The sequence below is a fragment of the Coloeus monedula genome (genome assembly GCF_965178545.1).
Source record: "Coloeus monedula genome assembly, chromosome: 5".
Lineage (NCBI taxonomy): Eukaryota > Metazoa > Chordata > Aves > Passeriformes > Corvidae > Coloeus > Coloeus monedula.
In genome coordinates this window covers 38,603,629-38,747,807 of record NC_138785.1, presented here as the reverse complement: position 1 = coordinate 38,747,807, position 144,179 = coordinate 38,603,629, and the positions used below count along the sequence as shown (strand labels likewise).

General features: G+C 36.8%; 3 protein-coding genes across 6 annotated transcripts; 2 read left to right on the top strand and 1 right to left on the bottom strand.

Annotated features, from left to right (window-relative positions):
- Window positions 1-7,759: 7,759 nt before the first annotated feature.
- On the top strand, window positions 7,760-32,818 carry HPGD (15-hydroxyprostaglandin dehydrogenase). The gene is made up of 7 exons (XM_082281641.1): window positions 7,760-7,883; window positions 8,055-8,178; window positions 12,147-12,253; window positions 23,167-23,263; window positions 29,341-29,417; window positions 31,336-31,499; window positions 32,583-32,818. The coding sequence occupies exons 1-7, from the start codon at window positions 7,791-7,793 to the stop codon at window positions 32,719-32,721; spliced, it is 801 nt and encodes a 266-aa protein (XP_082137767.1). The 5' UTR covers window positions 7,760-7,790; the 3' UTR covers window positions 32,722-32,818.
- A 52,244-nt stretch (window positions 32,819-85,062) lies between these two features.
- CEP44 (centrosomal protein 44) lies at window positions 85,063-98,087 on the bottom strand. Of its 3 annotated transcripts, none has more exons than XM_082282490.1 (11): window positions 97,949-98,087; window positions 96,406-96,548; window positions 95,685-95,832; window positions 94,532-94,678; window positions 93,537-93,644; window positions 91,955-92,086; window positions 91,336-91,545; window positions 88,505-88,574; window positions 86,531-86,658; window positions 86,241-86,278; window positions 85,063-85,440 (listed from the first exon to the last, which is right to left on the bottom strand). In XM_082282490.1, exons 2-11 carry the CDS (start codon window positions 96,492-96,494, stop codon window positions 85,332-85,334), a joined length of 1,179 nt encoding a protein of 392 aa, XP_082138616.1. In that variant the 5' UTR covers window positions 96,495-96,548; window positions 97,949-98,087; the 3' UTR covers window positions 85,063-85,331. The 3 variants fall into 3 exon arrangements, with proteins under 3 accessions (XP_082138616.1, XP_082138617.1, XP_082138618.1); XM_082282491.1 differs by having other exon boundaries at window positions 91,955-92,083; XM_082282492.1 differs by lacking the exon at window positions 86,241-86,278 and having other exon boundaries at window positions 85,393-85,440.
- FBXO8 (F-box protein 8) lies at window positions 98,047-118,349 on the top strand. 2 transcript variants are annotated; one of them, XM_082282495.1, is made up of 6 exons: window positions 98,047-98,300; window positions 100,085-100,424; window positions 102,630-102,756; window positions 109,517-109,635; window positions 111,099-111,295; window positions 112,006-118,349. In XM_082282495.1, the coding sequence occupies exons 2-6, from the start codon at window positions 100,096-100,098 to the stop codon at window positions 112,191-112,193; spliced, it is 960 nt and encodes a 319-aa protein (XP_082138621.1). In that variant the 5' UTR covers window positions 98,047-98,300; window positions 100,085-100,095; the 3' UTR covers window positions 112,194-118,349. The 2 variants fall into 2 exon arrangements, with proteins under 2 accessions (XP_082138621.1, XP_082138620.1); XM_082282494.1 differs by having other exon boundaries at window positions 98,174-98,300; window positions 100,088-100,424.
- The last annotated feature ends 25,830 nt before the right edge of the window (window positions 118,350-144,179 follow it).

Sequence of the window (144,179 nt, the reverse complement as noted above, 5' to 3'; positions counted from 1 at the left end):
TATTTAAATTCTATGGACCTGTTAACTCCATCAACAGCAGTGCATTATAAAATTTAGGAGAGAAATTAAGTATTCCAATAAACAGTGGGCCTATCTTTACACAAAATTGTTAATTAATGCATTGTACATATTTCTAAATAATTTCAAAGGCAGTGAGTAGGAAATAACAAGAGGAAGGTATTTGTTATGTCTTTGCCTTTATATTTCACTTTGTACCTAGCCTAATGAAATGTCATCATTATCCTGTATCAAAACAATGCTAGAAGCACTTAAACCCTAAAGCAGCTTTAATTTATGTAGGAAAATGACACCTCTCAAAAGATAGAAATGTGGATTTGAACTTTCCCTTCTCCCTGACTGGAAAAAGAAAAGAGCCGAAGACTAGGCAATTATTTTTCCATGGAATTATTTTGAAAAGTAAGAGTTGCACAACAATGTAATCTAGGGAGAGAGGCCTTGCCATGGTATTAGACAAAACCCAAATCAGTGCCTGTGCTCACTTCTCCCATCACATCATGTGGGACCAGTCACAAGGCTGAAGTTTTGCTAGACAAAGATTAACACAAAGTTTACACTTTACACATCAACAGTCAGTGAGACAGTTTTCCTGTGAAAGCAAAAACGTCCTGCGAGTGCTGTGGCTGAGCACGTGTTTGAAAACTACTTTTGAAAACCTTTTGCAGACGTAGCTCTGCATGACACAGCCCAAGTCCATGAGATGTACATCTGAGGGGGTCTCAAGTCTTGCTTAACTTGTCTTTACCTGTAGTTTTCTAATTTGAAGAAAACATCTGATATGAAAATACATTGATTTTGATGTGGTAGAACTATTAAGAATTTTAAGTAGACAAATTCTAATGAGAAAAGTGACACAGCTTCTTGGGTTGTGCTAGCAACCCTGCTTATAGTTGACCTCATAATTTTTAGGAAAATACTTTATGTTTTCTTTTATGAAGATCTTTAATTGTGAAAATTTAAAATATTTTTTTAAACATGAAATTTTAAGAAAATGGTTTTTACACTGCAGTAAATTCAGTGTGTGAACAAAATGAAATATTTCCTACAAATATTTTTTTATTTTCTCTAATTCAAAGACACATGGGACAATCTTTTCAAACAATTTTTCTATGGATGTGCATATATGAGATGAAATAAGGTTAAACTATCTTTGCTGCCCACTTCTGCCTGATTTACCTCAGGATAGAATTAATCCAATAACTGTTGAGCGTTTTGGGGTTTTTTTAATTCTGTACTGTAACTACTAATAGGAAAATATGAAAACAGTATATCAGTTACTGTTCTGCCAGAAATTGTTTCAACATGATTTCCCTTTGCATATGAAATTCTTTAATTTAAAAGAATGAACTTCCTATAAGAAAAAGTGCCATGGTGTTGACATTTGAGATTCTTGACTCATTTCTTAATTTCATTTAATGTAAGAAGTGTAATTTCACTCATCAATTTTTTGCTTCCCTTTTCATACCTTTTCTTTGAGTTTTGGTTCACTTTTTCTTATTAATTCTGGATGTGACTACATCATTTTTCTGACCAGTTGTTAATCTATAGCATACTACAAGTTTTCTGTAGCACTTCCAAGCTGTTTGCACTTTGTTTTCTTTACTCCAAAACTTTTCTTTCAGTAGTAGTAGATGTTCCCTAAAATATATATATCACAACCACGCTGCAGCACAAAATAATCTGCCCCAGATCAGAAAAAACTCTGTATATGATAGTTTTTTCTTAAAACAGGACATCCAGAAACTGATGCACCTAGACAGTGACTATGTGTATGGAAAAAAAAGGGGGGAGCCAAAACAATACCTTGAAAGACAACTACCACCATCAGACCGTGCATAAAACTAGAGAGCACAGTAAGGAGGATTCATTGGTTTCATGGTTTCCTGCTCACTCATTATTTTTTCAGATTTGAAATGAAGGTTTTCTGGGGTTTCTCTCTTTTTTTCTTTTTTCTTTAGGTTCTTACTTTTAAAGGTTAAAACATAATCAAAACAATTCTTCTCTCCTCAACTGGATATTACTCAAAGAAAGCACATTAGTAGCATGTATCAAATAAGATACTTAATAAGACTCCAGGATTCAACAAATATCAAAATCCATATAACTCTGTGGTTATAATCCTTTAAAGAACTAGACAAGAAGTCACTTGCTCTAGAATTACAGTTCTAAGAAACTCAAGTTACTGTACTGGGTGGCTAGTGTGATTTTGATTGTTCACCCTAGCTATTTAGAAACCCTTTACAATTTGAGTGTAAGCCTACAACATTTTCTTTGCAAACACATATTTGCAGTGCTTGATGGGTTGATAATCAAATTAATAGGGAAGACAGTCAGTCCTGCATAGAGTGTGTTGCCAAACTTGCAAGAGGCATGGGAGGGGTTCACATACTTCTGTTTTGGTTTTGCTGCCAGCTGCCGTACTGCTGTGGTGTTTAAAGACAGTGCCAAATACAGGGTTTTAAAGGTTCTCCTATAATTATATCAGATAGAGAAAGGGCAGGGCATGCTTTAACACTGAATCCTTCCTTATTCATTTAGAGCCTGTCTCGAGCCTTGAGAAGTTTAACACCTTGCAGAACTGCCTTCCTAGCAAGGTCTCATGCTCATGTTCTCATTCTTCCAGCAGACAATATATTTTTTAAATGTATTATTGATTTTCAGGCATGGCATTAACCCCAAATTCCCTTATCTAGTAACTTTTTAAAAGTGATTTTAATAATAATGCTTCTATTCTCATTGAACATTGTGTTACCTTAATTGCCTTAAGCTTTTTTTATTTTCTTTAATATAATTAAGTATCTAAGGGGAAAGATGAGCAGCCAAGTGTTCCCCTGTTATCTGACCTATATGCAGGACAACGGATTGATATATTTACCACTGTGATGCCTGAGATACAGACTGAATTTACGCTGAGCATGGCAGAAGGAATTTGATCAAGAAAAGACATGCTGGAGAGCTAGAAAACCTCTCTGAATAGCTACTCAGGAGAGGATTTCTAAATCTTTTGTTCTTCGCTTCCTAGGAAGCTACTTTCTTCACCTCTTCTCTAGATATTTGTCAGTACATTATTTTCCGCACTTCAAAATTTTCTTTCAGTAGTAGATGCTTCCAAAATGACAGGAAGCTCTCTCTCTCATCGTTCCTTCTCTAATGTCAGTTAAAGGCAATCTAAAAACAGTCATTGTCTCTCTTGAGTCTCATTTACTGTAACATCCTCCCACATGCTCTGACAAATCTTTTCACAAAAATTGTATACTTTTCAGACATTCGTAAGAATCAGGAAATGGCGCTGTACAAGTTTCTCTTTGTAATCATCTCCAGTGATTTCCCTTTTCTATTTTATAAAGCAAAGTGATCTAGTCTTCACTGTATGATCCTCCTTAAGCTAATAAACAAAGACTTTTTATTCTCATAAACTGCCATTTCTATTATGACAATACAACTAACTTCAATTGCTTGTATTTTCAAAAACCCCACATTATGCTCTCCTATCCTGCCAGCTATTTTTGAGAAGACAGATGACGGGACTGTTTGTCTTAGTGTCTTACTCCAAATCTCGTCATGAAAGTCATGACACCCTGAACACATAGCATGATCACTATGAAAACGATGAGCAAAATAATCTAGCCACTCAGCTACCATGAGCTGATATGATGTGCTCTAAAAACGCATTTTGGCAAATCTCTGAGCCTGTTATTCATTCCTTTTCTTGTCCTCTGTGTTAGTTAGTTAGATATTTCTGGCAGCCAGTCTAGGTCTTGAATTCTTTTGTATACACAGATAGTTGTAATATCTGAAATGTATCATAGCTGCATAAGCTCATCTCCTCATGCAGTTGTTGATGCCTTTCAACTTAATACATGCAGAGAGATAATACAGAAACAGCATTATGAATAAGCCTCTTGGACATGGAAAACTCCTTCATACTTGCAGAACACTTAAGTTTCTTGTTAAGGAAAACACACATACCACATTAAGTATGTGGCCTGAAATCTGTCTTTTAATTACCCCATGCAAAGCTGGACATCTGTGGCATTTCTCTAGTTTTGTTTTCCACCCGTTCTTCTTAGTAGAAGTTGGGGAAATGCACTAAACTGCCTACCAGAGCACACAGGCTGCTCAGCTGTGTTTGTATGCCCTGCTACATGCATTGGCTGACACCATTCACAGGTGTGATACCACTTAGTTTTCATAGCAAATTGGGTAACACCTGGCAGAGAATGAAAAGATGGTAACAAAAAATGAATGCATCATATTTCTGAGAGGTCATATTTCTGTCTTCTTTACAAAAACAGATTAAAACTACCTGGAGTTCCTTCACACTTTGATGCCACTGTGGTCTGAGGAACAGTGCAGCATAAGCCACAGACTTAGTAAATGGGGGGAAATGGAAGAGGAACCACAGTCATAAAAGGAAAGCAGAAAAAGACATGTTGCTAGCTAAGAGGTCTACTAGAAAGCAAAAAATGAAATTATATCCTGTACACATATAACTTGCAAGTGTTAATAAGCATTCAACAATGCACCCTTGTGCAGGAGTTTGTGTGGAAGATTTAACCTGAACAGTTTCAGCATCTAAGACATTACTTAGCAGTATTATTATTCCTTAACTTTGAACAGAAAAAGCATGGAATTACTTGTCTCTCAAAGCACCAAAATCAAATATTCATGGATTCATTTAGTATCTTTTCATGCCTGTGATTTCAGATAACAGTTAGTTTTTGGTAATAGTTGATAATAGTGATACTTTTGAGTCTAGCTAATGTATTAGGTAAAAAATCCTTAGGGCAAGGATTAGTGCAAATTTCATTCTGGTGAAAAAAAACCACAAATATGATAAGATTTGGTTTGACTCTTGACCACTGAATAATGCACCCTTATTAACTGTCTCACATTTCCTTAAATCAGCATACCAGCTTAAATCAGCATATCAGTGTACACAGAATAAGGTACCCAAGGCATATACTCAGTCTTCTGTAAACTGGCCACTTAGGAAGACAGATCATTTATGGTATGCTTCTGCCTGTTGTGACAGCTCTTCCAATTTTTTATGTGAAGTTGGGTATTTTTTTTCTTGAGGTTGGGTTATTTGAAAAGGTGGACCATTGAAAAATTGACAATGGAAGGCCTCATGTTTCTATGAAAGTTTTCTTTAAAATTGAAGGAAAGGTTCAAAAACTGTTAATTTATGAATCAGAGAGGAAAAATATTTCATAACTACTCCCTACCCCCCAAGTTTCACGAAGAAGATTGAGATGCTAACTCCGGATTTCTAGCAGGTATCTACAAGGAGCTTCTTCCTATGAGCAATATTTTATCTTTCATGCAGTTGGTCAAATTAAAAACTTGTGGTGGTAAAGGACTATGTGGCAACAAATTTCTTAAGAGTACCTGTAGTGAGTTGGCAACAAATCCATTGTAGTTTGAAAGAGCAAAGCACACATATCCCTTACAGCCAAATGATCTCTGCTGGCTCCATCTTTCTATTACGTCCTCCTGCATTTGGAGGATTGTTACATCCTGTTCTAGTTAGGAACACTGTCTCTTACACCAAATATATTTTTCCAAGGTTATGTGTATCAGTGTGGATCCTTTTTTTGCCATCTTGGAAGATGTGTCATTTAGATTCTTGAACGGAATAATGGCAAGAGTCTGTTCAGCCAACAAAAACAGGTTAGAAACCCTGGGTTAGTTTATCAGAATACTTCTAAATAATTTCAACCTATGATACCCAAGACTGTATTCAACCAAGCTGATCATTGAACACAGACTTATAAGCTTTGTTTTATGGAAACAGTGTGTGCACTCAGATCTGAAAGCATTCCAGCATCTCTGAAGAGTCCAAATTGTTCTTAACATTCATGCCAAATTATCAACAATTTAGAAAACTGTTGCCAAAGGTCATTCCAACTACAGCTGTTTGGAATACAGTGGGGTTTATTGATCTTTTCCTTTGCATAGGTCTTTAAAAAAATATTACACTGTGGAAATAAAGACCCTGAAAAATGCTAATCATTGCCATAGGAGAGGAGAGAGGGGAGGGGCGGTATCAGGGTTAAATTGAGGGTGAAAGACTCCATTGCAGTGCTATTAGGTCCCTATGTGGTAATACTGTTCTCATGATGTGACTTTAACCTAGCACTGTATTTGTGTCCCAACAGATTAGGGAAGCTGGCTCAGCTGGTTGGGACAGAGCTCATTAGGCATGGGACTTTAGGTGGCATAAATTTCACAGCTCCAAAGCAAACTGGAGTCCTCCCAGAAACACAGGTATCATATTCTAACAAATCGCTAATCCCAGAGGCCATCTTTGATTGCTCTTATAAACGGTGAATCATGATCTTTAGGAAAACTTAATGGCTGTGATCCAATTTAGCAGCTGGATTATATTAGTTCACTTTTTTAAGGACAAAGGTTATAATAGCGAGATCTTGTGTTACTCAATTAGGTAACATAGTTACCTTAATGGTTCTGTAACAGTTTTCTGGATGTTAGGAGTGATGTAATTTCTTTCTTCTAGGTAATACAAAAGTAGGGAATTCCATAGATGAAGGCAGACTAGTAGAAAAGAGAAGAGAGAGAGAGCAAAATAGGCACACCATTACTGAGAAACAAGAAGAAATTACAAGACATTAATGATAGAGATGCAGTCGAGTCAGAGTACTTTAGAGCCTTGAAAACACGAGCAAAATGTTTAAACCTGATACACCAGGTAGAAGAAAACAGAGAACATAAAAGACAAGCATGTGTGTTAACACACACACACACTTGTGTGATGCACGTTTAGAGAGCTTAGGACTGAAATGATGGATTTTTCCTGCCTACCCAACGCTCCACAACATTGCATTTTCTATGGGATAACATTCATGAATCTTGTTATAAGCTAATGCACGAGAGCATTTATTTCAGCTTTTAGACCATTAAGGGTGCTCTTATTTCAACTGTATGGTCACATCCATTTGTATTGAGAAATTTTATTTGCATACAGTTCACATTAATGTAGCAGACAGAATTTGGCTTATAAGCTGTAAAAGCAGTTAAACACGTTTTAAGGTATAAGCTACATTAACCACAGACCTGAAAATTTCTCGAAAGCACTTATCTTGACACATCTAACATCTGTAACATTTAATGGTTGCTTTTTTTTTGCAAGTAGATTCTGCTCACACCCAGAAGGGAGAAGGCTGGTGGGTTGTTTTGAAGTGAGAAGTGCCCTATGTTTATTTTTTTCGAGGCTGTCCTCCCCCTGCTCCTCATGCAACTTGGGCCAACCAAAACTCACACAGCCTCAGGAGCTGCCAACAGCCCTTATCAGAGCTTGGAGCAGCTTCTCACGCGATTTACACACACACAAACGTACAAATGCCCCTCTCCACCGAGTGGAGCTGTAGCTGCCCCGGGACCCTTTCTCCGGGGGACGCCACAAGCCTGTCCCCCCCGGAAAACCCGAGGGTGGGAAGAGGGGATGAAGCTAGTCTTCTCTCTGGCTCTTGCTCTCCAGGGTTCATCCAGACACTCGGGAGGACGATTTAATGACCTGCTCCGCCCCTGCTCCCCCCGCCCAGGCAGCTCCGAGAGGCTCTCGGTCACACGAGTGGGGAGTGGGGGGGAATAAGCCGCAGCTGCGGCGGTAGCAGGAGGAAGAGGAGGAGGGAAGGAGGGAGGGCAGGAGGGAGGGTACGAAGGAGGGAGAAAGGAAACCGGGCAGGTGACACGGCGCTGGGTTGCTCTGGCTCGGCGGGCGTGGAGCGGGCGGCAGGAGCGCGGCGGCCATGCACGTCAATGGGAAGGTGGCTCTGGTCACCGGCGGGGCGCAGGGCATCGGCCGCGCTTTCGTCCAGGCGCTGCTGGGCAAGGGTGCCAAGGTAAGCCCCGGGCAGTGCGCCCTCCCTTTCCCTCCCCTCTGCCTCCAGCCGGCATCCGCGGGCGGGGGGGTGGCGGCAGCCCCCGGGGCTCTGCTCGACTCGGCTCGGCGGGGAACCTGTCCGTCTGTCCATCCGCCCGCCCGCCACTCATTTTCCTCCCGCCCCGCTTAGGTAGCCCTGCTGGACTTCAACTCCGAGGCCGGACAGGAGAGCAAGGCGGCCCTGGACGAGCAGTTTGAAGCGCAGAGGACGCTGTTCATCCAGTGCGACGTGACGGATCAGGAGCAGCTGAAAGGTAGGAGGGAGCGCTCGGCGCTGCGCTCCGGCGCTCGGCGCAGCGAGCGGAGCGCGCCCGGCTGCAGCACCGGTAAGCGCTCAGCGCAGCCTTCTGGAGGACAGCCTGCTCCCGATCGCTTCTGGCAGTGACTCAAAAACGATTTGTTCCTGAACCTGCAGATGTGAAATATTACTACTACCACAATTTCCCTTTGTTCCTTGGCACATCGGAAAGAAAAGCCAAAGTCGTTTCCATTGAGTGTCGTGTGTGGTATTTTTGCATGAAAGCCTCTGTAGAAGATAATTGCTATTTTATGAGTAATATATATAAACTTTAAAGCTCAGACTTGCTTTTTATGAGGTTTCAGTGCAGATTCCAAGCTGCATTCCGTCGTCACAGGAGTAATAAATTCTGTACTGGGTTGCAGTGCTCTTTCCATACAGCACACTTAACTTTCGTTGTGTGCTGCCATAGCTGAAAGCAGAACTGGTAAAAAGTGGCATACTACTTTATCACAGGGTTAACTATAGGGTGATAACACTTCACCCACATTTTGCAGACACATGGAATGAAAGCAGCTTCCCTCATGAATGATTTGAGTTTCTGTTTTCACTTAGTGGATAAACGGTGTTCCCTACTGAGTTCTTAGAGTATCATATAACACTGATGTACCTTCACAATATTTCATAACAGGCACATCACTTCATCAAAGTTTCATTATTGAATGATACATTCATAGGTAGTGACTCAGATTCAGATTTTGACATCTCTTTTGTCAGTGCCCTTTCCCCAGAGTAATTTCTGCCAGGCTCAATGTGAACAATTTTGTTCTGTTTTCATTCACTATGCTTCACTTTTCATTTTCTCAGTGATCATTGAGCATATCCATTCCTCTTTTAGAAGACATTGCTGCTATTCCAGAATCCAGCAGTATTGTCCACTGTTCCAAGCTAGCATAATTATTCCTAATTCTATAGCTTTACATTGTCTGTTTGTAAGAGAGATGCTAGACTTTAAATCTGGGATCTGCTCTAATCAGCAAAGTTTTTATCAGCTAGGTTGATTATTGACTTTTTCTCCAAGTGGGAGGAGTAAGGAGCAAGAAAAAGCATCCTAGGGGTAGGAATAACATGTGCTGCTGCATGGGTGTTACCCCTGTGTGCCTTCTCTCCCACAACTCCTCTCTTTAGTGCCAGCAGAGTTCAGAACCAACAGGGTGTGAACCGGGAAGTTGGAGAGAGTAGGACAGGTCAGCAAGGGAGTTTTTGGACCAAGTTACTAGGAAAAGAGCACTCACAGTAGAATTGGAAGTGGTTCTCACAAAGAGAAAGAGCAAGAAGATGCGGCTGCTGCTGTTTATGCCTCTCCAATCATTGCATTAATCCTGCTGCAGGTTTCTTACCATAAATTTGCAATCATTTCTCACAATCCTTTGGGGATTCTGAGCTGGTTTTGGTGTTGTTTGTTTGCTATTATATGCTTTATTTTCATATTTCCCACTTGCAATTGTAAGCTACTACTTAACAAATTTAGATTAATTTCACATTCAGTGTTTAAAGGTCTTATCGGATGAATCAAGTCCCATACTTCGTGTTAAAGGTCATGTGCACAAATGAAGTTCCTATTTTTTTTAATTTTAGCCCTTACAGTAGGAAGCAATTGTTACAGTAGGAAGTACTAGAACTAGTATTTGTAAGTTCATGAGGCTTATAGGCAAGAAATCATCTGTTTAATCTATTTTCAAGTCTTGCCTTTACTTTTTTTCTCTGGTGGTTCTTTCACATAATTCCCCACAAAAATCTCCTATATCACCCCACTTTTGAAAAGTCACCATACATTTACTTTTGTCTTCCAGAAACATTTAGAAAGCTCACATATAACTGATGTTTTTGCTTACTTTGCATTGTTTTTCTTACCATTCCTTTAAAATGGAGCCTCCTCTTAATTTTTCCTTCCCCACTCAATATTTCATACCATCATCTGCTTTTAACTTTTTATGGTTCCATAATCACTAACTAGTGTGCAGTGCAAACACAGAATTATTCTACATTTGAAAAGGGAAGAATAAATCAGCTTATACTGATGTATAGGTGACAACTTCACTAAGAATTTACAATGAGATTCTTTTTGGATAGGTAATAGATGGGATTACTGTAGGCAGATAAACTTTTACCTGAAATATTCCAAACACAGATGTGCAAAAGCATTTGGTCTTTTCTCAATATGTAAAATAGAAAACTACAATTAGACAAGACTGTTAAATTTAATTTAAAAATCATTGGCAAAATTACTATTATCCATAGTAGTTTTTGAAGATTCTATTAAGAATTAGGTTGACAAAAGATATTATTTAGAGAAGTCTTAAAAGGGAATCAGCCAGTTTCCAAAATTTGCAAGCTAAGTGAGGACCCAAACTGTATTTATTTTACTCATTGGAAATAAGTTAAATACTTACTTAATATAATACTTTGGCTCCTAATAAAGCCAAAGGTGTTCATTTGCCCTTGCTGATGCAGAGTTGGAAAGATAAGTGACTGAAGAGTTGAGAAATCAGAGAATGAATTGGCAACAAACATAAGAAAAGCAAAAAAGGTAGACAGACCAAACTAGAGGATTTAGTAATATTACAATATTCTAGTATGGAATATTAGAGAAATCTGTACAATAAAGGGCAGTTGGACAAATAAAACTTGTCCCATCAGCTGCCTAGCTCTTGTTTTGATGACAAGATGATGGCTATGAGGGACCTGAAGCCTTGAGGCAAAGAAAAGGCTGGTGCAAGAAAAGCTTTGTAAACCCCTGCAACTGCTGCAGAAAAAGGTACATGTCTGAAAGCTGATACCATGCACCTGATTGACATGAATAGCCAAGCTCTAAAGGTCAGAGAAGGAATATGCTCCTGGGATCACCTTTCAGTGAAGTGATTCCATTAAGGCCTGTCAAGCATAATTTCAGTATACCTGAAATTCTGTAGATTTTGAATCACACACCAAACAATGTTTTGTACAACAATATTGGGAGGGTGGTGTCTTGGTTCACATAATAGTAAATATTTAGTGACAAGGAACAGTATTTGGAGGGGGAAAAAAGCAAGCTATATATATACATGTCAGATAATGTCCTCAGTCCTGTAATATCTTAGTCTGGAATGAACATCTGGAAGTCATCTCATCCAACTATCTTGTCAAAGCAGAGCCAGGCTTGATGAGTTTGCTCCTCATTATGACATCATCATGTTTTTCCATACCCATCTTTTATCTCAATTCTAACACTGTCACTTGGGAGAACACAATGTCATTGTGGAAGTTTCCCACTTCTTATTTTGAAATTCTTTGGAAGACAGGTCACTATTTTTATCCTCACAAAAAAAAAAAAAGATTTGAATTTGAGAAACACATTATTAAAGTTACCTGACAAGTAGGATAAATAACAACTTATCCATAAATAGATACATCTAAACAAGAGTCATGATTAATTATTTGTCGTTGAAATATTCATATCAGTTATTCATTAAATACAAATTGCATTCTTAGGTTAAATTTGGACTGAATGAAGAAAATTGTTCTGAATACATGAAGCTTTTATTTTTCATTCAAAATAGATGGTGTCAAGTCTTGACTTCACTAGCTATATCAAACTGTAACAAATCAAGATATAAATCTTTAATTTATATAATTGGGGCGCCAAACATCCTATTTAATACAAAATGTATAGGTGCTAAGAACTTTCATTACCTCCTGTTATCAGACATTACAAAACTGAATGAAAAGATAGTCATGGTACCTTAATCCTTACAGTTTCCCCAAATACATGTAATGTTCATGCACATTAGATAAAGAATTTAAATGCATGTTGCTCACTAATGGTTAAGAAAATAATAATGACATTTTGGTAGACTAATAAACCATTCATTTTTATGTATGCATCATATTTTATATCTTACTTCCCAGAGTTCTAAGAAATGTCACTCTTGGATCTTACTATAGGTGCTTTCAAAAAAGTAATTGAACATTTTGGAAGGCTGGATATAGTGGTTAATAATGCTGGAGTGAACAATGAGAAGGACTGGGAAAGCACTATACAAACTAACTTGGTAAGCATTATCTCCTTTCACACATCTATATTTCAGTATTTAATGTTGGAATACAGTTAACAGCCTGTGGCTTATACAGATTGTGCCAGATGACAGAACATTAATTATTGGATTGGTAAGTACAGCTATTGAAACAATCACCACATAACTGAGTGTGTGGTGGCTCCCTAAAGTTGTCTGTCCAAGACATACAGCACTGTGTAGAGCTTAACTCTGGCTGTCAATCACCAGACATTCTCTTTCTATAAAATCCAATGAAATCCCAAATAAGTGTAAGAATTGACTGCCCAGGGCAGTAGAGCTGCATCTACAGCAGGCCAGTCTGTTTATACAAATGTTTTAGAACATTTTAGTTGCTTGTGAAGTTGCTGGTCTGCATTAGAGAATAGGTTGCCATTTGTTGCTACTACAAGAAAAGTCGTTTAACCAAGAGCTCCACATTTTATTTACCAACCATGCCAGCATAAAATGTGAGTTTTTAATACAGGCCACTTCACCATCATCACTGGTAGGAGCACACTACTTAAGGGTACTTACTTGCTAAAATCCTGTACATTCAACAAGCCTAAAATATTATTTTTCAAACTAACTATTAGCACTTTTTTTGATATTATCTGATATCTCATCGTATCAAACAACAATATCTGTTTCTCAGCTGAATTTTTTTTAATTTAGAGTACACCTCTATGACATCTAAGCTACAAGGAATGACCTTTCTAGCATTAATAAAATTTCTAGGTTAATAAAATTCACCTTGTAGTGTACCAGCTGTGAAGTCCTGATTCAATGGTGATTCAACAAGTCACCTCATGACCATACTTACAGCAAAGAAAGTAAAAAAAAATTTTTGAAGAGTAAAATGTGGAGTTTTCTTATTTGAAATTTGTTGTGCAACAAGAAGGCTCAGAATATTAAAATTAGGTATGTTTTTGTCAAAACTTTTAATGACAAAGGTACCCATCCTTGAAAACAAACAAAAAACCAAGCAAACAGAATAACTCCAGGACAATTAACACAAGTAACAAGCTTTATATGAGACAAGTTACAGAAAAATTAATGAGAAAATAGGCATTTGGAAAAAAAAAAGAATTTAAGTTTCGTAATGCCTTTCTCTTGATTTTTTTATATCTATCTGTACTTTACATGTTCTTCAAGATTTAACTACTTATATTTCTTCCTCTTTATTTCATTTCTAAAATGTTCTGAAAAATTAAACATCAGGAAACTTCATATTGTGAAGTAAGAGTAGTTTGTCACCCTCAGTGATATGCAACATCAGTATCTATTAGTACAGCTCCCTTGAATTTGAAAGTAGGCTGCACTCTAGATTACTTATTTCTCTGTACTTTTGTGCCTGGTTTTAACACAGGATATAAGTTACTGTAGGCAGCCATCCACCTGTCAGATTTGCAAACACAGATAAGTAGTCATCACTGGGAAAACTGAAGTCTGTGTGAGAAATATGTTTGATTGTGATATGCACTGTCAAAGTAAATATCCTAACTTAGAGTGATTTCCTAATAATTTTTCAATGCCAAGAGCTTCAAACAGAAGATGTTGAGAATCTCCTTCTATTATATTGCAGATGACACCAAGTTGGGGTGGGGGTTGATCTGCTGAAGGGTCAGAAGGCTCTGTAAAGGCTCTGTAGATCAGAACAGGCCGGATTGATGGGGCCAGGTGAATTGTCTGAGCTGCAATAAGGTGAAGTGCTGAGTCCTGCACTTTTGTCACAATGACTCCATGCAGCACTACAGGCTTAGGGTGGAGTGGCTGGAAAGATGCCCATTAGAAAAGGACCTGGAGGTGCTGGTCGACAGCAGCTGAACAAGAACCAGCTGTGCCCAGGTGGTCAAGAAGGCAATGGGATCCTGTCTTGTATCAGCAATAGTGCAGCCAGTAGGACCAGGGCAATGATTGTCCTCCTGTACTCAGCATTGGTGAGGCTGCACCTCAAAGCCCATGTTCAGTTTGGGCCCCTCGCTACAAGAAAGACATTAAGGTGCTGGACCATGCCTAGAAGAGGGCAACAAAGCCAGTGAAGGGTCTTATGAAGAGCAGCTGAGGGAGCTGGGGGTATTTAGCTTGGAGAAAAAGAGGCTCAGAGGAGTTTTATCAATCTCTACAATCACCTGAAAGGAGGTTGTTATGAGGTGGGGGTCAGTCTCCTCTTCAAGGTAACAAGTGATAGGACAAGAGGAAGTGGTCAGAAATTGTGCTGGGGGAGGTTTAGATTGGATCTTAGAAAATATTTTTTCACCAAAAGGGTTGTCCAGCATTGGAACAGGATGCCTAGGAAAGCGGTGGAGTCACCATCCCTGGAGGTATTTAAAAGGCCTATAGATGTGGTGCTTGGGGTCATGGTTTAGTGGCAGACTTGGCAGTGCTGAGTTAACAGCTGGATTTGATGATTTTAGAGATCTTTTCCAATCAAAACAATTCAATGATTCTATTAATTTATTTTTGTTTTTACAAGTAATTGAGCAGAAGCAGACTGTGAGTGGTCTCAATGAGCAGGAAATCTGAAATCCAAGTCTTAGAAACCTACATGCTTAACTATCAAGCTATTGCCCTATTTTTTTTTTTAGTGGGAATTTTATATAGTTTATATATTATTGTATAAGCTCACCATAAATGTCCTAATGACCTCATATACAGCTGAACATTGAAAAATTTCATAAATACATGGTGGTGACTGGAAGAACATCTAAAATGATGAGAGTAGAAGTACAGTTATGTGGGTTAAATCAGAGCCACTCTAAGATCCAAATAGCTCCACTCACCTATTGCTTTGATTATTCTTTCCCTGTCTAACACGGAGTCACCGAACCAGCTTATTTCCATAAGCATTTCTATCTAGTTACTGTAATTTCTGTAAAACAAGAAATAACACTTTGTACTTTTTGCTTTTTTAATTATAACAATGGAAGAAAAATAGCTGATGCATGTAATAGCTTCTATGAGTTGGTTCTATAATTTTTTTTTCTTGTAGAAAGGAGAAAAATATATGTGAAATACATGGTTTTAAAATGTCTCAATTTCCCTCTGTAGGATAGTTTAAGTATTCTTTGTATTATTGCTAAGAACAGAAATAGTTGCTATAGCCACACAGTGTGATACACATTTTACACATATTTTTTATTTCAAAAGAGGAAAAAACCCTCTACATGCCAGTCGTTGTCTTAGTGATATCATTTATATATTGATACAACAAATATTCCCTGCCCCAGTTTAAAGTACAAAGTACAGAAGTAGAGCAGTACAGAGCAAGATAAATCAGAACAAACACATCTGGGGTGTGTTCTTTATGGCTAAAACAGTTCACAGAACCGGTTGGTCTTCAGGAACATTTTTAAAGGAGTGTAAGGGAGGTCTGTGATTGTACTGCTTGAGAAATCATGAAGAAAAAAGTTCCAAAAGTCGGGCTTAATTTGGAAGGAAAATAGAGGGAGTAAACCACAGTTCTTACTTGTATCCATTACAGTTTCCTGAGAGCAAGAAAAGACAACTTTATACAGCTGGGGAGGGCGTGTAAGAAGGAGTACTGACTGCTAAAATGATATTTCCATTACAGTGCTTTCCACCATTTTTCTACGTTTTGTGCTAGACATCCACCTTTTAATTACTTTGTTAGTATTTCTATTACTCTTTTTAGTTAAGTATTCCAGCAATGCCTGGAATATCTATTCCTCACTTCAAAACTCCAAATGTCGTGGTGTTGACTTGATTGATGTTAGCTTGATCAGCAGCAGCTTCAACTAGTGATACTCATAGAAGGGTATACTGTTGTTATTATGGCACATAAAAAAAATGAACTTGGCAACCATACAAGAATTCCATTTTAAAGAGATATTACCAGTGTAGTTTCAGCAGTCTGTCACACACACATTCATGCACAGAATAGCACAAGGGTATGACACATACATTCTTATGAAGGGTCCTACCTACAGTCCTCCAGCATGACAGTGTTTATTGCATTCATACAAACTTTTGCCTAAGGGATCCCAAAATTTTATAATCTGACTTTTTTTTTTTCATCAAATCCCTAAAGCAAGAAAAGGGCCCACATCTTTATGAGCCTTGAACATGTATGTTATTTAAACACAACTGGGTGTTCTAAGAAGCTTCAATAATTTTATCTTGTGTTGATGAGGCTTTCTGAAACCACTGTAATTAGAGTGGCCATTATAATTACAGTATTTTTTGTCTTTACAAACGCACTTAGCACATTTCATACTAAAGACAATCCTCCAAATTACATGCAGGTTCTGTTTTTATGTTCATGTCAGAGGTTTCTGAAAACTGACATAGGTTTCAGTATACAGTTAAATGTAGCAGTACTGGTATCACCTACGCTTACATTTTAAATATTTCCTGAAACAAAATTTTAGAAGTATTTCATGTGACATTTTGACCACCTTATTATTTTATTATGGCAAAAGTTAACTGTATATATATTTAAACCAATTCCCCAAATGAAATTACGAAAAAATTTGAAAGCAAAATCACAACTATCTCCTGTTTATGTGATGATTTTGCACATTTTAACACATTCTGGCAAAACTTTAAATTGCAGGCCAGAACCTGGGCACATCAAAACACCCCAGTCATATGGGATTCAATTATTTAAACATTGCCCAGAAGTAAGTAGAATTCAAATGTACACATAAATTTGTTCAGGTGCGTGACAGCCTTATTCTTCATTACTAGGCAAAATGTAGAAATATGCAAAAATTCCAAGTTTTTACATTTTTCATGAGTTTGAGCAATTTCTTTTCATAAGTGACAGAAGTAACAGATTCCCATGAATTTAGAAAAGCCCTTTACTAAAATGAGGTCTACCAACATCATGGTTTGTCCCTGCAAAATACTTAGATTGGAAGTACAGAGAAGATAATGCACCACTGTATATTTATGTGTGACTTCTTTCAGTACAGCTCATGTTCCAGCAACTAGCAAACCTTGCAAAATCAATGTTTGCTTATCAGTAAGGACCTATTCCTCAGAAGACCAATTAATATTTCAGCAGAAACCAGAAGGGTAACTCAGGAAAGATCAGAAGTGATTAACTGAATTTCCTTTTGTGATGAAGACTTCATGGTCATCACAAGGCTGTTCCACTGTGCAAGCCATCAAAGAGAGTATGCTGCAACCTTCTTCTGGTCCCTACACCTTGCTGGCCTTTCCTAGTGTACCAGGAGAAATGACAAGGACTGAACTTGCACCCCAAAGTAATGTAACCTGGACCCATAGCTGGATTCAGCAGCTGGAAATACAGACAGAGGCAAGCATCATTTCTCAGTGCCACCAACAGAGAAACAAGCCAAAACAAACAGTACTATCTGTAGTAGATAAAATGGCATAGCCAACTGGTTTACTGACAACCAGCGGCTACCTCAATGGCTTACTTGCCTATTCTTCAGCATAACTTGATGTCAGAGGACCAAGTGTCTAGGGAGAGATGTGGCCAAAAAGTGAGAAGTGACACTTACCTTGAAATTAGTAGCACAAGGATCAAACTGCTAAGTACATAAAGAAGCCTATAGGTATAATTATTTTTGCTATTTATATTGTACTAGGAAGGACACAGTGACTTACTTTAATAGCATAGTAAGTAAATTAATTTTTTAGCTTATGGTTTTAATGTATGTTTACAGTAACCAATGTTGAAGTATAATGAAAAGCAAAGGTTTTGAACTAAGAACGTAAGAGCAGCCATTTAAAATGGAATACCATTCCTGTGTCATTCAGGAATCTGTAGGTGTATGGAAGGGGAGGAGGGAAGTAAAGAAAACTGCACCATAAAAATCTGAAACATAGTGTTTCATTCCCACCTTATAAAAAAGCTACTGACTTGAAGCAAATTATCAAATCCTGCTATATATTCCTTTCTCCTTTCTGCCTCTTCCTCTCTAGACTTCTTTTCCACAGTTTGAGCTGGAAATTCATCCTCAAGAGCCTTCAATTTCATTTCATACAGCAATCAAACTAACCTATACATAGGAATGCCACGGGACTTGCATGCTTGCTCCAACTTGTCTACGTCCTAGAAAATCTACATTAAAAAAAATCAGTCCCACCTTCCTTTCCAACAGCAAAATGCTAAAATTTTCCATGGATAACACAAGCAGCACTTAGTTTCAGACTTTTGAAGTTCATCTTACACAGTTCACAAAGTACTTTTAAATGTTTCCTTATAGATAGCCATCAATTTATAACATCACTGTATGAAAGGCAAATGATCTTGGGTCAAATTCCAGCTCTGTGCTAACCTGCTTTATGAAACCACAAGTCAGTGACTCTTTCATTTTTGTTCAGTATCCCAATCCCTGAACTATAGTAGTTCAGGAACCTACATAAAATATTAGGACTGATTACTATTTTGTTTTCTCAAAGGAATTCATATTACCATGTCACCTTGATAGCAACATAATGCTCGTCTTCAGCACTGAAGATGCTGAGCTGTTTTCTCAGCATGAAGTACCAGATGTATCAGACAAGAGCTGGCAAAGGGAAACCTTTTAAAATAGGTGTGAGAAACTATGTTGGTTGGAACAGCTGCCCTGAAACACTAGAAAAAAAAGCACTGTGTACTAAGTTACTTTCAAAGCAATTCTCACTTAAAAAGGATGATGATTAATTATGTCCTGGGCACCATCACCAAAAAACACTTTTTTTTTTTTTTTCTGATAGATAAATCTAAAATGAAACACAAAGTATGAAAACTGACTTACAGGTATAACGTTGGAATACAAGAACATTATACACATTGGCTGACTTTGGTTCCTAAAGGTGGAAAAATATTAATTAGTGCTCTACTGAAGACTCTGAGTCTAATTAGAAGCAGAGTTTCAAGATATGATTTCTTTTAGAATGATAGAATTAAAGCTATACAGTCAAAGGACACATAGAAATGTGATGAATCAAAAATTTTGTAAGTTATATTTCTGCTTTTGACACTAAGTTGCCTAAGAAGTCATTACATTAGTTACTGATTACTGATATGTTATTCTCAAAAGCAACTGCAAATATTTTGAGTATTTGCACAATTATGTTGCAATGTTTACCATACTGTCAGATACCATTTTGGGTTTATTACTGTATGGTACTTCATTCAGCATGTCTGATCTCCTCTAATTTAAATCTGTAATTTATGTAGACTAATGCTAGGAGATATTCCCACACTCACCACCATAACTTTATTTGCAAGAATCCTAAATTTTCTGCTGGCAGTTGAAGAGTAAAACTGGCTCCCTTGAGAGCACACTCAGGCATCCATTCCACCTTGATGGCCCATCTTCATTATATGCTGTGGTAAAACACTGTATTTTGATAAGAAAATAAACAGCAGTGTTACTGAGATCACATGTTTTTCAACATCTAGAAGGACAGTAATTTAAATTAGTTTCTGACTGATTATACTAGTTTTCTATAGCCAGGATAAAAAAAAAAAAATGTAAGAGTCAGCTGTACCAATTTTTGATTTACCTACATTTAGTTACAAAGCTGACTACTTTGATATTCTTTGTTCTTGACATGTTTATGAACAACATCCCTTCAGCCAAATGCAGTTGTAAACAAAGGAACTGTAAAAAATTCAACTCTAAAATGCTTTCTTGTACAAAGTCTCCCAGCATATTTTTATCTTAACATGAGTCAGACTTTTTTTTTATTAGGTAATTTAAAATTTAACTTTCCCAGAATTTTTATTTAATAGATAATCTATGAATTATTGTTGGTTAAGAACATAGAATTAAATTATTAGTCTTAAAAGTACAATTGGGGAACTGCACAATCTGAAAAGACCTTTAGTTTCTTTCATTTAATTGAAAGGAAATTATAGACATTTTCATCATAAACTCAAACCAAAAAAACTGGGTTCAGAAAACACAAATTTTGAGAGTATTGGAGAGAGGTGGATTCTTGCAAGAGAATGGGAAATCCATCACACAGTACTGTAGATGAAAAGTGTCGTCTGCTAAGTGTGCAGGCAGATAGGTTCTTCTCACCCTGGGTATGTGGTTCAGAGTTATTCTGCAGAATAATTCTTTATTTTATCAGCCCAAACATCATAAATAGCCATTTCTCTCAAGATCAGCCACACTCAGTGAGGTTTTTGCAAGGATCACAGATAAGGATTTCAAGGCTGTAGCAGGTGTAAGGGGCAATATCCAAATGGAAGTCTGCATTTATCTTCAAGACCAGCTCTCACAATACCTTTATGTAAAGGAGAACATGTCTCCAGCCACTTGAAGAAATACTAAGTTAATGGATTCCAGAGAGAGAGAAAGAATAATACAGTAATTTTGATTGGACAGCCAAGCTACCCACTTTTTTTCTTGGTTTATAACTGTGGTTTGGCCAAGGACTCATCTAGCTCTATTATCTCTGAATTAGAAGGAATAGGAAAGCCTTAAAGGAGCCCCAAGCTGTTTCCTTCTTCCTTCCTGATTTATTTTCTCTAATCATCTTAAGTGGAATTCTCTTTTTCTGCTCAGCAGGCTGAGCCACTGCTCCAGGGCATGACAGGACCTGCACCTGCTCTCCAAAGACAGCATTAATCCCTTTCTTCCTAAAATATCTCCTGTACAGCCTATCATACATATATATATATATATATATATTAAAAAACACACCCCACTCTTAAGTCCAAATCTAATTTCAGTTGAGGTGCCAATAAGTTCATGTTCATAATAACCATACCTTATAGCAAAACTCTTGGGAATTAACAACCTTGGTTTTAATAAATCAAACTTACATGTGACAATCAACATTAAAGAGCAATAGATTAACCTTTATAAGGGCTCTGCTACTTTCCAGGACATGCAAGAAAAATCAGATTTAGTTTGGTATGTGTCAAGACACTGAAGACAATTATTTGGAAAGCTTCCGTTAAAGCATTTAATCAACAGTGTCTTTTCTAAATTAATCAAAATATTCTTTTAAAAAAGTCAGCTTAAACAAGACTTTCCAGGAAACAAAAAAAAAATCTATTTGTGGGATTTTTTTCTTTAAGAAAAATTTAAAATATTATTTCAGAATTTTGAAATATTCACTTTTTGTGGGGTTTTACACTATTCCAGGAAATAAGTATTCTGAAAATATATTATCAGTGAAAATAACTCATTAAGTGCTGAAACTATAGAAAATGAGAAAAGCTGATTCATTATCAAGATTCCAAAGCAAACTTGGTAATGAGGTCTCAGGTTGTTTTATCTCCATCAATGGACAGCCTCATTTTACTTGAAAAATGAACAAATGATACTAATAAAGCAGGACATGCACTCTTCCAAATCTGATTCCTATTAAAACCAAAAAGTGTGAAGGATAACTGAAGTTGAATTAAAAGTACTACTTTATATTTTATAACATGCATGTCTAAAAATATCAGCTAATGAAAATTAAATGTAATACCCATCTCAAGATTATTCCAATCTTGCTTTCGGAATTTAGATAGTGGCAGGAAAATAGATAACGTTCTGATTTTAAAAGCTCTTCTTTTTTCCCTCCAGTTTCTTTAGTCACTATCTGTTAGGTTTTAGGCACATACAGACTTTTCATTGTGATTTTTTTATATGGGAAATTTCTGTCTCCATTATTCTGCAGACTGTCTCTGGTCAAAAATAGTGAAATAATCATGCACACTTCATCTTTTGAACATCTTAATTTTTTTGGGTGAATAAATAGCACTAAACAGTCATAAAGTACAAACAAAGTTCTCATGTAAAAGTTGAAGTAATATTTCCGTAAGACTAAAAGTGTGTCTCAATGCATTTGTCCATTTTAAGTAGAATTTGTAAAGCAAATATGAAATTATTACAGAGACATCTAAAACAATTGGTAAATAATTATGAAACTCATCACTAATGCAGTAATACTGGAACATTTCCCTAAAGTTATTATCTTCCACAAGGAGCCTTGTGTGCTGCCTTTTTCTTACTGTTTGTTTTCCTCTCAGATAAAGTGCCTTTCTGGGAGAAACTCTCTCTCATGATTCACCCAGGAGGCTGGTAGCCCCAGGCTAGGCGTGTCTTTGGATATCCCAGTTTAAAAGTCTGAAGTTCAGTGAGAGGAATCTCTGCAGAATTTCTGACTGCGGTAGGGTCCAAAAACAGATTTTAAGGAATCAAGATGATACAGGTCTCAGAAAATTTTTTTCCTTCAATGTTTTTTCTTTAAAAAAAGAAGAAAAATATTTGTAAAAATCACAGCTAATATTATGCTAACAACATCTCACATCTCTTAGAATGCCTTTTTTTTTACCTTCTCTGTATTTGCCTGTGTGGTCTAACTTCATTTAAAAGGAGTGGTAAAACTCCTGTAACTTTAGTCAGAAAATAATACACCAGAACCAGATATATATCATGGTACTTAATCCTAAAAGGTGTGAATTTCTTTTGACTTGAGCCAATGCAGTTTTAAGTGTTAATTTTATCTTCAGATACAGTCAGTATATTTTTTATAATATAGAACAGGGTGGCTCAGTAAAAATGATGGGATTTAGATCAGTTCATCTGCCACTTATATTTTTAGATAAAGTATGTGTTCCATCTATAAATTATTTACTTTTTGTTTCATTTCCTTCACAGCCTTTATTTCGCATTTCAATATTTGTTTGTTTATTTATGCATTTTTAAGAGAAATAAGTAAACTGCTATTATTTCTACCTATTGCAGTTGTGCTTCTGAAGTTATTGAGTTGCAATACTGTGGAGTGTCTCTGTGTTTAAAATCTTCAAAGTGTAAATAAGATCACTGGTAAAGCAATACAGGTTCTAAGCACCACAATAAAAGCAAGTTTCAGTTTTTAGAAGAACAACAGATACTTTGAATACCACCAATTATTCAGTAAAATATTTTTAATAGTTTCAAATAATCTTTGAGTATCTTCAGTAATCTTCTTCTCTATACCAGACATCTGTGATCAGAGGAACTTACCTTGGCCTAGAATACATGAGAAAAGGAAATGGAGGTGATGGAGGAGTAATCATTAATATGTCATCCTTGGCAGGTGAGAAAATTCTCTGCATAAACAATTTCTGGTGGGTTTTCTTCTTAAGTAAATGAATCATACTGATCAGTCTTACTTTTTCTTCTTTTTGCGGCCCTTCCCAGTTTAGAACTATCTTGAACTGGTTTTCATCCTAGCAACAGAAGGAATGTCAAACGAGCACAAATTTCACTTCCTTTTTTAAACAAAATTCAATAGGAAAAAACAGTAATTTTCTTAATGTGTCAGTCTTGTATTTAAAATCTTGAGCCTGACATCAATTCTTCCATTCAACTCCAGAGGAACACAAATGTAGGAATATCTATGACTAGAGTATAACTATTTTATTAACAAAGATTGTCACACACCCACTCTGTGTTCCAAGTCCTTTCAGGTGTGATCCACCTGTACTTGAGAAGTCATAAAATTAACACTCATATTTCACCAAGCTTAAGTGTTTTCTTTGCTCACTACTTATCTGTGCTATAACTGTATTTCAATTTATTGGTATAAAAGTAGAATTCTATGGATTCTAAGTCTGTTGGGGGTAATGCTGCCCAGTCTGAGGCAGAATTCTGCACCATTTCCTGTAGATATACTCAATGTTGCGGTGACTGGGCTCACAGCAAAAAAGCCCAGGTGAAGGGGAAACTGGAGAATGAAGTCACCTGACAACTTTCCTCAAATATTTTGTGGGGAAGTACTCGCATTCTCTATTTTTTTTTGGAGAGGTTGTTCTCTCTACTGTCAGACTATCTGTGAAAAATAATACATATGCTACCTTACACTCAGATTGTCAGAGGGCTTTTTATGTATTTCTGCAGATTACCAAATTATAGTAATTTCATTCCAGGATATTCCTGTGTTTTAACAATGAAAAGCCAGTTAAGACAGCACTGGTTATAGTTAACTGTTTGTGCATAGATGTGGATGTTCTGTGTATTTTTAAGTTCTCATTTAAACCTTAGCTTTTGTGATAAAAAGTCCAGTTCATCCTATTGACATAATGCATATGGATCTTGAGGATGTGACTTAATACCTGCACATCTGTCAAACGAGTGAGGGGTTCTTTATCAAAAGACTCCAAGTACCTTTAAGTCAGAATTTGTCATACTGCCTAACGCATTGCCTACTGACACCAGTAAGTTCATCCCTATAGGCTGAAATGGACATTGTATTGGGTCCAAATTAACTTGAAGGAAACTGCTGTTGCAGTGCAAGGGTTCATCAACATAAGTAAAAGATTAAACATTTTCACAGAAACACTGATGCCCATGCAGTGCTTAGAAAGGGTAGAGGTAGCAAGTAGTTTGATGCCTTTTCTAACTAGTCTCAAACAAACACAAAATGATTTTGTTTTTAAGACCTAACAGCTTGGCTGTTCAGTTTGTTAAAAGCTTGTAAGTGCTGTTTTAATTATTTTATTTAAGTTTGAATTTATTTACTTAAGGTTTTAATATTAACATTGGGCCATGGTGATTGAGGATATCTGTCAAAACAAAGTTTCTTTGCTTTGTTTGGTTTTACATGGCTTGTATTTAGCAATTATTTCCAAGGTCATAAGGAAAAACACACTTTGAAAGCTAACAAATACTAATTTTTTATTGCTTATTTATTTACTGCTCTTTGTGACTGTAATTCTCCTTTCCAGTCTGAAGGTCTAAGTCCTGCAGTATTTTCCATATATGAAAGGCAAAATTCCATTGGCTTGCTTAACACCGCCTTCAAGTGTTTTCTTAGACCTAGCTTCTGTTGATCATTAAACTTCTGAGTGATCCCCCCTCGCTGTCCAAGTTCTCTGTAAGATACAGACAGCAAATCTTCCTATGTCTTTCTGAGCAACAAGAAGAGCTGTATGTAGTGCTTACATAACATTCAATAATATTTCCTTTGCACATTAATGAGCTACCAGAACATCACCATGGGAACTTTGCCAATGATTTGGACAGAATCAAGCCTTACAGTTTTATATTTCCAAACACCAAGAGAACAACTTAAATGATTTCTATGAAGTGGATGCTTAAAAGTGTTCATTGAGCTGGATTAAAGCCAAAGCATCCACCCTGTCTATCCAGTACTGAGTTTTCCTTTCTTTAGTCTCTCCACACGACAGGACTAAGAGAGGGAGAGAAATATGTGAGCACATGCAGCAAGCACTCAACTATGTCTCAAAGTAATAAAATGCAATTTTATTGGATTTGTACATTCATACCAAGAAGTAATTCCGCTAAACTGAGATAATGAGAAATGTGTCTTACTTTGAACTTGGTTCCATAAAAAAGAATTCCAATGACTGCAGGTTTTTGCATTGGAATAGACTTAATTTCAAATTCAAGGAACAAAATGTTCTAAAATTTCTTCTGTAGAAAGCTATACATGGTACCTTTAATTGCATTTAATGGAATAGTTACAGGCAACAGAGAAAGCATACAAAACAAAATTTAATTCAAGAGGCTGTTTAAATCATTAAATTTAACACAGTCTTTTACCTTGTGGTGGCTGATGCATGTACACTTTTTGCAAATAAAGGGCAAAAGCAATTCAAGTATAGGCATACACTTGTTTTGACAGCTTTTGTATTTTTAAGAAGGTATTCTGTGAAACTGAATTTGTATCTGTCTGTATTCTAGCAGACAAAAAAAAAAGTATTCACAAAGGGCTTAAAAAATATTAGAATTTTTTAGCATAGTATCATGCTACTTTTTTGAGAGGCTATTCAATATGCAGTGGATCTGGAAACCTTTCTGCTCTACAGCCATATCGGTGGTTTGATTGCACTCAACTTCAATCACTCAGATTCTGCAAGCAGCTGGTCTGTCTTCCCTTTATTGAAAGCTTCGGCCACAAGAAATACTTAAAGTACCTGGTCACAGCAAACAAGCTTTTTTAGGATCAGTTCCTATATGTATTAGAAGAACAAAACTAGGCATATGCTTTCATCACTGAGCAAGCACTCTATCACAGTGACACGGGGGAGCAGAAGTGTCAATGGCTGTACAACTGGGGCCTTCAGCATCATGACAGAGCTTCTGGTCCCTCCCCTTTGTGAAAAGAAAAGTGCTGAGCAGAATCTGCCAGAATGAGGTAAAAAAATTTAGAAGCTATTCCCTTCAGACTTCAGTTCACTGTAAAAAAAAAATCATAGAAATGGCACAACTTAGAATTTTTGCTAGGATTTCTCTTTCACCTTTGTTTTGGGACTCAGGAAGACTACAATGATATCATGGGAGTATGCAGAGAGAAAATCAGAAAGTCCAAAGTCCAACTTAAAACTAAAATGGCTAGTAAATCTTATTCAAAGAAAGGGACTTACTCAAATCTTTGAGGGCAACATGTTCAGAGAGCATAACTGGGGAAAAATGCTTACTTCTGTTTTCCTCAAAGTTCTTTGTTCCATCAAAGTGGAATGAAAGGAAATACTGGTTTCAGCAAAGCTTACTGATACCATCCAAACTTGTTGATGGAATTCTCCACATCTAGTACTAATTTCTCAAGATGTGGTTATTGAAACTATTGACCATGATAAACAAGGAGTTGTAATGAGATGCCTGACACCACGTCTGCAATGGTAGAGTAATCCTGACACTCTACAAGGAGAGTAGAGAATAAGGGCAAGAGCCGTCTCTCTCAGCCTGCCAGGAACTGAGAAAAATACACCAGAGCAGTTAACACTGGAGCACAGGATTATTGTTGGTGTGCTTGAACTGGTTTTGGTAAACCAAAGAGCATCTTGAGTCATCACAAAGTCATTTGTAATTCACCATGCAGCAACATCCACAGAGAGAAAACTCTAGCCATAGCTGCCCCCGCTTCTAAGATTAAAACCCAAATGTATCACTTTCCAGAAGTACACTGACCCATCACCATCCATTTGAACACCCTCCTCCTCTTCCCCCCGTTATTTTGTGCATGATGTTGTCTAATCTGTTTCACTGCCATTCTTCTTTACATAAGATAATTAAATATTCATGGGAGCAACAAACAGAATCCAGATTTTCTAACAAATAAATGCCCTAACTAATATGTTATGAACTCATCTCTGCTCACTGGTTGAATAAATATGCAGGCAGAGCAGACTCAATATGACACAGTGGTTCATCATAAAATACTTGCTAGGAGAGTCCTTGGGACACACCACTAACAGGTCCAGCTCTTCCCAGGGCAGGGAAGTGGCTCAGAGCTGGAAAGCCCACACAGTGGTTCTGAGCACTGAACTCAGGAACAAAAGTGAGGGCTGTTAACTGTGTTATGTTAGGGATGCTAGGACTAGTTTTAGATGCTTTGTCTGAAAGTGAGATGACTTTTTCTTGGTTCTCCACTTCAGCAAAAATAATAATTTCAATTAGGAAAGAACTGGTTAAAAAAAAAAAAAAAAGCTATTTGTTCCTCTCTTCCTGCCTAGTTATTCCTGCTGTCTTTGGCATTTAAGTAAGTCTTTGAACCTTATTCTACTTCATTACTGTGAGCTGTGCCCTTCCTTTGTTTACTTCTTGACTTTGTTTCTCTTCCCTCTCAAGCAGAATGTAATTTTTCTTACTATGGTTAAAAAGTAAAAATAAAATTACCTCTAAATTCTTCCTCTGTGTTTCCCAGTAGATGTTGTTCTGTTTTATTTCTGTTAGCTTCAGCCTGAATAGAATTTCCTTCATTTAAATCATGTAAGAGTACAAGCGTTTTTTTAAAAATAGTAATGTATTATTTCTAATGTGCCAATATTCCAATGTTTCCAATAATTTGAAGAATGGTGATCATCAAAAGTCAAGAAACAGAGGAATATTAAGCCTGTGTTATGATCACAACTCACAGGAGATGGTACAAAAGCCATTTCATAAAGTGAGCTCCTAAGCAGAAGCATAACACATTAATCCAAGCTAAGCAAATAAATACAATTTTAAAAGAACAACCAGAAAATAGGTTAAGTTCCTCATTTCCCAGTACTGAGCAGTGCTCTTTCACAGGATCACCAAGGTAGCATTTAAACCAAGATAAAACCTTGAAGCTGTCAGGTTGGTAATTAGAGCTTTGTGCTGTCTTGGAAAAGTTTTTCCCTCAGACAAAATAGATTCCAGAGCAAAGAACCCATGTAAGTCTGGCATATATAATTTTTCTGGAAAATCCATACTTAGAGCTAGGTAGTGAATTTTTCATCTCCAGTGAGATAAATCACACCCCTTCTTGAACGTGTCACTTTAAGATTTGAAGTATGAAAAATGAAAAAAATATATGTGAGTTGTTTATTGGGATGAGTTCCATTAGAACCAAACATTAAGGCATTAAATTTACTATAGAGTTTTACACTAGCACATCCAGGAAAACATTTTATCCTCTAACTTATGGACAGGCTGAAGTTTGCTATTCATAAGGGCTTTATTTTCAGGTGGAATTACAGCATCCATGTGGTCCAGTTCAGCTTTCATTTTATAGCAGAAATTTTTGGCATAATTGGCAGAAATGAATATGCACTCATGGTCTGTCACTTATTCTTGACTAGCTTTTTGCCATCAAATCAGTCTTACCAGAATTAAGTTCTTAGTTTTCTTCCAAAACCTCTGTTCTCTCTTCTTTCTCTGCTAAAAATAACAATTTTCTGCTCTCCCACTCAGACCATAAAGGTTTACAGTGTTAGCAGAATGTTTTTATTTTGCTTCTCCTATTCCCACACTTCCCCCCTGAACACACTGTAAATGATTGCAGGTGGCCAGTTCACACATCAGATATCAAAGCCTATCTAAAATACTTTGCTCCTCAATATACTTTAAATACTTTACTGATTCACAAAAGATGCCTCAAAAGTCTCATTCTTGAGTGTTTTCTTCCAGATTGTGTCCTCTCTTTTAAGTCATACTTCATAGATACAACTTTTCCTTTTAAAAGTTATGCTTTTTTATTACTCTTCTTTTGCCTGCACATTTTTATCCATCTAATTTTTTTTCCTAGCCTATCCCAGATTACAAAGTATAATTTACAAACTTCTACTAATCCATTTTGTTGCACCTCTATCAGAAATTTTTTTACACTATAGACCTATATGTGTGTTTAAGGTGATCATAAATTAGGAATATTTGACATCTTCATTCAGCTACCTTTTTATTTTAAAGGACTCATGCCTGCTGCATTCCAGCCTGTGTACTGTGCTACAAAGCATGGTGTAATTGGATTCACACGGTCCATAGCAGTAAGTATGCATTTTCCAAAAGGGTGTCAGCAGCTCCTTGGGAACATGCTTAAGCTTTTCATGCTCCTTCTCTACAGCCACACAACTGGAACGAATTTTCTGAAAGAAAGCAAAGTGTGTGAAGCAGTGGAGGTTCCCTCCTTTCACAAAGGGAATCCAAAGATAGAATAAGTACGGCATCTGTGTGTTTATGACCGATTTGAGGTTTGGGGAGCACGGAAGAAAGATGTTGCAAAGTAATCTAAGGACAGTGGGAGGAGTCCGAAGCCAAATTCTAATCCAAGTTTTAAAAATATTTTTTCAGAACCCTGTCCCAGTCATTTAACATTTTGCTTTCCTTATTTCAAAGTCAGGTTGATGACTTTTTAATGATAAATAGGCACTGAGGTGTACAAAAGTGACTTGGACACATCATTATTTATTCTTACCAACTCCTAATATGCTGAAAATGCAAAATGACACATTCAGGATGGGGCATGTAAGATGATCGTATTATAAGTCTCAGTCTCTGACTCCAAATCTTGCTAGTTAAATTGAACAAGCACAGTAATGAAATTAGAGGGAGAAGAATGATTACACTTTAACAGATTCATCTTAAAGACAGTCTATTCACACAAGATTTCCAAACTGATTTCCAGAATTAATCACCTGAAATTATACTTTGAACACTCTATGCACATTTTATGCCCCCATCCCCAAACAAGTAAGTCGTTTTTCAGATTAACATAAAGAGAATACTATGGATAAGTGTTGCATGTACCATATTAAACGCATCAAGAACATGACACCTGGTTTTACATTTTTGTTTTCTCATTATAAATATAAATATCACCATCTAAGAGCAAAAGTAGATTAGAGGAAATGCCGTCTTTAAGGAACACAAGAATGCCCAGGAAAAAAAGAATAATAAACGTAGTGAACTACAGTATTTACCAGAAAAGGCAGCACAGCCTGATGTTGGGCAGGTCTGACACCTTACATCTAGGACTTCAGTTTCTTGTCTCCCCCAGATCAAAAGGGCAGGCTACCACACCATGAAAATGATGTGACTTATATAATACCTGAAAGGAGCCCTGTTAAGTGTCAAAATAAATAGAACACAGTGTTTAACACTTATGGTTATTCTTGGATATATCATGTATAGTTCATCAGTTCTGTGCTATTGCTAAGGAAGCTCATCCAGCATTTGACACATACCTGGATGTTGATCAGACTTCTTTGCTACACACACACTTTGGTAGGACCACAAACAAGGAGTCCTACCTCTCCCAAAACAACTTGTGCTTCTTTCTTTCATCATGTTCCTGAGCTGCTTCCTGAAAAAAAATCAGTTCACGGGGACTTTCCAGTGGAGATGCTCAGTGATAGATTCATACCTTGGCAGGGACAACAGAGCAACTAGAAAGGTTTAGCATTACAGTTGTAGGGATAGAGAACATATTTTATTTCTGTTGATGTGAGGAAGTTAAATACAGAATCTTAAAGATAATTTTATTTATTTCAGAGTTTTCTTTTAATTAAAAAATCTCCTGTAAGATTGGAAGCATACATTTGGGAGAATTTTTTCTTGTTTTTGGTTAGAAGAGTTATATCATCACTCTAGAATACAGTTAACAACATGCTAAGAGCACTAAGAACAAAAAATATTAGAAAAAAGCAGCTGCATGGAAAGAGTTTTGATTTCTTGTAGAATTGTTCTCCTAACAAAAGAAATGTGGGTTTTTTTCTAGTAATCTAGTATGATTACTAGAGAAAACGTGCTTCAAACTTAGTTGTTAAAACAATCAGAAGTAACAAAATCTCCTTACTAAGCAAGTCTGAAAAGTACTTTGTGGTAAATCTCATTCTTTGAAAACTTGCTGACAAAATACTGTCTTAAAATGTTGATGACAAATGCATAACCCTTTCTCTTTTCTAGTTAGCTGCAAATATGGATAACTACGGTGTGAGACTCAACACAATTTGTCCAGGATTTGTCAACACACCAATTCTTCAGTCAATAGATAAAGAAGAGAATATGGGACAATACTATTCATATAAGGATGAGATAAAAAATATGATGCAGTTCTATGGCGTGATGGAGTAAGTCAAGTTAGATACAGTGGGGGTTTTGCACTTTGTTGATGGAGAACAAAGGCACACTTTCAGCAAAATTAAAATAAAAGGGAAATGCTGCCTCAGATAAAAGACTACCAAATGTGTTATCCTGTATACAAAGGAAAAATGGCAGCTATCTAAGGCTATTTTAAGAGCACCATCTGCCCATCTGTACAGTGATATATCCCTTTATGCAGTCCCATTTCCCAGCAAAGTCCAAATCAAATTTGCAGGTTAAATATAGTGATTTTAGTTTTAAATAGACCTTGGTGTTCCCCCATGAATTTGTTTAATCAATCTTGTTCTGAGATACAGGGTATATAATTAGCACTGAATTTTCACAAAATTTTCAAGTGAACCAAGACAGATATCAGGCCAAGAACTTACAAAACTGGATTAAGAGCACAATAGCAACCACCACGGATCAGACCAAAGAGTTACCTGGCCCCTGGTCCATTACAGGATCGCCAAAAAAGGCCAAAAGCAGACGGCTTGGACCGACTGTGAGAACATGACGAGCATAAAGTGATATTTTTTAACATTTTCTTAGTTTCTAACAATTAGCTTCTAAGATACTTCTGCACAAAGGAAATTGTATGTCTGTGTTGTTTCACCCATACTTTTCTTTATGTGAAATATTTTGCACCTATTGACCACGGCAAACTGCATGTGAAATTATCCTTTATGCTAATTTGTATATCAGCTCTGCTACAGAAACAGGATAACTCAACAGTAAAGAGCTGCAGAGGATTGTGTAAGGATTACTTCTGCCCATTTCCCTGCCAGAGAAAACTTTGATAGGAAGCCCAATGGCAGCTGGATGTCTACAGGCATTTATCAGAAACTAGAGTAAACAAATGATAATTTGTAAAGGAGCCACTTTAGATGTATGTCCTGACTGAGGAGAAAAAATATCTCTCCTGAAACACTCATACCACCTCTGCTTTCCTCAAAATAAATTTGCTCAAATGCCAATTTTTTAAATTTTCAGATATATAGATTTACATTGAGTTTCTTGTCCTTTTTACTTGTTCTTAATCATGACTCTGAAATAACTTTATTTTTCAGCCCATCAATAATTGCTGAGGGATTGATAACAATAATTGAAGATGATACTCTAAATGGAGAAGTTATGAAGATCACAGTATCCCAAGGAATTCATTTTCAGCAATATGGCCAAACACCTTTTAAATCATCAAAGAGATAAATAATCATTTTGTGCTAATTACTTTTGGCTTTTCTTAAATATAAAAATTTTTGAAAAGAGTAATTTTGGGGGAAAAAAGGTTAGTGTTTTTTCTAGATCAGTGACAGTGTTCAAACATTTGCATCCTAATGACAAAGAGAGAGGTGAGAAAATCTGTTGTGGGAAGATGTTACCACACTATTCTGATTCTATAAGCACTAATAACAGTATTTATTTAGTAGAATAAACACACTCTTCTGAATCCTTTTTCAATTATTATTTAGGAGTAGGGGCCACTTTTTTTTCATTCTGGTAGTTCTGATCTACCTACTCGAAGCATATTTTAGCAGATCTGACTTACTTTGTTATAATTCTTTTCACTGTCATGCCTACTTATTTACATCTTGAATTCTTCAGATCAGGAATTCAGTTCAGGAATTGAGATCACAAATGCAGCCATAAGGAGTTGAGAATTTAATTTTTCTTATGAAATGTTAAATAGAACAGAAAAGATTCACATTCCTCACATATATGTGCAACTTAATATGTTGTATATCATTTAAGAAAGTACAGATTTTTGACTTCTTGGATTTTAGATATTTATAAAATAGTTCTGACATATTTTTGTTTTCTTTTATAAATAAATATATATATGTGAATTTTCTCACTTTGTATATACAAGGATGAATATTTTGGCATTGAGTGAAATGTTTGCTTGCTCATTAAATCTTATTTTCTAAACCTTTAATTTCTTGCCTTCATTGAGTAAAATGTCAATTCAATCCTGAATAATCTGGTTTTTATCATGTTTTATACATGTGCCTTTTGCTTTCACAGTACATATTCTCAGATGTAGCATGTCATATAGTGGCAATGAAAATAAAATTTGAGCTTCCTACCTCCTGAGCACTACTGGACCTTCTGAATCCAGGTCAATCCTCAGCTACATTTATACAAAAAGCTTCATACTTCATGGGTCACATGCCTAACAAAAATAATTTTTTGCATGGTAATTCAATTAGGCTCATAGCATAAGAAGATTTAATAGCTCCTGGGAAAGCTGGGAAGTTAATATTTACCCTTCTTAGGAGTACTGACTTTAATTTCACTGATTTTTTTTTTTTTAGCATTGTAACCGAAAGAGTGGAAACAATAGTACTCACCTTCTGTGGAAGTCAGGGAGTAATAAGTCTGTGGGGAGAAGAAAATAAACAGAAACCCATACTTTGAATTGCTCATCATTCTCCCAATGCCTCCATTTTTTGTTAGGTTATTATTATTAATTATATAATTATAATAAATATAATATTAATTATTAATAATTATAATTAATTATACTAATTAATTATTATTAAACAGTATTTTTTAAGCCCATTTTGAATGCACACAGGATGCTAGCCACACCTTTAGCAGCCCTGACAGCATCTGTATACCCCTCTGGATTAAAAACTACTATCTGATGTGATAGTATGAGTTTCTACGTTTGTCTCATTAAAATCAGGGCATTTCCCAATACATGGCAGAATAGTGTAAAAGATGTGATGTAAACTTGAAGTCTGCATGTGTTTGTTAGGTCCTAATGCTGATAATCACCTACCTCTGAGTGTCTCCTTGTTAAGCAGGATTTCAACATAGCCTAGAAACGAGGGAAGGTTTAATAATGATGATAGAACATGCAAAACATGAAACCACCAAACACCACACTAAGACAGTAATTTAGCAGCTTCTCTTAGTAACACACTTCAAAGAATGATTGGAATATTGCTGATGATACATTGCTGGTTTGATTGCTTTTGGTTATCTCTCCTCCTTGATACCCCAAAAGAAATGTCCGCTAAACAGGCTGGGTTGACTTTCCCAGGGAATCAGTGAAAGAATATATCATTTAATAATGTTAGTAATAAAAGACCAGGAGTCCAATGTATGCTCCCTGAAGGAGGAAAACAAGAAAGAAATATAAAGTTAATTACAGCTAATCATTTTAGTCATTGCTCAATTAACTTGCAATATTCCACTTCTATAAAATTATAATTCTATGAATTGGCATTATTCTAAGATTCCATTTATGTGGTATATCAGTAGTCACACAAGAAAAAATCAGATTCATAAAACATGCAATTAGAGCCCAGGACACCTCAAAAATCTAAGCCTGTATCTGGGAAAGGATTTAAATCATATCTTATATGTATAGGTCTTTTCATCCGGATTAATTTTTTAACTCAAAAGACAGATGTTTTCAAATCAAAGCCATACCGAAAACTTCATGAAAGGCATATATTGCACTGATTTCCATCTGATAATCTGATAAGGAAGCCTCAGAATCAAAGAAACAGTCAAACTAAGATAAATCTCAAATGATAGCACATCTGGAACTTACTGAAAGAAATATGTACAGTGAAGCAAAATCCTTGATGCAAATCATAATGTGAAAAATATCCATCAAAATTATACCTTTTAATTAAAAAGTGCCCCAAACCAAATATTACAGCTTTCCAGTTTCAGACAGTCTGAATTTAAACACATCTGAGGATTTTATCTGCACAGGAAGAACAAGTCCTACATATGTTTTGGAAGGGTTTCCTGTAAGACTTCCCCCCAGACTTTGGAAGTCTTCCAGTCAGAAAGAAAGAAAGAGAGCATATGTTTGATTCACAGAGAGAAGCACCAGAGAAGCAGTAGGTTAGAAAGACGAGTTGAAGAGGGAAAGTGAGATTCATTTTTTGCACAAAGACTGTTTTGAAACTTCATCTTCAGTTAAAAGTCTTGACATATTTCCAAGACTTAATTTATTTTGCCTGAGAGACCATCATTTTAAAGACAACTGTTCCAGTGCTGTAGGGAAACTCAGCCAAAAGGAAAAATAAATATTTTAAATGAGATACACTAATTGCCAAGACCACAAAAATAACCGGTAATATTCTAGAATCGTATAATGATCATTATTTGGAATGAACACTCAATCCCACTCAATCCCAATCAAGTTTACTTTTCAGAGGGTCCTTAGAGTTTCAAATAGGATTTTTCTTACGGTTAAAGAATAAATATGAACTCCATTTTTCTCAGTGCTTATGATCCTACACAAAAGCCCAAATCATAAGGCATTTCAAATGCTTTTTTGCATGACAGTGTTAGTTTATTTGCATTCTTTAATGCTTTGATTCAAGGCACTTACGAGGTACATAATCCACATAATTATGTGGATAATTCATTGCATTCTGTAGAGCTCAGAATGACCTGGAATTAACCTGTATTCTGAGCGCCATAAAATCATATGTGTATCAATTTTGTTACTGACAGGGTGAACCATGGAGTAACAAATCCTTCTTGTAGTTTCCTTAAATTAAGGAAGTCCAGATACGAGAGACTAAACCTTTTCCTCTTCTTTGGAACATAAGCCTTGCAAACAGTAAACCAAAAATAAACTTCAATAAAACCAAAATCATATTTCCAGTGAAATCATGAATATGAGACTAATCTTTAAAGGAACAGCATTAGATATCTAATGCTATGGCTTTTGGGCAGGATAGGGCTCTTCTGACAGATGATTTCCTTCCTCCAGTGTTGAACTGCTCTAAACTTTCTACAGGATGATTCTCCAGCCTGAACTTCCCTTTTAGCTAAGTCTATTTGCTTTGCGTCAAGAGACGTTGACAGTTTTCAGCTCCAGCTCCAGGAATCCAGATGGTGCAATGAAAGTGAAGGATAATACCATATGACTTAGATTTTTTTTTTTTTTTCCCCTCCAGTACAGAAAGGAACAGCTTAATGTCAGGTCAAATTTAAAATTAAAACAGAAAGGGACAGTAAACAAGAAGAGTTATGCTCCTACTCTGATGGAGACAGTAAACAGGAAGAGATCAGGTAAAAATAAGGTGCGAAGATGCTAAACCTGGAACATCTTTAAGTAACTTAACCCCACTGTTTAAGTGAAAGGCCTTTGCTATGCACTGTGGCCCAAATTTAAATCTGAATGTTTTCTGATTTATATAGAGACAGTCTAACACACTATTCTCTCAGGGATTCAGAGGATAAAATCAGGATCTTCACAGTAACAACAAATCTTAATGAAAAGAATTGAACTATTTCAAGCAATCATTCAGCAGAGAAGCATTTGAAGCAGTTATATATTCAGGTCCTTTTATTTTTTACAAGCTCTGTATTAATTTACTGCTGGCATCTGCTGGGCAAACTTTAGAGAGATTATTACTACTGCAGAGGTGGAATTGATTTCTTGCTACAAGAATTGCACTTTTTCAGCTTTCCCTTTCACATCAGAGGGTTCCTAGCCCTCCTCCTTTCACACAGAAAAGAGGCTACACAGGACAGGATGATCATCTGGTGACAGGTCTGACATCTGGTCCAGGAAATCTGAATGGTTGAAGGCTCTAGATTTAGTCTCATCAAGCAGAGACTTACTGTAGTGACATCCAAGAAGAATGCAAAAGATCTATCTAATCCCTTATTTGTCACCCTGACCCTGCCAACTCCTTCTCTGCATCTTTACATTGGACTACCACAAACACAAGCATTTCAGAAGTGAACTACACTCCAGCTACACCAAAACACAGCTGTTCTTCTTCAGCTGTTCCACCAAGAACATATTCACTTAAGACATCACTCATCTCACTGATTTCAGAGAAACTGTTAAGGGCAGTTTATTAGTTCACATGATGCTCCACATCAAAGAAATGGCTCAAGGTATCTCAGCAGCTTTTTTTTTCTTTGCAATGGAAACTTTCCTCAGCAACCACAGTCTTGAGAAAGGAAAGAAAGAAGAATAGGAAATCAGGCTCTCAGTCACACAGCTTTGAACTCTTTACTATAGGACATGAGAATAAGCACACTTCTGCTTGCTTTCAGAAAAAAAAAGGTGCATAGATAGCTTTCAGTTCACTTTCCCACAACTGCAAACGAAACCCACAGAAGTGAAGAGGAAATAAAGATATTTGTGGAACACAGGAATGTAAAACTCTTCAGAAAAAATAGTTGTATTTTAGCTCATCTAGACATTCTGACTTAGTTTAAATGACTAACACTTCAGAATCTTGCACAGCATTTGACCTTGAAGGATTATTTCAGCAATTAACACTACAAGCAGTTAACATCATATACACACAAACAGTGCAGTTCTGAAGAAAGACCCAGAGATAGGAAGAGAATACTGAATTCTCTACTACTTATCCTGGAACAGTTCTTACAAAAATGAAACAAATTCCTGGTACAAAATCCTTCTGGCAATTTCACTTCAAACACATATAGTGTTGCTTTATGGAGCTTTTAACCTTCTCTGCATTTGTAAATCTGTTTAAATACACTGCCATCAGCAATGCTTACAAATTAGGTGGCACTTATCAAAACTATTGTTATGTTGATTTAAGAGAATTACTATATATGGTACATATTAATGCAAGACTAGAGAAAATGCAGCTAGCATTTTTTTATACATATATATGTATATACACACATATATCTTTACATACATGTACCTACTACACACTCACAATCTACACATACAATAGAAATCTTTTCTTCTAGAGCAATATTCACTATCTATGCATGTCCCTAGAGATAGCAACTTTTATAAAAGTTGTGAAGCATTATTTCTCAGTGATGTTTATCTCCCAAATTTGGTGTCTTAAGATCATGAAATAACATTAAATCTGTATAAATTACGTTTTATTGATAATGTTTTACCCAGTTGAATTGCAGTTTCATTTTTCTTCTCAGCCCCTGAAATACATTAAAATTAGATTTGCTCTTTAAAAACAAACATTAGCTGATGTATAATCTTTGACATATTATGTATCCCTCAAACGCCACCTGCTGAGGCAAATCTATGCTCTTATCTATTATAATTTCTTATTATTTTATATACTGTCACAGATAATCACAGTCACTGTAAGCTTTGTGATGCTATACATGGGACACTTCCCAAATATTTCATGACAGATTCTTTAGAATCATAGAATCACTTAGGTTGGAAATGATATTTAACACCATTTAGTCCAACCTTGGGGCAGGGCAAATTTACATTTTTTGATATGGGTTTTCTTTCTTTTGTTGTTTAAGCTGCTAGCATGATTAATTTTTACTTACAGAAGGGGCAAACAAAAGGAAACAATAAGGCCAAAACTCAAAAAAAGGCATAAAAGAACATACATTGCCATTTCATTTGTTTAACAGAACTGTGGATGGAATAAAACAGTGAGTTCTGCTTAAAAAGAACAATTATGCTACAGTGTGGCCAAAATCGAAAATATGGCCACTAGGCTGACCTCTGGGAGTGTGTTCCTTCAAAAATCACCAAATATATCATCTGAGTAACCTCATTACTCTTTGTCATTATGTCTAATATGTCAAGTATTCAAAAAAAAAAAAAAAGCCAAGAAAAAAGCACATAGAACAAAATGTTTCTATAAAGTACAAAGCTTGTGCTACTCAACTGAACTGAAGATAAATAGCTGTATCTTGCAGTACAGGTATTTGTCTATAACATGTACATGGTGCAAACTCTGGCTGAAGGAGTAAGGTTCATTCCTATGAACAACAAAGATCTTGTATAAATATTAGTGTGGATAGCAAGTTTCCTACTGGCCACTATTTTTCCCTCAATTTGTAATTGTACCATACTGTAAGGAAAAAAATTATTTAAACATTTTAAGGAACAAAAATTATTCAGTACTCACTCTACACACTGGAATAAAATTCAAACTTCATTTTCAATGAGAGTTTCTTAAAACACTTGGCCCTGAAAACACATTTGTAGAATAAATTAAAAAACTTCAGGGTGCCAACAGAAATCTGTGGAGTCTGTTTAACAGACATAAGGACTAAAACCCTATTAGACTTTGGTTTTGGCATCTTCAGTTAGCAACAGCTTGCAGAGCAATCATAATCATTTAAATAAACTAAATGTGCTTAATTTCTGTAAATTTCAAGTCTTGGTGCTGCATTTATAACAAAACACTTTTGTTTTTAAATTAAATGACACTTCAGCACTGAAACATTTGTCATGTTGGGAAAACATCTGTATTTAAAGCAGTATTTGCATGCTAAGCTTCAGGGAAATGCTAAGATGTCATCAACTTCAGTGAGCCTGAACCAGCATACAAGTCAGCTGAATCTGTGTTCAAGTCTCTGCGCTAGACAAAAAATAATGGCATAACAGTAGTGAGGCATTAACTGCATTAACTGCAAATTGGTCTTGATGGAGTTTTCCTTCTTTGCCAAATCTTCCTGTGAAGACTAAGAATTTTGGACAGCCCTTGTAGTCAGGGAAGGTGAAAACTATGCCAGAATCCCCCAAAGAAAGAAGATGGAATTTTCTGCCTCTCTCCAAGACCTCCCTCCCGCAAGGCATTGTTCTCCACTTTCTGGATAAAAGTGAGCTGCATTAGCTGTCTTTGTTTGTTAGCTCTATGCTTCCAGTATCCCTTAATCTCTGGATATTCAAACAAACATTCAGTTAAAAGTCATTTTTGGCCTATCCCAGAAAATTAAAATTCATCTCCATATGTATTGGATCACAGCTTCTGAGCTGCACAATTCTGGAGAAAATGCAGAAGAAATTGGTAATTTACACGGACTTAGGAACTATCTAACAGTAAATGCTGCCCCAGAGCATGTGACAAACTGTGAAGATTTGCTAAAAGTAGTTGAAAATATGCATAAACTGAATTCTTAGTCAATTTCTAAATGAAATGCTAATGTTTAGCCAAATTGACCACAAATACTTTTCGCTCCTCTCCAGGCAGAGGTGACTGTGTCCTCAGTTCTGAAAGTCAAAAAACCTACATTCCAGAAGAAATGAAGAGAAAGATGAGATTTTACAGTCACAGGTGCAGATTAGCACAAATCTACCTATAAAGACTGTAGCAATATAGTATAGTAATCATTCTAAATTTTCAGTATTTATTGGGATTTTCTAAAGGGGGCTTGTGATCAAGCAAAAGTATCCTCAACTATTAATGCTTAACACTCATTCCTATTGAGCTCTGGAGTATAAAGACATTTTACACTTCTATAAACTGGCAAATAGCTGCTAATAACCAACATGACTACCCTGTCTTGGAACTTGGCTACCTCCATAATACTACAACTTGAGGAAAAATCTGACCTGCAGAATCATAGTTATTGGTTTCTAATTTTTTACTTTACTTTTTTCCTTGCTTTCCAGCACTTAGAATATATGAGCAGGACTCTAATCACCTGTAAAGCAACTATGACTACTGGATCCTCAATATTTACCTGATATTCAAAAAGTTCTTCAGGTGATTAGAAGCTCTGGCATTGGTGATTGGCTGACTCCCAAAGCAGAAATACAAATTACTAAGAGAACGCATTTGGATTTGCAAATCTTTGGTTTAGATTTAGTATGAATTCATATCTGATTAAAACTCAGAGACTGAAATAAAACTATTACAATCGAATTTCTAAAGCCCGCTCTAATTTTTTCAAATAATTAGTAACTCATGCATTTTGATCAAATTTTCACTCTCTAGTAATTCTTTACAGCATGTCTTTGAAAGTGAGCTGCATAAAAGGTTCTATGATTAGACAGATTCAAACCAATTCAGTAGCTTTGTTTATAGGGCAGCTGCCAAGATGTGAGTCACTAAGTCAGCCTGTGACATGCTTGGTTGTATAACTTGTATTCTTTGGCAGCTTTTGAGGGGTTTGCATATCTCTTGTTGGATATATAATTCCACTCACATATCAAAAAAATAAATAGAGTGATAAATTTGTATAAAATTAGTTTTAAAACTGTACTCATTAAATCCAGTGGAGATCAGTGTATTTTTTTACATCCTGCACCACCCTCTAACTTGGCGGTCAAAGAAAAGGCAAGAACTTGAAGCTGGTAAAACACAAACTTCTTGCCTTACATCACACTTTTGTTTAGAAGAACAGACTTAAAATCCATGAGGATAGTGTATCTTCTAGGAGAAGCTGGTAGATATACCGAAAGAGCAAATTTAATCAATTTGTCACAAGAACCATCAACTTCAGCCTGCTGCATATCAATAGCCAGCCCTATGTGGAGAGAGAAAGCACATTGTCTCTTGCTCTTTCTCTCCATCTACTTAATTGAATTAGGGAAAGGACAGTGGAAAGGGTAATACACTTCAAGCACATCTGTTTGCTCTTTAAGCTAAAGTTGGATGCAATACCGAAATAATTGGTGTCCACCATTCAGAGATTCATTCTACTATTTTCCTGCAGATTTTATGCCTCTGAGTGTTCATTCCTAACTAAATGTCTCAAACAATAAGCACTTTGAGTGATGATTTGTTTTGCTTCCTCTAACATCTAGAAAATGGTTAGGCTTTTTAAACTTCCTAGTCTGATACACCACATTTTAGCTCTGGATTGAAAGAGTTTCTGGTCACCAACTGTTACTTTTTTGCTCCTAAATAAGGTTTATTTAGTGGAACAACCAGCTCTCAACAACTCTCTCATCCTGTTTAGGTGATATAATACAATCAAATTTCATATCAGATTTTAAAGCTTGTCAGGACTCGCTTAGATATTCCTATTTATCTTTCTCTGGAAAAAGAAAGGAAATGTTTTGTTTGCTTTCTTGTATCATTTTGCGTTGGAGGATTCCATTAGGCCAGTTTGAAATCCAGAATATTAATTACCTTATATACACCATTACGTCAACTTGATCTGGAGGAAACATATTTTTCTGAGTTTCCTGTTCTAAATGATGTGTTTTCAGATAGAACATTTGATAGTTGAGGACTGCGGCCTCTCTACATGCAATAAGTTCTTCCTTATCAAGTAATGCATTGTTTTTAATTTCATGTTCTGTTAGTGCCAGGCTGAAATGAAATTACACTATTTTTCATATTTGACCTTTCCGCACTTAAAACTTCATCTTTTTACACTTTGAGGTAGGGTCAAAGATGAGAAGGTGAAGTAAAAGTAGCCATCAAGGAAGTGACTCTGTAGAGCCTGAGATCACCTTAGAGGACACAGAATCAGAGTGTTTCCCCTGCTCTTGAGAATCAGACTGGTACTGGAGAAGTTTCACGTGAATTCTGGTGAAACACAATCAGATGACTAAAGAGAGAAGAACTTGAAAAGAAATTTGTCACCTACTGGCTGTAGATCAGTCCACAGCCTGAGAGGTGAAGTGTCAAAATTCTTAGGAGGGAAGAATGTGTGTCAGTACCAGTCAAGAGAAAAAAGGATAAGGAGATGGGCAAGAATCCATGAAAGCTGCAGGAAAGCCTTCTTAGGGGCATCTCCTCTGGGACAAAGAGCTCTATGATGTTTTAGAGTATTTGGATAATCTCATCTATGCTCCATTTCCTATTAAAGGTTGGACCAGGTGGTTTTTCAATGTCCCTTCCAACATGGCCTGTTCTGTGGTTCTGCACATTGCTTTTTTAACACCCTCTAGATGGGCTATAATATGGTGCTTCTGGGACTACTCATTTTCAGACCACCATATCACCCCACAACCTGTCTGAGTGCTAATCTGTCAACAAATAGCTCATGTCAAATGGTGGCAAGTGATGGCATAAAGATCCACCATACAGTGACAGTGTATGGCTAGGAATTTTCTTCCTAAAAAGAAATAAACTTTTATCCTTTTTTTCCTTTTCTTGGTTTCTCTTGTAATCACTGAGCGTGGCTGCACAGTTCTATTTCCCACGACCAGATCCAGAGGTTTAGAAATTACACACAGAAGAATGGGCTGCAGGCTTTTATCTCATAATGAGTAACTGATAACACTGCTAACTGTAGTGTAAAGGGAAGGCAAAAAATACACAGAAACCTGACACCATTTGTGAGGCTGGCCTCTGCCTGGAACAGCAGAGGTTCTACTTCCATGTGCATATCCCAATTAAAGAAGGGAAATTTCTGTTTATGGTAGAAAAAAAACCAGTGCTGCTAGCAGCATGAGGGCACCACATACAATGTTTTCATTGCTTCTGAGTTACTCTTGGTGAACAGAAAGAACACATCTAACCTAGTCTGAGACAAGGAGGGGCTCGTCCTACACTGGCCTTGAATTGGTTGTAGAGAGGAGGTATCTAACATATCAAAGGGCTTCCTAGGCCATGATATGCTGCGACATTAAGGGAACTCTAGACATGACAGACTGGGGTGAACTAGAATAATCTGAATGGTTGTGTATCCCTCCAACATCAATTCTGCCCAGAAGGAGGTCTGGGGAGTTTACTGTACCTGCCTTCCTCACCCTATTTCTTGGGCTGTGTATCAGCAGGAATTGTTCAGCTGATCTGGACTATGCAGCAAATGCATCCCCTGGTGGTCCTAATTACACAGTTTGCAAATCATATCAAAAAAACACATTTCCAAGCTTAGAAGGCAAGCTGGAAAAATGGACTGAAGGGCTAGGGAAGAAACTTACACTCAGAGGACCCTGCTGCATAATTTACAGAGATACAGCACTTTTTGTCTTTACAAAAGCAGACAATGTTTAAAATGGAAGGCAAATTATAGAATCACAAAATTATTACGGTTGGAAAAGACTATTAAGTAAATGAGATTACTTTAGTAAGGCAGGATTGCTCACATAAAAACATCAAATTCTAAATTAGTTATATATTCTCATACCTCTAATATCCCTTTAATTTCTAAGAAAATATTGTTTTATGTGCCAGCATCATGTTAAAAAGGCTTTTAATTTTATTTTAGCATTAAGGGGAAACCCAGAAATTTCATTTTATCCAAAAGATAAAAACTACATCATATGAAAATTTTATTGTCAGTGATAGACACAGTCCTGAATTTTTTTAGTCTGTTTCAGACTAGAAGTATTAGATGCAATTACTAACATTATTTTCCTTTGCAGCTAGGGAGGTGAGGGCAAAATATTTCTGTTTCAAAGGTACTGTATCCTGTATCACCATAGAAAGTATTTCTACCATTATTGGCCTGAACTCATATTGGTTTTTTTCTCAAGAATCCATGACATCTTTGGAGCTGAAACTCACTTTGACCCTGCAAAACTAAGTGCTGTGACTACCCTATTGTGCAGGTGTAGCAATTTTATTCTTTAACTAGGAAATGATATCAAATATTATTTCTATTTTCTCGTGAACACTAGTTGTCATACATTTATTATACTACATTGCAAACAGATTAGTCTTCAAAGTACAATATATTTTAGAAGGAAAGAAACTGATTGGGTAAAGAGTTGAAAGATAACCTTCTTTCTATTAATATTTAAAAACATCTATATAACAGCACACCAAACATTCCCTACTCTTGTAAACATTTGAAGTAGCCAGACAGGTTTTTGAAGGTCACATTGCATTACTATGAATGAAGCTTTATAATGATGCCATGATGATTCTTTACCTTTTCTTTTATACATCTTTTATAGCTTTTTATAACTTCTGTATTCTTAGTGCTTTTTAGCCTCCATTCTTGGACTTGTCTGTCAAGCTGAGAGACTAAATATTTTAGAAGCTTGGTAGCTAGGGATCAGTGTGCCCCAGACCCCAAGGTCCTCTCCAGAACACATTCTGTAAACCAAGATAGAACCATCCAGGGCAAGGTTCCTTGGGCAGGGTGGCTCACTCGAGCCTCTCATTGGGGAATTTTGGATAGATATGCTAATTAGTAAGACCTATAATGTTATACCAGATCTATCAGGGGTGTGCATTGCGGTGTGCATTTGGGTGCATTCCACCTGGACGTAGTGCACCTAACGATCCTTAAAATAAATACCAAGGTAAAATCCCTTTTTCCCTTCTAACCATGTATGATTCTTGATTTTAAGACCAGGAGAAGGCATCAATAAAAAGGCTGAATTACCATGTTTCTGCTATCATTTGTGGCAATATGTAGGAATAAACATGTGACCTGTAGTACAAACACTGTGATTCCTAAGTTATTTCAATAAGGAACATACTTGAGATAACTCAGTAAGTGTGCATTGGAGTTTTTCCAATCTCACAGGTAATCACTTCTACTACACAGTCTCCATGAGAAAAAATGCAACAAAAGTTCACCACCTTCTGTTTCTTGTGTAAAAAAAAAAAATCAACAAAAGTGAGCTTACTGAAAAGCCACAGCTTTGGAAGACATGCTTAAATACACAGATAGTATTGAGATTTAGGATGACAGGTTAAAAGGGAACAGACAGTGGAATCAAGAACCTGCCTATGCCCATACTGCCCCTGTTCCCTCACTGCCAGATATTCATCCCATGTGGTCCTGTTACAAGCTTCCTCAATGACTTGTTCCTCTAAACAAGCCAGCTGCTGGCAAAGTGCCACAGTAATCCAACAGTCTTTGTACCTCACAATATGTGGGACAACTTTCAGAAGGTTGAGCCAGTTCATATCACTAGGGAGCACTGACATCAGCACTGGTGTGGCTCACGGAGGCACAACAATGACTAGCAAATCCACATCCTGATCATGCAGAAAGATGTTCATAAGCACATGATCAGGCTTGCATGTTCTGCTTTTCTTTCATACTGTTGGCCTGAGGAGAAAAGCCTATTGGATTAACTAAATATTTCATTTCTAAACCATAAATGACATTTGCCAATTTATAGCTGCTGAAATTCTGAGGGAGTGAAATTGTACATTTATAATTTTTTTTTCTTTTAGCTTCAGGTTTTTTTCTCTGCCTTTTAGCTGTCTGTTTCTAGCTTGTTATTAAAAAAAAAAAAAAAGTCTTTTATTTCTCTGCACTTGCATGTTCTGAATCACAGAATTCCATGTATCATTAATTTCCAAAAGAACTGCGATTTCTAGTACACCATGAAACCATTTTTTAGTAAATATGAATGTCTCACTAGAAACCTTGCACCAGCCAATGCTACAGAAGAGTTTGAAAGTTCCATGAACCAAATATAAAGAAAAGATGGAGAGAAACATTGCAAGTAAAATGCCTTGAGAATCTCCTGCTTTCTGGGACATTTCCATGTGAAATTTATTCCCAGAAGAAATAGTACAGTGTAAAATCAGTAGCCCTAGTTTGAGTAAAAAAAGTTTGGTTCAGAAAAATTACATTCATTATAAATCCTGACTTCCTGTTATAAGGTTGGCAGAAATGACCTTCTTTGAGTGTGTATGGGAAACCAGGGAAAACTGATGAAGTACTATGTGGTTTTTAGGCAGTGGCAGACTGTCCTCTCTTCGTCTTCTACCAAGTCCTTCTCAGCCAAAGACAGAACTAGAACATGAAAAATGGTTTGTGTTTACGGGAGCAGGCAACCTCTTTCCTTCTCCTATTTTTTTGCTACACCACACTCAAGTGCCTCTTTTTTCCAGGAACTTGTTGGAGCCTTTTACTCTGTCCTTGGATCTATCAAACCACTGACATCGATGCTAAACCACTTCCTCAAAATGCCCTTACTAAAGAAGAGGAACTTGCAGAAGTTAGAACCAGCAGCTTCTGTCTGGGATTGGCAAGGGGACTTACAAATCTAACTAGAAAACAGACTGAAAAATAGAGGTCATAACAAATAAAATTGAAATTCCAAATAACACCAGAAATTACAATAGAAAAATTACACATGCTTTCTGGTTTTGTCTCTTACTCAGCTCATGTTCTGACACAGCCCCTAAACCTTTACATTACTAATACCACAACAAAACCAAAAATATTTCTCTTAACAAGAAGACACTTACCAAGAACCCCTTTTTCAGAAACAAAACTTTTGCTGAATATGGGTTAAGTAGCTGAGCCTCTTCTAGGAAAAGCAGCCTAGAGCTAGAGCCATTGAAGCCAACTTTCCACCCTTCTAATGTGCATCAGACCACAGAATCTCTGAGTTGGAAGGCACCCAGATGGATGATCGAGTCGAACTCTTAAGTTAATGGCCCATATTAACTAAGCTTAATTTTTTAAATTCAACTGATTCAACTTACAGGATTTTCTTCACTTGAGATAAAAATTGTTAACTGTCAGCTTTCGTTTATATACTGATCAACACAATTTCTAACCTCTAATGAAATGAAATATGTATTACTTAATTTGCTTGCTTGCTTTCTCCCAGAGTCCTCTGTATGATTCCTGGAATGCTAATTACTTCATAATTTTTCTTTGTACTATCCATAATTTTGTTGGGGAATCCAGACAGAGAGAAATTTAAGCAAAATTAAATAGATTTTAGAAAGCCCAGCCTTGTAATCACATTCTGCATTGCTATGCTATGTTTTATTATGGTTCCTATTCTCACATGAATGAAGCTTACTCTTTATTTTCTATGCTTGATTGCACAGAAATGAATGACCACAATTTACAGTGGAGCACCTGAGACAGGAAGACATTAAAGATTAAGTCCTACCTTCAAGAAGTCTATGAGCTTTTACAATTTTCTTTAAAGGAGATAGTATTTTGTACAGACAAATTCATATGGGCACTTGGTGGCTATGGAGCACTGTGACAAACTTCTGGGTAGCTCTTTAACCACTTTAACCATCCTTTTTATGCAACGAGTGCTGCTCTTTGCACCTAGCAAGCATTTAATTAGTGGAGGAAAGCAAAACAACGCTTTCTTTAGGAAACACTGAGAAACGAAACAACCTGCAAGATTACCACCAACACCAACCTCTTCCCCATCTACCACACAGAAGACTATTTCACTCTAAGTGTTGCAATTTCATATTCTAAGAACCTCAATTTGCAGGTTGAATTTTAAAGGTAGAGTTCCTGTAATGTGTAAATTGTTTATGTCACCAGAATTTCACTTCTGTTTGTCTGGAAGATGCTTGTCTGAATCTAAAATGGAGGCAGTTGGTTTGACCTCAGGGTTCAGTACAAACAAAGATTTGGGAAATTATTAATTTAAAATGCAGAATAAAGAGTAAGGGGGAAATGTTTACAGATAAAATATAAATTAAAAAAAAACCAGGAAAAATCAGTGAACTGCAGGAAATATGCAACTGGAAAATGAGATGGTCAGATAAGCAATAAACTATATTTTTTTTTTGCTGAATATGACGTCAATTTTAATTTGCAAGAATTAACTGTGAAATACAACTGGAAAATGTAGTTGAGTCAATAACACAATAGCAAAATTCACAACTAAATTTTAGCACCAAAAAAAGTCCTTTTAAAGAACATATTTATAGAGAGATTAAGAGCATGCATATAATATACAAACAAAAATAACAAATACTTGTAAGAAAGAAGTGAGAGTACTGCTGGTTTTGCTGTAAATAAAAACTGGTAATTACCCATTAATCATAGAAAAAACCACTCATAAAGATATAAAATGTACATGTAGAGATAAACATATACACTATTTAATCTGTACTAAAGAAGAAGGTAGTGTTCTGGAAAATATTTTTTTTTCATTTATTATCTCAGCAGGGTTAATTTGTTTCATGTACATGGTGTTTGTCTGAGATTTTTAATCAATCCTGACAGTTCTTCAGTTAATTATTAAAATGCCTAAAGCTTCTGCATGTAGTTCTTGTAGTTGACATAACAGAAACAAAATTGAAGAGTTTTTCTAAGCAATTCTCTGGACATACTGTTCAGAGCATAAGAACAGGGACATCCTACCACATTATTTGACTGTTAAGAAAGGAAGTACTATTAAGAAGTTATATAATTTCATCACAGATGCTGGTGAATTAGTGGTAACATCCTAAAAAAATATAATAGTTAGGAGTTGTGAATTCATATACATGCACCTTCATCCTATTGCCCAGACATTTATATGACCTTCCAGTATCTCCCACGCACTATACCTGCAATCATCAGACTTCTCTTTTGTTCCTTTATTTAAAAAGGATCCAGGAGGAAAACTGCTTCCTGCATTTATGGCCACAAGTCAGAATAGCCCTGAGCTATGTTCGTAATGACATTCCTTATCTGTCGCAATCTTGGCTTCCTTTTGTTTGCTGGGCTTTTTGGGAACACTCTGTATAGTAGTTACTCTAATCTTGTTCTTTTTCCTAAATCACTTCCACATTAAAAAAAAAAAAAAAAAAAAAAAAAAAAAGTGGAATGCAATGCAATGTAGGATAATAAATTTATACTGAAACAAATCCAATAAACTTGGAAAATCTATCAACTTCTGTCACCGTAAACAGGGCAGACCCTGAGCACCAAAACTGACTACAGTCAGGCAGAGTACATTAGTGGGAATATTCAGCAGCTATTTTACAGTGTTTGGATTTTTTTAAACAGAAAAACAGAGATCAAAATTGTTATGAAATCCCCGAATGGAAAAGTATTTTGTGCTCCATCCTCCTACAGGGTGAGGAAAGAAAAATTAGTAAAAAAGTTACATGTCTGAAATGCATGCAGCTTCTCCTGCATGTTTAATGAAGCTCTTTTCTGGCACACAGGCTTTTCATTTAGTCTTCTTGGATCTTTTCTCCATCAAAACTACAAGCAATGCAGAGTGAAAGTATTTCCCTCCGATTTACGTAAACAGTGGATATATGAGGGTACACAGGAATTGTCAAACTTCCATATCCTGTTTCTGATAGCAGTCACTATCAGTGTCAGAAGAAAGCAGGCAACAGTTACAAGATATCCCTATCAACATGGACAGCTGTTCCCACCCTCTGAACCTGGTTTATGTCTAGAAGATAACTAACATCAAAACAACTATTAAAAAAATACAAATAATGTTGTTACCTCTACAAAGCAGCAGCCTGTTCTTTAGTCCTTTGGCTTTGATGTTTACATGAAAATTCTTGACCACCTAGCGTATTCTTGACCACCTCTTTTCAAGAGAATATCTCCAAGACAACATTTCTCCATCGCAGAACAAGATCCCATCTCTTACTCAATTTTATTGCCTAACGATAGAACCCCATTCTTTTCCCAGCCAAAACACACACTTCTAGTGCAGGATTGCCAGTGGCAGCATACAGAAACAAATTGTACCAGGTTTCTACTCTACAACCACCCTCAGGACATATCAACGTTGTTCAAATTATGCAATGTATTTGGCCTTCATAAAAATTTCAGAATTTATTCAGATATTATTACACAACTTTCTATGGAAATGTACGAGCAATATCAAAATAGATTCCTTCACACTCTCTACTTTATAAGTGAACCTGGCCTGCTTCCCAGCACCAGACAACACAACTTGGAAAAGTCATTGAGATCTTCCTAAAATGCATCTAACTCTTAAGGCATGACGTGAAACCAACCAAAAGAACAATTTAACTTTCTTTCCACAGCTCTAGTGCTTTGTTTACATGTAAGAAGTCATGTCTTCTTCTAAGTAATCTCAAATGTGATTTGAAAAAGAAAATTGAAAAAGGAGCTTTTTCAACGTGAATGTTGAGTATTTCCACTGGGAAAACTGAAAAGAAAATTAAGCATAAAATAAGCTTAAATAAGCTTTATAATAATATCATCCTTTGCAAACTCATGTAACTTTCTCCATCAAAACTTCAAAAATGTTATTCACTGATATCTGAGGTTACGTGAATAAAATCTGTGGTTAAAAATTCATAGTTTTCAAAAAAGTTTGGGAAAAGTTACAGTGAAAAAGTGTTCTTGTATTGAGTGAGAAATAAACAACCTAGCAGAAGGATTTAGGTGAAACTTTGGAGAGAGTTATAATTTAGCAGTTCACCTTAATACAAGCTCATGTTTCTCTTGTTGCTGGGTCTTATCACATCAGATGATTAGAACAGTAATATAGGATTTCAAAGTTAAATTTTCTCCATATCTTTTGTATCCAGTCCTTCTATGCCATTCCAAAAAAACCTAGACAGATGCTGCTGGGTTAGATCATCCAGCATATCTCAATATAGACAGCACTTTCAGACAAGATTGCTTTTTCTATAAAAATCTACCATGTTGGAATTTCCACAACTTCTACCAAATGTCCCTTTCTTCATAGATTTCACTCTCAAGAAGCTTTCATATATTCAAATCTGAATTTTATTTTACAGACTTCATCCTGTTGTACTGGATTCCAGCTCAGTGGATTATACTAAATAATTCCTCGTTGTTTGCATCTGAACTAATAGTATTGGGACAGAGATGCAGGCCATGTCACAGCTGAGTGTCAAAAAAAGAGACAGCAGAGAGGCCACCAAGCGCTCTAAAGGTAAAGGAAAATTTCTCGCAGTTATTGTGAGATACCCTGGGAACCAGCACAGTGATGAAAACTTCCAAAATAACTTACACTGCCAACTATTCTGTTTAATAAATAATTAGTAACTGACTAATGTACTTTAAATTTCCAAACTAAGAGCAATGTGAAGGTGTATTACGCAACAGAAAGGGGGGGAGTATAATGCTTATATCCTTTTCACATAGCAGTATCATTTTATGCAGAACTAGATGAATGAAAATAGACCATATAGAAAGAATTTGAGCAGCACTGTTCAGTCTTACAGGATGCTGGATATCTGCATTATTTTTTCTGTAAGTATTTTGTGATTAATTCAGGATTCCCACAAAGGAGAGTCTTACTATGAATCACCTCAAGTCTGGCTGACTTTCGCAAGGCCACAAGAATGTTCCCACTCTGAAATGTACATTTAACTGGAAGGTATTAATCTACTCTTTAGAGTAGAAGAAAAAACACAATAGACTCCATCTGCCTGGGAGCTCAATAATAAATTGTCTTGCAATTTTCTGATCCTTTTTCTACCTTAATAATAATCTGATATATCTTCAGCATAAAGAAAAGTGGATTCTCATTTCTCTCAACTGTTCTTCTTTCCCATATTTCTCACTCCAGGCTCAACAATGTGAACTGTGTTGTGCGTATATAGATGTTGTTAACTATTGTCTCAGAACTATTTATCCAGAAATCCTAAAATGGTTACAGTTTTTCCTCATTAAATTATCCAAGCTGCAACCTTTCCACAAAGGTTTCTACTCCTACGCAGAAGTGTAGTGGTACCTGGCAAACCCCGTTATTTCCAGAACGTGAATGGGTTAAAGTTTAATTTGTTATGATGGAGGCCAGTAGTGCAGAGTCATCCCACAATGAATAGGAACACCACATTGCAACACAAAGGTCTCTGAACAGCCTGTACAATTGCCAATTGATATCACGTCAATGCTAATTAAGTAGAGTTGACACAACTTTTGTAAGAAGGTATGGAGAAAGATGCCTCAGCCTGGGAAAACTGCACAGTTTTCTTGAGTAACACACAGTTTTAGGAAGTTTCTGATTTATGTAACACCAGTTCTACTTGGGAAAGGTACAAGTATTATGCATGTGTACTCAAATCTGAAAGGTAAAGAAAGTTAATCTGCTTAAATGCCACTGGAGTAACACATAATAAGTAGATAATGTAAGAAATAAAAATAAAGTACTTGTACAAAGTAATTCAGCTTCTAAGGTAGAAGGATTCCTTGTGTCTGTGGTGTATAGAAATTCACTACTATTACACATGTTATTACAATAATACAATTCTCTTTTCTGGAGAGTTGCTAGACAGGACAAAACCATTGATTTCATAAAACCTGCAGCACAAAAAAAAGTAGTTCACTGATCACAAAAGTAATGTTTTACATTTCTTTTAAACAAAATAACATTTATATGTTCCTAATTCCATCTGTCTTACAGATAATTCCACTGTGCTATCTTATGTTGTAGCTACTCATATGCTGTCACGTGAATATTTTCCATGCAAACAGATTATTCATTGAAGTCAAGGAGTACCCACTTTTGAATAGGTAAGAAGGATAGATCAATAAACTCTTCACATGCAGCACAATACTCTCAAGTTCATTAGGACAGAAATAGAAAGGACCTTGACTCTGTGTAAGCACTGCTCAGGAATAATAAAAACAGTTCTGTGTTATCAACACTGTTTTGGTCACAAATACTAAACATAGCACCATGCAAGCTACTGTGGAGAACATTAACTCTATCCCAGCCAAAAGCACTATGCTCACAAACATCAACAAAAAAGTGATCACAACATGTAAAAAATTTTGACATTATATAGGTCAAATATGAAACAGAGTCAGCTCAAACCCATTTATAAATAAGGTTGTTATAAGCCATGAAAAGAGAAAAAAAATCTAAGAGAAGGGGTGGAGGCAGTCTCTGAAATCACTACCTATTCAACATTTGTCACCTAAAGAAAGTAAAGCATTATCAAATTCTGAAGGCAGGTATGTACTTTAGAGTATTTTTCTAATTAATTTTTCATGTGACAGCAGGCATATACAGACATGACCCAAACAGCTATCTCAAGGTTTCAAGCCAATCTTTTTTTTTTTTTTGAGAGAGAAGGGAATTAATGAACATTTAACAGTGCGCATGTTGAATTTGAGATATTTGAGCACTGAAAGAAATTACAAATTGCAAAATTATTTCTGAGTATTCTCACCTTGGTACAGAAGAATTCTGTTGAAAAAGACAAACACGAAAGTTGAGAAAAATGTTGGACATTTTTGTATGTGGATGGTAGTCTCAAAGCAGGTACAAGGTCAGTGAGAAACCAATAATGCAGAAGAGGATTTGCAATGAAAATTACAGGGTTTTTTCTTCTTGATTAAAAAAAAACCCAAAACCATAGCTTAAGAGCATGTATTGAAAAGGTTAATTTTACAGACACCCAGATGACAGGAGTGTATGTTTGTTAAGGAAAGTGCCTGTCATATCTTTTTTTGTGCAGTAGGCATTGGCCAACTTAAACACCTGATACCAAAAAAAAATTAATAAATAATTTTCAAAAAATCAAGGACATGAACAAGCATGGCCAGTAAAAGTATCACTGGTGTTTTCTCTCCTGTTTCACTTTCTAAAAGAAACATAAGTTGTTAGCTTACACGATGAAACTATTTTGGCTGGACAAAGAGCAGTGGCCACCATGGTCTGAGGCCCTGAACAGGCAACAAAACCAGCAGTTGTGTGTTCCTTAAATATAACAGGAAGAGATGACAGTTTGTTACACATCAGGCTAGCTCCCACTCTGAGCAATGTGTAGGGAGGAACAAAATTCCTGAGGGCAGAAAGCTCTCTATGACATTGGATACCAATCAGAATTTATCACAATACTCTCAAGTGTGACTCTGACCTGTGTCTTTCCTTTGACCAGATAAAACCAGTCCAAACACATGCAGTGACTAGAAAATACAAAAGCTCTCTTGCAAGTGGCCACACTAGCAAGGAAGTCAAAGACATTGCCTGACAGCTGAGAAAAGTAAGCATCACACTGTTTTTCACCTGAAGCAAGCGAGTTCTCCACAAGCTGGGAGCACGTGGTCAACAGTCGGACGCAGTTCAGTACTGAATTGTGAAGATGGCTTCAGGGCAGTAGGGAGTTCAGAGTGACCGTCACAACAAGACACAAATTTATTCTACTGTCCAGTGAATCTACATCAAAATTAATTTCCTATCATCTGAGTCATTTGCCACTTTAAATACTATAAATTAGCTTAGCTGTTGCTGATATGCACTTAGCATACAGAAATTCGAGGAAACACCCAGCAAATCTCAAGTGCAAAAGAACTCAGTGGTCTCAGTGGTCTGACTAAGGACTCAGAAAAAAAGCTGCTGCAGTAGCAAAACCAGTAAAGTTTGTTGCTGTATCTTGACAGTAGAGAGTGCCAATATCTACAGCAGTGACAAATCAACATGCATTAAGTCATTGATTCTAAGTGCTGCTAGTATGACATTCTCAGTTCCTCATGTTGTTTTCTCAGTATCTACAGCGAGTGCTGGTATGCTGCAAACAGAACTGAAAATGTCTATTAATGTTTATTAGCAGCTTCTCTTTATTTCAAAGGATGATTCATCTCTTGGCTCCCCGAAACTCTGAGTTAATCTTAGCCACTCCTGCACTGACTCATACTCACTATTATTATTATTATTATTATGGGGAATCCAGTGAGGTACTCCAGTCCATATTACTAGTGCCATAACACATCTGATTCATCCCAAAGAGCATATTGCTAGTGAACACAGTATGATTCCACGATGCATGGGAAAATGGAAAAAAAAATCAGAAATATGAAATATATTTGTTAAAGGATTAACAACCAGACAAGATGCTTGATAGCTCTCAACAACATATTGCTGTTGAGTGATTGAGATTGAATTAGAAAATAAGAGCCCTACAAACTTCTAAGGAAACAGAGAAGGAAATCATTCACTTGCAGGCAGGGCATCATCAGCCAGGAGCTTCTTTATTTGTGCTCTTGCTTTAAGAAAAACTAAGGGAAATGCACTGTGACCACTAGAGATCATTTGCACCATTCTGTTTTCTCCAGAATTTTGAAGCACATATTGTAAATGTGTGCATACCTGGTAATCCCTCCAATAAAGGATGATACCTTGAGCCTACTCTACCACATATGACAGGTATTTACAATAAAATCCAGAGCAAATCAGGATTGTCAGGGCTCCACACAAGGGTCTTTACAATTCCAGAACTACTTTACTAGAAACCTGTAAAATAAAAGGTGCTATTCCTTAGACCTACTAGTTAAACACTGCTTTGCTTAGGATTTCAGGCACCACAGAAGCAAAAAATGCAGTAGCATGATCCCTTTATGGACTATTTAGCTTCAGGTTACAAATCTCCTGCTGTGACTCCCATCAAAGTACAGTACTCTCAACAGGTACGAAATAGCCATGGCACAGATAATACAGCCACAACCCCTACCCAGCTCCAACGATTACATGCCTACTTACTTCCTCTACTCTAAAGTAACATCCTGCTCCTGCAGAGCTAGTTTCTTGGATTTGCTGATTTTTTGTGTTGGGATTTTTTTTTGTTAATTCAAGTGACATTTCCATTTCCTGCTTCTCCCACTAAATTTTGCCACTAGGAAACTGAAAACTAGAAAAATACGTGGGTCCATCAGTCCATAAGCTGGGGATGTCATCTGAATTACTCCTGAGCTTGCTTAGACTGCAAAGCACAAACCCCTTTGAAGTGTTATTCTAACGGAAGTGATCGGAATGTGAAAAATAACTAAATAAAATAACATAATTCTATTCAATTGGACATGGAGCTGGAAAGGATAAGACAAAGTGAAGAAATAACTTAGTCTTAATTCTAAAAAAAGAAGATATGTTTCACTGCTTCTCATATCTCCTTTAGTAAATGAAAAGTCAAAAATTTGCTACTGAATCTAACATAGAGTGTGATTACTAGACATAAGGGTTTGCCTGCATTATTACATTTAATATTCACAAACACAGCTACTGTACAGGACAAACCTAATTGCTAGTAATTATCCCTCTTCCTTCTCCCAGTGAAAACCAGACTTCATTTTATTCCAAGAAATAACCTTCATTAAGTCTGATGTCCTGTTCTGTGCAAGGACAATATGCACATTCTCTCACGCTCTGGATCACTCAATAATCATAGAATCATTTAGGCTGGAAAAGACCTTTAAGAACATCTAGTCCTATCCTTAACCCAGCACTTCCAAGTCCACCACTAAACCACGACCCCGAGCACCACATCTACACCTCTTTTAAATACCTCTGGGGATGGTGACTCAACCACTTCCCTGGGCTGCCTGTTCCAATGCTTGACAGCCCTTTTGGTGAGGAAATTTTTCCTCATATCCAATCTAAACCTCCCCTGGCACCACTTGAGGCCATTTTCTCCTGTTACCTGGGAGAAGAGACTGACCCCACCTGGCAACAACCTCCCTTCAGGTAATTGTAGAGAGTGACGTATCTTTCCTCTACCCCATACACCATGTTCCCTTTTTGAAAAGGCTGTCTAAGCCTTCCTTATCATTTCGTGCCAGTGCCTACTTTTTTTAACTATTCTTCCTTCTACTTACCAGTGTTTAAAAGTGGTTTGGTTTTGCCCTTTGAAATTCATGTCATCAAAGCTCCTGGAGTTAGTTGTCAGGGTTTTGTAATCCAAAATTCATTTTACAAGCTCTTGAGACTGGAAAGATTATTGCTTCTTTCCTTAGAGCACATAGCTTTCCCCTGCAAATTTTTCTCTCTTCTTTTCTGATGAAGCTTTTGCCATCTGAACAAATGAGAACACTTGAAGATGAATGAGGTAAATCTGGATTTACTCAATCTATCTACCTTATTAATCTTCAAATTTGAAAATAAAGAAACAAATTATTTCTTATGGATTCTTTATCTTTTCCATCTAACTGCACAAAGCCAGTATAAATCTGTTCAGAAAAACTGAGCAAGAATGGAGGTGACCTTGACAATGGATCTGTAAAAATTTTGTTACATAGATAACTATGGTTTTACAGACAAGACACTCAAGTTGTGTACAGCAATTCTCTTGTAAGTGATAAAACACATCACTATCAGTGTTGGATAAGATACAAAAGGACAGCTTTAAGTCTGATCAAAATTCAATGGCCTATTTTAGCACACATAACTATGCGGGACTTGCACTTGAATGTTCTGTGAAGTACTGACACTGTTGTGATGAAGTAATGTGTTCTGAAATAGAGAAAACTGAGAATCAAGCAGGTTGGCACTGAACTTGCCAAGATGTTGGTACACTTTGTGACTCAGCTCCAGGACTGGGCCTCATTGACTCAACAAACTAAATGAGACAAATTGCTTTCAAGAAAAAAAATCTGTTCTGAAGGCAGTCAGTTTCACACACAAAGTTCATATCAGTTCTTTATTCAAAATTCCAAGGAATAACTGAAAATCTCCTAATATTAAACCTTAATTCTCTCATCCTGACTTTTATACACAATACTGAAGCTCAACCCTTTCTGGGTGACTTCTCTATACAAAGAGTTTGCTGTGAATAATAAAAGAATCCTGTCTCCAACTTCTATATCACTTTTGAGTATAAAAATCCACTATTTTTAAAGCTTTTACTGGGCAACGCAAGCCACCTCATTTTCCACCTTATTCCTCCAGTCCTCATTCCAATTTAATTTTTCCTGTATTTAATTTATGAATTTGAATTGTTTTCACTGGCTCACTAATGATGGAATGCAAGGTATATGCTATCTGTCATGCTTGATGTGTCATGTTTGGTTTGGCTAACAATTCTCAGCCAAGTAAACTCAATGCGGCTTTGTTATCTCTATGTATCTTTGATTGTAAATTCCTCAGGGCAGTGACTGAGACCTCAACAAGGTACTGAAATCTATGAAACAAACATTAGTAGTTAACCTGTACAGTAAATTTCCATGACTTCACTGACAAACATATTTCCAAATACTTTTCAGTATAATTGTCAGTCAGCTAGCAAATTCCTCAGCATTCCTGGAAGCTGATATAAATTGAAGAAGCATATTGAAACTGTATGATAACCTAGGTAACATAACACAAATCCTACTGGGCACCAAAATAATAAACATTTTTTCACCAAATCACTGGTTGTTGGGATTAATCAAATGTATTCTATCTTCCATACACTATCAAGTTGTTCTTTCCATCCTCAGTACACTTGCAGAGACATATAATACACAAAATAGCTGTACTGGTAATCAGTAACATACCTGTGTAAAGCACTAAAAGCCTCAACACTTCCCTGAAACCCATACATATTTGGCTGTGCCAGCCAGATAAGAAATAGGTCAAAAGGACAAAGATAAACTTGTTAGGCCTCCAAGACTCTAGAATAGATTTTGTGCACAGCTGCAACACGGCAAGATATTCAGCACAGATAAACACTATTAAACTTTACATGGTGATGAAAGATGGTTCCTTCTTACTGAAGCTCCCCTCAATGTTTTTCCACTTTCCCATGGCTGTAATCAAATCAAATTGTAGGAAGCCTAAGTCTTCACATTCTGGCTTTTCATTATTGCTACACTCAACTTGGAGCAATCCAGCTTACAAGCAAATTAATGGGAATTTAAAATACAATTGAGTTTGTTACACTGTCAGATTGCATTCTGTAGCAATCATCTGATACCTATACATTCCTCAAAAAAATACCCAAGAAACTTTTTATCACTTCTACTTCAATGATAATTTTACAAACTGAAATCAATAGAAATTTTACAGTAGAGATTCAATACGCTCTTAATGTCCTATTTGGCATTTGAACATTTACCATGGTTTGACCTTTATTCTTTTCCATTTGTCTCTTCAGGTACTTGGAAACACAGGTGGGGAGAGATTATTCCAGTTAAATTCCAGAAAATTAAATAACTTACATTTTACTAGTAAGATCACTTAACCTTAACTGAAAGCACTCAAGCACTGTGTGCAAAAGCCAGCTGGAACACTTACAAGTGGAAAATTTTTATGATACTGAATAGAGCAAGGTATCACCAAGTCCATGCATTTAGTGAAAAAAAACGAAAGCCAAACAACATGCAGGGAATAGTTTCAAATCACAGTTTCTATTATTTAAGAGCATAATCCTTTCTTGCTTTTAAACTTGTAACACAGACAGCAGTTAATAAGTTGAGGACTGAATGCATTATGAGGCCTTTAAGAATTCACACACGGGTAAATGGGCATCCAAGAAAAGGCCCACAGGCCTATTCACATAGAAATTCTGACATGCACAGAAGTCTGTTTTCAAACATTTGGTGACTCAAATTCAAACAAAATGTAGCATTAACTCTCCAGTTTGCAAGATTTTACTTTATCAGTCCAGTAGTGATATTTTCAAAATATAATATGCTCATTGCTGAGAGTGATTATGGCTTCCAACCAGAAAACAAAGGGCAAGAAAACAGTTACACGTATTTTAAATAAATTATATTAAAACCCAGCAGTAATGGAAGTTACTGAAATTCTGTACCACCCATGATCTGAATAATTACACTAACACAACATTTAGTAATTATTTTGTAGTCATAAATGGCTAAGTTACCACTAATCCTCTCTTGGATTTTGCAGAACAATTTATTTTAGTTCAGAAAAGTTAAAATAATGCACCTACACTGCCATCTTGTGGAAAGTATCCATTCTCTATTGATTACCTTTCCTGGATGAAACACCCACTCAAAACGAAATTTCCTTTTCTTTTAGTACACTGCTCTTACCTATCAGACAGGTAAACTTTTTTTTTTTTAAATAGGAAAGTATCAGTTTAACTCATTTTTGTATATAACATAAAAATGATGAGACAGATTCTGCACCGAATTAGTACTTCAAAGTGCAACTCAGGTAAAACCAGCAACTCAGAGAGAAGAAAATCATATTACACTGATGCAGCTCAGTGACCAAATGGAATGTTCCAATTTTCCAGAACCATATTTGTAAAATCCCCGTTTCAAACGCATCCTCTCACCTATAATGTAAACAGCACCTACTCAGTATCTCAAATAATGCCCCCAGTAACACCTGTACAACATTTCTCACCTTTGGAGGAGCTGTCACTGAGCAGAATTCATGGTCAGAGTGGGAATAGCTCCACTGCGAACATGAAGGAAGCATTTCATCACCCATTACAGGTTAAATCACACTTAAATTCCACTGTAGGCTGTAAGAACCACAAGGTGTGAATTTTTCACTCAGGGCTGTTAAATAAATATTAATCAGTTCCAAACGGTGTTATAACAGATAGACTCAGCAAAAGAATAATAACTTGCTTAATCTTCTATTTTCGTGAAATTTTTTATATTGAGATTTTTAATCTTGGAGGGACCACCTGTAAAAGTTAAAAAAGCAAAATACCGTAACACGGGGTACAAAACTCTGTAGCATGAACAATAACTGCAGCAAAACTACAGCTGGGATCAAGTCTGAAGTTCTGCAAATGTGCTTTGATGCCTCTTTTTTGGGCTGTTTGATATATTTAAAAAACACGTATTCCAGTCTTCCACATTTTTACCTGGACCTACTGCGTATTCAAGTTAATCTTCCTAAATATTCTTCCTTATCCCTCTCCTCACACTTCCACAGGCCTCACACTTCCACAGGCCATACAAATATGAGGATGTCTTGGTGCACATTATATTTCCCAAACAGCTATAAAAAATATATGGGCATTTCTGAACTCATAAAGATTGTACGGCATTTTATTAAGACAGTGTTCCTCTATTGTCCTCAGCAAGAAGCCTACTGAATGCTAAGGTCCTGAATGCCACAAAAGAGACGATTTTGGTCCTGTTTGCCCCCAAAACACAAACAAGCCAACCTTTGCCCATCATGTATGTGGGGCAGAGAAGATTACTGCGCAAAATGGGGTGGGAGACATGGAAGATGTTTTACTTGAGCGAATATTGCAACAACCAATAAGACTCTCCTTAATTATGATGAACTATGAGAGAGTCAATTAATAGGCCTACCCAGACCAGAAATAACATTTACTAATGAAAGAGCAAAGAGAACTTCTGTGTCAGTAAGCAGAGAGTTCAAGTATGTAGCATAACAATTAGCTCCTATGACATAGTATTTTACATGAATGGTGACAAAGAGACCTCAAAATCTTAATAAAATTCTTCCCACCTCAGTGTGGTAGACTTCAGAACAAGACAAACAACAAATTTTCTGACTGAAAGCTGCCAAGGCTTTTACATGCAGAATTGAATGTAAAACTAAAGTTAGAATCATCCTTACAGCATAGAGGACCACATGCCTGGAGAGCAGTACAATTCCTGATCACAAAAATCCAGCAATTTTTTATTTCAATCACTCATTTAAATCCAAAAGCAAAACCCAAAAAATGCCCAAGTAGTTCTCTACCCACAAGTCGCTGGTTCGATAGGGAACTTCAATGCATTCATTTCTTTTACAGCTGCTGGGCTAAGCTGGAGTTTGTATTAGCAACAAACACAGTTCTATCAAAAATGTGCAGGTTTTTTCCTGTAAAAATAAGATCATCTTCTGCATAGCCTATTAAGTTGGCCTGTCTGTTAAATTTGCATGTCTGTCGAAATGGAGAATTTGATGTGCTTTAAAACCAAGTGGAAAGGTAAAACTTCTGATTCCACAGACAAGTACTATACTAAAGCTTTTAAAAAACATAAAGCTGCTTAAATGTTTTTTAAAAGAAATAATTCTAAATGGTTACTTATCTAAGGATGTGAATTAGTCCATACACATCCTGGTCTTCTTCCCTCCTCTCTCCTCAGGCTCTTCTTCAAGGGCAGTTGCAGCACCATATTCTGGCCCAAGTCAGAAACCCTCACTCCCCCCAGCTGCAGATCCAGTTGTGAGAAACAATAACAAAATCATAGGAAAGTTTTATGTAATAGGTTGATTTGTTTAAATAAATATTATTCAATTAATAATACGTGAATATTATACACCATGAAGTTATTCTCTCAGAGACATTTTGGAAAATGTACTGTTGTCCAAGGTAGGTCAATACCCAAAACAGCCTGGCATTTTTGGCACAAGAAAGGGAAGTGAAGTGGAACTAGATTATGGGAGAGTTTCAAGTGAAGATAGAATAAATCCAGGTAGAAGTGGGAGAAATCCTGAAACCACATGTTTATTAAATTTCAGTAAATGGTTAACAAGCATGAAAATAACCACTTAATAGAAACGCTGAATCTTTTGAGACAATGTATACACATAAATGTGTATCTGTACATTTGGTCTAAGACCAAATATACTTTGTGTACTGTCAGCTATCTCTGTCTTTGCCTTGACCAATGTATAACATGCTTTAATAATGTACATAAAAAAATCTTCATCAAATAATTTCCACTTCAAATACAGGACTTGGCACTATATGAGTAAGTAAGAAACATATGTGTAGCATACCAGCACAGAAAATGGCAGGTCTGCAAATGTGCAGCATCCTCCTGATGGCCATTATTACTATATAAGCCAAGTATTCATACATAAAAATATGAAGATCTATTTTTATTGCCTTAAAGCTGGACATCAGAAATCACTTTAATATTTTAGAGCTCTCAGCTCAGTGTGTTTGAAAGGACCACGTCTCCATGCGCTGTTCAATAAGGATTTGATGTTAGTTCACAATTTCTCTGTATTATTTAAACATCCACCTTTAGGGGGTTTTGTGCCCCTTTCCCCCAGAGTATACTTGCATAATTTCTCACAGATTCTTGGGAGCTCATAAAAGTTTTATATATGCACGTCAAGAAAATAACCACTTCTAGGTAAGTAATAGTAGTGCTGGCCCTGAAAAGCTGTGGACATCAAGAGAGCTAAGCATTTCTGGGCTGCTTTAAAGCCTTGACTTTGCATTTATTCATATGTGTATCCCAGGAAAATTCCAAATTTCTATGCATTGCTTATATTAATGGAAAAATTATCCACTCAATATCTTCAGTGCTATACTCTTGGACATTGAACAGTTTTTCAGAATGCAGAAACCAGGAACCTTCCTTAAAGGATTTATTTTTTAAGCATTCCTCATAAAAGTTATGATTTTGTTCAGATGAGGTTGATAAATATAGCTTGAGCCTTCTAATTCTCTTAAATATGAAATTACTGTGGTGCTCTTTTAAAGAGAAATTGTACAGGTTATTCAGTCAGTGATTAGTGAACAAGACATTATTGGCACAGACTTCAGTGGTGCAGTATCAGGCCTTATAACAGCAGTCGCTCCTGCCTTTTCTGTGACTTTTATTTAAAATTATTTTATTGGCAGTTTTCTCACAAAAGTTTCATTTTTGCACATTATTTGATTAAAATGCTTAAAATGTTGAAACCATTCATCAATAAAATAATTAAGTATATCCCACAATATTAAGTTATTAGGCACCATTCAAAAGACATAAGATCACAGTATTTTATGCTCATTAAATATTTAAACTGACCAAGACAAAATTTTTTAGACTCAAGTGTTTTTTCTTCACTTATATTATTCTTTATTCTTTCTACATATGGAAGTTTATTTATCTATTTATCTCTTTCCTTTACAGTGCAGCTTGAAAAAATAGAGAGCTATGAATGAAAAGACAAGAGACCAAGCAGCAGTGATCATTCTGAACCGCAATCAACATCCCTAAAAAATATTTGCCTCGTGCCTCCCTCCCTTGTTGAGTGTTGGTTAAGATTTCTTGAGATGCCCAGAAAATGTGTCACAACATATTTACATGTCTGTATCCCTTAAAGAAATTACAAATATGTTCACTGTCTTGCTAATGGTCCTCTTTTAAGCCAAGGATATTCTCATGCAATAGTGATACATATCAGACAAAAATATTGCATAAAAAATAATAAATCAGTTCAATTAAAGATTATACAAGAGCTCTGAGACTTAAAAGAAAAAAAAATCCAACAAGTAATTTCCTCAAATAACGGGACTTTTAATTAATATACCCTTACATACCATTCACTTACTATGCAAGGAACGACCTGCCACAGACTTTTTACACATAATAAAATAAAGAGTTAAACCTGTGAGTATTGGTACTTAAACAACCTTATAAACTTGTGCAAGACTGACATGGCTATAAAAACTCTGTTCATCACTAATAAATCACTCCCTTTCTTTATCTTAACAGCACCAGCATAAACCCGAATGATAACAGTTACTGTCCAGATTTACAGTGATGTAACTGAGGTCAGCACTTGGATCCATATGTTTTAGTGTGTGGTTATTTCTGTGCATACTTAAAACTCTCAACCACATAGAACCAAAGAGGCTGCAAACAAAAGAGAATAAAGCTCCACTTATAATTTGTCCGTATGCCCAATACAAAGCATCTGTGAACAAAGAGAGAGACAGGTCTCTCTGTAGCAAAACTAGTCTGAACTTTATATTTAAAAGCATATATTGAGCAGGGAGAAAGGAAGTGCACAGTGTAACACAAACTGACAAACTGACTTTCAGTGCTGTCCTGCTCTGCCTCTAAACAGGCAAGTGACACTAGACTGCATAACAAAGAAAGATGTGTGGTTTCAGGAGGTCTGTGGAATAGAAAGCAGAAGACCCTGTAGCTCAGTTCTAGAAAGAAAATCAAACAGTAATACTGAACACAGATAGATCAAATCAATAAACACCACAAAATATAGAACTCCTTTGAACATGCACCACTCAGTTGCAGACACACTATTGTTTAATTTAGTTGGAAAAAAAATGCCATAACTTTTTGTTGGGACCACTGCATTTCATTTCACATGGAATAACAGAAAGAGGACAGAGAAAAAAGGGAAGGAGACCAAAACTATTTTTCTGTCTGTACTGTCTGGTAGGGAATTTGGGATGTGTTCTCTGTGCTGCCAACAGAGACAGATCACATGCCCTCCAAAAAGATACTTGTGTCTATAGCTAATTTCACACTCCAGCATTGTACTGCCAAGCACTGTAGGACATGTAAGCAGAACTTAAATGAAACCAAATTGACAAATCCTTTTTAAGAGTTCTGGTTTAACGTAACAGAATTATGCTCGTAGGCCACCAAGAGGGTTCTTCTTCCCTAAGTTTACTGTCCACCTACCTTACTACAACCAACAAATGGAGATAAAATTCACAATGAAGAATGCAACTGACTTTATTACATATCAGCTGTTAGATTCTAAGTTTGTTTTAATAGCCTCTACTTTCTTTTTTTTTGTATACACAAAGAAGGCAACAAAGCCTCATCTGTTTAATGGAATCTGAAAACACTCTTGGAAGGAAAGGAATGCATATGAAATTACGATTTCTGGAGTACTTAATTTTGTAACCAAATCAAAACTTCTCTGCATCTTGTTTAAAGCCATCTTGCCCAAAACTTCCTTCACATATCTAGAAAAAATTCTGTAAACACAGCTTTTGCATGTGGATAGAGAACAGCAATTATCAATTGCTTTCAAAAACATTTTTGAAGAAAGATAAATACCATTTCTTTTTCTGACAAGTTTACACACAAAATCACAGTCATTTTCAAAAGGTCTTGTATGTCTACCATGACTAGTCCACAGACTCAAAGTACTGCATAAAATGTTTGTCAAATGGCATTTCCACATTTCTTCCCAAAATGTAAATGCATTCTGGGAAAAAAAGTGGAAATGCCATTTGTTTATAAAGAAAAATAAACAAAAGATCTCCTAGCCCTCCAATGGTCTCCTCACCAAGCTGACATACACCCTTCCAAACCAGTTTCGCTCAAGCTGGAAGGATTCCAGAAAGTCTCCAAGGACAAATTTTAGAAGGAGGTCCTAGTTAAAATATTGGCAGCACATAAATTTGTCTTTTTAATGGCAACCACTTTACATTGTTTAGCACATTTAGCAGGATTTAAAGATGAATTTAATATACTCACAAACTCTCAGAAAAAGCCTGAGGTGGAGGGGGAAAAAAATGGTGAGAGATGAAACATAGAGTCACTGCCAACACATCTTGAGCAAGCACTTCATGAGCAGGTGAAAAAAAATCTAGTGACTGTGAAGAGCTCGATGACAGCTCTAGGTCTGCTCCCCTTATTCAACTGTTTCCACTTATATTCACTTCTGCATCTGTTATATATTATGGGGTGTTTTTATTAGTAGCTTTGGATCCAGTGAAGCAGGTGAGCATGTGTTCAAAAGAAAACTGAAAAAAAAATAAGACATTAGAAAGAAAACATGAAACAAGTCAGAGAAAAGCAGAACAAAATGTACTCTTTGCAAATAAAGGCATCCTCATTTTTATTGTGCTTATGCCATTTGAATGGAGACAAAATGAGTAAAAGAGTTTAAATTTAAATTAAATCAGGGGAAGTAAGATGATGCATATAATCTCTCTCAGCAAGGACTGCTCAAGAAGAAGAACAGTGAATACACACACTTACCACCTGCAAGTATGTAGCATAAAATGATCTTCCTTAAGTAATTCTCCCCATCTTCCCATCCTTCTCCTTTAAGCAACTATTTACAATTCACTTGATAATCTTGCCTGTTTTCCTGTGTTGACAGAGGTCCCAAGTGAACAATGCATTCGAGATCCAAGCACATAGTGGCAGGGAGAAGAGTTAATTCCCCAGAAAATCTCTTTCCTGAATATGAACTTTTTGGTCAGGGTGGTGAATTTATGCTTTTTTTTTTTTTTTTTTTTTTTTTTTTTTTTTTTTTTAACAGTTCTTGGAGGGAAAAGGGAAAAAAAGAAAAAAAGTAACCCACAGACTTGTATCCAAAGTACTTCTTATCTCTTGGGTTATATATAAATGAGGTTTTTTAGTGATTGTTTGTTTGTTTGTTTGGGGTATTTTTACCTATATTACCTATATTTTAACACCTTAATTGCTGGTTATGCAGTTTACATTTGGGACTATATGCAAACGTATTAAATAACAATAACTAATTTTTTTGTACTGCTGAGAGTACATCATTCTGATAGGGACTGTGAAGCACTCCACAATCCAATAAATTGTAATTTCACATCTAAAAAGTTGAGAGGTGCTGCAGAACCACTTGAGCACTTGACCAGCTCCTCTCTCAAAGGAATACAAACATCTGTATTAAAGTGTAGTTCCATGATTCATTGTCTTGTCTTCAGACAGTAAAGCCAGTTTAAGATGTTCCCATGCATTTCCTCCCTGACCCCAGCCATTCCTTGCTTCCTTTAAGCTGCTCCCTGAAATAAGCCAATTATAGAAAACTCTTGCCAAAAAAAAAAGTAAAAGTCTTTCATGCTTAGGTTTTTTACCTACAGTTAAATGCCTCTCTCTATTTGTGATCACAGATTAAAACACTCTCTAAGTTACAAGTACCTACTTATTATTGGAAGGAAGATATTTTTCTCTTAAAACACACATGGTGATGACATCTATAAAGTAATCCAGAGGAAATTGTCAGGCACATAACGACAAAAAAATCCATGAAATTCTGGTCTAGCCATCAGGAAGCTCATGGAGGGACAGTTTACATTCCATTTGCTTTTCCCAAGACTGCTTACCTTGTAGCTGTACATATAATGCAATAACAAGTGAAAAGTTTTGTGAAGCAGGAAAAAACACCAAACCACACTTCTTAAATGAACTATTCTATGGATCAGTGGTTAAGACACTTCCTGAAAATAGAGACAGATATTTGCATTCCTACCACTGAGAAAACTACTACATGTTCTAAGCCATAACACAAAAGGCAAGTCACAGAATCAGAACCATTTAAATTGCAAACGACCTCCAGGATCATTAAATTTAACCTTTGACCAATCACCACCTTGCCAACTAGACCAGAGCACTAAATGCCACATCCAGCTGTTTCTTGAGCACTCACCACCTCCCTGGGCAGCCTATTTGAGGTTAACAACCTTTTCCATGAAGAAATTCCTTCTGATGCCCAACCTTAACCTCCGCTTATGCAGCTTGAGGTCATTTCCTCTTGTCCTGTCACTTATTGCTTGGGAGAAGAGGCCAACCCCCACCTGGCTACACCCTCCCTTCAGGCAGTTGTAGAGAGCGACAAAGTCTCCCCTAAGCCTCCTTTTCTCCAGGCTAAACCACCCCAACTCCCTCAGCCACTCCTTACAAAACTTGTGCTCCAGACCTTTCATCAGCTCTGTTGCCCGTCTCTACACACGCTCCAGACCCTCAATGTCCTTCATGTTGTGAGGGGCCCAGAACTGGGCACAGCACTCAAGGTGTGGCCTCACCAGTGCTGAGTACAGGGGGACAATCCCTGCCCTGGTCCTGCTGGCCACACTATTCCTGGTACAGGCCAGGATGCCATCAGCCTTCTTGGCCACCTGGGCACAGCTGGCTCATGCTCAGACGCTGCCAACCAGCACCCCCAAGTTCTTTTCCTCTGGGCAACTTGCCAGCCACTCTGCCCCAGCCTGTAGTGTGGCATGGGGTTGTTGTGACCCAAGGGCATAAGCTGGTGTTTGGCCGTGTCGAACCTCAGACAACTGGCCTCAGCCCATAATCCAGTTTGTTCAGATCCTTCTGTATAGCCTGCCTGCCCCCTAGCAGATCAACATTCCCACACAAATCAGTGCCAGCTGCGAAGTACTGAGTGTACAACCAATCCCCTCATCAATAGATACTAAACAGGACAGGCCTCGGGGGGACCTCACTAGTGACTGGCTGAAAACTGGATGTAGCACCATGCACCGTCACTCTCTGCTCATGACCATCCAGACAGTTTTTAACCCAGTGAACTGTGCATCTGTCCAATCTGTGGGATGCCAGCTTTTCCCAGGAGAATGCTGTGGCAGACAGTATCAAAGGCTTTGCTGAAGTCCAGGTGGACAACATACACAGCCTTTCCTTCATCCAGTGCTGCCACCAGTCTTGCAAGCAGATCAGTGCAGTAAGCGGGCTCCAAGGACATCTATCAGACCAATCCCCAAGGAAATATATGTAAATGAGCTGGTTAGTTTTGAATATTGACCGGGTGAAAAGCTTCTCAGTACTGGTTAGAACTGGACAAAAAGAGATGTTTAAGTTTGTGGAGCTCTAGACTACATGAATTTTTGTTTTAGTATTTCTTTTTAATTCTAGTGGCTCTTTGTGGGAAGAGATAGGATGGAATTGAACTGTGGGTTGTGGGATGTGCCTGCAGAATGCCATGACAGCACAGAGAAGCTTGTCTCCACCTGACCTTGGGGGAAGGAGATGCTACAGGGCAAAGAGCCCTGTGGAGAGGAGCCTGCCGGAAGCTGCCCGACGAGCAGACAGCGCGTGATCACCCCCATAATAAGGACATTAAGAAAGTGTGTTACTGACATAGTAATGTGTCATAGGTTGCTTTGTGAAAAATACCATTTAAGGAAATCTTGGGTCTTGAAGCAGTATATAAAACCAGCTCGTTTCTGTGAATAAACGTCTCAGATTCCCTGCCGGTCTGAGTCCGTGCCCTAGTCATAACGTCAGCTCTTGAGAAAAAGCTTTGTGCTTAGGCATCCTTAGTTATGTTGATCATAATTTTGTTCAAGCTACAGTTACAGTGTAAAATTAAAAGTACAAACTATGATAACATGATAACATTATAATGCATCCTATCAAATTAATTTCTCACTAACTGCATGCTAACCTCACAAGCAGACCTAGATTTGTTTTAATTTTTTGTCACTCATTTGTCAAATTTACAGCTACTTCTGAAACGTTAAATTGGTCAGATTTAACAAAAACAACAGTTTGCCAGCTGCTGGATGTGGGGGAGCTAAAACATTCAAACTACTGAAAGGTATTCAGTCTATTTGGACAGACTGGGTGTAACCCAAATCAGAGCATGCAGACTACCATAGGGTCACAATGGCTACAGAGGAGTAAAACCCGTCCATAGCACAAACTAGGATAGGGGAAGAAAGGATACAGGTTGAGGAGACAAGATAATGTATACATGAGTCATGGGGATTTAGGCAAGAAAAGAAGGGTGTATAGCCTGTTTAGATAAGATTTGTCAACTTTTGTCAGGTCGTTTTAATACTTGAAAAAATTTGGTTTTCTCCAGAACATACTTATTGAGGCAGCCAAAAATAATGCATCCCAGTGCTGTCATAAAAATAAATGAATATTCAGATACATAATTTTCATTTATTTTGTGGTGATTTTTAACAGGAAAAGTTTTATCATTTTCAAGAAATTTACAAAACCAACTTTTGCTGGCTGTCTTAATAGAATTTGCTTGCCCCTTTTGTGTAACCGTAATTCATCACCTTCATTTTGACGTGCAAAACATTTCACACAGCTGCAGCAACACTGGAAACACTTGTTGCTTTCAAGTTCCTGAAGGTATTTTAAACAAGTATATCTCAGAATCTCTTTTCATAGAGAAAAGATAGAAGAGACTGAATAGAAGAGATTATCCCAAGATATATTTGTTTCTTATTCAGAAAGTAACCCATCTTGCTTAGTCAAAATGTTCAAATACGGGAATGCACGCCTCTAAATGGTGCTGTTGTGATAAAATCTACATTCTGCCACATGGAAAGACTAGCATTATATTCTTAACAGATGTAGTGTTGGAATGGTTTTATATTCTTCAGAGAAATTGCAGAGTATGATTTATCACCCTGACTCAAGTGAAATGATACTGAATGGATGCTGTCAGTGATGAACAACAATTCCAGCTGATTGATATTTTCTAAAGAAAGCAAAAGATGGCATCATTTCACTATTTAAGAATTTGGGAAAGCAGGCTAGAGTGCTGAAACCTGCCAGAATTTCTATAACTCATGGCCTTCTACTATGTACTTTAAGCAAGGGAATTACACCGTGTGGATTATGGGACCTGAGGCTACACACTGTAATTTTCATCATCTCTGAGGAAGGATTTAAACATGAGTACAACTTTAAGCAGATACAATTTTTCTAAATGATATAGCATTACTATACAGAAGCACTCAAAGCTAGATGTTTTCAAATCCTTGCAACTTGAAACCTAGATTTCCAACATACTGGGTTTGAATCTCTCTGGCACAAGAAAAAACTAAGCAAAGGACAATTTTCAATGAGACATTTCAGTAGAGAAATACATCAGTTTCAAAGTCTGTGACTGGTGCACATAACCTGTCAGGCTTTAAAATCTTCATATACTTATTCCAATGAAATAGCTTCTATGAGGACTTGAGGTCTTTACTTTTGATACCAGATCAGCAGGAAATAAAGAAGCAAGCCTGTTTCACATTACCATAATGTCTCTCAAATGCTTTAAAACTTGACTACTTTTTAACTAAAGGAGAATAAGTAATTTCCCAAGAACAAGTATTTAAATTTATTCCCCCTCCTTTTTTTTTTTTTTGACATTTTAACATTAACGTTTGAGGAGGTTAAGTTCTAGTCAGCATTGCATTAACTGTTGCTCTAACAAGTGTTAATGCAGTTCCTGCCTTTCCTCTAAAGAGCTATAAAAACACAGTACTTTCAAAATTTAGGTAAAGACATAAATCTTGGCTCCAGGTGTTCCTGAATCACTCTATAATCTGAAATGAAACTCGTCTTGACCAACTCTGAATAAAGTTTGAATGCAGTATAGATTTGTACTAAGTTAAACTACCTGAAGAATGAGTATGTAAAACAAACCAAAACTTACTGACATATTTACTTTCTGGAAGGCAAGTTAAATGAACTTTAATACCAGATTTGAAAATCCAGCTGTAAAAGGGGTATCCAAACGTGATTAATGAGTGCTGAACACCATCCAGATCACATACTTACTTGTAAGAACTACAGCAAGCAAGTAAAATTTCCACCCTCAAGTAACAATTCCATTTAAATTAGAATTACAGTTACTCTTCCATTTTAAGTCAATAGTTATTCTATGGTTGCCATGTATCAGAAAAACCTGCTTAGTGAGAGGATAAAACAGTTCAGTGCAACAAACCTAAGCAACAACCTTTTCAAATATCATTCCTGAGTGCAGAGTGCACAACTTCTTCACTGCCAACCCTAATACAAATCCTTCTGAGTCTGTACCCACTAATCATGTTTCTACTTTCAAGGAATTTCTGAATGTCTCCCCTATCCCCCAACCACCACTACCACTCACTAGAAAATCCTCCCTCATTATCTTGACTGATTGCTTCAATTAGTGAGCAACTCAGTCACTTACATTAAGTTCTATGTTTCAATTCCAGGAAAGTAATCCTTCACTGATACACTTCAGGTTTACTTAATTAGAAGGAAAATTAACTTAAATGCTCTGTAGACACGCTGCTGGGTTAGACTGCCTGAATAATGCTGATAAACTGTTTGCCAAGACCTTCCGTGGTTACAGATTGCTTTCTCTGGTTGACAAGAAGCTCAACATGACCCAGACGTGCACTTGCAGCGCAGAAAGCCAAGCATACCCTGGGCTGCATCAACAGCACTGTGACCAGCAAGCTGAGGGAGGGGATTGTGCCCCTCTGCTCTGCTATGGTGACACCCCACCCAGAATGCTGCATCCAGCTCTGGGATCCCAAAATAAGCACATGGATTGTTGGAGCAAGTTACAGGGGAGATCACATGGCTGCTCAGTGGGCTGGAGCTCCTCTCCTATGGAGACAGGCTGAGAGAGTTAGTCAACCTGGAGAAGAGAAGGCTCTGAAGACACCTTAAAGCAGCCTTCCAGTACCTCAAAGGGGCCTGCAAGAGAGCTGCAGAGGGACTTTTTACAAGGGCATGTAATGACAGGACAAGGTGAAATGGCTTCAAATTCAAAGAGGGGAGGTTTAGATTAGATATTAGGAAGAAATTCTTTACTCTGAGGGTGATGAGACACTGGCACAAGTTTCCCAGAGAAGATGTGGATGCCCCACCCCTGGAAGGTCAGGCAGGATGGGGCTTTGAGCATCTTGGCCTAGTGGAAGGTGTCCCTGTCTGTGGTAGGTGGGCTGGATCTAGATGATCTTTAAGGTCCCTCAGCAATTCTATCTAAATGGTTGAGAAATTAAGGATTCTGGCAGTATGTGCTCCTCAAAACAATATCCTGCCTTGTGATACCACAAGAGAGATTCACTCCTTAAGCAATTGGCAATTTAAATTGCTCTCAAGAGTTTCTAGATAGGGCTTGAAACAAAGAATCAGGGATCCTTACAGAAAGGCTAAAAGAGAAAACATAGGTTTTTTGCAATATAAGAAATCCATGAAATTCAAATTTGAATAACAAAATGAACACCAGTGTAAAAAGTCTTCAGATTCAGCAACAGTTTTTAACAACTAGGTATTTACTTTAAAGCTTTTTAACAGTAGCACCATTTAACAGAAGAAAAAAAAATGAGACAAAGATCCTGTATTCTGTGGGATTCCGACTTTTTTATTTCCCAAGACAACTCTAAGATTCAGGTTACTACCAGTAGAATAGTGGTAATAATAAGGTGACATCCATCATGCTCTATAAACAATTATTAATGGCCTTTCTTATGCTTTTTCCATGTAAATGAACTATCCCATCTCTAGTCAAGAGCAGCAGTTAAACTCTCTAGGGAGGTGACAATGATTATCCACTGTTTTGTTAAAAACAGCCCTTCACCTTACCCCTTTTGGCCTACTTGAAAATGCAATGTGAAGTCTTACTTCTTAGCCCTCAGCTTTCAGAACAACCTGAGCTTTGAAAAACTTCTAGAAGCATAAACCCATCCTGTGACAAAAGACTGAATTAGCAAACATGCACATTAAAGCAGAGGAAGAAGTCACACGGAATATTATGGATAAATAATGTAATATTTACATTTTAGAAAAGGAAGGAAGTGGGTTCTGCTGGTTTGCTATAGTACGTGGATATGGAAAGGAGATCAGAAGGCTTCTACTTATCTCAGAATTATTAAATACTTAATTGCTTTACAAGTGAAAACTAGCACATTAAATTTGAACAGTTTTAAAGAAAGGCACAATACATTCAGATGCAGAAAATTTTTATAATGTGAAGATAAATGACAAAGCCTAATGAAAAAGAGTTAGCAATCAGAGTGTATAAATTAGGTTGGACAGATTATTTCTAGAACGTTATATTGTCACAAATGTGGCCTACCAATATATCAAAGAAGTGCTGAAGCTTTGTCTAAGCAAAAGCAGTTTGGACCAGGTGTCCCTCATTATGGGTTTCTAGCTTAGCTGAGGGTTAGACCTCAAGTCTCTGCTGACAGATGTTTGAGTAATACTTTATTTGGTTGCTTTGCAAGAAAGGGCTTAAATGATTGCCTTTGCTGACAGGAATCCTAACATTAACTTGAATTTGCAGTGGTACCTACTTCTCACAGGTCATCTGATGCAATTTTAGCTATGTAAGGAGCTTTGAATCTTCCTCAATTTCACCAGACGTTTCTGTGTGGCCCTATGGTCTCAGGCAGACAAGTTGTTAAAGCTTGGTACCACACAGGGCCTCTGAAACCCAAAGAAAGGAAAAAAATAAAGTCTTTCATACTAAACAGACACCATGGTTAAGTGAGATGAGCAGTCAGTTTAAGGTGTTTATCTTTTTAATGGGAGTCTAAACGTAAAATCATTACCTCCAAGTTAAAGTTGTTATTAAGTACCAAGTAATAAGTTATGTTACACTACTGACAGTATGAAATCCAATTCCCTTTGAAGGATGCTGTACTCAGCTTAAAGTTGGAGTTTCTGCAATTATGTGATAGCTATGCTCATTCCCTAGAATCCATCAAGTTTTTCTGTGACAAATGTCTAATTTTCTTCAGGTCATATAAGCATTAGGTATACAATACCCTCAAAGGACTCAAAAGGAGAAGCAGAGCCCTTCTTCAACATCTTCATTTGAACTGGATTTTTAGCTGAGAACTTCTTTTTAATATTATGCTTCCAATATTCTCCATTACTGATCACATTTCATATAGACCTAATGCGCCAAAAAGAACCCGATGTTTGACCTAAGGAAGGTAAAAAAGAAAGGGAAAAGATAAAATTGTTTTGCTTGGATAAATCAGGAGGAACAAGAAAGAAAAATATATAGATATACAAGTCTAATTTCAAAATTGTAATTTCTAGAATGACAAGTCTGTAATTTCTAGAATGATATTTTGTTAAGGGTCAGACAACAAAAAGCTGAAGCAAACTTAAAAGAGGCTGGCAGAACAAAGATTTAATGTGTGCTGCTCCTACCATTATAAAGTAGAAATATAAAATCTAAATCTACTCATAAATTTTCTGGAAGAGGTGGTTATCTTGTGATATGATCATTTTGGCTGATAATATTCAGGCTGTTAAGAACAGAAATACTGAAAAAATATTTACTGAAAATACTGAGTGAAAAAAAAAATTGCTGAAACATTTCCATGCTGACAAACATTAAAGAAGATATATGACAAATCTGACTTTGCAATGGTAAGTTCTAAGTTTAATCTCCTTATGCAAAAGTGAGATACAACGCAAAATAGCCCCTTTGGAAAATAACAGAGATATTACATTTTGCTTTGAAGAATCCAGGTTTCCAACAGAAAACAGAAGACATGAATATGATTTATATAGAATCCCAAGCTAACATTTACCTATCCAAATAACATTGGAAATACTCAGGTTCCTTTTCTATTGACCTGTTTCTGTTCTGCAAGCATTGTTTTCATACTTGAAGTTTACTGTTTATGTATCTTGTCTCTACTGTTTCCCTCCAGCCATGCCAATTATACAAACATAGTCACAATTTTACTCGTATGCTTATCTACAGCTCCCATGGGATATTGCCCAGATTTACCTTTTCTAGACTATGGCCTCTCATAGGTTCACATTCTGCAAGATCTTGCACAATGTCCCCAGTGGTCATTTTTGAAAAATTATCCTAATTGATACAGCATCTTTACCATAGAATAGAATGAGGTAACAAGAAGAGCACTTTTGCCATGGTACTTGACTGAACCTGTTTATTTATTCCCTCCCTTTTTCCTAAATTTACTGGAACACAAAACTCACCACAACAATAGCTGTCTCTTTCTGAAATTCAGAGCATAAAAGAAAGTATTAGCAAGCAAAATACTCACAGATTCACCTGACACCGTAATAAACACCATTAACAATTTCTTCTTTACTGAAGGAGAGAAAAACGGATTTGCTTAAGGGCAATGCTATTCAAAAAAGATAGAGCTTAGAGTAACAGGTATGTTAAAAGCCATATTACAATAATACAGCCAACACTGTATTTCTGATATTTCTTAAAGCTCCTGCTTTGGGATATTTTTTCTTTTATTTCACATAATCACAAAATTAATTCTGTTTATACTAGAGTATGGGCAGTGTCGATCTTTTTCTTTTTCAACAAAAAACAAATATATGAAGATAAAACCAGAAAGGAGAATCAGCTTTAGTACTGGTAGCAGAAGCAATGAGCTTGCTCTTCTCTCTTTCCTCAGATACATAATCCAGACATTAAACTGAAGAAGCAGTTTCTGAAACAGAAAAGCATAGCTTCAATTTGTAAAGAAGGAAAACATTAGTAGGCCAGATATAAGGAAGGGAAGTGACAGGCGAGTAAAATTCCCTTTCAGCTACAAAACCAGTTCTACCTGAACTTACAATAAGGACTAAATGACGTATGTGCTAATAATAGCAAGAGAGCTGGAATCATGTGCAACAGTGTGCTCGTCACTGACATCAAGAAAATCTTTCTTAGCAAGGGAGTAGATACACATTTAGAGATGCAAAAAATGTAACCCAGCAATTTCTATAGAGATTTTAAGACAATATTCTTGGATATCTTTTCTTAGACATTGGAAAATATTAAATTAGAAGAATTATATCTGCAACATAGACTCAGTGTTACAAATAAGGGCCCACATGAACAATAAATAAAAAAGTGATTATTAAATTGAATTTCTCCTATAAAAAACCACATCATTTTGAAATATTCTATTACAAGCTGCTTTATAATTTTTAAGATTAAAAGTTTAAGATTATGTATTTTTATATAAAGCTTTATAATTTACCATCTTTATCTGAAGTTCATATTTCTAAGTGATTGAGAAATTTTATGTGGAAAAAAAGGCTGTTTGTCTGCTTATTGGGAAGTGTCGAGTTTAATCTTTTTTCAAACACAAGGACCTTGTTGCACCATTGCTCCATTATTCAAAGTTGTTCTTATCTTCTCCATGACTTACAGAACTGCAACTAATCTGTTTCCTGATAAGACAACACTGGCTACTGTTATCTGGAAAAAGCAGCAAATGTCAATCTTTTACGAAAAAAACGTAGCTTAAAGACTAAACTGTTTATATTGCAAGTCTGTCTACATTTTCCTATAAACTACACCAAAATAGAAAATACGTATCATACCTTATATGCTTTCTTTAGGGTCTCTGTGGTAAGAGTCAACTTTTAATTTTGTGCAATGACTAACACTGGAGCAACAAAAAAGAATGACCCTTTCCCAAATTGTCTGACTTAACATTCACATTTAAAAACATTTGACTCTTGGGAATTGTCCTGTGAAAGGCCAGGATGATGATCTTTGTGTGACCCCTTTCAACCCAGTATATTCTGTGATTATTTTTGCATGAATTACAGGCTTACTTTACATGAAAACAGGATACTATTTCTTAAATCACTCCAAATACAACTTCAGTTTTTAACAGGAAAGCACTGAGTCCATTTAAAAAGAAATCTTGAGTTCAGGTTATCCTTACTTGATTTTATCATTTCTGTTAAAAGCCAGTATTAATTATGTTTTGAATATTTTATTGATTATTTATATTCGTCCCTTCAGTTCCCATAGATAGACACAAAAGTACACATACAACAATCATGGTGGGATGCTTGAGATATTTCAACTGCATAACACGAACTAGCGAGAGCAGCATTACCTTCAGATCCCACATTCAGTTAATGATGTATATGCTGCTGTCCAAGATGTTAAGACTGGAATTACCAAACTAGCCCAGTTATCAGCAAGAGCACGGTTACTGCAACAGAGATTGGCATGTTCTGACTCACAAACTTCCTGGGTCCTGTAGCCTGTGCTGACCTCAACATTAGCCCCAGCAACAAGCCAGGACCTGAGCTCCTGAATTTACTGATAACTTAGGAATGCTCGCACTGGCTGCAGTTACAATTTTATTTACATGGACTTAGAGTGATTACCTGAGCTACCTAATGCTTCTGAGTACAGCTGTGGTTTAAGTGTTCACATTAAACCTCACTCAGCTGGACAACAAAATCCCCAACAATCATTCTCCACTCCCCTACCCCCAGACATTAAATACATAAGCATAACAGAAATAAATACTGTTAGCATGCCTGATGGGACTCAAATGGTGATAAAAATGCAAGACACTGTAAATGAGGACCTAAATGAGTAACCAAGACAACTTCGGCAGACATTTTAAAGTTAGCTACGTGCTAAAGTGTGCTGCTCAGGTCAGTCAGCACAGGTCTGAAAGGTCTACTGCCTAAAGCTCAAAAACCCTCTCTGACACCTGGGCAGTTTTAGATAACCTGTCAAATTAAGTTTTCTCATCTTATTTACATGTCTGTGATTTGTACAAGATTCAAGATACGCTCACATTCCTCCTTCTTTCATTGATTAAAGGTTTATGAAATCATTTGCTGAAGCAGTATTGCTGTCTAACCGGGTTCCAGCCAGGACAGGGTTAATTTTTTGCAGTAGCAGGGCGAGGGTGTGATTAGGACATGGAGGTTCTTCCATACCACCTCACCTCATTGCTGAGGGCAGGGGAAATGGACACTTGTCCAGGGAGAAGGGGTTCTTTCTGGGCTCAGTGAGCATTTTGCATGGAATCACTCTCTCTTTTGAACCCTTTGGTTATTAATGCTGTTGCTATTACTGTACTTTTTCTTATCTCATTCTGTTCCTAGTAAATTGTTCTTGTCTCAGCCCATCATCTTTGCCTTTTTTGCCTCCAATTCTCAACTCCATCCCACCCAGCAGGAAAGGGGAGGGCAAAACGGGGAAAGCGAGCAGCAGTGTGGTTTTGGAGAGTCTCAGTGGGGGCACTGAATTGGGGAATATCATTCTTAAACCAGGACAGCCTTAACTGGTGCCCAGTGTAGGGTGTGAAGGATTGAGACAACAGATCTGCCCAGAGCAGGTTGGAAACAATTTTGATCTAAGCACTTGTGTATTAGGTATGCAGCCACAAGGTTGCTTGGTCTGTTCATGTGGTTATGGTACCTAACCCTGTCTTACACATATGACCACCATACTATAGTGTATTTTTCCTACTCATTTGAGCTGTTTTAATTTCAAATGGTTCTCAACATGAGTATACTTTTCATTAAATGCACCTCCTTGGCATTTTGTGCTGCTTGATTGTCAGATACATTACATTCTGAAAGTAACTTCTAAAGCATTACTTAAATAAAATACGTCCTGCTGACACCCACTTTTGGTTCATCCAGAGCCTTTTTCCTTCTTCCCTTGTAGTTCCATTTTTATCTCCTCCAGAGGAATCTCCTGTGGACCTTACTTCAATAACCAGAAAAGACCTCCATATTCTGCGTTTTGGTATTTCAAGGCCTCATCTCTATTATGACTTCAGTTTGCTCTTTACTCAAGACAGCTTCTCCCCTAAGTGAGAAGGGATTCACAGATAACTTATCTTTTATTGCTGAAGTGAAATTACACCTGTACGGCAAAGCTTACAAACCTTACCAGAACACCTACAGATCATTGTTCCTGCTTGTAGTACTAGATCAGTATTAGTTAGTACATATTTATGTCAATCTTTAAAATGGGGGCAACACCATTAGAAAACTCACTTAAAATCCAAACACTTATCAAAGACATGCCTGTAACAAAAATACTTCCACTCAAGGCTGAAGCCTTTAAAACAACTATGAAATAATATTAATCTCAGTGCCTTCTCAATCACTAGAATAACTGCCTTTTGTTCTTTCTGTGCAAAAGTAACATAACAGTTGTATCCCTTCCCTGTGTATATTTCATACTCAAGACAATTCATGATCAGTGCATCCACACAGTATTACCTAAGTCCAAGTCAGTTTCAAACAAAAGAACTTGCAGTTTTGAATATGATGTTCAATCACAAAATACTTAAGGCAATATATTGTTTGCTGGTGTATCTTCATGAAAAAGGCTATATGTAATATAGAGAATGCAGAAATGTTCTAACAGTGATATATGAAAAAACCTACAGAAAACTTGAGTCACTGATCTTAAATTGTTGTATCTCAGCTTAAAATGGAACTTGATAAAAGTATTCAGGCTAGTAATCTTCCACCATATCAGCACCTACTTTTCTGTAGTTCACACAAAAGCACAACTACTTTAACTGAAATTATCACAGCTGTCAACCACTTTTATAACTACAAGAAGTCGGAGCCTAAGTTACCACTAATACATAAGCTCGAGTAAGTTCATGAACTTACCCTTAGTTCCTTCAATAGGTTCCAATGGGATGGTTTCAATTACAAGAAAAAAACAGACTACATTTTTTACCATTAGCTTTTTTCCTAAGTAATTCTCAGTGGGCATAAACAATGAACCAAACCACATCATACTCAAGAGAAAAACAAGGGGAATCTCTTAATTTTGCAGTTGGAGAAAGCAGACAAAGAAATTACTATCAGTGTCTTACACAACAATACAGGGACAAAGACTATGCAATACCAGATCATCAGTCAGTATGACCAGAAAGGCATTGTGCATTCTACTTGATCACCTATGGAACAATGAACACACACTAAAAATAACTGGAGAGTCTTCACATATATTGAAACTTGCTTATATTGGCAGCAATGAAATGCTTCAAACTCCATTAACTATATTGCCTAGTTTATCACTACAGTTAAACTACAGTTGAAAGAAGAGTTTGTTTCATATTTTTATAATACAGTGTGATTGCCTACGTGAAATATTTTAAATGTGTTACACATTCACACGTTTATTACACAATACAGAAGATTTCAAAGAATATTCCCCAAGGATTGGGTTTGTGTTTGCCTGTATATTTTACAGTCATTTTTACACAGCAAAGAAAGGGTTGGGTTTTTCAGCTTTTTTTGAACATATGAAAAATAAGGCTCTAAATCCAAAAAAACTGGCCAAGGGAAAAAAAAATAAATAACACCAGCACACGTAATAAACAGAGCTATTTCAACTCTTGAAAACTGACCCAATTCCAAATTGTAGATTTAGATTTCCTTTAATCCTATTTTCCATGTTTTTCTCAGACACACATTTGCTCTTTCATTCAGTCAATTCAAAAATAAATTAAACAAATTTTTATGAATATGCACATTTGGACTTTGCATAGGAACTTCTCCACTTCTAGAGAAAGATATCCTTCACCAGTAAAACACCAACTTGACCCATTCTCTCTCCTGTTGCAGCTGTTGACAGCACAGCAGGCTGCTCCAATTGAAAGTTCAGGCACAAACATTTGGATGCAATGTCATAAGCTGATCACAGAGCTGATGTGAATGAGAATAAATAAAAAAAAAAAAAAAAGACCACCCCAAAAATTACAACCAATACCCCTCACTATTTATTTTCAGAAAAGTATATTTAAGTCACATCAGTTACAAAACACAGTTGATAACACAGACAGATGGGAATGATCAGCACTGGGAGGAAATCCCTTAAGCTGCCAAAAACTTCAGCTTTGTGAAACTATTCTCAGCATTCATGGAAAGTATTCAAGGCTCTCTAACTCTTAATCCCAGTTCGTATTTCAACATGCACTCAATGCAGTGCAGCAACACCAGGTAAGAAGAGAACAGACACACAAGTGTGAAAGTTTATGAAGACCTTGCAGTATGTTTTAGAAATATAATTACACCTTTGATTAAAATACCCTGAAGTATAATATTCTTTGACATTGCTTATGCTAAAAACTAATGACAAACCTAACATTGGCAAAATTACATTTCTGTTGATTTTAAGTCTATCATCAAGTGATTTTGCTTTACAGCGTAAGTTTTCTTTACAATAAAATGGCAAAGGGAAAGGGGAAGGGAAAACCAACACACAATGCTGTGTTACAACACTAGTGCTCCACGCTAATGCTAATTGTTGTTAACCTGTAACTAGAGCAGTTTGCTCCCAGAGAGTAAAAAGCCTCACTACTTCCAAATCAAGCATCTGTTCTAAAGAGATTGTCTAAAGACAATGAGTTTTGCAATGACTGATAACAGCATTTTTCTCTCAGGTAAGGTCACATTGCTTAAACAGAGATACTAAGTTTACTGCTCCTCATTAAATAAGCTGTAGGGTAGGATGCTCAGGTGAAGGAGTATCACAGTTTTGGTATAACTTCTTTTCCCCGTTTGGGACACTCGAGTTAAAAGTGTTTTAACCAGCACCCTTCTGGCACAGATGACAGAGTGCATTGTCCCAAGTATCCTACAAAGACCACAACACAGACCTCTAGCACACAGAAATCTGCCTACGTACAGAAGCAAAATACCATCATTAAACAATTTTTGCAGATATAATACTTCTCCTAAGGAAGCATAATTTACTGTCTGAGGATTGTAAGTGAATTAAGATATTTTCATCACACAGAGTTAAAAAAGATCCCAGAAAAAAACTGAACAGGAACTATATGTGGCATAAAGTGTTTGAAAAGATAACTGTAAATAATTAGCAAATAAATAATTTTAAGGTAGACTACTTTACAATTGCAACTGTTTGAAATTATGCCTAACTTCCAATGTCAAAACAAGCAGCTGATAGAAAAAAGCTGTTTCAAGTCCTGTTCGCTAGTGATTAGTAAAGAATTTTAAGCATCTCTAATAAAAAGTTAACTATGTAAATTCCACAATTAGTAGCTTCTAACATATTTTGATCATCTTACTTTCCTGTTTCTCCAGAAAAATTAACCTTTACAAGACAATAATGCACTTCTCTAACTTCAGTTTGTCCATATCCTTGATTTTAGCTTTTCATTACTATATAAGCTGCTGGAAGGAGGAAATAGTTGAACAACTTGGGATTTTCAATTTTGTAGCACTGAATAGAGATGATATTGCATTGCACACATAGAGAAAGTTCTTTTTCTAACACTTGCTGCATTCCCCAGATGCATTCAATGATAAGTCTCTGTAACTTGAATCAAGTATATTGACTAACACTTCTCATTTTTGCCATGACATCAACAAACAACAGATTCATTCCTCTGGTTCCTGACACAAACATTATCAAATATCATAGAGAATAAATATCTTACTGAACATAAAAGCCTCTTTGACTCCAAGACAAAGAGGAAAAATAAAAGAGATAATTCAAAATATTTGACCATAGCGACTTAAAGCAGACAGAAATATTAATTCTTACCTCTTGGATGGCTTTATAAAGATTTCCACAAGATGGGGCTGTAGTCCTATTTTAAGACATGAATTGCTCTAACATTTAGAAGAAAACCTAATTTCATTTCATTGTTAGAATAATGAACAGTGATTTGCAAGGCCTATTTTCAATTAAGAAGCAAAACACATTCCTACTATGTAATTTTCAAATCTTTTTAGTTTCTTTTATTTTTAAACAACTGAAAAAGTCCTTTGCAGAAATCAAAAAAAACCTGAACTAGTTTATGTAACATAACAGATCACCGTAAGTTCTTCTGTTTCTGTTTAAAATAAAGTCCATTTATATTCAATATGGTTATCAAAAAAATCATAATTATTGTTAAAACACAGAAATCACTTTTTACAGGATGTCAAATACCTGCTTTTGCCTTCATCTGCAAACTGTGCCCAAAAAAAAATTCTAATTCTTTTGTAACATTAAACTCCAAAAAATCTTTTTAAGTGAAGTATTAAAACAAAGGAACCTTGATATGACAGGCTACCAATTTACAAAAAGTAATAAATAAATAAATCTTACCAAGCCTCACACATCTTTGGTTTGATCATATGTTTATGGAAGTCTTACATCTACTTATATCTCTAAACAGAAATCTTAATATGGCTTCAAATAATGAAAATGTTGTGTTTCTTTGTATACTGGCTGGTCTCCATCTGTGCTGCTGGTCTTAAAATGTGTTGGGTAAGAGCACTAAAACACTCAACACATCTCTTGCAGTCAAAGTCTGTGGACTTACTTGCACATTTTAGTGTTTAGGATCAAACTGACCCTCACTTTGTCAGTGTTAATGGAAGCCATAAAGTGTTGGTGCTCTCCAGCTCAGCATGAAAACTTGTATTTAAAAATAAAAAAAAAAGCAAGAGAGGTACGTATTTGAAACTGTGTATGTAAGTTTTTTATTAAGACTTATTCAACAGTACAGATGGTAAGATGGTATGTAAGAATGCCTCTTGGGTGTAATATGAAAGTTACAGCTGGAATGTTTCCAACAGGATGTAAACCATGGTCCTCAAGCCCGCACTTTAAAAAACATATTACTTAGCACACTGCTAACAAATGTCAACACAAGAATACACTCCTGTAATGACTTAAATTTACAAAAAGAGCAAGGAGGGGGGAAGAAGCTATGTGTACAGTCTTTAAAACCTAAAATTGTGGTCATGGGGAGGGAAATCCATACACAGATGCATGAGTAAAATACTTATTCAACGAAATAAAAGCACTGGTGATCATTATAAATTTGATATATTAAAAATTTAATGCTGTACAAATATACATATTACTTCTGGTATCCATAAGTCTGCAGAGACCAGGTCTGAAGACCTGTGCTTTCAGGTATTCCCAGATGTGGACTTGGTGTTTTGAGCAATTTGAAGGTTTCTTCAATTCTGAAAATAAATTTTGTTTACATGTGTTTAATAAAATAAGGTAAGAAATAACTGGTTTGCTTTTAACTTTCTAATTACCTAAAATACTAACAAGCAGCATGAAACCATAAGTTTTCTCTCACCCCCCCCCTTTTCCTCTGCAATTGGTTCCTATTTTAAATGCCTACCATATAACAATGAACCCTAAGTACACAAAGAAAGAAGCAACCCACAGAATAAAATTAAAATCACAGAAAAGGCTAGAGCTTTTTATAGGCCACGCACTTGGAGAACAGAAATCTCTTGCTAGAGAAACATTATAGAGCAACGCATTTCTCTTCAAATATAATAAAAATATAACAAAAAATTGCATTAGAGATCTCAGGATTAATACAAAATTCATCTTAATACAGTTATTGTAATGCTTAGGGTGAAATTGGTTTTACTTTTCCTTAAACAATAAAAGCCAGTTAAGATAACGTAATTATTTTTCAGGAAGAAAAGTTGCAAGTACCAAGGAATTTCAATCAGGAGATAAATAATATTCCTATTTCTTATCAACCAAACTCTAAACACTCTTTAATCTCTAGTTAATACTATTAAGAGTGCTTTCTATTGCTTTTTAGAGACCAAAACAGTGACTCATCCTGCAAATACAGAACTGTAAGTGGATTTATTATCCAGTAAAGCCATAAGGAAATGCCACACCTGACGTAGAGACCTTTGAGGTTTGGAACACATATGTACATTCTCTGTATGCCTTAGTCCAGTACAACTCCCTCCTGGGAAATAAATTCCTGCTGCCCTTTCCTATTACTTACATTTTACTTATCTTTTCCATTCTTTGCCTTATTGTCTCCTACAATTTAAAAGCAACAAAGTTAGTAAACTCTTCAAAGCTGACATTCTTCAGATGGACTTTCAACTTAAAATTCAGAGAAGATGTAACTTTAAGCACTGTTTATATATAAAAATATTTTTATGAGACAGACCTAGATGTAGTTTTGCATAGTTTCCTTGTTTTTCTATCCGTATATACAACTAAAACCAGTGCTTACTTGTTCTCTTGACCTCAAAGGAAATCTACTGAGCATTCACCAGTTTTAGTTACCTTTGAAATGTCTGTCAGATCACAAGAATTAATGGTCATGTCTTTGGGAGATTGGTCTGTGGATAATAGTGAACTGCATCCAGACGACTGAAGATGACTCTCTGGCATCTCCTCATTCCTCTCTGTATCTATAGAGAAATACTCAGTTTTATGTCACCTTTGCCTTTTTGCTCTCTTTTGCAAGGTCAGCTATCAAATAACTTGATTTACAGTATGTAATAACAGAAGAGAATGCATTGTTTAGAGAGGGAAAAGAAAAAGCTACTATGAGAGTCCAAAATAGGCTTCTCATTTTTTAAAACAAGTGCAGTATTACACGATGTATAATACATATAATATACACAAAGCAAACTCCAAAGATTACTAAGAAGATTATTTTCTCCTGATTAGAGTAAAATCAAAGCTTATGAACATCTGATTACAGTGCCAAACATTTAATAGTAATTTCATATGGTTTACATCATTTTTATTGTAAACTGCCTGTTCAAACATGTCTTTAATTTCTGCTAAGTAACCTGTCTTATAAGCAGCAGAATTTTTTTTTTTTCCTTTTGGAAGGCTGTGATATTCTCTGCAATTTTAGATTACTCTTGTCAGGGAAGAGAACTTAGTATCTAGAAAAAAAAAAGTTTTCCTATACCCATTTTTTTAGTAATGTCACCATCTATACATCATACCTTTGGAACATACTTAGCAACACTATTTTTTATCTAAAATTCATATTAAATTGGTTTTAAATACCTAAAATTAAAAATTATTTATTCTGTACATCTGTGATTTCTGAAGAGTGCTACAATGAAAAAGAGCCTGAAAGTATTCCAAGTACTCTACTTCTCAGATAAAAGACTTAAGACTGTCCCAATAACTTTTATGCCTAAAATTTCCTGAATTTTAGAAAAGCAGGAATAACAAATTCAGAAGAATTTGAGGAGTCTGAAAATATGAAAATTCTCTTTTACAGACCATCTGCCTGTTTACTCACTACAAAGTTCTCAAGTGTCAGTAACACACCACTAAACTTTTCAAAGGAAGTAAACATGCTGCAAGATTTCTATGCCCTGTAAAATGAAGGTCCCATTTCTGAGACTCCACAATAAAAACAAGCTTTGACATAACCAAGACACTGCTTTCCTAATTTCCATGGAAACTGAATTACTGAGACTCCCTTTTAATTACAATTCAAGAGCCCAACACTGGACAAAAATGCCTAATTTGTGAGAACGGAAAATAGAATATCCTCCTTACCATGGGTGGTAAGAATAACAGCTGCCACAAGGGAAACAGACCAAGTCAGTGAAGAACAGGGGGAGCTAAGGGAGCTAACAGAGCTAAGGGCTAAAGAGCTACCATTGAGGAAGACAGAAGAATCACTCATGGCCTAGGCAATGTTTTTAACTTCTTTCCCAGTTAAGGCTTCGCTCACTTCTTGTTATGTTATCAAAATTAAGTGGAAGTTGGAAATGGAAGAAAAAGATTTTGTCTTTCTCTTCAAAATAAGAAAGTTTAACAAAAATGCCAGTTGGATAGCTACTCAGTGCTTCAGAGATGAAATACAGAAAACATTCAATAGTGAGCTGAAAAACAACACAGCAACTTAAAACATACTAGTGGCAGTAAAAATAACTCACTTTGTGCTTAAGAACAGAGCATTTTTAAAACATAATGATAACTGCTTTAAAGTTCAGATGACAGCATTGTTTTTCACAGCTTTAGTAACAGCACCTTAATTAAATTTGCATCTCTAATATTTTTAGTAGCTATTTCTAACTATTACTTACTATGCTACAGCAACTAAATCTTCTACAGAGTAAGTTCGAAACTTGAAATGAGGAGGAGGTTAACTTCTAATCTGCAGTACGGTTTTAAATTCAGAGGCATTAAATTGCAGTTATCTACTTAAACTATTTTAGTCAAGGTCAGCAAGAAGTGTTTAGCATATTTATGTTAATTAAAAGGAAAATCATTAATACTCACCAAGAGAAACTGGAATGCTTCTAGAAGTACTTTCTTGATTTATATTGCTGAACTCTTTAGGTAAGTCTCTCTGAAATACAAGTTTACTGCATTTTAGCCATATACCCTGTCTAAATCATCTTCTGACTGAACAAAAGTATATTTAAGTACTAAGTATGTATGCATTTGCTTGCTACACCATCCAGATACGTTGGCACTGCACAAATATCTTCATAGGACTAAAAAAACTCAACATTTCCATACATATGCTTCATTAAAACAGTAGTCCATTTCATGGGGATTTTCTTCCTATCAGTATTGCTGTTCATAAAGAGGTCAAAACCAGGCCAAAATACAGTGCATATAACTTAGGTATGAGTAGAATGGACAATTAGACTGCTCTTAGACTGTACTAATCATTTCATCTCAACATTGGTTGCCATTAGCTTAACAAAATAAGTGTGCCTTCTACCGCTGGCTGTTATTCAAAAATACAGTCCTCAGTTCTGAAAAATAGCCTACAGACTAAGTCAAATTCATTCCACTTAAACGCCTGGAACTCAGAAGGCTATTTTAAGCTGGTTTCCCAGGCTCCTAAATGAGAGAGGGCTCTTTTAAGAAATGTTCTCAGTTTAAATCAATCTTAACTTTAAAAAGGCTGTTCATAAGGAAGGAAACAATAGTATTTTTGAGTTCACCTTTCTAATTTCAAAGTAAAACAATGCAACACTCAAAAAACAATCAGACATTTTTTACCAATGAGTTATCATTATGGTTTGACATCTCAGCCTTTAAAATATGTCACTTTGTATTGTGAATCAACTACACAGGCTAACAGGGGAATACTATACCCAAATAAATGAATGAGCGAGAAATAGTAGGTATTGTATAGGGAAACAATGGAAAAAACCTGTAATAATGTCTATCTCTTCACAAATACAAAAATAGTCTGCACTGACTATGCCTGTTCAATTCCTTTCATTGAAATGGATTTGGTAGCTTTCAGACTTTCCCAGAGCTAAATGCACAGCTGCTGCTACTTTGACAACAACAAGAGACAGATCTTAGAGTGCTCCTGCTATGCTGGCTAGATGCCAAAAATTCCCTGAAAAGTGCACAAGTAAGAGACGAGTAATTCTGAATTGTTCTGTATGCGTGAAGCATGACTTGGATCCAATCTCATGAAACAAAAAAGCAGAAATTCTGTGGCCCAAAGGATTATTTCTTAGCAGTTTTCAAATGTCTATTTGCAAAACAGTTAGTTTTGGAGACTATTTATACATATATAAACAGCCTTGTATATTTATATATGTAAAACCAGTTAACTTTGCTTGGAAAAAAGACCAGCAACAATGACACACAGAACTATAATTTAACTTGTTTCTGCAGGTGAATTCTTTCAGTAACATGCAGTACAGAAATATAATTATCTCACTGGAAATTTCTGAGCGGTATTTTTGAGAGTATTTTCCAAATACTATTCCAACCATACAAACAACTGCAATAAACATATTACTGAAGCAGTAATAAATCAAATTTACAAAAATAAAGAACAAATCTAGTCTGAAACACAAGCTTTCCCATGTGCTAAAATAATTTCTTGAAAAGAATACATTTGAAACAGGAGAAAAACTATCTGTGGCTGTTCACCTGAAAGCCTCGAGACTGCTGCCAGAAAAAAAACATTATAATTGGTGGTATTATTTGGACATATGTCTACTGATCCATAAGAATCTGAATAGATTCAGTAAGATAGTAAATTACTAGAGCTACTCTTTTTTATAAAGTGTCTGAGAATATCCATCCTCACTAACTGAGCTACAGCCTTTAGAAATAACCTAGTGATCAGTCTGAACACCTGTCCATTTCAAAACTTTGCATAACCACCACACTTTCAATGCACACAGTAAAACATGTCTTGCATACAAATATTAGCAACATTTTCAAATTTGTGGGGTCAGCAACATGCACAGAGCTTCTGGTTATGAACAAATTCAGCAGTTTTACAACTGCAGAGAAAAACACAACACTGATCAACTATTTTCCACAAGGGTTCTCAACTTCTAGGGAAAGCATCTGACAGTATCTGAAGGATACACAACGTGCATGTGAGAATACAGTTTTTGGATCACTTTGGATCACTAATTTTGTGACTAATTTCAAAGTGATGCTATGGGTCACTGCAACTCAAAATATTTACATGTGTACATATCTCAAATTACATAAAGTGCACACACAGACCTTTCAGCAGCATGAAAAATAACCCAGGAGTCTTAATGCAACAAGAGGCTTTACTTGCTATGCCAAATGTAGCCACACCACAACTGTAGTGCTTTCATACATTTAAAAATGCAATGAAGATCACTGACAAGAAATAGGAAGTGGGGGAAGAGAGTGGAAATAGGAGAAAAAACCCCATTGATTAGCGTAGAAATTTCAAGGACCCACAAATTAAAAATAGGATTAAAATAAGAATTAACTTTTTGATTAACCCTGCATTTTCCACTGTGCATGTCATCTATTTTTGTCAGTTGTATAGAATGAAGACTCTATGTTCAAAAACTTCCTTCTATAACTTCAGTAGTGAACAAAATGACACTGAATCATTACTAATGAGAACATATTTCTACAAAGAAACAGTTTCCAATGGAGAGCTTTGGTTCATAGAGTATGGGAAAACAAAATTTAACAGTTAAGAAAAAAATACCATCAACTTCATAAACAGCACTTCCATTCAGATCATGCTTTTAAAACCAGTGAAAAAACACATTGAGAGGCAGGGAGGGCAGAAACAGACCAATAAGATTGTGTCTGGGCAATTTTTGTTACACAATTAAAAGAAGTTAGCATACCTTTTTGGATTGTAACAACAGTTCTGTTTCAAGAAGCAAAACTCGATTCAATAGGTTATTCCAGTCCTTCTCATCTATGATCACCTTTCCTTGCAGTTTCTCTTCTAAAACTCGTAGCTTATCTTCCATCCAATCTAGCTTATGAAGCTTTTCCTGGAAATCCACAAGCTGATTCTTTAAAAACTCAATTTCTAAATTATCTTCTATGACCTGAAAATATCAATAAGAACATGTCCTCTAATTTCAAAACAGATACAATTCATCATTTGATCAAACAAATTAAGTGCAATCTTCAAGTTCAGTAACCACATCCTGCTACATTATAAAATTATTTTTCTTCCAGAATTACCAAAATATGCCTATTCAGGGAACTCAGCTTTTAAAAGAAGCTGTTGACAGAACTGTGTCTTGAAAGAGACGGTACAATTAAACTGACTTTTCTTTTTTCCAACTTTTTCAATACACTTATTAAGTAACTATTCAATACACTTATTAAATAACTATCAGCTCATGCTCCTGAAGTATAACTATAATGTAAAAACCTTTATCCCTTTAGAAAAATCCTGTAAAAAAAGGTTAAGAATACATGCAGACAGCATCTTAAAATAGAAGTTCTTACTTGTTCACATTTAACTTCCACAATACCATGATCTAGGCACAATTCTTCCTCATTCCCTCCCTGTGCTGGAAGGGGTAGTGGATGAAGGTCACCACTAACTTCTTTTCCTGAGTGCCGTTCGACTAGAGGCTTCTTTTGAGTATGTTAAAAAACAAACAAACAAAATCAACAAACTGCTGGTGTTTTTCATTACAAGAATATTACAATTCATTAGCCAAGTAATGACACATACAACCTATTATTTTAATACTTATTTAAATCCAACTATCTTATCCCCGCTGGTTGCAAAATACAGAAAGCAACAGCAGGCAGTTTAAAAAAAAAAATCATACAGACTTGAAGGAACTGTAAAATAAATATGCACACACTTCACCATACATAGTGTGTACCTTGTTTCCTCTCCATAAACAGTAATGAAGACATTGATGTCTTCCCTTAATGTAAGGCCCGTTAGATTTCTAAGTGTGGACTGGAAAATATGTTACTACATACAGTGAAATGCATATGTATAGACAGTTCCAACATTAAAACCATGATTAAAACATTAAGGAAAAAAAGTTTAGCTAGGAAGATTAGAATTCTCCCTTCTTCTTGACAACTGTCAGCAAAATAGCCCTACAAGGCACACATTAGTTTCCTTTGAAGGATTCCCTTAGAGAAAACAAAGAAATTTTGCAATTCTTTCTAGGTGGATTAAATCCTATGATACTGTCACAAAACAAAATAAAATACTTAATGATTAACAATGCACAATTACTAGTTCTGTGCAGCATCTTAACATGTACAGATTCCTCGATGTTTTGGTTAAGCTGAAACTCTGCTCTACTAGGGTATTCTTAAAACACACGTATCTATTCAGTGCTACTATTAAACAACTAGAAGAGACAGAGAAGCCATTCCAAATACTTTATTTGTGAAGTTTTCCTCGATAAAAGCAGTATTTTCCTTATAAATAGAAATCACCACCTATTAACAGACAGCCATAGTCCTAAAAGTTTTCTACCATTTTATTCTGCACCCTTTTAGCAGAAAATATTAGGAAAGCTGCCTCCTTCACATGTCAAGAGTAGCATAATATATAATCATTTTTACTCAATGCATAATCGTCTCACCTTTGTAAAACCAAAGCCAAGACCAATGCTACATTATGAAATCTTTGCTGAACAGATTCTTACAAAAGAGCAAAAAGTGTTTTGAAAGCTGTGTTGAAAACACATGTTAGGCCAAGCACACTTCACTCTTCAAACATGATATAGCTTCTTTGTCCGATTTTATCTTTTTCCATTGCTGTCCCTTACACTTGATATAATTCAAATATAGCACAAACAACAGCACTAGGTCATCACCACTAAGACTCTGAAATCAACTACTCAGTAAAAGAGAGAGGCAACATCCTCTGTATTCCAGCTATTACTTCAGCCAACCACACTTTGGGAAAAAACAAACAAACAAACATCAGCCCACCTCAAAACTGGTTTGATTAAGCACTAAAATCTAAACAAAAGCAAAAATTTCAGCAGGAGCCTGAGTTGCTACAAATGAGATTAACCTTCAGACATAAACATAAAAATTATTTTCATACCTGTCTGGAATTCAGAGCACTGCCACTAGGATCAGCAAGACCTTTACCACAATTTGACCATACTTCAGATTTAAAAGGTCTGATTTTCTTCCTCGTTTGGGATTTAACCTCCAAAGTGAACAGAAGAAAACAACACAGGAAAATTTTCAGGATTCCACACCCCACTTTCTACCACCATCACTGACAGTCAGGAATATTTCATGGCACAGACACACAAACACATTTAAACCTCTGTAGTACAATAATGTCTAAAAAAAATTAAATATGACCCAAATTTATAGAGAACACAGACCCAGAAGTGAATGCCATACTTTTATACTCATTAATGGCTATGCTAGGTTGCATCAAAGATGGTTTTATAATAGAAAAGACAACTTGCACCAGACTTGAAAGTAAAACAAATACAAAAAAAATGTAGTTATGTCTTCAAAACGGACAAATTAAGTATACAGAAGTCCTGAAGACTTGTTATAAACTCAAAGGAAACAAAATCCTGTAAAACATAAAGACTGGTAATTGTTTTTATTAAAGCAGAGACTGATACACAACAAACACTGATTAAAAAAATGCCACTACAAGTATCGTTGATGAAAATAATCAGATTTGAGAAACAACTACAAGTGTCATGTTTAAATTGTTAAGGAACCTCAACATATCAGATCATTTTGCTTTGCCTTTAAATTCATCTGAAAAGTTTATTGATTCACATGTTCACTGTATCAAGAAGTGCAAAAGAAAACACATCACTTACTGTAAAGACACCAAGTATTAGACTTATCTTCATTCTAATACTTTTTTTAATACTACAAAGTATTGGCAGCTTCATGTCTTGAATGAAAGCATTCAAGAATCTTACAATGGAACTTCATACTAATTTTCCATTATTTGGTCCATGAGCAATGCTGCATCTTCAAACAGAAGCTGAAGGCCAGTTTATCTGCAGCATCAAGCATGTCAAAAGAAACTTACAATAAAGGTAACCATTTGATCAGTACCTTACTAGAGTTACTCAATTCCTTATGTTTCTTCACCACACAGTTAATAATGTCACAAACAATTTGCATTTTTCTTTCCGCAAAGCCACACTGAAGAAACTGCTCTTTTGTTAAAATTGGTTTATACTGAAATTGATCTCGAAGAAACTGCAAAAAAATAAGAATTTACTTCACTTTCAAAATCACCTCACAATTTGCTGTAGAAATGGCATGCCCATATTCTTATTTTACTACAATCTTTTCTTGCATTATGCACTTCAGCAGTTAAGCTTTTTCTCATTTGATTATTTTTATATATTTAAAGATATATATAGCTGTTTCTTCTACCTAGGCTTTAAACATACCTCCTCTTCCAGAAAGGAAGGCCTTAAAACATTTATCTCCTCCTTCAATCACATCACTCTTGTAAACTTTAACTCACAGTCTTAAGATACATGAAACAAATGACTACAGAAATTAATACTAAAAAACTTAAACCAAAAGCTTTTTAAAGTGAATGCACAATAAAAAGTTGTATTAATCTCAGCAAATGCATCAGAGGGCAAAGTAAATCTCCCACAGAACCCCTCTGTAAAGCAGTCTCTCAGATGGAAAACTAGTCTGAATAAGCCACTATTTCTTAATTCATCAATCCACCTTTCATAAAAACGTGCTCATGTATATTTTAAGAATAGTTCAAAGTGATTTTCAATCAGTTAAGAATTTGATTCCAATTTATAAACATTTAAGTATTCAACCTTATATATTAAAATGGCACAGTGTTTTAAAATAGCTGCATTTCTTAACTGCGCTTTCATTACAGTTTTTTGAGTTTCATGTGTTTTTTTGGTGGTTAAGATTTCTGCCAAGGTCACTTCTATAAATCTTATTGTCCAATAAACATTTCTGTATTCTTCAAAACTAACATCTAACAATATTACTGTTTCTGCAACTGTCTCAAAATTAAAATTTGGCTAACTACACATGCTTATTTTCATTAAAATCTAAACACTTGCACACAGTGACTTAGTACTCATCTTAAATCCTAAAAGAACTAAAATTCATGTTCATTGCCAAAAATTTTCACTTTCTAGTAAAACTCATAGTAGATGTTTAATTTTTGTGAAGTTATAGTCAAACCCATGTTTCTTTTGCAAAGAACATGAAGAGATACCTTATAAACAGCTTCGACAAAACGCAAGTCACTCTTTGCTGTCAGTTCCACATCACACTTTACCAGGAGCTCTGCTATGCAAGTTGAAAAAGATGTAAAACAATAGCTGATGATAGGTAAAAATGCAGCTGGATCACCCTTCACTAACCTATTAAGAAACAGCAGAAGGTAACAAAAGCCTTTCATTACATGAATTCAAAAACTTGAAAGGCATCAATACAGACAGCATGTTATACCCAAACATCTTTCATTTTAAGTTTTTTTTTGTCCAGGCATTTCTCATTCAGCAGTCTTTGCTGTTATTTGTAAAATGCTCAAAAAAAATTTTTGTGATCTTCATATAACTTAAACATTGTCAAGTCTAAAGCCCACCAGCATTTCCAGCTCAACATTCAAGACCTTTTTGTTTCTAATCTTTACAGGACAAAACTTCCTGAAGGAAGTTTTGCAAGCACTTACAAAGAAATTAGAAAGGTGAGAGATTAACCAAAGCAAAGCAAGAACAGCAGAAGAGGAGCAAGACAGTGATACACTTCTAGGACTGCTCTAAGAAGACCAAAACTGCATGCTTTTATACTCCAGTTCACATATACCACACTCCAACTTCCCACAGTTATGTTCTGCTTACTTATCACTGGGGCAATGCTAATACGTATACATATCTTGTTTAGAGGTCTTGCTGTCATCATGTATTAGCATAAATTTCCACACTGCCACTTACACTGTATAATCCACATCTCTTGGATAATTTAACAAGCGAAGTCCTTGTTCTATCTTTCTTAAACTTCCATTTAGGTCTCCTGTTGCCATTATTCTAAATGCTATTCTTCTTTTAGATTATTAAATAAACGTAAGAAAGTATGTCTGTTCAAAAAAAAATATGTACACAAAAATTACAAAATTACAAATACAATAGAATTACCACTGAAATTCAAAGGTTTTTACCTCCCTTTCTAGACACTCCTTTTTCCAAAGCATTACAATACAGCACAGAACTACAGCTCAATACCAATTAAAATCAACCATCATCTTCATTCATTTTAAATAGGACCAAGCAGTAATCTTCAATGTGACAAACTACCAAAGTCAAAGATATCTGAAAGATTATTAGGAATGTAGAGCTGGCTAAACAAAAGTACACAACACTTATTGTTGAAAACTTGGAAGAATTTAACCAATTATTTGGAAATTGAGGCAGCTATTCTTCCTGCATTATGTTACAATATGATCCATTCTATGGTTTTGCAAATTTAACTAGATAGTAAGACAAATCTCAAAGAGTCTGACAAAAAACTGAAGCTTTAATCTGCAATGCAAATACTCAAGAAGACACTCGCACAGGATTTTGCCTAATCATATAGGCTGTTTCCCAAAAGTATCAACAATCCTTTCTTTTTACGCCAGACGTCTGGATGTAAAAACTGGTAACTACTGTCACTACAGAACAACTTAAGAGATCATAAAAATAAAAAAACTAAGTCAAGTTGGTAGAAAATCTTGGGAAGCTGAACACAAAAAAATGAGGTACAAGCTTTTGCCTGTAGGAATTAGTTACAGAAGTTACAGAGTGCTGACTATCAAGAGTAAAATCGAGTATAACAAAGTTTCAAGATATGATAACATACAACTTTAAGCAAGTGGCTCAAAGAAGAATTCTCAAAACCACATATGGTATTCAAAGAATCAATGTAAAAAAAAAAACTAACCAAACAAAAAAAACTACCCCGTGCAAGTTACCAAGTACGTTAACACCGTAAACGTTGTCTTTGAAACGCCCAACAACTAGACTTTCGATTTCTTCGAATTGAATCTAGACTCTCCTGTTGCTTAGGGCGAGCAGCTGGGGGGAAAACCACATTACGCAGAGATGCAAAAACGTCACTGACAAGTATTGGACTTCGCTGTCGTGCCAGCCACACAGAGGCCACCTGCACACGAGCGAACCGCACAAGAGACTGTGCCTCCTAGGCTGGTTGCTCTGGGCGCCAGCGAAACACCAGAGGAGAAAAAAGCGTGTCCCAGCCAGAACACGGTAAGGCGGGTTGCGGTCCCGGAGCCAGCGCGCTATGGCAAACTCGCAAGAGCAGGACCGGGGCTCCACACCCGCCTTTCCTCGCCCCTACAACAACCGGAGACCGGGCCTTCCCCCGGGGCTCGCCGTCTCCGAGGAGAGGGAGAGCCCTGGGCCGGGAGCCGGGCCGGGCCGCGCCGCCGGCCCGCACGGCGGGGACAAAGCCCCGCCCGAGAGCGATGCTGACGCTCACCCGCGCGGCGGGAGCGCCGCCGTTCCCTCGGCAGCGCGGCCGGGCCCCGCAGCCGCTCCCCAACGCGGCGGGCGCACACCGAATCTGCCGCCGCCAGAGCCGACGGCCACTTCCGCTTCCCGCGCGTCCTTCCTCGCGGACGTCACTTCCAGCAACAACAGCAGACGTCAGAGCTGCCCGGGCAGGAGTCGGGGCGGCGGCGGCGGGCTCGGCCTCCCTGCCGAGGCTCCATCCCTGGGCCTGTCCGCCTGTCCCCGCCGCCGGGCCCGCGCAGCCCCTCCCGACCGGCGCGGCCCTCGCACGGAGACGGGCTGGGCTCGTCGCGGCGGCGGTTGGAGCCGAGCTGGCACAGGTAGGGGCCCGCGGGTGCCCCGCCGCGGCGCCGGCGGACGGGCGGCACGGCCAATCGGCAGCCGGGGCTCCGGGAGCGGCCCAATGGGGCCCGGGGGCGGCACCCGCCGGGCCGCGATCGCCCGTGCCCCGAGAGCGGGGCCGCCCTACCCGCGCCGGGTCCCGGCGCCGCTGCGCGCGGGGGGGGAGCCGGGAGGAGGGCGGCGCGGCTGCGGAACTTCTCGGGACGCGGTGTGGCTTTAGGTAGCTTCGGCCTTCGGCTCCCCGGGGTTGCTCTGGGCCTGCGGGACGGGCTGTGCCCCCACCCGCCAGCCTGGTTGCCCGGAGCCAGGATTGAAGGGCTTTCACGTTACGGGAGGGACCAGCAGGCCTCGGTTGCAATGCATGTGCGATGAACGAAGCTTCAGCTTCGATAAGCTTGCATCGAAGGAAGGAACGTTATCCTGTTGGGATAATCGTGGCTGCAAAGCAGCAGCTGTAGGGCTCAGTTACCATGAAGTGGAGAATGTTTAGAATACATGTTGCTTTTTATTTAATGAACTAGAATCCAGTACTAATGCAGCATTAATCTAGATTACTTTTAGCATCCTATCATGCTTGTCAACACTGCAAAAGAATTTATTATGCAGTAGCAAAGAAACATGAAGGAGACATAATTTGAATTTAAATCAAGACTGTGTTACCAGACAGAGCTAGAGAAGATCAGCGATTTATAAATAAGCGTGATGTTATTTTTACTGTGGTAGTTACTACAGTCAAGATATCAAGAGGTTTCGATTACTAGATAAAGCTACATTATTGGAAGTTTGAAAACATGCGTTTGAGTGGTCTATTGAATCTGAAGATTGAAAATTTATGTTCAAAATAATTTTAAAATACAGTTTTTGACACCATTACTTAAAAGGCTTTATAACAATGGATTTGCTCATCTTGTATTCTGAGTGGGCTCTGAAAGTATTCATCTTGGATTACTACAAAGCTGAAAGTAATTATGTGATTGGGAAAATTATATGTGTTCTAACAAATGGCGTATAAGCTGGTGAATAGCTGCACAAATAGCAGAGCTTGTGGATTTTCAGCCACTGGTTGTAGAATGGTTTAAATAGTGTCTCATTTTGTTTCTTCTGTGAAATTTCTTCAGTTGGTCCTTAAAATAGCAAATATATTACAGAAAGGCTTTTTATACTATTTCTGCAGTGATATTCTCTGTATAAGTATTCTCCTTATTCTCAAGGCTTTATGTTATGCTACTAGGTAAGAAACCTTGAAAAGATTTATTCTCTTGTTTCTGAACACTCTAAATCCTTACTGCATTATCCCTGAAGTCATTAAACTTTGTTTCAGTGTCAGTCACAGCCTCGTCTTGTGTGCTACCCAATATATTTTTGCTTCTCCTAATGTTTTATAGCACTTCATTGACTCTAAATAAAGTATTTTTATTTAATTTTAAGGGAAGTCTGAAGATTCCAAATGTACTGAGGCCTAAGGTTTCTTAGCTTACATAGGATATAGATGATATTTGGTACACTTTGCAGAAGCTTATTGTTAATTTTGTAGCTCTTCAAGCATGGAAACTTTGAAAAACATCTTCTAGGTTTTTTAATGGGCTTCGTTTTCAGTATTTCTTCAGTTGCCTTGTGAAGGCTGATTACCTGGTCAGCATAACTTTGATAGAACTCACTTTCTATCTATTCAGATTGGTCCTAAAATTTTACATACATGCCGAGTCTGTCTTAAAAATGTTTACGAGTAACTGTCTACATTTAATTTGGATTTTATGTCCAGCAGGCTCGCAGATGGGTCAGGGACTCTGGAGGATTGCTAGAAACCAACAATTGCAACAGCAAGGATACAGTGGACAAGGCTATCTTACCAGAGAGCATGGTAGGAGGATACCTGCTAACAATGTTTCCAATACGAGCCATCGCAAACAAGCCCAAGGAGGCATTGACATCTACCACTTGTTGAAGACAAGGAAATCTAAAGAACAAGAAGGATTCATTAACCTGGAAATGTTGCCACCAGAGCTTAGTTTTACTATTTTGTCATACCTGAATGCAACTGATCTCTGTCTAGCATCATGTGTCTGGCAGGATCTTGCTAATGATGAGCTCCTCTGGCAAGGGTAAGCATGAAACAAAGAAGGATCACCTGGACATAGTAAAAATTATTAGATTTTATATTTGTCTCAGTAAGTGCTTTTTGTCATTCTAACCTCAGCAAAGGTTTCCTAAGTTAAATGAGATTGACACAGAGGAAACATATATCATTTAAAAATGTGTTATTCTGGATTTCTAATTAGTATGGGCTATTACTGAAGATTACAACGTATACAAGTGTGCTTGGCACAGGTATACATATATTATCATATTATATATAATATACATATATTATTATACACCTGTTTTTTGAGCTAGCATGGGGAAAAGAAACAGGCGCTTGTCTTCACTTTTGTATTAGCTAAAAGCACATCTCAAGTGTTTGTATCATTACTTCTCTGAACTTCAAACAGATGTCTAGCTTAAGCAAGCAAACCTATTCAGCCAAACTTCCAAATGGCATGGAATGAGAACTCATCTACGATGCTTGTAGCAATTTTAGGTGTATCTTTTTTGGAAGATGGTTATAGAGGGAAGAAAGAAAAGGTCTTTTTTTCTCAAGTGAAGTTTCTTCAGCCTAACACTCAAAACACGTTCATGTATAACATATGCAGAATTTGTATGTCTGGGAAATAAATAAAGGAACATTCTCTCAGATAAAATAGTGTAATATCAAAATGTAACTAACATTATATTCTCTGGTATTTTATGTTTTACAGCACTAGGAAAGAGTCATGTAATCATATTTATCTTTAGAGTAGATGGTCAGCAGAACTTGTAACTTCTTTCACAACATTTTCTTCTCCCTTAACAGACAGTATTACTACTATAGCAGTTGGGTTGCTGTTCAGGTTGTTTATTTTCCTTTCATGATTCTCTACATCTCTTCCTTCCCTCATCTATTTCCTTAGCCTGCTGCATTTGAATTAAGCAGCTTCCCCTCCTATCAAGCTTTTGAACCTACAAAAAGGATAATGCAGTATAACTTCTTAGTCACAGTTATTCTGCTATTGGGGACTGTTACATTGATAGGAAACAGGAATTTTGGTGAAGGATATCAGTAAGCTTCTAAGTTTATCAATATGCATCGTATTGTGCTCAGTTCTTGGTATCAAACCCACCCTAAATACAAATAAATTCCTTAGACCAAAGCTTGAAGATACTAGAGCTTCTTAGTTGCACACACTATATATTCTTACCATATGGGGGGAAAATACATATTTTCCTTGAAGTTTATTCTGGGAAACAGTTAAATCATTTTTTGTTAAATCTTTCCAAATAATACATTCATACCACATTTCATTTGGTAATGAAAATGTGTCCTGATTAGCGATAAATAAAAATCTCAATTTGCATAATCTCTGTAAAAATCTTCACTATTCCACACATATAAGGGTGTGTTTAAGCTTTGGCAAGTACCGTGGTTGCAGTTCTGAACTCAGTCCAAATATGACCCAGGTTCCTGAACTGAAAACAGAATATTTGCCATGTCTCCAAGTGACTACCTGCTGGGTCCTAAACATTGCTCCTGATGAGTTACAGGGCAGATGTGTTGAAGCAGAACTACCAGTTCAATAAGGAATCTAAAGTGTGCGTAGAAAGTGAAAGGTAATTTCAGATGGCATCATCAAAGAAACTGAGATGAGGGATAGAAACTGATGAAACTGAGGAGTCAGGGTGGAATAAAAGGAAAAGAAGCTGAAAAGTTATAGAAGATAGAGAGGGATGGGGCTGGATCTAGTCATTAGGATTGGCCAAGACAAGAGGAAGAAGAGTTGGGTGAAAAAGGACAGATGGGGAAAGTGCTGAATTAATGGCCTAATTTTGTGCAGATGTGGTGTCCAATTCACTGCACAGCTGGGGCACAATAAAAGAAACAAAATGTTTTAATCCATCACAGTACAGCAAGAGAACAACTTCTTACTGTTCTCCAGAGTTCAGATTCTGCCAGAGGTCTCTGCTGTGTGGTTGTCATGATGCCACCTACTGGGATATGTTTTGAGGTTGCACTCAAAGACACCAAAACCTCTATGAGGAGAAAACATTAATCATATAATTGAAGATTTTAGAAAAACATGTGCAAAAGACTTAAAAACTGTTACAAGCAACCTACTTCTAACTTTCCCTATAGTTTGAGTATTTAGCTTTGCAGTGTTGATTACATTTTGCTTCTGTAAAATCTGTGAAATTCAGAAAGGAATTTTTATAATAGATTAATTCTATTTTCATAGGTTGTGCAAATCCACTTGGGGTCACTGTTCTATATACAATAAGAATCCGCCTCTAGGATTTTCTTTTAGAAAATTGTATATGCAGCTAGATGAGGGCAGTCTCACCTTTAATGCCAACCCTGATGAGGTAAGTGAACTGTTGCTGACAGTAATAAACAGTTACAGTAATTGTGATTGTTGTTTTTTAATTATAGTCATATAAAAACGAAGTTTTAATAGGTGTTTGTTTTACTGTAGGGATGGTTAATACTGAGCTACAGCTGTATTCTGGTCTTTTTTTGAATATTTTACCTGTGCACATCATTTACATGACTTGCCTCTTAAGTGCTCTGTACACTTCTGTGGATGCCATAAATTCATAACCACATATTGACTTTGGAATGAGGCAGATATCCTAGCTGAAGAGACAGTGGTGAATTGTAAGAGCATAACAATATGCTTACATAAATAAAAATGCTAAAATGCAGAGTATGAGTTTGGTTCCACTTCAGGCAAAGCAGGATGAGGTATAAAGTCCATTTACTTCTATGACAATTAGGTTTTCTTGTAGGGGATTTTTACCTATTTCCACTATCAAGGAGCAAATCTTGAAATATGAAAAAGATGTGCTGCTGAACTACCCTGAAGATCAGTTTGATTTAATTTCTGTGGGTGTTTGTTGTGCATAATCTTTCCTTATAGAACAACATAAATTTATCTTAAAAAAAAAATTTGCTTGTCAAACTGAAAGGTTTTGATTTACAAATTCATGTAACTAACTGGAAAAGTCATTTTCTGCTTTCAGTCTGTCGCCTTTCAAAGAAGAAAACAGTTTGAGAGTAGACAGCTTTTGCCTGGGAGATAGTTAATGCCCAAGTGACAGAGAGAGTCTTTGTGTATAAAACCAGACTCCTGCTTCATGTTTCCTAGGAAAATAGAGTACACAGTACTGAGCAAAAATAGCATTAACTTCCTGCATATAGTTACACATATACATGGAAGTGGTAATTGAATAAATCTGAAGTACAAAAAGGATTGAGATATGAAAAGATACGCTTCTAGAAGCAAGTTTCACTCTGCTGATATGATACAGGAAGTGTGAACTTGTGACCATGGGGTGAAATAAATAAAGCAGTTCTATGAATCATTGAAATAATGTGATTTTGTTTAAGTTCTTGGTTTATCTCATATTCTGCTTGATTAAGAGACCATTACTTTTATCAGTCACAAATAGAGTATTTTGTAATTTCTCTGGTAGAACTCTGCCTTGAACTCTGATACAGCAGCATCAAGACATCAGCACCTGGCCACTTGAGTGATTAGTATTGATTTTCTGCAGAATTGTCACAAATTTAGTAATAAATGTAAAAGCTTTCAAACAAAATGCAGTATTTAGGTAATTTACATGTTTTCAGTAATGTATCAAGTATATTGGTCGCAGCATTGTCCATCCAAATTTTTCTTTGTATTTCAATTTGCTTTAACATAATTTTTCACTTAACTATCTTAGTTTATAATGTGCCATTATATTTTAACTTTTTTTAAAGTAATCTTGGTATGTTTAAAGCATTTGGAACTTTCAGAAAAGGCACTTAATAGAAGATTCATTATTTTTAAAGGAAATTAAGATCTGGAAATTAGAGCTAACTTACAGCATACCTAAATTAAGTATTAACTTTATTATGCTACTCTTGGTTCTTCATTGTGGTTATGTTTTACAATAGTAGTACAAACAGTCTGCTTCAATGAGAGACGAGAACCTCAGGGTATCTCCTAAGGGCTCTGTTCCTCTCTCCCTGTGGAGCACCATAGCCTGGTAGGAATCATTCAGGGCCTGAGTTTCAGGACACTTCACAAATACTATTGCTTTTACTGTTTACGACTGTGATATTGGCAGAATTATTATTATAAGGACACTGTGACTGGAATATATGATACGACATTCCACTATTACAAATTGTGTCTCCGAATTTCCTGCCAAACTCTGCTTTACATTTGATAACAGACCTGATCAAATTACTATAAAAATAGGAATACTTACAGCCACAGGAGCAAGATTCTCCAAAGGACACCGCCCATGTCATGAAAATGGGTAACCAGGCTCCACAGCAACAGCTCCAGAGCTAGCGGTGGCTCACGGGGTAGGGAAGAGCATCTACACACTTTGTGGTAGGATTCTCTGGTTAGCCATTGTTGTGTGCATGGTGTTGTGATATCTGCTGTAATTTAATGTGTTGATTGTGTGCATGAGCTTGCATAATTCATAGCAGGTGCTCACATTCTGCTGAAAGGATGTGCCTAAACATGTGACACGTAATCTGAAAAAAAATCCTCTAGTGCATGTTTGGGTTGGGGTTTTTTTTGTTTGGTTTTTTTGGGGTTTTTTTTGGTTGGTTGGTTTTGTTGGGTTTTTTTCATATGGCACCACCATTGTAGCCAAGATTTTGGAAACTGTTTTCTGTCGTTTCTTTAGAGAGGGGGGTGGTTTAGTGTTAGTATTAACACTTGAATATAAATATTGTGTTGTTTAATCTGCCTGTGTGGTTTCTGCTGTATTTTATTTTAAAGAATGTATGGTGTATGTGAAATGTTTCTCATGCAGTGCTCATTTCATCTTGTGTGCTTATGACTCAGAATTTGTAAGCAACCAGAAGTTAGTTCCCATTGTTTTGTATCCAGTTTCTAACTCCCTATAAAACATTTTATCAAGTTCATTACACGGATCAATGCTATGTAGCTAAAACTGAAACTGAAGGTACAAGCAAGAATCATTTGGTCAGGAAACAAGATCTGTTTTTTTGTTTCATCCTTAATGGTTCTAACTGATCTATTGAAAAGCATTAATTTTTATGGAATCTGTACTGTACCAAAACTGTCTGTCCTCAATGAGGTCAGGATTTCCTTTACGTAGCATAATAATAAAGTACAGTAAGGCAGTGCTTACACTAAGTCTGGCTTTCCACTCTTCTGATTGTCTCATTCACTATAAACTGCCCTTAGTTTTTGTCAGGGAGGTCAGGTTTTTTTGACCTGTTCCTGGTTATAAATTGTTAGCCACTTGTATAAAGCTACCTTACCTGCTAGTCTGTAGATGATGGAATGTTTACTGTGCTGTGTTTCTCAGCAAGTTTTTTTGAAACTTATCCTATTTTATAGTGATGTACTAAGCAAGCCAATTTTGAGATGCATTGATTTATCTGTCTGAAGAATATTATGAGTATGCGTATGTTGTAGAGGAAAGATGTTCTTTTGTGTGATCTATAAAAAAAGTTGGAACAGTGAGCTGAAACCTTTTGATAATTCTACATTAAAATCAGTGGTTTAATCTTGTGGATTATTAGTTATGGATTCTTTGTAATGTGAAAAATATTTCTGCGTTCTACTTGCAATTTCTGCCATCATAAGTTTGTATTACCGAGACTGTATTTTAAAGACATACAGTGAAAGAGACACTGTTTGTAATGTATGTTACATATTGTGACCACATTTGTCAACAAATGACTTGATTCGTAATTTAGTAAAACAATCATAAGAATACGTATTATACATCTCATCCATACTATGCATTTTGTTCCAGAAGATGCACCAGTAAATATATTAAGATAGTGTACTTCTCTAGAAACATGGGAACAATAATACCATCCATGTCTAATTATTATTTATGAATAATGTTAGTGTTACCTAGAATCACCAACAGAAATTGAGACCCTGCTATACTAGATACTGATTCCAAAATTTCTGTGCCGTTAACTTAGGATGTGTCTGGTTTGTTTTGTATGCATATCTAAACAGAGGGGTCAAAGGCAACTACGAAAGTTTTAATGTTGAGTGCTGTCCTGAAGTGCTCTGACAGTACTCTTAGCAAAGAAGAAAGTCAATGCAGAAAGGAAACCAACACTGAAAAAGAAAAGTTTTCCATTTAGATATAAAAAAATGGAAATTGGAAACAGGTAGAAAGCAAGCAAGGAGTGTCAGTGCTGTAATACGTTGGTAAAACAAGCATTGTGAGCCTGGAAAAAAAAGAAGCAGCTGTAAAAAAATAACATACCAAAATACAACAAATGGCTTTTGTTGTTACTATTAGTCTATTCTTAAAATTGGTTTTTGCATATATAATTTAAATCAACACTTCCATACATTAATGTTTTATCCAGAGCTGTCTGAAATTCAGAGATAACATGCTTGCCACGGAGGCAAGGTAGGCAAGTACCCTTAAGTCATCTTTCCTAATTCTCTAATGCTAAGAGCATTATAGTGCTCTGAATCAGAATTTAAAAACTATTGTATGTGCTCATTCTGCAATGTCTCCGGAGTGTTAAAAAGGCCTCTTCAGACCTGGTAGATCATGGCACAGAACAGCCTACTTGACTGCAGTCAAATGTTTCCTAGGAGAATCACCAGCTGACTGATGCATAATCTTAGCATAGGTTTTAATAGTGTATAGAGCTACTATTTCAGCTAGTATATATGCCACAAGCGACCATTTTAGCTATCAAAAGTGATTTATTTGAAGCAGGGGTTCTGAGAGGTTTTCAAGGCAGTATTTACAGTGTTATGAAAAGCAGATTCAATGACATGCTGTAAATCTTGTAAATAAATTTCATTTGCTGTGAGACAAAATTTAAGAACTTAAAAGAGAAATCGGGCTTCTACTCTTGCAAAGTATTTTTGATAGCTCAGGATGAAATAAAAAGCAACTAAAAACAATGGCATGTGGTGAAGTATATTTTATTTATACCGTTTGCTTGTGAAGGAGTTGAGGAAAATGCATTCACAGAGAAAGATATTGTCAAGTGCTATGTGTGGTGGGGGAAAAGAGGGAATTAGAGATAGAGAATGGTAATGCAAAGACTTTGTAGCCTATTAGATGGAGATCCTACATTGAGTTGCAAGCTAGTGCATGAGAAAGAAACTGTGGCATTTTCTGTCACAGAGAAACCAACCCATTGTCTGTCTTAAAAAAGGTATGATTTTCATCCTGCCTCTTCTATGCCATGCCAGCTGTTTTCTGGATATGTTGCAGAAGTGTTTGTTAATTGCAGCACAAATGCTACTCAAGATTTCCTTGCCAGGCTTCAGTTTGTATAACCTTAAGTAAACTCTTATTACTGAAGCAAACACATAAATCTCATTAAATCAGGATATATGTAAAGGAGACATTCTGCTGCTCATCTTATATAAGTTGCCAAAATCCTTGTTGTTCATTTTAATCTCCCATTTTTAATTTTTTACTTACTTCTGGTTCAAGAAAGTACTTAATGTTATGTTGTCCATCCATATTATGGACAAACTTAAATATGATCTAATTTGGGCTGAAATGCAAGCCTGTAGAGCAATACATGTTACATTGTCATCCTGAAAAAAAGATTTTTCTTAAAATTGGGGCATAACATTGCTAGATTTTTTGTTTTACCTATTAAAAACCTTTATATTTTTATTTATTTTTGTAAGACGTTATTTTAACAAAATAGATGTATGTTGATAAATGCTATTTTCTATAAATATATAAGCAAAAACTATGGACTGGTAAAAATAGCTAGTTAATACTACAGGTGTTTCTTGGCTTTTAACTTGTGTTCTTAAACATATATTCTAACTATTTTCCTGCTTGATGCTACTAAGACTTTGCTTCACTAAGCCACTTCACAAAGTGTTCCAAACTTTCACTCAGTCCTTTATTTCTTTTTCACACAAAATTCAAGAGCACTGGGAAGTTTAGTTTATACACTGAATGACAGCTTGCCCCTCCATCTTTATAGCTGTAATGTAAACTAAAAGGGCAGACTTACAAAATATTGTGAAGTTTGATATCAGAAGATTTATGAAAAAATATTTCAGAAGTATTTTAAAGGTGATTTAGGTTGTGGCCTTGGTACATTATTCTATGCAGAAATGCACTCTCCTACTCATTTTACATTTCAACCTTATGCTATAGTCAAGATATATTGTACTTAAGTGTTGTAACACTTCTTTGTAACAAATGCTGAGTACTGCTCCCAGCCCCTGCCAAATTGCATCAGGAGAACTTGGTTAGTTATTCTTAGGTTTAGATTTTTGCTGTTGAAAAATGTGAACATTTTTTAAATCCATTAGTTGGGTTTTGATTTCTGAGATTGTAAGGAAAATAGTTTTATGCTTTGGGATATTTCAATGACCAGAGAGAATCCAGAATATCACTGAAATACTTTAAATTTGTTGTGTTTATTCTATAAGAAATGTGTGCTTGGTCAAAGTGGAAAATTCTGGAAATCATAATATGAGTATAAATTATATGCAATTCTGTATTTTTAAACTATTTTTATGTTAGGCATAGTGTTCTTATTTATGTGTATGCATATTTATATATGTTGATACTTACCTATGCTTTGAAATCAGCGTGCTTGTGTTTATTTGCATTATTACACATTTAAACAAATGCATTTAATGCATCTATTTGAATGTGATACATTGTATACATGTGAGAACATTACTGTTTTAATGGAAGATGTTAAAGACTAAACATATTATGGCTAAGATTTTCTTATTTGCAAAAGTTACGAAATTACCAGTTATGGTCCCTGCAACATTTTAAATACTATTACAAAAGTATGAAAAGCAAACTACGGATATACGCTGTAAAGAAATTATTAAAGACCTGTCATGCTCATTATGGGGTTCATAATTTAAAATTTTCTGCTATGACTGTATGTAAAATCTCAACCATAACAATAAATTGTTTCTTTGCATTTGATTTATAACTTTAGAGTGTATTCTGCATGTTGAAATGTGGTTTAGAGGAGGAGGAATCATTCTGAAAAACAAATCAGTTAATTCGTAGGATTACATTCCTACATTGTGAAGTACAATACTTGTTCCTAAATACATTATGAAGATTAAACATATTTATATGTACATGTATTTTATCTCAGGGAGTCAACTACTTTATGTCCAAAGGCATACTAGACGATTCACCGAAAGAAATAGCTAAGTTTATCTTTTGCACAAGAACACTGAATTGGAAGAAGCTGAGAATCTACCTTGATGAAAGGTAATTCAAATTTCTCTTAAGATATTTTCTATTAATTTTCAATGTACAGCCACATTTAGCAATATTTTGAATGTAGAGATGCAACTTCAAGGATGTAAAAAGGCAAAAAAAATGCAAGTAGGTAATGGTTCTGCTAAATCTGAACAGTTAGTTCAAGTATTTATGTGACTGTAACACTATTAGGAATCTTCAAAAACACCACTTATAAATAATAAATCTCACATCCTCACAAAATCGTACATAGATATTTTGCTGCTTTTTTTGACTTGAGGTTTTTTTCCCCTCTGTGTGCATTATTCAGAAAGAGTAGTTATCACTTTATCAAGGGTTGATAGCTTTTTAACTAATGTTGAGTCATCTAACCATTACTTGGTTGCCTGATGTTTCTTGATTGGAAGTTGCGCACAGCTTCTGAGATGGAAGGGAGAATCCTCTTGGAGACATCAGGAGCTACAGAAGGGAATACTCTGCGGGAATACTCTGCCTGCTGTAGCGTGCTATTCTGTCTCCACAGTGCTTTTTCATGCCATCATGCTGAGGTGTGGCAGTATCATGAAAGAGAAGGAGAATAGTAACTACACCTAAATAGGAAGAACAGAGGGCCAACAGCAGTTCTAGCAGGAATCCTTTCCTGGTTCTCATCCTCTTCAGCCTGTACTACTAAAGGAATAAAAGGAGTCTGTAGTGTTTACCACCACTGACAGTCCTGTGCTGTAAAACTTCAGATTTATCAATTTTTTAGACAATACTAAAAAAAACATTTAATGGATGAGATTGCAAGTTAATATTAGCAACTCCTACTGCCATATGTCTGCCCTTCATAATTAGAGCATAATCAGATACTAAAAATAAAAACTACTTTTCTAAATGCTGAAACTCCCATCTTAGTACTGAAAGGTAAAAATCAGGTTAAACATAGGAGAATATTCTTCGATTCACTTCAAATTTGCTTCTAAATTTTTTTCAACTGCCTTTTGCACATCTGCTAATATAGGTGTGGTCTGAATCTTTTAGATGTTTGTGTGTTCAGTGGAAGACACTTGAGAACATCACACCCTGATCACTTATGTGAGCAAATTCTGCCTAGCTGAAGCCTGGTTTTAACAAGATACTCCTGTTACAATTTAGACATCAAAATGTGTGACACACATGAGTCTCTTCCCTTTACTGTCTTTTTTAGTGGTTTTGTCACTTTAAAGGAAGCAAAGCCTCTATGTAGACTTTGAATATATGTATAAATTTTGAATTCTGGTTAATGTGTGTTTTTATAGTATTTGGCTACTAATAAGCAAAGAACATGTGTTTATATTATCTTTGTACTGTTAGTGATAATTTCACCTTTCAGAAAAAACAAAAGCTCATGCTATTCTAAAGCTTTAATTTTTGTTTTTAAAATCTGCACATTTTTGTATTTAAACAGTTAAAAGAAACTTTTCTAATAATGTGGGTTTTCATTCTACCAGGAGAGATGTTTTGGATGACCTCGTGACGCTGCACAACTTCAGAAATCAGTTCTTGCCAAATGCACTGAGAGAGTTCTTCAGACACATTCATGCTCCTGAGGAGCGTGGGGAGTACCTTGAAACTCTCATAACAAAGTTCTCTCACAGATTCTGTGCTTGTAACCCTGATTTGATGAGAGAGCTTGGCCTTAGCCCTGGTAAGCAAAAATGAGTAGTGGATCAGTCTTTGTACTTCTGGACGATGCTGATGTTTCTGATAGCTCTAAAATCAGCACCTAAACAAGTATTTCTGAAAGTACAAAATGGTTCAGTTTAGAGTCAGCATTCCACTTGGGTTGAAAAAAAAAACCAAAAACCAAAAACAAACGTACTGATTCTTTTTTAGCTGATTAGTTGGGTTTATTTCCATGTTATCTTTCCTTCATTTTTGTCTGTACTTGAGCTTTTCCCTATTTCTGAATTTCCTCTTGCAGAGTCTTACTTAACATTTTACCTTGTGGATAGTCTCACAGAAATGAAAGGGAATATTAGGCCATAATCAAGTTAACAAGCATTTCTAACTGGTTGGGGGAGGCAGTTTTCAGCAGTGGAACTGCTTACATATTTAGAAGATAAGCTTTTGCAGGATGTTGTCTTCAGTTTACACAAACTTAAGAATCTGTTTAAATGAAAATACATAAAGCCCTTAGTGGCTTTTGGATTATGTAGAAATACTAAGAGATTTGTAAATTCTGATTTGGCAGTGTGCTGACGTTATTACTTTGAAAGTTACTATATTAAATTTTATTTCACTGGGATACCCTTCTGAGTAGTTGGATGTATATGTGTGTGTGTGTAGGCAGGGAGCAATACTTTCAATGATCACAGGTCTTTTTTAAACTTTTTTTATTTATTCTCTCTTGTCTAGATGCAGTTTATGTACTGTGTTACTCTTTGATTCTTCTTTCGATTGATCTAACAAGCCCTCACGTGAAGAACAAAATGTCAAAGAGGGAATTCATCCGAAATACGCGACGAGCTGCACAGAATATTAGTGAAGATTTTGTAGGGCACCTTTATGACAACATCTACCTTATTGGCCATGTGGCTGCCTAAAAGCACAATTTGCTAGCACTTAAAATTTATAATTTTCAAAAATTACATCGATTCCAGATATTAATTATTTTGTAGAGATGGGGGTTATTTTAGTGCTGGTCATTCTAACCTCTGTATGCAATCAAAGTTTGTGTGTATAAGTGTGTGTATGTGTAAACTACCTTTTCTATCTATTTGCTGTAGGAACAGAAGGAATTTTTTTTCATAATTTTTTTTAGTTTTGCACAAAACAATGCCGTTAGTCTGACACAGCCATTTATGAATGTTAAACTGACATTACAGTCTAAGCTGACAAAGTGGTGAATTTGTGCATTAGATCTGCTTGAAACTTTAATAAGTTCATTCTTTTTAGAATACCATGTAATGTGTATATATTTAACTAAAGAGATTTATAATCATAATTATTTTATTGTAAAGTATTTTAACTAAAATTTCTCCTTTTATCTCTTAAATTAGTGTTTGACTTCCATTTGCATTTTTTTACAATGCTGACTACCTCAGATACCTAAGTTAGAGGAACATTGGTCTGAATATTACAATAAAGTTTATTCTAGGAGATGATAGAACACTTGTAAAATATCTAAGCTGGTATTTTATACTGTATTTATTAACTTGAGTTAGCATGTTGCCCACCTGCCATTCACTCAATTTTAGAGATTACAGGCTCTATTTTAGATGAACCTTGATGCCATACAGGGGTGGCCAGGGGAAATCATGCAGTGTGCAGAGAGGCTTACGTGATTTACGTACATAACTTCTTTTGCAGATACTAGTTTTTGGGAAACAGGGCAACTACAATCACCTATTCAGTGCAGTAAGCAAGAAGAAATCTAAACAGGGAAAGTGGCAGGAGTGACAAACATGTTGCTGCTTTCAACTGGTTCCCTCAGTCTAGAAGTGTCAATGATGGAAATGCCTTGGCAAATATATACCAGATGACTCGTTGCTAAGGCTGTTAAAAACTGACGGTGCAAGATTAGAGCAGTGACTGTGCAGGTTTGGGGAGCTGTTTCAGAGTCAGATACTGAATTACTTTCTAAAGCTGTCATGTAGCTAGATTTTAAACAGTTCTAAATTTATGGAAGTACTTCAAAAATTACTTGGTCAGGTTGTGTCTTGACATTTTCTGAAGTGTGGAGAGTATTAGCAGTGCAACTGCTGTGCATGTGCAGGCATTGAATAAGGATTTGCCTAGTTTTTGTTCAGACAACTCACAGAGCAGAGCTTTTTTTAAATTTATGTAACATGCAGTTGAAGTAAGAGCTGCTCCTGATTATGTTTGTTTACATAATATTCAGCTATCAGTAGCATCTGGATACATCATGGTAACAAGTATATTTCTTCTTTTTCCCTACCGTACCATGAGGTGAGGTGAGAAGGTATTCTTAATCTGTAAAACAGAACTAATCTGAATTGAATGCAGGAATGACACCTCACAGCCATGCACTTTGCCTATGCTGCTGCTGTTTGGCACCGAGGGAGTGTTAAGTTGTTTTAGATGTGAGCAGAGTCATGACAATGACAGTTCATACAAGGCCTACATAAATGATGGGAGGAAAAAGATGTAGCTATTACTGCTATTTCAAGTGTTTATAGCTCTGTTCCACAAACAGAAATGCATGCAAAAAAAGTACTTTTTTATTACATTCCATTTAATCCAGTGTAAATGCCATTGCACTTATGTAGCACACACAGCCAAAGCCAGGAGCCAGCAGTACTGCGGCCATATTCCAGACAGGTTTACAGTATCACTTGCCTTGCTCAGGATAACTACTCCTCACCCTGTGTTGTTTCATGTGTTTCAAAAAGTCCAAGGATGTGTTCTGCAGTGGTCAATTAATCTCAAACACAAATAGTACATGGTACAGTGGGGAGCTTTGTTTAAGGCACAGATATCTGCCCCTGTGTTACAGGGGAAAAAAAAAAAAAAGGAAAACTTTTAGCATAATTTGTAAAACCAGCAATAAAGGACAAGTGTCTCTGGGGTCCTTAAAGTGATCTTAAGTGGAGACAGCAGAATATAGTTTTCTAAGAAACACTCCTCAAAAGTTACACACTTTAAAAGAAAAATTCAGTGAATTTTGAAATTAGAACTCTTCTTATTAGAAAATATTTTCTTCTCAAACCACAAATGCAGAGCAAGGCTTAATTCTCTTCTGATTTATGTTTAGGTTGACATTAGTGATACTGGTTTTGATTTTGCACTAATAAGAGAGTATGAATTGTTAGTCTGCATTTCTCTTAAGTTCCAGTTACCCTGATACAGAGCAAAGCCTCCAGGCAGACAGAACATGTTTTTTTCTGGAATGGATGAGTACATCTATTAGCAAGGTTTAGAAAACTTCAAGGCCAGTGTAGCAGCCAAGAAGATAAATTAGAAACAGGATGATACAATTCAAGTTTCCATAAGTCCAGGGGAAAAGAAAACAAAACCCTAATAACATGCAGATAACAGCATGTGATCTTCACGACAGGATTTTGAACAGTGTTAGAGGATTAGCGCCCAACTCATGCTGTACATTAAGTTACTAACGCAGAGTTGAACAAAAAACAGCAAACACAACATGCCAAGTGTGAATTCCCTCAGAGGCAACCAAGAAACAACTGATTAATATAGACATTTCTTCTGTCCTTTTTCCAGTTTGAGTCTATCTCTAAAGTGGCTGAGAAGGAATTTTTTGCATTTTAGCAATCTAGACTTTACATGAGGCTACACAATTTTCTGTCTTAAAAGGAGAAAAAAAGTTCAGCCGGTGTAATTGTACTCTTAAAAAGTGAGAAAAATTCTCTTGGTTGCCCTCCACAAACTCTTAAAAAGTTTTGGACAGCATCTTCTTCAATGCACTTGGTGTCTCCATGCACATTTAAAAATAATGGTACTTCATTGATCCAGGTGTCACTAAACGATGTGATGTGGAAATAGCTACTTGATCAAGCACTTCTGAAGACTTCTGTAGAGGATCTCAAGCCTAATTACATGAGCATGATCATGCTTTTAACTACAAAGTGATTGCCAAGCTATTGTGATTCCACCACTGCATGTCCTTTGAACTTTGGCCATGTGGTGTTGCCTTAACTCTTAACTGTATGCACTGTACACAGTACTGAGGGAAGAAATGAGCCTGCAGCCCATCCCCCTGCACACACTCGCTGTTCTGGTCCTAAAAGACACTGGAATTGTTCTGAATGGCCATTTCTAAAAGTTTGGTAACTTCAGTATACACAGATGTGACAAGGAAAATTGTTTTCTCTTCATGTCAGGGAAAACGAGTGGTCCTGTGTCCATGGAGAGTGTCACACTAATGCAGGTCATGTTTGCCTTTATTAAATTCTGATGCTCTGATTGCATTTATTGAAGGAATATGACATATATTAGACATTCACATGGCTTGCTATAGACAGGATCTGATATTATCAGTTTTCTCAGACTCTATTTCTGTCTAGAATACTTTTCATTCAAATGCTAAACAATACATTTATACAGCTTTGACTTTTTAAAATAAAGCTGCTTCAACATACAGAAGCCCAAACAAATACAAGTTTGAGACGTGCTTGTCAATTTTGAAGCAAGTGAGAAATTTGCATTCAGGAAAAAAAATTCAATTTGTTCTCTTTAACCTTTCCCTTCCACCCCCCACATTGGAAGAAGAAAAAATGTAAACCGTTTCAGAAGACAGCTTTAAGAAAATAAACTGACTAGCTGGACAAATAAATGTTACTATTTCTTCTTCAATATTCTGCAGTTTATTAATGCTCTTAACACAAACAAGTTTACCAACTGGACTTGCTCTTTTTTGAAGTGGTAATAGTTTTGTTCTCTGTGTAAGGATGTCATTGTGCAATCTGATATTGTTTATTGTTCTGTTTTTAGAAAATGAGTATTAAGTATTTAAACAAAATTGAGGTATACCTACTTGATCATGTTAAAACATCAAAATTATAATAAGTTCAGGAAAGTCATATTTACTTGCCCTTTATTGGATCAGGATTTTTTTTTCTTCTCAAATATTTCATGGATGTATTAAAACTAATGAACATTAGGGCTGATGACTTGTTCTCTGCCATTGAAAAATCTACCACTCTAAGCTCAAAAGCACCATTAAAGTGGGCAAAGAACAGATATAAAGTATTTCCTGTGTCTCACATCGGCACATTATGGTTTCATTTTGCCTTAAAGAGAAATAGAAACTTTTATAATCTGCATGTAATCGTGATTTTAGTAAGATAAAATTTTACGTGGTACTCTATTATGAGATGTTCAAAGTTCAGACTTGCCATACAATACTGTAATTAAATTGTAATCAAATAGCTAGGAGTAGTTACAGAAGTGTGTATGTAAAAAACCTAAAAGAGATCACATTGCTCCATCGTCACCTCAGTGTTTTTGCTAATATTAATGTTAGTAACTTTGCAGTTTTCCTTTCTTATTCATATAAATATGCTGAGAGAAGATATTTAAATTGAATACTTCCAATTCCCATGTGAAATTCATTTGCATTAAAAACAAACTTTCTGCACTTACAATTTTAGAAAATTTAGAAAAGCAAAACCCTTCAATCCATTGAAAAAAAAGCTCTTAGTTTTCAGTTGTGTGGTTCACTCATAGACCTTAATAGAGAAAACAAGCAAAAAGCACTTTTCAGATTTCTAGCAGTCCAAAAAATGCATTTTCTAAGCTTAAAAATACTCAATGTGATCCTTACAGAAATCAAGCGTATTTTTGTAAAGCAATATGATCAGGATACCAGTTATTTTCAGAGAGAGTATTCATTTGTAAAAGTTAGCTTTCTTCTTGGCAGTGCTGGAGTGGAATGTTGGATTTAATTTAAAATGATTAATGAGATTTTGTCAGACTCCCTGCCTTTACCACCACTGCAGTTTGTCAGCACAACAACCTGGGAAACCCGGACGCCACTCTGTCGCCCAAAACTGCTTTCCAGGAAAAAATAAACCCAAGTAACTAGTGCCAGGTACGTGTCGATGGTATTGTCTTTCAGCTGTTGAAAGTTTAACTCTAAGCTGGGACATTTACACATTCTGAGGAAGTGAACCTCATTTGTTATTTCAATAGTCTGTTTTTGACAGTGGATACCAGTATAAACTTAAAAATTTAAGTTTTTAAGAGCAACCATAGCCATTATTATTAACCTTATGGGAAATCTATAATCCTTGCAGAAGAGAAATACTTTAAAAGGGACCAAATATGTATTGAAGCTCATTTAGCTAATATTTTCTGGAGAAAGATCATCCATTCAACCTGTATACTGTATTCTGTTAGGAGGAACTCATCATTTGAGCACTATGCATGCCAATAGGTTGCTGAGTGGCAAGGAATGCTCTGTTGGACTTGAGGCAGATGCATCAATGTGTATGTGTATGCTAAGAGCTAAAATCTGACAAGTTTGCAATACTTTTCATGTATGACCATAACATAAGCAAATTAGTAATTCTTTTGAAATGTAAGGTTGATATTGAAAATTATTTACAATTTGTCTTCTTTGCTTTCCTTGTGGAAGTTTGTTCTGTTGGTCTACAGTTTGAGCATTGTATTTTCTTACACATGAAATACACAAAGACTGAAAAGATTATTTCAATTTCAAAAGCAGCCTTTCCCTTCTGAGAAAACATATGTCTGCCTGTGCTGTGCAAGTCCTCTTGCAGTCACATAATGCTGTATCAAAAAACTGACCTTACATTCACTCATATGGACCCCTTTATACACCAGTTCTATCCATTAGTTCAGCAGGCAAAAAGTCCTGCAGGCTTCACAGAGATGTAGGTGGTGAAAAAGAGTTTGTATTGCTCTGCTGCACCAGGCAGAGCACACCCCTTTATGGGGCAGGATAGCACATGTATTCTTTGCATTACTTTTATCTTAGCTATTTCTTACCGCAGGGAGCCACAGTTTCCCTGTCTTCATATCAAGAATTCAGACTAATTGTCATAATTATGTGTAACACAATTGAACTGAAATATATTTTTATAACTGGAGAACTTCTTGAGTTTACTTGCCTTTTGCAGCATTAATCACCTGCATGAGAAAACAAACGAGGAAATCACAGGACTTCTTTACAAGTGCTGAAGAAGTGAACTTCTCAGCCTGCTTCTTAGTAACAATCAAGATGCTGTATTTTTTCACATTAAATGTAACTTCTTGTTTCTATATTCTACTTAGGAATTTATATCAATAAATGTACTTGTTACTGTTCCACACTGAAGTCTGACAGTACCATTTCTGATTTTTACTAGCAGAAGCTGACTTGGGGTTTTTTTCGCACAGAATAGTAGGAAAATTTAAAGTAAATACTCAACATTCATCTATCAATGCAAAAATACAGAAAGAAATGCTTGAATCTTTTTTCTCTATAAATAAGGTTTATATATGTAATAAAATACAGAAGGCACATGACTAGTAATCAGCTTTTTTTAAAATTCTTTTTCAACTTTTTAAAAGTAAAATATTATTTCCCTTTCTTGGTATTAAGTGTTCACAGTGTGCAAAGTGCTGCATAACATACTGAAAATCACAGCACTTAAAGGGCTAATTTGAAGATGTAAATAGACATAGACATTATTCTGGCTCCCCGTATAAGGTAGATTTTTTTAAAATCATAAAGACTCTGAAATGTATTGAAAATTCTTTTAAATTAGTGATATTTAGTAGTATTAAATTGTCAATCATAAATCAAGATTTATAACCTGAGTCTAAAGACTCAAATTAGTAAAACAGAAAAAAGCAAAGGAATTTCTCTTTGATAAGACTCCATTAAAGCTAAAATTTGGTTGGTTTTAATGCAGATCAAGACAGAAGTTTTGAAAAGGTGAGATTAGTGGTCTCTGTAAGAGGATACCTGGTCTCAGATGTATTCTTGCCTCATCCTCCCTCTTTCCTGCAGTAACATAAACAGCTTTTCTGTCCTGCCCAGCACCTCTGAACCTCTCTACAGCTGTCCACAGGGAAGTTGAGCAGTCTTTGTTTGCAAACTACACCTCTTGCCCCCAAATTAGTAAATAGTGCATAATCTTGTTACTTTTAAAATATAAAGTGTTCTGTGTAATTTCTTCACAGTGGTTAAATAACAGAAACAAGAGAAATTAGCAGTTATGATGTACTCTCAGTGGGTATCAATATTTTCTGAGTGCAGACAGATCTATTATACAAAAGCAACAGAAGAAGCCCATGTTGCAAAATGTAGTTTTATGTCAATAACTTCACTCCAAAATCATCCTCAAATTGATTTCATGAATGCTAATTAGTGATCTCTAGACTGTTTTAGAAGTTGCTCACCACATATTTGAGCTAAGACAAATATGAGATAATACTAGGAGAAGCTTATCTGTGTTTTCCTTACTGCACACCTAACAAGTTACACCCTAGAAAAGTTATTGCCCCACCTCTGTCAAAAGCAAATTGGTAACTGAAGGGTGGAGAGTCAGGATGTGATTGCATTGGAAGAAGTAAAGACTTAGAAGTATCTTTAATGACTCACCTTCTAACAGAGCCATGGTCTCAATACACTGTTTAAGGTGATAGATGTCACTGTGTTATCAATTGAAACAAAGCAGTGTCCTCACATCTCCTTGGATGATCTATTCTCAGTAGAGACAAGAAGCCAAAAGCAGGCTGAGACTTTGGAGGCTTACTACAGGTAGTGCTAGTAATATTGTTAGTTCATAGAAGTAGTGGCAAAAAGCATTTAACCTCAGAGAAAAGAGAAACAGTAAAATTCAATGATGGTAAAGGAGATCTGTAAAATAAATAGCAGAGTCCCACCTGTACAGGTGTAGCAATATATTGGTGTAAAAGAAAAGGTGTAAAAGTACCCATTTGACTTCACCCCCGTCATAGCCAGTTCTCAGTATGCAGACGTACCACATAATGCAGCAAAGGAGAATTTGTGTGTTAGTAGGCTGATGAGGTAACCTCTCTGCTCTGGCAGGCACTTCTCACAAGCAGTCTTTGGCGAATCAGTAGCATTGTAAGACCTTCTGGAAAGACATTTGTCACTTGCTGTATGACAGAGTTTAGAAGGAATACTCAAAGGCTGAAGAAAGCCCAGATACGGGGCAGACGAGGTGGGGTTGTTGATACTGTTGGGCATATGTATTGTATACATCTATCCCTCTTTCTTCCTTTTTCACTGTCTTCATTTCCACAAAAGCTTGTTTATAGTAGTCTTAACAATCATTAAGCCCGGGATAAAAAAAAAAAAAAAAAAAAAAAAAACCACAACAATCTTTGAGAGTAAAAAGTATTTACAGAGTCTTCAGATACTATTTTAATTATTGTTATTTATTTTATGTGCTCTTTTAACTGGAAATTGTCAGTTAATGCATTTATCACACATTGTGTCAGTCTTACACATCACAAATCAAGGCAAGGTTATATATTGCTATGAAAAATAATACATTGGGTCCAGGAGGATAAAGCTGTGACTGACGAAGCATTTGCTTATATGGTGGTAAACATAAATAATTACATGAATATGAAACTGCCTTTAAACAAGTAAGTGATCCAATCCATTTAAAACACAAGTCCTTGAAGGGAGGGGGTCTTAGATGTAAGTTCAATCCCTATTCTGCTGACCATACATATCTTTAAACACGTTCAGTTTCTGAGAAGGCAATGATGTAATTTTCCTACTATTTATGTCTCTAAGACCCAGTCAGCTTGGAAGGTCGTCGCCAAAACCCACTCCTGACACGAGTAATATTTGGCTTAGGCTCCTTATAGGATTTGTTTTAACAGAAAACAACCACGGAGTGAAATGACCCAATATCAAGTTTATTCTTGATAGGAAAACTTACACAACAAATGTAGTAATTTTAAGAAAAAAAAATTATTCCTGACAATAGCTCCATTGAAGCAGTGAAGTCATAATGTCTTTCCTGAGCAAAGCCAACACTCTAATCCTCAATTTTACAAGTTTGTTTAACAGGTTTTAGCAGTTGGGAAAAGCTCCTCTTGATACTTTCTCCTACAGCGCAACCGCTGCTCTCTGTGCATTGTTCCCCTGGCCTTCCTCAATGCTCACTATCCAGAAGAAGGAGCCACAGTTTTGGATCACAGCAGCACAAGAGCAACACACAATTTCTGCAGTACCAACCAGTCATCTCTTTCAGTGAAACTCCTAATTTACACCAGCACAAAATATGTCCTTCTCTTTTAAGTCCTGAAACTTAATTATCTTTCTCCTACCTTGATACGCAACTATTCTTTCTGCATTGCTGGGATGTTCAGACCTGTTGCACCCTTCGTTCTATGGATTCCTTTTTCACACAGGTCCTTTTGCAAGAAAGGGGCTCAGTGTCAGAAAGAGAACACAAACTCCATGCTGTGCAGAGCTCTTATTATCAGAAGATCATTAAAAAACCAGAACAAAACAACACAGTGCATTTGCAAGGACCTATCCCTAGATACAAATATGTTTCAAATTAAAGACTAGAAGTGACTGCAACATAAAGAATACTTTGCTGACTAGAAAATCTGGTTAACTCATGTCTTTTATGGAGCTGTCTATTGCACGATATTTTAAAGTGGCTAAGTTTCATGTTTTTCAGCCACATATTCTTGAAATTGTCTCTCTGACTGTAAGCATAATAATTTTTTTTTAGTCTTCCACTTGCTCAGACACTTTTTTCTTTCTCTTTTCCAATGTTTCCCTTGCTAGTATTAAAACATACAATGTAACATAACTTCCTGACAATACCTTCTACTTTTCCACTGTGATTTCCTGACTTGTCAGAATCTTTCTAGATATGGTTTCTCTTAGAAAGGCTTATAGAAAAAAAAATTGTAACTAATCCAAAATTGACAGGGTTTATATGTATATATTTATGCCTTGTATATATCCTAGGCTCCTGGTCTGCTTGCTTGCCGGTATGATTGATTGACTGTGTCCTGAAACTTGTTTATAAGAACCGGCAGGCCCCGTATTTGTATAAATCTGTAAACGCCCAAAGAAAACCCAGCACCCGGTGATCTCGCCGTTGGCTCTATTCCTGCAGCCTCAGATAGGAGTACTATTACGGCGCTGCTTACAAATAATGCCGCCGGGGAGCTGCCCTACCTCCTCCTCCTCCTCCTCATCCCTGCGCTGCCGCGGAGCCCTCGCAGCCGGAGGGATTTGCACGGTCACCGGCCGCGGATGGCGGCAAAGCGAAGCGGCCCTCGGGGATTGCGAGGGCGACCCGGGAAAATTAATCAGCTTGTCCTTGCTTAGGCTCCGAGGAGGCGGGGGATGGCGGGCAGGGGAGTGAGGATGGGTTTTGTTTTTCTTTCTCCTGTTTCAGGAGGGTCTCCTGTCCCCCCAGAACGACAACCGCGTCACTTTACAGCCGCGTCACCTGAAGTAAAAAAAAAAAAAAAAAAAAATTATAACAATTAGGTTGCCTGCAGCTTGAGGAGGCTTAGTCCAATGCTCTATTTATGTTAAAGCCCCGAGTCCCGCCCCGCCCCGTTCCTCCCGTCTCCACCTGCCAAGGCTCCTGCCGGGAGGATCCCTGCCCTAAACCCCCCCTCCAGGCGTCTTTTCCATGTGGATCCCATTATCATCATTTGCTCCTAGTATAAGGGGGATTAAGGCGATTAGAATGAAAATAATTAAATGATTTTTCAATTCACCCCTTCATGAAAAGGGAAAGAGAGACAGGGGAGTCTACCTGGAGAAGCAGAGATAGGGTCTGCGATGCCCTTTTGAAAGGGGTAACTTTTAAAGGAACGAAAGGGAAGGGAAGGGGGAACCCTCGCAACTGTCAAGTGTTTTCCAAACACTAGATTAACGCTGGCCAGACGTTTGTTTTAATGTGGCCCTACTGTTTTCAAATGGGTTTTCCAAACTGTAATTGTTAAGTCTTAGCATTGAATAATGAAAGCAAAATAAAACAAAAAAATTCTCCGACGTTTTGGGGTTTTGTTGTTGTTTTGGCGGTGGGAAGGTGAAAAAATCTTTTGGGGGTGGAGTAGTTTTTTTCTTTGGTTTTTGGTTTTTTTTTTTTTTTTTTTTTTGTGGTTTTTTTTTGAGGTTTTTTTTTTTTGGGGGGGGGGGTTGGTTTTGGGTTTTTTTTCCCCTGTTACAAGCAAAATTCTTCTATTTCGTCATTTGGAATACAGCCATAATCCTGATGAAAGTATTTAAACATTTAAAAACAACAGACGGCTTTTAATCTGATAAAGATTTTAATCTTTTAATCTTTTCGTCAGCTTCTCTTCTTTTTCAATGAAAGTGCTCTAACAAAACTGCTTATATATATACGCACACAATCACACTAAAGCTATGTGTTCATTTAGGTATCTTTATGAATCCGTACATCAATATTTACCGTTTCCGTTTGCACGGATAAAATTTAGAGCTTAAATCCTCACGTGAGAAAAGGCAAAAAACTCAAAGGTTGGTTAGTTACAAGTGCCTTTGCTTTCTTCGCTTTCTTCTTCTATCTTTTTTTTTTTTTTCCCAAGGTAACGTTAACATTCCAGAGCATATTAAAATACAGCTGTACACCTGGGGAAATTCGCGTGAGAAACTTTCAAAGACAAAAGGAGAGTCTTCCCAAGGGCAATGGAAGCTGCTCTGACGGTCGCGCCATCGGATTTTCCCAGCTGTGCCTCGGTGCGTGCCAGCCCTGCCTCGGGGGGGCCGGGAGGCAGGACAAGGACTGCCGGCAGCTCTGCCTCGCCACAAAACCCCCCTCCACCTTTGCCCGGAGAGGCAAAGTCACTGCAACCAGTCTGTTAACTTCAAAGGGGCAGAGACAGCGACATAACACACCCCTTCATAGCTGAATTACAACGAACTAAATTAAAATTTTAACCCCCCTGAAAGGACCGCTGCTGATGGAGGAGGAAGGCGAACCGGAGACATTCAGAAAATGCGAAGTTTACACACCTAACGCCTCTGCTACCTGAAGGCACAGCGCCAGAGCGGGTAATTCCTTTTACTAATTACTTGACAACAAGCGGATCAAAAAGGAAATCTTGTAGGAAGGACTTCAGGATCTGCGGGAGAGAATAACATTCCTGTCCTCCCTGCATACCCGAAAATCCTAACAAAAATATTGGGGATGCTCTGCTCTCGCCGGCTCTAAACACGTCTGCCCACAGGCACCACTGCGGTTTGGTTTTAAAGGTTCTTCTACAGCTGGAAAATTGCCCTGCGGGGCGCTGTTATTTTTAAAATAGTAGATCTTTTAGGGTCAAACTTAAGTATAGATGTTTCTTTGAATCAGCGAGGAGGGGAAATCCCGCTTGTTGTCAAAAGTTAATTTTCAGCTATTAGAGAAGTTTGTAACTTCAAATATTTTCCTTTCCTCTATAAATGTTATTGGCCTGCTTTCATAGTTACTCAAAAATTTATCCAGCAGATCGAAGACTGAAACCCGGCATTCATTTGGCAGTGACTCCTTTAGTAAATACTTGTTACTACCGCGTAGCGCCCTTTGCCCGCTGGGTCTCGCCACCAGCCCGGCAGTGTAATTCCTACCCACCGAAGCGGTCATTAATGCCAAACCTGCGGCTGCGAGGCGCTTCTCAGTTACCAATAAAACCTTTACTGCGACTCGCCTCGATGCGTCTTTAGAGAGCGCGCTTGTAGGCGCCCGGTGCCTGAGCGCTGCTCTGCCTAATGCCTCCCTTCCTGATCGCATTACCGGCCGCTCCTCCGGTACTATTTATGGGCAATAAAAGCTCTCGCAGGCCCCGGCCCGGCCGGGCTCTCCTCCGGTCAGGACGCGGAGCAGGTGACCGAACCTCGCGGTTTTCCTTTTTCCCCTCTTCAGTGCCAAACAGATAATTCCTCGATTTTACTCCCCTCCACTTCTCCACGGAAGTCACGCATAGAGCCTCGGAGGGGACGTGCCCGCGGTGGCCGGCAGCAAAGGGACCGCGGAGCCGGGCAAAGCCGAGCGGAAGGAGGACGGCAGGCGGAGGGGCCGCTGGCGGGAGCAAGCAGCGCCGGCCGGGACGGGCGCTCCGCGTCCCCGCGCTGCTCCCCCGCCGGCGCGGCCCGTCCCCCCGCGGGGACACGCAGCAGGCGGGGACAGGGCGGCGGCGCTCCCCGGGATGCCAACAGCAGCCTCCCCCGGCAGGTCCGTGCAGTTCACAAAGCGACGAGAGGATGGAAAAAGAGAGAGAATGAAAAAATACACATATTTTTAAAAATCACAAAGACACACACACACAGAGAAAAATTCCCACAACAAAACAAACCACCAGTCCAAACAAAAAGTTCAAAACAACAACAACACAACCCCAACCTACAGACACCAAATCTCATTTACCTTTCGTGGCCGGCAAGGTTGGTATGGTTCTCCCTTCTGGCGGGATGGGGTCTCCTCGGAGATCCCCGTCTCGTCCGCTCCCTCTGCCCCCTAGAATGACACAAAGCGCGTGTACCCCGCGGCGGCCCCCACGCACACGCTCCCCGCGGCTGGGGCTCGCCTCGCAGCCGGGCCGGGCCCCCCCGCCCCCGCCATATAAGGCACTCCGGGAAAGCCCCGGAGGACCCGCTGGTGCCAAGCGCTGTCCCCAACACTTTGGGTCACCCAGCTCCTCCTGAGCTCCTCATACACGGGGAAACCCTCCTTCTCCAGCAACGCCCTGGTGGGTTTGGTGTGTTTTCTGTCGTCGGGGTTTTTTTGTTGGTGGTTTTTTTCCCCTGAGGGTATGTACTGAGGCTGAGCTCAGGCAGTCCCTCCGACGTGCTGGGAGGAAGCCTCCCAGCTAGCTGGGGCTCTTCGGTCACCCCCAGAGCCGCGGGAGCCCCAGCCCTGCCGAGCCGAGGGTCAGGCGCTCGGCCGGAGCGGCGGGGTGGCAGAGACGCGTCTGTCTGCCGGGTGTAGGAGACAGGCTGGATGGAGTCCTCCCTTACACGGATATTTGATTTAAGTCTGCCTCCGGGGAAATGCAAATAAATAACTTAATCGGGAGGAAAGGGGAGAAAGAAAAAAAAAAAAATCAAAAGAACATCCAATCCCAAAGCTGACAGGAGCTACAGACACTAAATACGTGTAGGGATGGGAGAAAGAGTAAAAGTAAATAAATCTCGGTTACTTAATTGAAAGGCAGAAGCGAGCCCTTTGTGTACACAGGGCTTCAGGGAGAGGAAAGCCAGAGCACGGGGAAAGCGGGGGGAGCTCAGGGGCTCCCCTTGGCCCTGCCGGCGGGAGATTTACCTTCACCCGGCCGCCTCCCCATCCAAAGAAAGACAAAAAGAAAGAGAAAGAAGTGTTAGGAGAAGCCCAATAACTGGGGCGAAAGGCTGAGCGGCGCGGAGAGCTGTCCCGTTGCGGGCAGGGAGCCAGGCTTCCCCGCAGCGCTGGGGACCAGAGGGAGCGGGCCGCTCTTGCAGCACCAGTGGCAAACGGGCAGCAAGACTGGAAAGGTGCAAACAAAACTGGTGAAAAGAAAAAACACTTTTTTTCCTCCCACCTGCAAATATCCTGTGCTGCTCGAGGAGTGCCGCGGGATGAAAGAAAGAATAGGGCTTTTTAGCGGGGTAATAAAAGAAGGGTTGACAGTGGTTTGGAGTTCTCTTTTAAATGAGGTGCCTTGGCAAGTGTATTTGCACACGTTCTTCTGCATAGAAGCCAAAGGATCAAACGGGGCCTCCAAAATCAGTTTTATTTAATTATTTAGGGGCAAAGCTGAAACTGTCATTCCAACCTAATATGATAATTGACTGAAAACGAATCTCAAGAAAAGTCTTTTTGGTGTCTCACGTACAACCACAAGTTTTTCTCCCTGCATTTATAATCAATGCCCAATAAGTCTCCAAGTGCAGAGGATAATGCATATGATTGAACCCTTTCCTTGGAGCTGTGAATTTATTCACAGTGCACTTCTTTGAAGAATTTAGCTCTTTAATTTCAGAGGGTACATAATACCAAAGGATGCTCTGGATACATGCTTTCATGTAGACACATACAAATCAATCTTACTCCTTCTGTTAATCCCTCGTTCACCCACAATAGTAACAATTGTGATTACCAGCTCCAATTTTATATCTCTCATAGTGTTCTCCACATGAAAACACACTGATGATCTGCAGTTTGCAGTTTTCAGTGTTACTACCACATGCAGAGCAACTCTCAAACATTTCTCTTCTCAAACGTGACCTTTCAGGTACCTCTCTCCATGGTATCAAGAGGAACCTTTCCCCACCAGTCCCAAACTTGTTTGCAAGAATTCAGCCTCTTCACAAGTCAGCCTCTTCCTGGACACTGATTCCAGCATCATTTCCATTAAAAATCAGGCTGGTAACTCCAAAGACAGTACAACCTGTTCCATTCAGCTGTTTCCATTAAGAAGAAAAAGCAGTCTGTTAACAGATCTGTCTTGAAACTCGATGTGCACATATACACATTTCTAACAAATACCAGTGCTTTTTCTGATACCTCTCTTGTACATTGTGGATGCAGTCAGAAGTGTCTTTTACAACTGGTGTGCAATATTCTTTCAGTGCATATCTGGGTTGAAAAGGGCCTGTTTAATGTCATCAACACTATCTAGAGTCGTGCATACACTGCTAATCAGATGGTGCAATTGCAGAAATCAATGGCCTCTCAGCTTACTCTAGGCCATTATAACTGTGACTATAGAAAGTCTTTAGAAAAATAACTATTACCTTCATCTACTGTCATACTGTCATAATTTCCTACAATCTCAATTTTCCAGCTACCAGAAATAGTGTTTTGAAAATGCAGTTTTCATGCAGAAACATGAAGCTGATAAAATAATAATTTTAAAATGTAATTTAGTTTTTAAAAAGATGTACCCCCACTCATGAGACGGTGAATTGAAAATATTTAAGGTGAGGGTTTAAAAAAATTTTAAAAATATTATTCTTACTCAATTTCTCACATTCCAGCTTTTAAAATTAAAGTGTGGATTTAATTTTCACTTCATTTATAAGGTTTAGTTATGGAAATGTTATCATACTATTTGCTGCACAGACAGCTACAGACTCCAAGAGATCCCATTGGTGACTTCCAGTCTTCCTTAGGGAGCACAGCAGCAGTTGTTCAGTAGTTAGCAACATTAATCAGTAGTCTACACCCCACAGTTTAAAGCAGTGAATGGATAAGGTAAACACATATAAATCCTTGTGTCTTAGAGAGAAATCTTGCATTAGTCTACCATACAAAAGGGCAAAAAAAAGAAGGTGAAGAAAGCCTTTTGACGCTGTATTGTCAATACGGAAAGTTTCCTAGCACTAGGCGAGAGAGTGGCTGAAGCCCTGGCTGCTGTGGGAGAGAATCAGCTCTTTGGGCAACTGAAAAGGGCAAGGTCAACAGAACACTCACAGCAGAAATTTTATGCCTCAGGAAGAAGTCAAGAGAGAAGTGGCTACATGTAGGTAATTGCAGTGTCAATCTGGCTAACCAAAATACTTAGGTTTCCCTCATATTTTTCTGGGAGGCCAGTCAGATTGGCCTTGAGTCTCTCTCAATGGTCCCAGGTGGTGCCTTCTGTTGTGTGTGATGCAATGACAAATCTGGGCACAGGACACTGCAGGACGTTTCCTGCAAAATCAGGAGTGGGTTTTACAGCTTATTTCTCAAAGTAATCTGATCTGCTTCCTCACCTTGTATGTTCGTACCATTGTGATTTCTCTTCTTGCATCTGCAGTACTGAAATATACAGAGGAAGAGGGATGAAAGTTTGAGACTAAGCAAAATAAGTGTCCATTTTAAGGGCTGGACACTCATTGTTCTCATCCTCCTGAAGTCAGAAAACCTCTTGATTTGATACAGCACTTAATACCTAGATACTGGAGGGCTGATTCCTAAAATGGTTACATCTTTGAATTTGCAAAATAAAAAGACATAGCCCTGCCCTCCATGTTTACACTGGCCAGAGGGTGGGTTTTTATCATCTAGCTGCATCCTTGCTCTGGACTCTTGCTTTCTCCTCTGAGGCACTGAAATTTCTTAGCCAAACTGAGACCCAAGATCATTGCCTGAGGTTATGTTGCTGAGAAACCCGGGGACAGCTCTTTCATGTCACAGCATGCAAACTGGAAGAAGCAGAGCAAAAGTGGGGCTGTGTGTGCCAGAGAAGGACTGAGGCACTCTGTGAGTGGTGTGGAGCTGTGTGAAACCTCGGGCAGCTGGACAAGCAAACGTAGCCCTACTTTGGAAAGAAAATGCCGAGGGCCAGGTGACAGTCAACCAGAAGAGGTGAGATCTAAACAAAAATCTTAAGCAAAACAACAAAACAAAACAAAACAAAACAAGCCCAAACCATATACAGGAAAGAAGTCTTTTGGAGTAGCACAGATTTCATTCAGAAGTATTAAAAAAAAAGAAGTTGCTCGTGGTGTCTCTTTCAAAGGGCACATTCTACCAGATACCTGCACCAAAAATACCACAAAACATTACCTAGCTTATTCAGAAAGCCACTAAGGGGAAAAAAAAAAGGTTTCTTCAAGGGGAGTTTGATGTGCTGTTTAGCCTGCTCTGTCATTTTTCTTGTCTCTCTTCATAATCTCTATGCAACCCAGAAACAGCCAGTAAAAAAGAGAGACCCTCTGCTTGTTTAATTACTTCCTGAAAATTTGACAACTACTACTTCGGTCTCATTGGATAATCTACTTTTAAATTACCTGGTCTTTCAAAGACAGCATAATTTGAGTACATTTACTTCCCTCGCTATACATCATGCCTATCAAAATTAAATGCTTCCAACATACCAATGCAGTGTTTTAACATTTCACTTTTGTAATACATTTAGCAGTAAATTTAACTTTTTAACAGATTTTCATACCTTTAGCAGTAAAGCACAGTTAGAAGCAGATCTTTTTTTTCTGATGAGGAAATAAAATTATGTAAAAAATGATAGAAATTTATAAAATGCAAAGCTTTGCCTCAAATTCTGTGGTAATTAAAATGTTTTTCTTTATTCCTGCTTAAGAAAAAGACGATTTTATTAGTACAACTAATTTCTGAAGAAAATATGAACTCAGGCATAACTCATTGAGTTTTCATTTTTGCTCTACATATAATCAAAATCACAAATGTTATCTCAAAAGAATTCACATTATTTTCCTCTGAATTTCTTTTAAGACTTTTTTTTTCAGAACAATAAAATTATTTACAGAAATCTAGAATAAACTATTCAATGTACTCCTTTAGCAGATTATTCAACTGCCATTTTAACTGGTGAATATGTCGGTCTTTAGAAATTCTGTTTTTTCTGTGATCTATATGATTATTTCTGCTTCCATATCAGAAAACCAAAAGTTGTCTTAACAACACGTATTGATTATCACCAAAATATGCAACAAGCACGTATTCAGGGTGCGGTCTCTGCAGGGTGTGTGTGTTTTTCAAAGCTGAAAGCCTACCCCACGCAGTACTGGGATTCCTCCTATAGAGAAACGGGAAGTGAAAAGCAGTCACAAAAACAGACCTCTCTCCCAGATATTAGCTCTTGAGAATTCCTCTCTCAGGAAATGCTGAATTTGAGGTTGTTTCTTTTTCCTTTTGTTTGTCTGCAGTGACACATGTCAATAAGCCCTATTTTTAAATGAGAGCAGTTTTAATTGCAGGAATGCATGCAGATCTCATGGTGGATCCTGTTGGTATATGCACCACATGTGTGCGCATGCAAGCAAGCCAGAAGACTGTCTACAGCACATGTGCATGTTAATCCAACATGAGCAAAACCAAAAGCAAAGGAGGTAAAGAAACAGGACGTAAAAAAAAGGAAAAAGAAAGAACCCCCCCTTGCTTCTAAATCATCACAAAGACTGCAATATCCTGTTATCTGTTGTAGTAAATTCATATACAAAAATAAAGAAACAAATGTTGCCCTTCTGTGAAGGGAGATAATAAAAGATTTATTCTTCAAAAAGAACAAAAATCCAACCAGAGGAGTGAAGAAGTACGTTGTTTTAAGCTATACTCAAGAAAAGCACAGACTGACTGACATAATATTTAAGCAGCCCAAACCTCTTAATATTGCCTATTGAAGTTGTCTTGGGGAGCAAACACTGTAGACATGAGATGAAAGGCAAATAAAAGCCACTGTTTATCTGGTTGCCACAAACCTGTTTCTAAACCATGACACTGACCTAGTGAAGATAAGACGTCTACGCTGATCTCATTTTTTCCTACTACAGAGCTAAAAGGGACTAAAATACCCCAATTGAATATGCTTTTTTTGTGGAATCCATAACAGATGCATTTTATCTTAAAGAAAGAATACTTCTCACCAAGGGTTAGTGTTAATTTAAAATATCCATCCTGAATGCCTCCTTAATTCTGTTATTATGGTTACCTAATGGTAATTAGGCTGGTATAAGGAAGACTAAAGTGTCAAGTTATAACATTAAATGATGATAAAACAGCAACACCACTTCAGACACCAATACTTTTTAGTTTAATGTCAAGGAATCAAAATCAGTTACCTACCTGTTTCTAAAATTCTGGTTTCTGATTTCATTGATTTACCAACTCAAGTTTCCTCCTTTCTCATACCATAAATACATTTACATGTTCAGGGAATATTAAAAAATTACAAATCTTATTAAAACTTCTGAAACTTTCACTGAAATACAATATAAAATAACAAAGAGTATGCATAAATAAATCTTCCTCTTTTCCCTACTCCAAGATCATAGCAAAACATGTGCAAAGTGAAAACTGATACACAAGAAAAATTTTAGGCACTATTTACAGAACTCACAAGAGTAATCTTGACCAGGAATATTTGGAAAGAATGACAGTAATCAACTACACATAGATTAAGAAATTTTAAAAGGTTAAGGCTGCTGAACAAAATACTTAGAGGTATATGCCTGTGGTTGAATTCTGAGGATCTTATTTAGCTCCCTAATGATGTCTGGCCAACAGTTCCAGCTCATGTTAGTGGAAAGCATCCTGCACTTCTGAAAACTGCAATACCTATTAAACTGCCTGAATAAGGTGTTTGGTTAGGCAGAGGGCACACTGAAGGGAGGGGGTAACCCTCCATATCCTGACATTTGCACACACACTTTCAGTGTAGTTGGTCTGCTCCTGTGCACAGCTGATGCTACTTATTCTGTGGGTAGCACAGAAACAGCTTTTGCTCTTACAGGGTATTCAGTGGCACACACAGTTTGTCTCTGCTTCCAAGCTTTTCTCTATTTTAATTTTATTTAAATGTGTAGATCAACCTAAGCTGATACATTAAAAGCACAAACCAAAGCATGATAGTTTATTTGAATGTAGTGGATTTTGATTGTAGTTAGTTGATTTTGCATAATCACTGTCAAACTTAGAAAACAAACTTCAAATTTCTGTAAAAAATGTAAATTATGTTATTTATTTATTTATTTAGAAGAGTATTTTACTTACTATGCCATGTTTGCTTAATATTTAAGGTCAGAACAGTCACAATAGAATTAAATCACTTCTGAATGAAGTCATGCTCATCCAGTGATTTATAAAAATGGATTAGATCTTAAAAATCAATCATTATAAATGAAAGAATTCCAGGCAACATCCCACCTGGAATTAATATCTAATTAAGTCCTACAATCTCAAAAGGAAAAAAAAAAACTTCTTTAGTAACTTATGCACTGTATCTGGCATTTTCAACTTTTCTGATATAGAAGCTCTTATATAGTAGCTGTCACTCATGATCTATACTTTTGCTTCAGTGTCAGCTTTCAAATTCATGTTACACTGGGTATCTCTTTAAAATAATAATTAGCCACTCCTAACCTTCTGATCCATCTTTAAAAGCTTGTACTAAAATCAATTTTCCTATAGAAGTTTGATCCAGAAGTTCTTAAAAATACCTAGAAAAATAAGTTGTTCTGCTAGTGGCTTACAGCATAAATAAATAAAAATATAAAAAGTGGACATTCGTCTCTCTTTCTTGTTTTTTTTTTTTGTATGATCTTGATATTTTCTTGAAGTGTTAGAATGCTGTCTGCTATCCTCTCCTTAAACAACATTTCCCTAATGGGATTTTGCAGGGCTGCTACACAACAGCTGCATTCCCAACATACAGAGTTTTCTCCCTGTGAAATCTGTCCTTGTTATGTGCACACTCCTCGGTACAAGGCCCAGGGGTGAAGCCTCACTTTAGTGAAATATGTGTTCCAATGATCATGACAGAGTCAGCATTTTGTAAAGAAAGTACATTTGTAAGAGATATGAAGTTCCCCTAGGGGTAGAGTGCCATGAAAGTAGAAACTCAGTTACTGTAGTCAGACAAGCATTTCTTTATGCTTAGAAAAATAAAATAAATAAAAAAAAAAATAAAATAAAATAAAATAAAATTACTTTATAAGTAAATGTAATAAGCTCTGTCTAATATTGGGTGGTTTTTTGACAATATGCAATAAAATGCCCATCGGGCCAGGTTCCTCTTCCCCTTAAGGAATTTCTTTTTACTTATTTCTTTTTGACTTTGAAAAGGGGTAAGAATTATTTTTTTAAACTACTGGTTACAGATTAAAATTAACACCGTACATTTCAATTATTATCAGTTCATCAGGGAGCCAAAAGAATTGGTATCTTTTTAATTAAAATATTTTTATCAGATAACCTAAGCCTCTAAGGCCATATATTTGATTTTAATTAAAAAAAAATTCTGCTTGTGATCATTGTTCAGAATTAATATACCAAATAAAATATGGGAAGAAAGGAGGTAAAAGGAGGTTATATAGTGTTACCTGATAAAAGGAGACAGTAATATTTAAAATGAGGTAAGTGTTACACCGATTTATGATGTATTTTATCTTCTAGAGAAACCCTAGTTTATCGTAGTGTCGTGCAGTTCGAAACGTCAGCTGTATATCTTTCTGCTTTTGAATGTAACTCTAGGTTGAAAGGAAAAGGTTTGCAGTGACGTGATGTATAAGCAGATCAAAAGCTTGGCATTTTTTCTGGGATAATTCACTTTGATATTGAAACATTTTTGTTGTCATAAATACATAAATATTATAAATATCTTATAAATATCTTGAAAGAATATTAATTAATAACACTTAACGTGACTCTCATCTTCATGGTGCTGTACAAACATCTATTAATCAGAAAGGATGAAAATGTTCCTTTTGTTTTTGTCCCCACTCAATTTATCCTGTAAACATCCTCATCCCTAACCCAGTAAGCACCAGAATTTGTATTTTTTCTTTGTTTCAAAACCAAAACAAAATATCTTCATTCATACTGTGCTTTCCTTTGTATCCATAACATAGCTGTATCAGGAGCCTTGCCAGTAAAAAAAAAATTAAATTGATCTAGTTTGTCAGATAACAGGGCCAAGCAAACCAGCCTCTAAACCCCACACTTAGTCTAATCACTCAAAAGCAAAGTAGCAGCCCAGCAGCAGACTGTCACCCGTGTGTTACAGCTGGGGAACACAGTGGGGAAAGCAGAGGTGGCACTTGGCACCAGCTCCATGCTGTGAACGAGATGGAAATGCTTTGGCTTTTAAGGGTAGTATTGAATGTTGCCTTAATAAATTTTTTAAACTAAAATTATATGCCAACCTAGATTCAAGAGCTGCTGTGACTGAAGGAGGAAAGATGTCACCAACCTGCAGATAAGCAGTATTTAGCTTCTTTCAAGGTAGCAGTTCCTGCCTCCCACTGACTTCCAAATACCAAAGAAGCAATGAAATGTCATTCCTTGGTAAATGCTCACTAAATATGCTGTTGGTTCTCATCTCCTAGGATGATACCAGTCAACCATCTACCATTCAAAATCACAAAAATAATGGATTTCTGGTCCTAATGCTTGAGGGCATTTATCCATCCCATTTCTCTGTGTATACCCATATATCCAATGGAGACTATATTTCAATTTTTTTCATAGATCTAGTAGTATACATACATTTGGAAGAAATTAGCTGAAGAAAAAACAATGATCTTCACTTGTACTGTCAGTGGGTTATTTTGCTCTTTGTAAGCTAAGCCAGTCCCCCTGAGTACCATTGTTTATTTCCATTTACAGAAATTTCTAGGATAATGCGTAGTGTAGTCTAAGGATTATAGCAGCCTGACACAATTGTCAGCACACTTTATTAAAAATTGCCAGCCTAAAGTCTCATGATCTTCTACTTTTCATTTTAAGAAAACAACTTTTGGTCTAGGTTAGAGTATATTTATTCATTACACTGTTCATTTTTTAGCTCTCATAGCTTGTTCCCAGAGCAAATGGGATAATAGCTATTTTAATCTATAAACCATTAACATATTTGCCTCATGAGACTTTGGGGTCTGGGCTGTACACTTCAGTGTTAACTTCTCGAATGTAACTACAAGAAAAGAAATCTCTGTTAAACCAGAAGGATTTGTTTTATTTTCACTCTTAAAAAAACCCAAAACCAAAACCAACTAAACAAAAAAGCCAAACACAAAAAAAAACCAACCCCAAAAAACCCCGACAACAACAACAAAACCCTAACAAATTCTTCCAATTAAGGAAAAGAAGAAACTTGCATAAATCTGCCAGGGACCTCAGCTCACAATTTAAGCTCATCATGGTGAATAAGGAATTAATAAATAACTGTTGAGAACTCACATACATTCTGAGGATTTAAATTAACCTAATTTAGACATCAGGGTTTTATTTATGCATATGCAATCCCTTAGCTTCTCATTTCATCAACTTGTTGGATCTATTGGTCCCGTTCCAGATCAGTCAAATACAAAAGGAGCTTAGGGTGCTTTGGGTTTGGGTTTGGACTCTTGAAGAAAACAAATCTTGAAGACATTTTCAGATTTTCTCTTGGACAGACTTAGATACATAGGGAATTTGGAACAAATTTATAGATGCCACTTGAGGTTTTACTTTTTGTCTGTTATTCTTCCACTGAATGGCTTTCAGGTTATCGTCTGAATCATTTATGCACACACCCAGGCAGATGCACATACATGGATCACACAAATGTGTACAGCATGAAAACTTACGTAGAAAATTAAGCATATGCCTTTCTGAATCCATTTCATGATTCTGAAAAGGGAAAAAAAAATTCTGCTTTCTTTCAAAGCTTCCCAGGACAAAAAAATTCTTGAAAGATCCAAATCAGAGCAGTGACCAAGTTCATTACTGAACTTACAATGAAACAGAAGGTATCCCTTGAGTCTTCCTTTAGTGGCTCTGTGTTAGAGAAGCATCTCTTTGTTTGCTGTTCACTAAGTTTCTATCAAGCTAAAAACTATATAGGAATTTTCAATATTCAGTGTTGCACCAGCAACAATTTACAGTTTATTAAAATTATTAATAAAACAAAGGAACAATAAAATATGTGTTTGTACAGGACCCAAATTACTGTATCTTTCCCTTTCTTTTCCTCTTCCAGAGAGAAACATGATGCTTTTCTGAAACACTGTGCTGCCCTGGTGAAAAAAAAAAGGGGAACAAATGCATCAACAGGATCTCACTTTTCCCTTGTTCACTCTCTTAGCAAACTGACCCTGGCGTTTTGGCAGCTGAGGTATATGGGGAGGTAGTTTTCAGACAAACCCCTCTTTTGACAACAGGAGTTGGGTGGAAGACAAACTTGCAGGCCAAATTGGTCCTTCATAATTGGCCTGGGTATACAAATTTAAAGGGACTCCAACATGCACATTAAAGACACTCTGAATCACCAGGGACAAGGATAATTCAGGTCCGCACAATTCCAAAAGGAGAATTTTGACTGACTTTTACGTTTTGCCGTAACACACTCTTTCTCTTGTGTTTTTTTACTTTTCATTTATTCATAGCATCCTCCAAACCAAAAAAACCCCACAAGCCTCAGACACTTAGTACAATGGTAGCTGTCATCAGCCCCAACACTTTACCACCTGTGCTTTACAGAAAGAGAACCTGGAGCACAGAGTCTGCCATTTACCACAGTCAAATGAGCAAGTAAGAGACCTAAAAATAAAGCTTATTCTCAAGCCTCCTATAACCAGCTGCCAGGGCTCTAGGTGCAGATCTATATTTTTCCAGTCACACACCGTGCCCTTAGAATCTGAGGGCAGCAAAGAGCCTTTCTCATTTAAATCAATTGCAATTCCAAGAAAGAGAATCTTTGACTTGTTTGCTATGCTTCCCTTGACATACTGCCTCCAGGGCAATGTTCAAAATGACCTTACATAACAGTTTACATTCATAATCCATCACTGCAGAGGGAAATCAAAACAACAGGCTCTTTCCCGCTTCATTATGAAGGGCTGCTCTTGTTTTATGTTGTGTCCTTGGGAAGGAACCAGTGATGAAGTCAGATTAGAACTACAAAAAACACAGAACACCCACACCCCCAAAAAATATCCCTTGTACAGTGTGTATTTGCAAATTAATTACACCTTGGCAATGTGCATTTACAAAGTAGTTGCAAAAATCAAGTGGCTGAAAAATTAATAAAACAACTTTTCTTCAGAACTCAAAGGCCTCATAATGCTTGTTTATCAAGTGACAAATCCCACCGAAATATCTCAAGTAACACTTTTAGAAGATTCTAAATATTAATGTATGCACACATTATGCCCTTTTTTTATGTCAAAATTACATTCTTTTTTAGCAAAGACTACATTTAATACAGATTTCTTTTCCCTTCCAAATTTTTCTTCACCTGTCAGTACAATATTCCAGAATCTTGCAAAACAATGTTATTACTTACCAGAACAGAAGAAATCTCACCATCTCTTAACTTGAGGCTGACAATGAAAGCCCCCTTCATTTTACTTGTCAGTCCAATTAAAAAAACCATTCTTACCCCAAAAAGTGAGTGAATAAACAAACATGACACAGCAGGTTTAGAGATAAAAAGTCAATGAATTGATAAAAACCTTGAATTCTGTAGTATTTTTACTATCACCAGATCTAAAACAGTTTTGCTAAACAGCTCCCCTTCTTTGGTAAGAGAAACAGGGATGGAAGCTGTACAATTACTTTCAGTGCTTCTTGATAAATAGCAAAATACCTCAGTGGAAATGTTCAACTTCTCTATGATTAAAAAACAAACCTTTAATGTAGTTTTTGTTTACTGTGTCATAAGTGCAGCGTTGGAAGTTGTTGCCAAAGAATCATTGGAACAGGCATCACTAAGGCAGTGTCAGCCAGCCAGCTCTTTGAAAATGATTCAGTTCCTCTAGTCTTATGACTAAAATAATATGCAGTGGCTCCAGCTCGAAGCCTGGTTAATACATCTGTCCAGAACACATAATTACTTGGTCATAACATTCCCCCGGCCACCAGCCAACAAACCAATCAGCATTTCTTCTTAACTCACTAGAATTTTTGCTGTGTCAAACTGTTTGATCTCTAGGTAGTAAAAATGCAAAAAATTGAAGGACACTGCACTGGTAGGTTTAATTTAACATAGTTTCTCATGGAAATTAAATCTGAAGAGAAACATGTTTTTGTTGACATTGCTAGAGTTGAGATTTTTATTCTGCTTCAGGAATTATATTGACATATTTATCTTGCAGCTTTTTTCTTATCTCTTCACCAGCTAAGATTCTGAAATGTAATCTCACTTTCGTTAATTACTTTCACAAAAAATCTCACATTTATGAGAGAGTTAAATTATACCAGCAAATTTAACAGGCTATGTGTGTAACTATCAAGTTATCAACTATGCTTGATTGTGTACACTGTGCGTGGAAATGAAACTGAAAGAGGTGAAAAACAGTCTGGATTTACACAGGTACTGCTATCCACAGTTCTCTAAGCTTTATTTGTAAGTGCATGTGTTTAATTTTCTGAAGCTTAATTTTGTAAACTCTGATCCAATTCCTGAGGCACTGTGTACCTATAAAAGCTTTATATTTACTTCACCAGGACACACGATCAGAACAGTAGTGTTATATTTGCTTCCTGTATCATGTGCCAAACCCACACTCAGGAAGGCACTCCATGCACATTTCAGAGTAATTCAACCTCTTCTCTGTGCAGATATGGTATTTCTAAAGTAACAAAATTAATTGCTACATTTTCTACAGTGAAAAACTTAGGGATCACACTCAAACCTGCAGCCTTAAAGAAACTGCATCATTTCCAAGTTCATACTATATTTATTGGCTTAAGTGCTGTAGTTTCACACAGTATCCTTTTTTTAACAGTGTCTATAGATAAAGAAACACCTTTACCTCATGGCCAATACTTAGACTAAAACATGCTACAAGAATACAAATAAAGAACAAGGCACTTTCCCTGTCCACATGGACTGTTAGTCATTTGTTCTAGCAAATAAGAAAAAACCCAATTTCCCTAGTTTCCTTCACAACATTTTACAAGAGCCACACCAGACCAGTTACATTTTTTATGTTAAGAGTAGTGCATGGGAGAGGACAGTAAGGTTGCCCAGTTCATCCAAAATGGAAGTCTGGAAGGAAGATGAAGCTCTCATCTTAATTCTGTTACAGGTTTTCTCCCCCTAGGTCACAGAAGGATATGGAACTGGGAGAATCCCTCTTTCAAAAGGAATTTGGATGTTGTTGGAGTTGATTTTGAGAGAAACTCAGTTTCTTTCCTGTCGCAGGCTTTGCTGTTAATTTCCTATTGGTATCAAATCTCAGATTCAGCACCTTGTCTGTGCAAAAGTGGAATTTGAAACACCCAAACAGCATATTCTGAATTCTTGGCCTAGTACAATACAGGAATAGTTAAATATTTCAAAGGTCTATACATCTATTCTGTGAGTGTTAATAATAGTATCTTACATTTTAACATTAGCAAAGATTGTATGCATTTAGATTGTATGCATTTAGATTGTATGCATTTAGAGAATCTGTGACAGAACTGAAAAATGGTTAATTATAACCAAAGGATGCCAAGGAATGGTGGGGTTCTTATCATGTGTATCAGCTTCTACTTGAAATCACCCTTACTTTCCTGAGTACAAACATGCAAACTATTATAAGTAAAAGCAAAGCTAACTCTTCAAAACATTTTGAGCAAAATGAGAAAATATTTTATAACCTTTGTGCTCCGGAGGACACTTAGAAAATATAGAGACTGGTGGTTTAAGTTTAGAAATGCCACAATAATATTGCCTGAATTCATGTGATCAACCCATATCAGTTGCCTCTTCATACAAGTGCACTTTTATCCAGCTTTAATTCTATGATCCTGCATTTGATTTTCAACAAGATTTCTGTATTATTTGGTGAAATCATAATACTGCATTTTTTATGTGTTCTGCATTTATTGTATCTTTAACCATTACACAGAGACATGTTATGCAGCCCTGCTTTGAGTACAAAGCTACGAACTTCATGTATTTATACCAGCTTCCACCTTCCTCCCTCACACCCAGCTTAATGGAGTACTTTGCAGATTTATTTTCATGCTACCTTACTATTAAGACCCATGAAATCAGTGGTATTTTTATCCTCATAAAGAAACAAAATATTCATCAGGAGAAATCATAAATTTGTAAGACAATCTTAACATACATAGTACTGTGAAAAGTTTGACTGTATACATAGGAACTCAAAGTCAGCACTGAACAGTTTCAGCAGTAGTATTGAAGGTTCAAAAAGTAGTATTGAAGGCTGGGAAAAAGGCCACAGGTTGTTCATATTAGTTAAAATAAGAAATGATGAATATAAAATAAATACCTGAATGAGAATACTACCATTTGTATGCTTTGCTGTTTCCCTCATCTACAGAAGTGAAAACAGTCAAAAATTCTCATGTGTCCGCTAAACATACCTTGGCCATGTTTACATAGATAATGGCTAGATATGGTTTTTTTCCTGAAATTTTTGTTGCTTCTCACAGTAGCATAAAATTTCAACAAATCTCACCTTGCTAAAACACCAACTAAACACACGTACCGAGGTATCTGTTACCCTCTCCACTAGCAGTGAGGAGAGGCACCTGGAATACAAATTTCCCTCTGGAGATGCCTTTCTACCAGTTGTGAAGTTAAAGCTAACACGACTGAGGTGAGGTGAAGGTAACATTGTCTCAGATAAGGTTACTTCAAACGAGGGACTCAATTTCCATCCTTATGGGGTGCTGGGGTGCATCCAGACCAACGTTGCACAGGATGCTTTGCTGAAGCATGACAGCCACAGCAATCTCCCATCTCTCTTTCCTCTGCTGCCACTCTTTCCAAAGGCAATATTTATCCTTCTGTTCAGAAATGAAAATGAAAGCTGGTGTGTGACAAAATGTACAGTGTGATGCAAAGCATTTCATGTCATAGCAAAACCAGCTCAAAGCCAGCAAGCCAGTGATGATATCATTCATAGACAACAGTTAATTTGGAAAGTGGAAAGGAGAAGCCAATATCGCTAGTGTGATGTGATTTTGTACTGAAAAGCCCTTGCAGAAATGCACACGTGCACAGGAATGGAATTGAAAGCACTTGGTTTGGGGACTGAGCACTAGAAAATGTACAGTTGGGAACAACTTTCCGTTGGTTGGTAGATGAGATAATTCGCTTTATTCTTTAACTTGCTATTGAACATCTATTAGCATTTCCTGTTTTTTGCAGTCTTAAGAAGCAAACTGGATACTAACAGAGTGCTTTTTTTCCTCCTGGAATATGTATATTTTCTAAAACATTTATCTTTATTTACTCTGGTAAAAAAGAAAAATCTTAAATTACTATTAAATACACCTTTGACTGAATCCAGGCTACAATGTAATAAGCAACTATGTATTCTGGATGAACTCTAAAGGGCTTCTTACAGTTATATATTCATCCCTTCACCAAGACAATCCACTGTACTTCAGGCAGTATACACATATTGCAGTCTGTGTATATAGATGCTGTATATATTACTGCTTCCTTAAAATAACAAGCAGAGTCATGAAAAAATATTAAGAATAAAGATGAAAGACATAACTGCTTAGTTTGGAAATTAAACATAAATTAAGGTAGAAGAAATTCTCATTATTTACTTAGGGCCTGATCCAAAGCTCTTTAAAGTCAGTGGAAAGAACATCAACTGCACAAGGATTTAAAATGTGACACTACAGTTGAATGCTTTGAAAAAATGTCTGGGAAAGCAGCACCAAGAAAAAGCCTACTTAAAAGTGGGGAGGGAAAGGGCTTCCTGGATTATCTTACACCATTTTTACCTGTGGGACAGTCTTGATCTCAGCTTACAAGGATGTGCATTGCTTTATTTCATCTGTGCAAGAATGAAGTTTGCTCCAACTTCGTGGCACTGGATCAAGCGTAAGAAAGGGCTAGAGCAGGAAATAAAATACCTGGGGTGATAGTCACACAAGCACTGCAACTAGGGGAGGACACCTCAGAGCAACTATGTCTGTGACCTCTAGTGAGGTAGAGACAGAGTCTCAGCCCATCCTGAAGCTCAGGGCAGCAATCCGTGCACCACAGCTTTGGGAGCACCGCTGACGCACCACGTGTTTCTGGAGGCCCACACTGCTGAAACCAATGGAGATCAAAGAAATTAGCAACCAAACAAAAGTCACTGCTTCTCAGGATTTCCAGCATTCTCACCATTACTATCTAACATATCCACTGATACTAAACAGTGTATCCAAAGTATAGGATAAGACTTTTGAGTTTGGTTTTTCCTCCCAATGAAATTTGGTTTTCTGGCTCTTTTGCTTTTCTGTCTTTTTGCTCTTATGTTTGTCCTTTGGGAATTTTAACTAAAGGGTGAGTTCTCTCCACTAACAAGTCCATCCATTATTCTGACTGGATATTAAGTTATTGTTAAATTTAGCACACCACAGTCACCATGGAACACCTACACAGAGCACTCCTATTGACATTTTAATATGTTGGAAAGCATAGAGCTCTTCATTTGAGTTTCAGGACAGAGAAAATCTGAGTTGAATGTGTGTAACACACTTGAATGTTAAGTCTCCAAGAATGCACAAAATTATAGGATGGGGACAGGTTTCCATATACTTTTTCCTATTCCACATCTACAAGAATGTGAAAGCCAGTGCTGAATAGTGCATAAAAAGATTCCCTCAAAGCTTTCTTCTCATTCACTATTATATTATTTGCTCCATGACTATTGCAGTCCATAGCAATCAAACTAATAAAACTTACAGTTCAGTGAGATCTTGTATGTAGTCTTGGTCTTATATTTCCATCAACAGAAAATATGACAAAAATAGTAGTATAGAGACCATTGATTGAAAAAGTCTGGTTCTGTGTAATTGACAAAGAATCACAGAATTAAATCATTAATAAAATTTACTTTATTTTATGAAATTATGATACTGAACTTTTCCTGCTCTGTTTTGGTTGTAAGTCATCCAAGGAAAAAATAAAGAACAAATTTAGTGTTTGCTTGTAAAATCACTGGAAACAGAAACCTGAGCCAACTGAAGTTTAACAGTAAAGAAACTTCCTCACCACCACATTGCTACTGTTTAATTGTTTATTGCTTTGAAAATGTAGTCCCAATAGTAACATTAAAATCTGGTTCTAGGCCAACCCAGGCACATAAGGTAGAGCTGGAAATGATCCAGTTAGTTTACAGCATCTCATTTTGCAGTGTCAAAGCAGCAAAAGTTTCCTTTAGATTCAAGGACATCATAATACCTTGTTTAAATTAAATGCTGAAAATATAAACAGACTTAGATAATTTTTTCTCTTTTTTTTTATGTTTAGACTCATCATAGTGGAAACAGCTTGCAATATATGGACAAAACTAAACAGACATGGTTATATTATTCTGGGAAACCAAACTCTTACCTTCAAAAACCTGTGTCCCCCCTGCTGAGTCAGTTGAGAAGTTCAGCTGATTAAACTTCAGCAACCAAATTTAAAGAAAAACTTCCAAAAAAATGTCAGCAATGCAAAACAGGTGTGGGGAAACCAACATTCACATAAAGAGCAATTTTCACAGGAAATGTTGGCTGTTTGACTGCCAATTCTATTTATGGCATCTTCAGGTTTCTCCCTGTTCCATTCGTACTAGAAGTACCCAGATTAGTGTTTGGTTGCCTAAATCAACTCCATGCCTTTTTGGAATGTTGTAAAGCAGTCTCCTAGGAGACAGCTGTGACATTTCTCTCAGCTCTTGGTCTCATAATTCTAGTTACAAACAGAGA

Coding starts and splice junctions, on each gene's coding strand:
- HPGD (XM_082281641.1), top strand. CDS start 7,791: ATGCACGTCAATGGGAAGGTGGCTCTGGTCACCGGCGGGGCGCAGGGC. Junction 12,254..23,166: donor GCACTATACAAACTAACTTG/GTAAGCATTATC, acceptor TCTCTATACCAG/ACATCTGTGATCAGAGGAAC. Junction 31,500..32,582: donor CAGTTCTATGGCGTGATGGA/GTAAGTCAAGTT, acceptor TTTATTTTTCAG/CCCATCAATAATTGCTGAGG.
- CEP44 (XM_082282490.1), bottom strand. CDS start 96,494: ATGGCAACAGGAGACCTAAATGGAAGTTTAAGAAAGATAGAACAAGGA. Junction 91,546..91,954: donor TGGAAGTTAAATGTGAACAA/GTAAGAACTTCT, acceptor TGATATTTTCAG/GTCATAGAAGATAATTTAGA. Junction 88,575..91,335: donor TGTTGTTACAATCCAAAAAG/GTATGCTAACTT, acceptor CTTGTATTTCAG/AGAGACTTACCTAAAGAGTT.
- FBXO8 (XM_082282495.1), top strand. CDS start 100,096: ATGGGTCAGGGACTCTGGAGGATTGCTAGAAACCAACAATTGCAACAG. Junction 100,425..102,629: donor GATGAGCTCCTCTGGCAAGG/GTAAGCATGAAA, acceptor CTATTTTCATAG/GTTGTGCAAATCCACTTGGG. Junction 109,636..111,098: donor AGAATCTACCTTGATGAAAG/GTAATTCAAATT, acceptor TCATTCTACCAG/GAGAGATGTTTTGGATGACC.